We start from the raw sequence: 119,636 nt of genomic DNA on the forward strand, positions 1-119,636 counted from the left end.
AAATATAAATTCCCCGTAGGTATTAATATTTGTAATAACATGGGGTGGTTAATAGCTTGGATTTCCCATGTGGCACATCAGTTCACGACTGCTTGCACACGTTCTTAAAATGATAACCCAGCAAAACTATTAGAAAAATTTATGCTGCTCTTGGCAAAATCAGACAAATGAAACACTACATGGTACATGGTTTGAGTTGAAATGCAATGCAAAAGCTGAATGCATAAACAGTACTGATACGAGGTCAGTTTGTAAAACTAAATCTGCAGTTGTGAAAATGGGTAAATGATGCTTTCAGCTTTTTTATCACTGCTCACTTTGCAGCTGAACATTTCAGAAATTTCTCAGACAATTAAATAGTCAGTATGGTCTCTCCAGAACATTCAAGAGATGAATGATGCTCCTTTTTTTATGCATACTCTGTGACTTGGTTTTTGATTTGCACACACACACACACTGGCTATGACATGAGTGACCCCAGAGTGACCTCAATTTTGCAAATGGACATAGGTTAAAGGAGATTTACTAAAAAAGTTTGAAATCTTAAATCCACACAGACTCCACGCTGAATTGTCACGGTTATGGACATGTTATTTTAAGTGAGCAAACCTGATGAGTGGAGGGTCCAGAGATTTTTGAGATGAAATGCAAAGGGCAGTAGTGATTCAACACAATATATTTCACAAGGTGGCACTGAGAGTGGTTTGTAATGGATTTTGGACCCAGGTCCATAGCCAGAATGAAACCTGTATTTGGCTTTTTTTCACTGAGAAGGGCTTTGCCTGCTTCAGTTAGTAAAATCACAAACCAATAGGTTTGCAGATATATATTTGATCATTTCCAGACCCATTTTCAGTGACACATATTATACATTGTTTTTTTTTTTACTAAATGAGGATGGCATCTGTGACTTTTTTCATAAAAAAAACAAGCAGAAACCTACCACACAGGCAGGCCTGCCCACAGAAATGACATCAAAGTAAATGGGCCCTCTGCAAATCTGCTTTGCTCATGTCAACGCATGCTGTGCTCTCTCTCTATCTCCTACACAAACACACGGCCTGCCGCATGCGGTGCACTTTTGATGTTTTGACGTTGTGTACAACAACATTTTGTGTTATTTTAAGTAATGTTGAGTTTTTTGGTTCAAAATTAAATTTGGTTACATTTGGAATAAACATCATTAGTGCTGGACTGCATGGGCCCCCTAGCAGCTGGGCCCTAGAGTGCTTTCCCCTTTTACCCCCCTTCTGGGTGGCCCTGCACACAGGAAATACTGAGGACATACTGAGGCTGTAGCCTAAATTTCACAATAAAAGTTAATGTAGACATGACGGTAGCATGAAACAAACTGAGTACCTATAATTGACCCTTCGCTAAGCCATGCCCCAAATACACAGGTGGCCAATCACAGCGCTTCTTCCTGAGATCGCTTTTTCTAAAAACATTACCAGTAGTTCTCCAGGGAGTGCAGTAATAGACTGTGGCAGCGCCGTGATAAAAGTCCAACAGGTCCGACAGTTTGTTGGACTTAGCAGTAACAGTAACTAAGGCGGGCGTGGCTTAGCGAAGGGTCAGTTAGGTTCCTTAGGGTTTGTACTGTATAACCTCTGCACAGTTACACGTATCCTACTGGCCCACTGAGCCATTCATCTCTGTGGTCTCCTAGGGGACTCCAATGAGAACAAGCCGTTGGTGGGAGCAGAGGAGGAAGAGGTGGCCAAGATGGGCTGTCCCAGTCTGGGCGAACACACACAAGTAGAGGTGGTCATAGAAGAGTCCTACGAGTTCAAGGTAAGTGTGTGTTTGTTTGTGCACATGTTGGCTCCATTAACAGCAATGTGTGCATCATGTAAGTCTTTCATTTTGTATCAGCAGCTATAATTAGTACGATTTTAAATCTTGTTGAAAAAGCTTTTTTGGCAGCCATCATCAAGTCAGCTGCGTTAAGTATCCCCTAAAAAGTAAGCAGACTTAAAATGCTAATTCTATCTAAAGCAATTTAAAGTGAGTGTCAGCTGCCCTGGCCCTGAGGAGGAATGATTCATTTTGTTAGCATGTAATGGACTCTTTAATGAGATGCTTGTCATTTTGAAAGCAGACATGCAAAAGACAACGTAGGATTTATTCAAAGTGAGCTGTCATCTTGTTTCAGTACAAAACAGGCCCTGGCTTAGTCATTTAATAATGTTGTACATTAGAAATGCGTTTGATCAGTTTGTAATTCAGCCATGGGTCATCACAGTTGTTGTTATCTTGAAATTGCAACCAATCATACAGGGTATATTTGTTGCTGATTCCATTCGCTCATTTGTCCATTTGTCATTTTGTATGTGTGCGTGTGCATGTGCAGAGAGCAGTAAATGAGCTTATTTGGTGTTCTGACAAGGTTATCTATCTTTCTCACTCTTTAGTTTGCCTGTGCATGCAATGCTAGTTCTTCTCTTTACTGCTGTCCAATACTGAAATGGTGTAATGGTGTCAGGGTCCAGCATCTATTCTATAAATCTGTCATCCCTTAATTAACACCCCACACTGGAATTCATACATGGTTTCTCTTATTAGGAGTGCTAATATACAGTACTTCTTTTAATGTTGTCTTCAATTTATTCAATTGTAAATCATGCAGGAAACCCTGTCAGCCGAGTTATGAGAATGAGTGATGGTGCTCTATAGCTGCCGAGAGCTGTTTTGCATCAACATCTTCCTCGCTGATTTAAACAGAAGAATTCACCCAGTCTGCCTGCAGGTTTTTCCAAGATTTCACGGGGAGGGTCACAGCCGATTTCAGAGTATTGTATTAATTAGCACATCGTATGTCTTAGATTGTCAGTGTTATAAAATAACTGACTTTTGAAATGTATATTTGCAGTGTGGGAGCTAATTGAGAGGTTTAAAAAAAAAAAAAACATTTTCCCTTTCTGTGTGGCTGAGATTGAATTAGGAACTTGACAGTTGTGTCTTTCCTGTTCTGCCTGGTCTGTATGCACTTGCATGTTTGCTTTTGTGTGTGTGTGTGTGTGTGTGTGTGTGTGTGTGTGTGTGTGTGTACAGAGTACTGTAGATAAGTTGATCAAGAAGACAAACCTGGCCTTGGTGGTGGGAAGCAGCAGCTGGAGGGAGCAGTTTGTCAGTGCTGTTACCGTGAGCGCAGGTAACACAAACATATACAGACACACACACAGGACATAACAGATCATTTTGATTTATGAACAGAGGTTTTGGTTGACATCGTTCTTGACTTAATTTTGAAATGATGGATGATGAAAAAGTCTTGCGTCAGCGTTTTATTTGGAACCTTTCCATGCATTTATGTTTTTATCTATTCCTAGTCTAAGTTGTGCAGGTTTCATTGCCGTTACAGGGAACGGGAAAGTATGCTTTAGTCTTGGTTTAGAGAAACACACTTACTCGACATTTTGGGAAATGTGCTTATTAGCTTTCTTGCCGAGAGTTAAATAAAAAGATCCTCTCTCCACTCTCTTCTCTGTATGCTAAATGTGAAGCTACAGTCAGCCGCCATTTAGCGTAGCTTAGCATAATAACTGGTCGAAAGTTTTTTAAGATACTCCTACTAACATCTCTAAAGCTCACGAACATGTTGTAACATTGTTTAAACTATACTCAATAAAACGGAGTTCTCGCTGTACTATTTTCTGGTAAAAGGCGGAAAGAAATGGCTATAGCACATAACTAAAACCACCATTTGCTATTTGTATGTTTGTATGAACATGCTAATTAGTGAGCTTTAGATGTGTTCACAGGTAAAAGGTTTTTATTCTTAATGCTAAGCTAAGTTAATCACCACTTGGTTCAAGCTCTATAGTTAGTGGATAGCCATTAGCCATGTTGGAATCAAATGTGTTAATGTGTTTATAGTTGTTATCATAGAGGTAGGGGAGACGTGTTATTGTTCTAATATGGTGCACACTTTCAGACAGTCTCTCCTGAAAGGTATTCGTAGTGTTGCACCCAGCTGTAAACATGAAAAGTGTGTACTACTGTGTACAACCATTACAAATAGTGGTATTGTATTAGTGGAAATAAAAAGAGAAAAAATTAAACCCAGCATACTTTCACCAATCACGACGTGAAGTGGGTGTGAATTTTGGACTATTGGTTTAGGAAAGTTACAGAAATGGTTTGGTGTGGGGAGGGGGGTTTCCGAAGCTATTCGACCATCTGACGAGCTACTCTGAAGAAGTATTCTGGCAAATTAACTCTCAACAAGAAGGTGAATAAGCATTCTTTCCTCAAATTGTTAATGCATTAGGATGGATTCTCTGCCTCCTTCCTTTGACTTTGCCAGCATACAAACTGTATCCACTCATCTTTCTCTTTCTCCTTCTTTCAATTGTTTGTCTGCTCTTCTTCTCTTTCTGTCTCTTCCCTCAATGTCTGAATCACCCACTGCACCCAAAGGAGACGACGACGAGGAGGAGAGCGGCGAGGAGCGGCTGCCGTCCTGCTTCGACTACATCATGCACTTCCTCACCGTCTTCTGGAAGGTTCTGTTCGCTTTCGTCCCGCCCACAGAGTACTGGAATGGCTGGGCCTGCTTCATTGTCTCCATATCGCTTATCGGTGTCCTGACGGCAGTCACCGGCGATCTGGCGTCACACTTCGGCTGCACTATAGGACTGAAGGACTCGGTGACAGCTGTGGTGTTTGTGGCGCTGGGAACATCTGTGCCTGGTAAGCGGGAGTGGTTTTAGATGTGTGTAGAGTAACGGAGGCCAATCAGTTTACAATTGTGTCATGATACATACTTTCTCACTGATAATAATAATAATATTCAAGCATTCTTTTGCAACCAGAATAAAAGTCCCTCTCCCAAACAAATCCAGTACTAAACATGAAATGAAATGCATATTTTCCCAAATTTCAGCTATGACAAATAAACAAACACATAAAAGGACAAGGACTGATCCTCTCTCCTCTATCTGATTTCATTTGCTGCCGTCCTCAGTAAGCTGGCTGGAAATCAAAATTGAATTGTAAAATTCCGGCTCCATCACAGCCTTCAGCATCAGCTTGTCTCTTCAGGGCGCACGTTGTCCCAGGGCTTTAATTCAATTCCTTTCTTCATTCCTTCTCGTCAGCCTTTTTATTGTTGCCCCTCTGTATGATTTATATAGCTCCTTTGCTACTCTTCCAAGTGGGAACTTTGATGGCTTGCAGCGAGTTCTGTGGAAAGTCCTTCAGCAGCTATATCATGTTGGTTTGGAAGCTGTCATCATGTATTTGATATCCATTGTCAGTATGTGTTCCCTGTCACAAGACATGATGTTAATTTGTAGGCTTTTCTTGCCTTTTCTTTTTATGTTTACCTGTCCTGGATCTATTTCATTATCCTTTGTTTTATCTTTCTCACTCACGTTCACTGTTTTCTCTCCCTCATTTCTCTGTCTCTATCTGTTCCTCCCTCACACTCTCCTCACTTATCTGTTACGCTTGCTCTTGTGCCCCATTCCGGTCAATTTATTATCCTGACTTTGTGTTACCTCACGCCTCTCTCTCTCTCTCACTCGCTCCCCTTGTTGGATGTTGTGGTTTCACTACTGTATCATCCATCATTCTTGCCCTGTGTGTGCTGTGGTACCCAGGTGTGTGTGGGTGATTGTGGCAATGTGTTTGCTCTGCTGAGGTGATGCAAGTTTGCGTGCAGCAAGTCCCGCAGGTCATTTTAATTTCCACTGGGAGTGTGTGCTCCCTTGTGTCTGTGTATGATTGTGATACACTTTCCTTAACCTTAACCTTAACCTTCTCTCGTGATTCCCACCGTCTGACTTGCACCCTTCTCACTCCTCAAGATTTATAAAAGCATTTCTGCTTTATTACTTCGGAGACACACACGAGGATTACCCAGCCAATTTACACCAGATTTGTTGATTCAGGCAATTAGAGGGCAAATGCTGATCAGAGGCTTGGCTTGAACGCTGTGAACTACTAAATGTTTTTCACAGTTTAAGAGGTTTATGGAGCTTGTTTGTAACAATCTGTGCCATTTAAATAGTATCAGTTGTGCTTGATATACCCTGCAGAGATCACGGATTCTCATTGGTTTAAAGTCTTGACTTTGATTGGTATCATATTCAGGACAGGACAGGACAGGACATGACTGTTAAAGGGTCAGTCCCCTAGAAATTAAACGTTTTTTTTTTTGCAACCACAGCAACCAAGGTATATGAATTTTAAACAGCTTTCTGCTGAAGAAATAGTCCATGTGACAACTGTAGACTTTATATTCGGTGCATTATGCAAAGTAACACAGTTACTGTGTAGTAAGTACCGCTTTATTATACTTCATTATTAAGTCTGACTTTGTATTCATTTTAGGCAGGGTTTTTTTGGTAAGCGTTATGACATCCATCACGCCAAAGACACTTTCAGGCTACTGGAAGCTGTGGTAGCGGTTGCTAGCAGCAGCTAATGTTTTCTGTTATGTTTCTGGCTCTGACCATTGGAGGGCAGTAACACATTATTTACTTAAGGGATTACAACTACTAATCCCCGTAGCGCTCCTTTAATTTGACATAGCTAGTTTGCGGACATAAGCCATAGTTTCATCTGTTACCTGGTTGGTATTTGCTGAAAAAATCTGAGGTGTGTGCAGCTGTTCAGAGGTCTGGAATCAGGCTGCACTGTTTCTGAAAAGACAGATCTTGTTCTATAACATACACTTGCCTTTCTGTGAATTTTATTCAAGTCTTCTGCAGAAGGACTCACAGCATGTACACTCAAATGAGTGAGGAGAGCTGAGTGAGCCTGTTATTTATCCAGCTTCAGGGTCAATCATATCATCCCACAGAGACACATTGTCCCTGAAGTCTGGATAACACAGAGGACAGAGATATTTCAACTGTTACGTTTACACAGATTCAGTGCCACATCACACATGAGTCTCACTGAGTCCAGGATTACATATGTTTGGAGTTCCCATTACACAGGGTAATTCACCACTGGGGTGGGGGGGATTGACAAACTCGGTTAATGTACAGTATATGATGCAGTGGGTTTCTAAATTTGGGTATGAACCTCTTCTGTGTTGACCGTATTAGTTACTACAGTGTGTGTACATGTGTGGAGGCAATAATGTGCAGTTTCATGATTCAAACCCTCAATGTGCTTGTGTGTCAACACACGCAAAATTTTCATTTCTTTTTGTGTGGTTTGTTACCAACAGGATTACAATTCATCTCTCCCAAGAAAGTTTGAAGGATTTATTTCATGTTGGGATATGAATTTCAACTAATCTCGCTGACATTCAAATGAGAATTGAGGCTCATCTCACCAGCCCGTCTAAAAATAGAAATAAGCCGTTGCAGGCGTACAATATTTGGCAGCTGTTTCCCTGGCGTTCCCTGCCAGCCCAGTTGTACAGTCTCTGCGCTTTTCACCCAATTTCTCCTCAAATGTTGAGCGTCACTCACATACACATACAGCATTTTACAGCATTAATTACTGTTCTATCTTAGGTGCCAACCTGCATCGGTGGATTACAGAAAAAAAACATAAACCAAGGGAATGTAACTGAAAGTCTTAACTGTGGCTGTTGCGACTACGGGGCATGCAAACTTTGCACTGTCCACCTTTGATGTAGAGATTTGTGGAATGCAACTCGGGCAAAACATAGATATCATGGCAAGCAACCAAACTCCTTTTCAGATAAACTTAAATTTAACATAAATGCTCGTCAAAATGAAAGTGTCCTCATCCTTGGATTAGCTATTATTGCTAACTAAATAAGAATCTGTTAGATCGAGTAACCAGCTGGCCTGCTAGCTGTTTGGTTTGACAACTAGCAAACTACCTTTGCTAATATCAAACTTTAATAGGCCTAATTATCATTTTATTGTTTTTATGAGAAACATTCTGCTGCCCATGAAGTAGATTCCTATGCAGTTCACTACAACAGCTAATTCAGGGGGCTTATTTCTGTGGTTACTTTCAACTCAGAGCCAAACAATGATTCGTGTAAAATGTGAGTTTTGAAATCTCTGGCTCGCTCTGCTTGCCCCAAAATATGGTTATGCCAGAGTTGTGTTTTCCTGAATTTCTACAATGGAGGTGGTGAGTGCAAGTTTTGCATGAGCCGCCAGTCAGACCCAATGTGTGAATAAGACCCAGGTTGAAAAAATAGAATGTCTCTTTAAGGTGAGAAATGCAGAAGATAGAGCACCTGTGCAGTTTGTTGAATCAGGTTTTAGTACAACTTTATATGGACAAGCAGATTTTCTAACATTTAAACCTATGTTTGGTTGGCACCCCAATTTTTTTGTGATGCCTTTCACAGTTATGTTCCATCTCTTCAAAGTCTCTTCCCCTTGTTTGCTCTCCTTGCTGTTTTCTATCAATTATCAGTTCCTCCAGGATTTTGCGGGGTTTTTTTGTGATTGTTGTGGTCTAAAATGCCGGATTTTAAACCTGCATATTTAACCTGTGGCACAATGATTTTTCTCATCCGATGTCCTCAATGCGTTTCTGCCGTTCTCAGCGTAGGTTTTGCGGTTGCAAAGTGTTTGTCAATGGACGATTTCCTTGTCGACCTATGTATTGTTTATCCCTGCCTGTCTTTCTCTGTCTCTAAGAGTCATCCATTAATTCTGTGTAATAATGTGTAATTCTTTCCACAAATACTGACATCTTTTAGACAAACTGGCCTGTCGATGATGCCAAATACCTTGATTTTTCTACAACTCTGGTTTCATACTCTATGTTACCTTGAGATTGTTTCCTCTGTGGCTTGTGAGAAAGACATTTACAAAAGATTTCGATTTTCCATACTTTTTCATATTGTTGCTTTTCATTATTTGACCTCAGGTTGATGGTTTACTTTTCCTGCCTGGTCTTTATGTTTTCATATTTCCATTGCTGTCCTTGTTTGTGTGATTTAAAAATGCTAAAAGGGTTTTAAACATAAATCATTAACAAATAAGAGTCATTTAAGTGAGTCCCAGAACAAGAACAATTTAAAAATATGACAACGCTTTAAAATTACTGTAAAATTTATGTCTTTCTCATACAGACACATTCGCCAGCAAGGTCGCCGCCATCCAGGACCAGTACGCTGATGCCTCCATAGGGAACGTCACCGGCTCCAATGCTGTCAACGTCTTCCTTGGCATTGGCGTGGCTTGGACCATCGCTGCAGTCGTCTGGCGCTCCAAGGGCAAAGCGTTCAAGGTGGACCCAGGAAACCTGGCCTTCTCCGTCACCCTCTTCACCATCCTGGCCATGGTGTGTGTGATGACACTGCTGTACCGGCGGCGGGCAACGGTGGCTGGCGGAGAGCTGGGCGGGCCGCGGACTTGTAAGCTGCTAACGTCGCTGATGTTCATCTCGCTGTGGCTGCTTTACATCCTGCTGGCTTCACTGGAGGCCTACTGCCATTTACCAGCGTTTTAAATGGAGAGCAGAGGGGAGGGAGAGAGACCCACTGCCAATATGTAGAGAGAGAGAGAGAGAGAGAGAGAGAGAGGGACGGGACAAGGAGAATGGGCCGATTATGATACTTTTTATGGGCTGCAGATGATTAAATTACGTAAAAGTCCAAAACAGTTTTCAGTCTTTCAAACTGATTTTTTCCCCCTTTGTCCACAGTGTGTATTATTATGAAACACTAAAACTCTCCAATTATATCCAAACATTTTACTTTTAGCATTTGCACCTCTTTAAAGAAAGGAGACCCACCATTGATCCAATGCTGAAGAAACTTCTGGGATACATACAGCCTCTGAATTTATAATTAATGAACTTTAAGCAGTAATGAAAATTTGCAATGCAGGTTTTAAAGAGCTATTTTATGTAGTTGCCTCAATCATCCATCATCACCAGTGGACAACACTGTTTAATAGTTAATAAAAGGCTGATAATGTTCAAGTATACTGCCAAGGTAGAGGAGAAGAGCAGAAGTGAGAGCTGCCAATCAGCTGGGCTCAGAAGGTGAAACAAAAGGTGAAGAGGAAGGATAAGGGTGAATGATAGATGTGGAAAACAAAACTAGAGAAACGTCTATGAAGGGACCATTGAAAAGACAACACTGAATAAAGTAAAAGAAGTAGAGTAGATGGGGAAAAAATATTCGACAACTCCTCCTCACGCTCTCTCTCTCTCCCCCTCTATCTTTACTGTATCTCGTGGTCGCGGGAACGGTGGATCCTCCCATTATACCCACTGAACTCAATCTAATACTAACAGTGATTTATTACTTTAAACTCTTCTTCCCCCAACTGTACACAAACAAACATACACACACACACTTTGGGGCCCTCAGGTGAATCTGCAGTGGAGGACCACTCACTATCTTGCGGGCGAACAGGCAATACGAAAACAGAACAAGCTTCTTTTTTTTCTGTCGTGGTCTTTTTTCCTTCTCGTCTTGAATACACTGTGCGAAACAGTCCTTCCATGGTACAACACACACACACACACACACACACACACACAGATACTGTACCCTTCCTTTCCTACAAATACTCTGCAGACTGAACACACTCCTCTGTCCCTCTCTCTTGCCTTACACTTATCTCCCCTGTAGGAATTGTCTCAAAGTTGTGATAATGAAACGCTGTAGTCACCACCAACTACCCTTCTTTTTAAGTGAGCCAATGCCAAGTCTCTCTCCTTTTATGCCACTTAATAGCATCGTTTATCCCATGAAGGAAACGTACCCTGACCTTTTTTTTCTAAACTCTTCAATGGCGTCATGTGTTGATGTTGTTACCGTGCAATTGTAACAAAAAAATAGACATCAAAATATATTATGAAGAGATAGAGATAAAGAAAGTTAAAGCAGGTTGTTTGGAAGATGGGATGTTACATGGAAGATCAAGAAGTTGGATCAGCACCTGGAAGATATTTCAAAAGTGGGATGGAGACACAAAGGAAATGTTTGATAAGCAGAGGGAAGATTATAAATGTCTAGTGTCTGGAGAATCAGGCACAGAACAAGCAAGCAGTCCACCTAGTAAAACTTGTCTTTCTTGCAATGAAGAAGCATTGTGCACTACACATCGCGAGGTACATTGTTTACACTCTCAAGTTGCATTAAATGGCTGGGAAACAAACATGTGAACAAGCAGAGCCAGAGTCCAGCATGAAAGGATGTCACGCCAAGAGACATCAATGAACAAGACAAAGGTAGGACCAATCAAAAGGCTGGCTGTGACCTCGACAACAGCTAAGAAGATGATAGCAATGACAGTGTTGTTGACGACAAATCAAAACTATGACCATACCCAGTGTTTCTAATTGTACATGATAATATAAGAAACTTTTCTTGATGTGTGTGAGAAAACACTGATATTTAATGTATGTGAAGTCACCCTCTTTGTAAGGGAAACCCTGGTGGAGGAAAGGAAAGATCCATTCTTTTTCCCTCTGAAACGCAGTTCAAGGACACATTTTAAGCCGGTCCATCACATGGGGGGGGGGGCTACAAAATGGTGAATACAAAACCAGAGATGACTCACAGACAGAGAGAAGAAACAAATGCTCTGAGGGAAATGTACGGCAGCTCTGAAATATCACGTGTCTGTTCTGCAGCAGATGTAATGTTGGGAAATTTCTTTGTACACAAATCACAAGTCTCTGTTATCCAAAGATTTAATAGAAGAACAGTCGCAGATCACCATTCATTTTCAAGCCTTGCAGCCATTGTAGTCCCACAAGCTGCCGGGTCTAGTTAACAAGACTGGTAAAAATTTAATCACTACAGATAAATGTGCATAACCATTGGTATTATTTATGGGTATGAGCCTGTATCGAAAGCTGTGCTATTTACTTTGTTTTTGTGAAACGTTTGTTGATTTAGGCATGGTGTGTTTGAAAGTACGATATCGGAATAGCTTAAAATGCCACATATTCTATGAAATCAACCATTTTGTTGTTGTTTATCTGTATGAGAAAGTGTCAAATCCAGATTTATATTATGTCTGTGTTAATACCCCTGCCCTGCCCAGGGGCTGGACAGAAGGGATGGCATATGGCTTGTCAGTGCAAGTGATTGTTAAATGCAATCCGCTTGTTAACAACAGCATAGAAGGAAAACCTCTGCAACCATTTCCCCCTCAACTGCCCAAAATCCTGTTTGTAAGCTAAAAATCCTGAGAGGAAACAATAATTTGGCTTTTTGTCATACCCCTTGTTCACTAAGAGAAAAATGGGACTGAAAACAACAACTTACTTGCCCACCATCCGCCTTATTAAATACGGTCAAATTATCCGCTGCCTCCAGGCCAATGTAAATGCAGGCCACACACAGCCAGCTCAGTCATGCAGGCTGAACAGACACGAGCTTGTCCGAGGCAGCCTTTGCTAAGGTCAGTGCTTGTATAAATGGAAGATAAGTGGTGATTTGGAGCAGAGTGGCATTGATTTGCTTGGGTGAAAATGCCTGTATGTGTTCCCCCTTCCCTCAAATGTGACATTTTAAATGCCACACCAGTTCCCTGCACTTTCTGACAGTTGTAAAGGAAAAGAGAAGGTGAAATATTTCAAACTTTCATTGTAGAAAAGCAGTGAAAGCAGAGGTGAAAGCTTCTCTGATTCCTTAAACTCCTTTAGAGTTACTCTTATCAGCTGATTTCAGACAAGCTCAGCTGAGATTCATTGATAGAGTTTGGCCACCTACCATGATGCTCTTGCTCTATTTAAAAAGGGATATTTCTTGGCTGAAAATATTTAATTTTGCTGTCTAGAAATTAGACACAATGGCATGCCCAGAGCATGCCCAGCATGTTAGGTGCTTGCTGGGCTGTAGTCAAGATTTTAGAGGCACTAAGGTCATGAGTCCCTCCAAACGCAAGCCTCCTCCACAGAAAAGTTTGTCAAACCCCCAAAAGAAAGGTTTGGACACATAACTGAATAAATAGAGAAATGAGAAGAGACTCCACTTAGGCATAGCGGCTAATGCTAATATGCTAACAATACTATAATGCTAACATGCTGAGGTTTAGCAGGTAAAATATTTAGTACTATTTACACCTGAGGCTCACGAGAATGTCATTTGTTTTGAAGTCATTTTGTCATAAACCAAAGTACTGAACTCATTGAAATGTTTACCTGAAAGTGATTACAAGTCAGCATGAATGCCTGTACTAAATTTCAAGGCAGTTCATCCAATATTTGTCTAGACAGTTCACTCCAGATCAAAAATTTCAAACTCATGGCGGCACTAGATGGAAAAGATAGACGATCACCAAAGTCAAAAGGATTCATCCTCTTGGTAACGTGAATGTCTGTCCAATAGCTGTGGAGATACAGTATGTCTGTCTTGAAAGGGGTGGACCGAACAGCCAACATTGTCATCGTTAGAGCCACAACGCTAATATAGCTAAAAACACTGGAATCAGACCGCAGAGTACCCACCATGAATGCTTTTCTATTCTAGGTTGTGTATTAAAATCTCTAAAATTCCCTGAAAAAATACAAAGGATATGACCTCAGTGTCCTCGGTCGTAGCTAAAGCCCCGGATGCTCGTTGACATGGTGTTTTAATCTGTCTAATCATCCACCCAAAACTGTCTGACTTACCATCCAGATCATTTCATTGTCTCCATTTCCTTAGTCATTTCTGTAGTGCGCACTGTATCTTACAATGTAGGAGTGAACCCACCGTGACGGAGGTCATCAGCCAGTTGCCAGTTTGGACGTGACTGGCACGTCGGCATGGCTCCTGGCGACGCTGATGTCTGTTTCTCAATGACTTAAGCTTCTGTAACAGTTGCCAGTTTAAGAATGAGTGGGCAGGATAATAGTGCTGCTGACGCCACAGGAACACAAGAATACTGGTACCGATTTAGAAATGTAGGCTTTTTAAAGGTTGATAATCCTTGCTGGAGGATGGCTGAGAATGTGTGTGTGTGTGTGTGTGCTTTCTAAGTGAGTGAAAAAATGCAACCATATTTTTAGTCTCTTGCCTGTTGCTTAGCGACCATCTATCTGCAAGCTGTTGTCTTCTTGACTGTTGCTGATGTGTGTGAGACGTTGTGTTTGTGAGATTTGTGAGTGTGAGACGTGTGTGTGTGAGAGAGACGATGTGTGTATGAGATGTTATGTGTGTGTGTGACATTCTCTGATGTTTCTCACGTTGTCTGCTTGCCCTTCTTCTAGTGAATGTGATAATATAGTTTCTCATTCACAATTTTTTTTCTCTGCGAGTGGATTTTAACGCATTTTATTCAGATGGGTTTTTTTAAACAAATGTGTTTATTTTACATTATGTTCCTTGTGCCTCCTACTTGTTTGCATTGTGTGTAGATCTTTATGCCTTTGTGTGAGCATGTTTGTGCGTGTCGTCTGGTGTTGTAATCTCCTTATTAAGGGTTCGCCCTGTGTGTCCCCAGGCTGCAGCCCATACACTAGATTAATAAATTAGAATGACAATCTGACCCACAGAATCAATGTCTGGAAATTGGAATCCCTCCATATTGTTGATTGTACCTTGGACTCTCCCTCGCCAGGTGTGTGTGTGTTTGTACCTGTCAAATAAGATTAGATATATAATAGATCTGGCTGTCGATCAAGACGAGGAAATAGATGGTGGCACTTTGCCTGAAGAAGTGTGGTGCGTACAGTATGTGAGTAACAGTCATACTGTTTCTGACTTCACATCCACATCCTCTGATTGGCAGATGGCCAAGTGCGGACATAAGGTGTTTTATTTATACGCATGTGCTGGACATGCATTAACACAGAAGAGCAATATCAATCCCATACACACACACACATACTTGTTACAGTCTATTAATAAGATGTGTGACAAAAACTAGACAAATTTCCCAGTAATGTTACATTTTAACTTGGAAGAGTTGAAAATGACTACAGTGGTGGCCTGAGATGAAAACTGAAATTTATTTATTTCCTCCAATTACCTCTGTAAGGTACATGGTGGCTAGGTTTATTGGCTGTGCATATTTGTGTGTGTGTGTGTATACAAACATCTCTATCTGTATCTGAGTTTGAAATATAACGATTATTTCTTTGTTTGTAAGTATTTGTATTCCGGTAAAGCTGAAGGCTCAACCAAGCCCCTCAACGTACCTTAAACCTACCATACACCAAAACTTATTTTTAATTATTTGTGTTTTTCATGTTTAATTTTTTTCAGTTAACTGATTCATCTTTTAAAGACATCTTATCGGTGCCAGTATCTAGTCTCAGCTCTAGCAATTTAATTTAGTCAAATAATACCCTCTATGTTTTTAATTGCTGAATGTCACTCCCCTCAATTTGCTAAAAGCCCAAATTTCCAGAAAAAATGGACATGGCTTCCATGTCCTCATTGTTAGCTACAGCCTGATGACTCATCCCCACACAGTGATAAGGTATTCTTCAATGCTGTTGTATGCTTTGATAAATGTAAAGATGTAATGTAAAGGATTTGGTTTCTCAATACAAAAATAACACTGAAGAGGTTGGTAAAGAGCCAGTCTTTACATGAAACACGTGATTTGTACTGCGACACATTTCAGTTTTGTAAATCTAAAACGTGTGTGTGTGTGTGTGTGTGTGTGTGTGTGTGAGTTAATCAGCCACTATTTATTCATCAGTGTTTCTTTATTTTGTATCTTGTTTTCTCTCTCTCTCTACTGTTAGCCACTCTATTGCTGTCTACCTTATAAATATTTATATATTTTATCACTTTATACTCTTCATTTTATTAATTCATTTAATTAATGAGTTTAATTAATTCATTAATTCATTTTATTATCATGCAGCCCTATTTATGAGGTCACAAAGTGCTTTTGATATAAACATCTGGTATTTTGATTTTTCCATAAATTTTATTATTTTATTATTATATTATTGTACTTGCTACATTTGTTTCCATTGTTCCGTGTTGTTTCAGTGATTTGTTTCGTAAAAAAGAGCCTCATAAAAAAAGCAGAACAGCAAGTTAGTATAGTAACACATTACACTGAGTGTGCTCTTCTCCTTTTTATTGTGTGTGTGTGTGTGTGTGTGTGTGTGTGTGCGTGTGTGCGTGTGTGCGTGTGTGGATGTGTGTATTTCTTATTATCATTCCGTCCATGAGTGCGTCAATGCATGATTAAAATCATTCTGAATACAGTGTTGATGTTGGAAATGTCGTAGTAAAGAGTAAAGTATTTTTAAAAGCTGAAAATGACATGACATGAAAAACAATGTAGATGTTTACAAAGACCAAACTTTTCTTTTCTCTGTCTTTTTTTTCTTCTCAAAGATGAAATAAAACTTGACTGGCAAATGAAGCAATGCAGAAGAGTGTCTTTTCTACTGATGCTGAGAAAGTCTTAACTCAATTAAGGTTGAGGATATGTTTCAAAATTACAAAACTAATTTCACTAAATGCTTAGCAATTAGCAAATGGACCGCAGTATGTAATCATGTTTGGATTGAGTCAGCTGAGGAATTAGCCTCTGCCCTGCTTTACATTTGCATTTGCAAGCTAAAGTTAAAGTAACTCATCAACTACTTATTGCTAACTAACTGGTGACTGGAAAGACACGTCAGATATCTGTAACCTTAAAGGATAGGTTCACTTTTTCTCCCTTTTTCTTTTTTCTTTTTTACATTGCAACAGTTTGTGGTCGTTCTTAAATCACCTCCAATGTAACTGACAAATTCCACCGTCCTTGTTCTAAATGGCAAATTCACTGTATTTAGATAGCACTTCACACAAGGTGATGTCTGATATTCAGGAGCAATTTGGATGTCAGTATCATGCTCAACAACACTTCAACAAGTGGACAAGAAGCACCGTCTACAGCTGCTCCCTCATTATTTGCAAAAAAGGAAATGAGGCATTGATATGTTCAGCTGGAGCTAATAACAGGCCTCAGTAGCCTGAACTGGTCAGATCAATTTGGTGTTTCTTTTTAGCACAAAATTCCCTATTGGTGTTACCCTCCATCACAGCTCAGCAAGGAAACACTGTTAGGAGACATAAAAAAGGGAAGTTCACACTAAAACTAAAATAAATTTAGAACATACCCCCTTGATTTGTCTAACTCTGACAGCTGGAGCCTCATATAGTTTTAAGTATAACATTATTATATATAGTTTAATTTTAGGATGCATAGAACCTCTATATCTGAATACAAGACTAAGAGCCTACAGGCACGCCGATCCTTTGAGCTAAAAGCTTTGAGAGGGGGGGCCTTAAAGAGAGAGAAGTATCTAGCACTTGTTTCAGACAGAGGCTGAAATGAACACCAACATTAAGGGCCATTATAAGACAGAATTTATTTTTGTTTTTTAACTTTGAATCATGCAAAGCTGCCATACAGGAGTCACAGAACAACAATATACGATGAGCAGTATAATAGGTCTCCTTTAAGCAGGTTCACTGTGCAACTGATTTTTTTAGCTTCGTCCCTTAAAAGATATTTATCATATTATGTTGGCTTGTTATAAAAATTTACCACTTGACATAATAAAGAGGTCACACGGCACAATAAAGGACACCGTCAACACAGAGATGATCGCTTACTGTGTAATAACAAGCTTAATTTAATCTACTATAATTCTCTAAGTCATTTCCACTTCAAATACACAAAACAAATGCTCATATTTTCCTGTGTGTGCCTGTCACAGTCCAATAATTAGAAATTATCTGAAGAAATTATCAAATGAAATATCCTAGGAATAAGAAAATATTTGGCAAAACAGAACATTCTGATGCCTGCCTCTGTTAGATCTTTGTTGTCAGCATCGATCAAAAGTTGTGACACAAAGATGACACATGCATGATTAGAGGAGCCTGTCACGAACAGGACTGAATTCTACTTCGCTTTTCAATCTTAACATGGTGACGTTGCCAGTCGTGTGAACACTTGAATTAACAAGATAATGAGCAGAGACCAAAGAAAGTTTGGAAAACTACACAAAAAAACAGTTTTAAACAAAAGTTTACCCTAAATAGCACTTTTTATTCTCAGTATTATTCTTGGGCATGTTTCTGAGGGGAGTTTACTTGACAACAATAATAATTTGTTCTGATTTGTTCAGCATAGGCCTAATTCAATGTGTTCACAACTGTGCAAACATCAACTCCTGGACCAATTCATTCATTTTTGTTCCATTTGGTGCTGTTTGACCTGGAAATGACTTGACTCAATGTGTTTCAATATGAATACGTTTCATGCATAAAGGTCAGTTTACTTGTCAGGAGGAATACAACTCAGTCTGTGAGAAAAAGTTATATAACATATTCTCAAGGGAGCTTTCTAAAGTCAGACAACCCAACCCTGATGATGTCACAGTTATGTGATAGTGGGGATATCTTATAAACTGGTAACAAGGAGTTTGAAAGATGCAGGCATTTACCAGTTACCAAAATTATGCTTTTGGTTGCACTATGGGAAATGTAAGATCCAGTTTTTTTGGAGCTTGAAGTCAGGATATCATGGTCTCTGCTGCTTTGATCTCTGGATTCAAATTGCCAAATACCTGCAAAACTAATGTAATATCCATCTGAGTGCATTTAGCTTTGGGTTACTACATTTGTGTAGGTCTGTGCAAAAGAAAGTTTTTTTTTTCCTGTCAAGAAAAAGACAGTCATGTCATGCTTGTATTGATCCAGTGTGTGGCTCATAAATAACACTGCTGACATTAATCTCTACCCAATTTCCAGTTTCTTTAATGGGCATATTTAAATGGAGGCATTTACTGTAAATGACAATGTTCTGTGTAGTCTGTAATGCATCATTTATCTGTTGATTGAAAGAAAGAGGACACCCATGCAAAAGCTTTGTCCCATCATGCTGCTCCTGCTGGGGTCAGGCCTTTAATTAACATTGAAAATATTGATTTCCCAATCAAAATGAGAATGGCAATGAGAAGGCCCTTTGGTGTAACAAGTCACTGAAATGCACTATGGTAAGAGTGTATGTCCTCTTCCAAATATTCACCAAGGACCCGTTTCAGCTGAGGCTTGTTTGAACATCTGAATGGTCACACCAAGGGGATGTAACATGCTGTATCAACAGTGTTACGCTGGGACAAATTTCACGGCTGTCTAAACAGGGGATTAGTCAGATTTCCAAGCATTTTATATCTGGTGAAACAGCATGAAAAGGTCAATTCAGTATCCCAAAGGGCTTGAATCATTTGGGCCTGCTGAAATCGAGAAAACACTGAGGCTATTAAATAGCTTTGTGATTGCGGTGGGAAAGGGTCTGACCTGACCTGACCAATCAAAAGATCACTGGTTCTGTATTGTAGCTAATGTCAGTCTTTCAGGAAGATGTTACAGTAAACTGCGTTTAACTCTTGATTACAATCGCTCACAAAATGCAAATAGATCTCAAAGAGATATGTGAAAATCCTTTTTACTCTTGTAAAGCAATGTACCGATTGGCTGCTGTACATTCATACCGATTTCTCTTTTTCTTTAAAGCTGAACTAATCAATCTTCTCATATTAACAATGTGAAATGGGTCACTCATTGTGACTAACCTACAGAGAATAATCTCCCAACTCTGCAGTTCCCCTGAAAACTGACAACATGGCCTCACAGCTCTACAAGCATAATAAGTTCCTCGCCTCTATAAGCTCATTGCCGCAACTTTACTATTTTGGTTCCGTCTCACCACTGTCATCAACGTAGTTTCCAGCAGCAGGCAGCTGTTTTCCATAAAAAGCTGTAATAAACAAACTGGTTTGTATTCTTCCTGCATACAATGTTAGCTACTAGCTTAGAGGAACATTTAGCACCCAACAGCCAGATATTACCCTCAGGCATTGGAGAGTGGAGGGTGAATATTCTCAAGTCACCTAAAACACAAATTAAAGCTAATGTTGCTCCGTGTCAGCTAGATGTGTAAATAGGCAATAACATCAAGTCCAGATGTCTTCTTAAGAGATGTCTTCTGTGGAGATTCCTCCACAGAAGGCTGAAGTCTTTTCAAAACCTTTTTGAAATCAGAATGGAAATGACATGTATAAAAATGGACATAAAGCTGAATTTTAGTTTTCAAAGCAGTGCAATACTAATCTTGGATTATTTGCATTTTTGAATTAAGTAGATGCACATATACTAATCTGTGTCTGTTGTCATGCAGAGCTCCTATTGCAGAGTTATTTGGGACAGAAATAACACCAAAACATGTGGCTTAAATAAAATGTTATCATGTCACATTTAACATTAAACCTGCACACCATGTAAACCCCAAGGGATTGGCTTCTGTGAAGTGCTTGCTGGGTAGGACGAGGTCAGTCTGCAAACTCTCCTTGTTTGTGCGTTACTTATTAATTTTGTGAAACTGACTAAACGGCCTCACAGTTAATTATCTCAGTATTCACCTCTGTTTTCTTTTCTCTGTTATCTAACCTGGCAACATGACCAAGAACACCATCATATTTATAGCACTGGCCGGGGGGAGGGTGGTTGTTCGAGATTAGACACTCATGCAAACACACAAACAGACACACACACCTGGGACCTGACCAGCACAACTGCTGTGTGGGCCAATAAACAGCGCTACTGTGGTTGCCTCATGTGATCTAAGGCACTTTGGGAATAGCAGATAAGGGAGGGAGGGTGCGTTCTCTTGCTCTGTCCAGGTGTGTGTCTCTGTTCATTACATTCACTTTTTAAGACTGACCTAATTAAGGAAGAACAAACCCAAACTTTAACTTAGAAGTTTGAAGCAGTTGATGTTTTGCATATTTTCACTCATGCATTTTTGCCCTTTTCTCGTTCTTCTCTGTCAGTTTCTGAACAACGAAGTGGCAGCTGTTATTCCCACAGCAACCCCGCGGTAACCACGACGGCGAGACACGTCGCCATCCTCTGCTGGAGGAGAACGAGACAAAGAGACAAAGAGTAAACACAACAGTCCTGAGGGAGCGATGGAGGAGTGGAGGACGAACAACAAGAAGGAAGATGCAGACAGAGACAAAAAGAGACAGACAGGAAAAAAGATGGAGAGCTAGAAAGTGTGTGAGGAGGAAAGACAGGCAGAGAGAGGAGGAGGAGTATGAATGTGACCAGAATCTGAGACAAACAGACACAGGGAGAAAGCGATAAACTAATTGAGGCATGAGAGAGGAGCGATGGAGACACAGACTTATATCCTGGGGGATGAGGAAGAAGACAGGAAGTGACACGCTACATTGATTGTCTCCCCTCTCCTGGGTCCAAATGTTTGCCTCCACGCATAAACTGATTTTGACACAATTTAGCTGGTTAATTGGCTCTGCAGTTTTTACAAACAACTTCGTATTAGTATTCCCCGAACAAAATGTTGTTTCTCACCAACAGAGGAAAGCATCAAGTTCTGTTTCCATCGTTTACAGACATGAAATGAAACAGAGAGAGCAGCGTTACAATGTGTTTCATGGAATAGGAGGAGACAAGTATGGGATTTCAACAAAGTACTTTTACAATATATGAATTGTGTTTTCTCAGTATCATAAAACATATGCACTTCTGAAGCAAAAAAGATTTTTGTTGATGATAAATGAAGCTTGCTATAAATGTACTGTCTATGTCAGAGACTTCATTCAAAATTACAGCAAATAAAATAATTTAAAAGACAACATTTGAGATGCTGAAAGAAATTACATTTAGCTGACGCTTTTATCCAAAGGGACTTACACAATTGCTATACATGTCAGAGGTGGCACGCCTCTTTAGCAACGAGGTGTTAAGGGTCTTCCTCAGGGACACAATGGTGGATGGATCACAGTGGGGGATTGAACCCGGGTCTCTTACACAAAAGGCATAGTCTTATCCATTGCGCCACTGCCATAACAAATAAATAACATTTCAAAATCTCAAAAGCAGGTGTATGTATAATGTAGCTCAGACAGTTGATTAAAATCATGTACTACACCAACCTTGTAAGCTAACTAAGTTAAAGTTTGATCTTCTAGGGATAAATATAATAGAAATAAAGCAAAAGTCACCAGGAATTCATCTGAGAACAATATCAACTACAAAAAAACTTGTGTTTTGAGAATTTTAACACTTGGGGGCCCCAAAACAAGCTGTAAACACACATAATGTTTCCTTAAAAAGTTGTCACGGTGAATACGTTAAACTATTGCCTGTTTAAACATCCAGCACTTATGGAAGAACATTAGCGATTTGGAGTCGGGTTTCTAGCCACCTGGTGAATGGAAGGCCAATATTCAGTCTCTTTTAGCTCTGTTTTGGTCAAAACCAACTCCTGAGGGGAATATCTGGCTCTTATCTAGTCGCTGTTTCTGAGCGTTAAGTGGGGGTTTTTAGAGCCTGTTTGCTAAAAACTGCTGCTTGCTGTGGTTGAAGACAATGCTGATAAGAGCAGTGAGACTGAACCAATGAGCTGAAAGAGGCAAAAAAAAAAAGGGGGAACTGCAGGGGATAATTATGTGGTCACATTACATATAGTCATTTGATCCGTTATTAATGTAAAAAAAAGTGATTAGAGTCTCTTTTAAGGTCCAATAAAAATTGCTGTGTTTTTATGTTTCCAAATGAAATGGTCTGTTTTGATGGGGCTGGACTTAAAAATAGACATGACTGGTGCTGAGGCTCAGTCATTTCCTCAAAATTCTCAGTCATCAATAATGTTTCAAGGTCCCATATTATGCTCATTTTCAGGTACATACTTTTATTTTGGGCATCTACTAGAAAATGTTTATGTACAGTTCTCATACTGTCTGTTGCTGCAGCGCCTCTATTCAACCACTGTCTAAAAACTCTGTCAAGCCCGTCTCTTTAAGGCCCACCTCCCTAAAAGCTCACTTTGTACTGACAGGCCAACTTCTAGAAGTTTGGCAAGGGGCAATATGTAGCTGGCTCATTTAAAATGCACAGTTTCTGAATACAGCTGTGTGCATTGCTGTGTGGATTGAGCATTTTATTACTTTCACAGTATTTATACTGTAGAAAGGGTATAGAATTACAGGTGCATCTCAAAGAATTACCAAAAAAAAGAAATTCAAACTGGAGCGGCATGGTGGTGCAGTGGTTAGAGCTGTCGCCTCACAGCAAGACGGTCATGTTTTCGAACCTTGGTTGTTCCAGGTCTTTCTGTGTGGAGTTTGCATGTTCTCCCCGTGTCTGCGTGGGTTCTCTCCAGGTGCTCCGGCTTCCTCCCACCGTCTAAAGACACGCGGACTAGGTTGATTGGTGACCCTAAATTGTCCTTGGGTGCAAGTGTGACTGGTTGTTTGTCTGTGTGTGGCACTGCGATGGATTGGGTGTACCCCGCCTTTCGCCCGATGTCAGCTGGGATTGGTTCCAGCCCCCCATAGCCCTGTACACAGGATAAGCGGTTGACGATGGATCTAATCTTTTGAGCTGCACATGTAAGTCCAGGCATTCATCAAACTTTGCCATTGAGTTTAAAGCCAAATTAATTAAATTAATTAATTTAAGTGTAGGTGGGAACATTTGTTTGCGTTTGTGGCGAGATTTATTTGTGTTTTCAATTAGTTTCGGTGTCCCTCCTCCGATGAAGAGTAGCGCACTTGTACCCAAACGGGTTTTAGGTTAGAGATTAAGTTACTTCTAAAGAGGACGGAAGATTAAATGACACTTGCATGTGTGTTGACTCAGCAGAGATGATATTAAATGAGAAATGCTGATCTACAGGAGCAAACAAACTTGAAAGCAACACAGAATGCCTGAGAGCCTTACTGCACTATATTCTGTTACATTTTCAATTTTTACATACAGTTTTAACTGTCGCATGTTGCCTGAATTTTGTGTTTCCCTGTATATAAATAAACACATTTTTACCATAAATTGATGCAGAGGCAGAAATTGCTTAAACGCTCAAAATCTTCTGTGGGAGGACTCTCAGACCCCCACTTAACATGTGTCCCCACCAATGTTGAAATGAAACCTACAGCCTTGATTTATATAGCACTCAAAAAAATACATCGAAATCTCACTTTCTACAATATGGAGAGCTGACGTTGATGTTGTTGCAAAGTAACTTACTTTAAAAGTACTTTATATAAATATTTTTTATTCATTCAATATTTATTGCCCTCATTAAAAAATTAGGAAAAAGATAAAAAACTGAAAGAAACAGAGAGACAGGCACATGTCAGGAGGACTAATGTCTAGAGAGTGAAAGAGGATGTCCACTGCAGTTCAGAGAATTGTGAAAGGATAAAAAGAACCAACTATGTCAGCGAGGATAGAGCCAGAGGGAAAAGAGACAGACTGGAGTGAGAGGATGAGGGGGATAAAATGACAGAGAGAGGAAGGGATAGAAAAAACCCCCGATTTCAATCAAAGAGAGCAGGCAGAAGCGGCCGTGACAAAGAGAGAGGATAGACCAGACTTTTAGCAAACAAGAGGAAATGAGATTGACAGGGAGGAAGAGAAGGAAAAATGAAAGAGGGACTGTTGAATGAGCGGGAGAAGGTTGAGAGTTGTGGGATTAAAGTCTGCCTCGAGGAAGAGGAAGGAAAGTGTTTGGAGAAGAAGAAGAAGAATTTTGTTATATCTGCAAAAAAAAATGCAGGAAAAGGATGGAGACAAGCAGAAAAAGAAATAGAAGAAACAAAACAGTTAAATGTGGAGCGATGAAGATGACACAAGAGAGAGTAATGTCTTTGTGAAATAAAAAGGAGATGTGTTTAGAGCTCGCAGGCGGCACAACAATTTGTTTATGAGGTTGTGGCTGTTTTGAAAAGACGCAGGTGATATTCAGAATGCATAACTGAGTTTGGATAAAATGTGCATAATCTCCCAAACCAATTGCCTCCTCTGAGCATCTATTGTGTGTCGCTGATTACTGAGGATTTGCAGCAGGTAATCAGTGATGTTTGACGGATTATGTTCTCAAACTAACCTTTGTGACCCTGCCCAGCATGGGATGAGGGAGGGATCAGAGGAGGGAAAAGAGGAAGAAAAGCAGGAGAGGAAGAGGAGATGAGAGCGTGACGATAAAGCTGCCGTCTGGCCTATAAGCTGCCTGTTGGATACTACAGCAGCAGCAAATGGTGTCACTTCCTTTCTATGTGGAGTGAGGGTGGATGTTTACGCGAGGCATATTCACTGTCACGTCTCCAGCATGCGTCTAAGTAAGTCATTATCATCATCATATCAGTCACTGACACAAAGCAACCCAAGAGCTGAAGATCGACAGGGAGGAAACACACGCATATCAGTACAGTAGAAATATACAGAACGACACCTCAATGGTCCCCCCCGTCTAACGTGTGTGGGCTTCTTAATCAAGCTCCTTTAGGACAGGCTCTTGCTTTTGCCTGTTCTGATTATTGTCATTATATTGTTATTGACCCCGTGGGCAAACTGTTTTTTCTCTTGTCTGCAGAAAGGTCAAAGGTCAGGCTTAGTTGCAGAACAACACTAATGAAGCTTAGTGAAAGTTGTATCAGCGTCCAGTGAGTCAGGACTCCCGCTTCAGATGACATCCATCCAGATCTTCGGCCAGGCTGTTGTTCACTCTTTCACCACCACCCCTGTCTAGACGGGGGATATTCCCGTACAGCTAATAGCTTCAGTTTCAGTTTTATTTACATAGTGCCAATTCATAACAAAAGTCTTGCACTTTCCATTAGAGCAGGTCGAGACCGTAGGCTACTTAATATTGTTAATAGAGACCCAACAATTCCCACCATGAGCAAGGACTTGGGGACACAGGCAAGGACAAACTTCCTTTTTAGATGCAGAAACCTCGAGCAGAGCCAAGACTCAGGGTGGAACACCTGCAGAAAGTGATGAGAAGAGAGAGTAGAGGGATGAGAAATCACAAGGCTACGGGGAAGGACTTGACTACAACTGAAAATGATGACGTCATGATGGGGTCTAATCACCCAAGACCCCTCACATACTGTAGCCTACATGTTCAACACAACACTATCTAACACTAAATGCATTTATTAATAACCCTTGTTTTCCAATTTAACCAGAAGCAGGTAGATCGAGCAACTATACATTGTTGACGTATGAACATCCAGTATTGTTTGCGCATGGTATCCAGTATGCACAATGCGCCAATTTCTGATTTTTTATGTGCTAAGGAAAGTTTTAAGATTTTTCTCCCCCCAATTTAATGTAGTACCAGTTAATAATATAATTATATTTAATAATTATACAAATTATTTAAATAAACCTTGCCAGCAATAATACTGAACTGCTAATTTTCTTCAGTATTCGCTCCTGGGTATTTTGTAGTTTCCAGCAGCCACTAGCGGTGCAGTTCTAAGATTGCTACCAGGCGTGAGCTCATACAAACTTGAACTCATGAGCGAGCATAATCTGAAACACAACCACTTTCATACAGAAATCCTGCAATAAACGCAGGAACACCAGCATGCAGGCTGTGGCTTTTCACTCAGACATGTTCAGGCTCTGTTACTTCAACCTTCCCGTCTCAGAGGAAGATCAACACCGGCGCCGTACCTTTCATTCAGCACAGCGAGACACCGGCATATTGGCACAGTACTCCCAAAAAAAGGCAAAGTGAGAGCGGCTATAGACAGGTAGGGAGCCAGCTTCACACAACATGCTGGAAACTCAGGTAAACTCCCACTACAACGTTACAGTAATATTTTTATCAGCTTGATGTTGAACTAATCCATGCTTGTTACATGATAAAGTTACAGTGACTGCACTTAGCCAACATGCTACATTGTTAGCTCGGCTGCTGTTTTCAGTAACTGTCTTTACTATCTGTGTATCTGTCACCAGAGGCCCAGCAATTTTAGCACAGCTACATGTTTTGGATGATAATGAAACTGTTAGTGAGCTGGACTGAATATTAAAACGAGATTGTGTCACACTTTATAACAAACCGCAGTAAGTAAATTTACTGTAGTGTTAGTGGATGGCTCTTCCTCTGGGTTGTATATTATGTGGGTCATGTTAGTTACAGCAACTGAGAGGTGGAGAAGCTGTGTACCGGTAAAGGCAATAAATATAAATTGAACGTTATGAAGCAAACAGCAACAAATCGAGGCTAATGTAGCATTAGCTGGCTGCTCGTTGCTGCATTACAATAGGATAGTAAACAAATCGCTCCACATTTGCCTTTTACCGTTACATAATTTCTTGCAGGCTTTGACACTTTGACATAACAGTGGTACAGAGTAAAGTAACATGGGTCACATTAGTTGGTGAAGTAATGTGAAAGTGATATAACTTTGCACCAGACAACATTAGCAACTGCTCGCTGTTAGCCGACGAGCTAACGTGAATTTCTCTGTTTCTCCAGCTTTAAGCTAATGCTCACTTTGTTCTAACTCGACATCATCTGAACCTGTTTGGTCTAATGGGCTTCAGCACATAAACCTTTATTGTTGTTTTGTATCCTTACATGGAGTCTATGTTTTGCTGTGAGCCGGTTGTTTTATGGTGTTAGTGGACTGCATGTCGTTAGCTGCCGTTTTGTCGCTGTAGTAAGAGACAGCCTCGGGCGCGCGCAGGGCTGAATCCGACCCGGAGACCTCACATTAAAAGCAGAATAGTGGCTGATACAAGCAACGGACAAAACAGGAGTGTGCTTCATTTCTAAGTGAGTTTTGAGCCCACTGACAATAAGGCAATGACAATTTGATTTATTAAAGTCAAAAACTTACATATAGCCCCTTTAACAAAATTAATGTTAAATTAAAACAAACAGGACACGGACAATCGGGAAAGGTTTTTGCATTTCATTCTCTGGAGTAAAGCTATGGAACAGTCTCAATGAAGAACTAAAGCAATGTCCAAACATAAATCATTTTAAAATCAGGTATAAAGATATGGTTTTCACAGGTTACAGGGATGAAGGGGGTGAATAAACAACAAGTGTTTTCTGGGGCTAGTATTTATTTTTAGTTTCATTGTTATTATTTCATATTTTCTAAATTGCCTAAATTCATTATTTTCTTGTTCTTTTTCCTTTTTTAAATAATTGATGTAAATTTTGAATTGCTTTTAGGTATGACAAAGTTGATGTGTAAATATCTGGAACACGGGTAGATTATTTGTAAGCATTTGATTTGTGGACACAAGGTGGGATTAAATACGTTTTTTTTCCTTCTTCCCCACTCCTTTTCGAATATGTAAGGAAACTGACAAGAGCTTCAAAACATTTCTTTGGCGGTAACTATTATTAATTAATTTATTATTTTGTTATTTAATCATTTTGATTTGTTTACTTGATTGCATTTTCTTGTCAGATGTTTCCATTTACATATATTCGAAATAAACACTAAATAAATAAATAAATGTATATATTACAGTGGTTTTGCATATTAGCGTGCAGTTTAAGCTACGTAGACGCGGCTAGTTTCTAACTCAACACAAACAACCACATCCATAACAAAGAAACCAAAAGCACAGATGAAAATGTTGCACTGATCTTAGGTTTTGAGGATAAAAAGAGCAGAAAAGGCCGTTGTACGACTGTGCACAAACACTGTCTTCCACACACACACAAGCAGACAAGGTTCAGCTCTGCAACAGGAAGTTTTAAGTTTATTACTGAATGTTCAGTTATATACTTTATATTAATTATGAATAAACAATAAAATATTACATCTGGATCATTGTATAGTATTCCCTTTACATCCGACAATCATAAACTACACAGTGTCAACGAAATGCACTACATACATATATCTTGTCTAATGTGTATTGCATGCTTTCTGAAGTGTACAAACACGGCTGCTGCTTTTAATTACTTTAACTAGTTCAAAAGTAAAAGATGGTCTCATTATTGGGTGAAACTGAAGGGGAGGAAGTGGGACAGTGGAGTGGAGAGAGGAAGAAAAGAGACGGAGAGAAGACATGACAGCCAGAGGCCTCAGGGTGGGCCTGAGGGAGAATATTCACACCAAATGTCTAATAACAGTCAAGTCATGGGGCGAATGAGTGTGTATGTGATGCTGAAGTGAGCTTGGTGTCTAATGGTACGCTGCCGTGTTTGTGTAAGAGTATGATATTGTGCGTGTCTGTTTAAATGAGTGTTTTCAACATAAACAGGACAGAAATAACAGAGGTTAAAGCTCACGGCTGACAAGAAACAACCCCCAGGCTCCATTCTGGTGGGAAGGAAACTAGCTAACGGCGGTAGCATACTGACTTCTCTTCTCCCTCCTCTCTGTGTGCCAAAGCGGCACAGGCCAAATCTAAGCATGTACTGAAGAAAAGAGAACTAAGGTCTGCCTCCTCAGTGGCATGGCTTACAGTGTAAGTCAATAAAGACTGTGATGCAAGATGTGATAACCAAATGTCTTGCTTCGTAATTATGTTTTAAAAGGACTACAGTGGCTTCTTGGGAGTTTTACACTTTTGGCACAAAATATGACAAAAGTACTGACTCCAGGATTAGCACTGTGACTGGTAGATAGCACCATGTGTATGGTGCATATGCTAATGGTTTAGCATGTAGTATGTTAAGTAACACTATCACAGAGTCGCAAAGAAAAAAGTTAAACCTTACAGTAACACAAATTTAGCGTCTTTCTTTTCATCAACAGTAATAATATGTTTTTCCACTTGGGGGCACACAATATTTACTTATTACTTAAGACATTTTAAAGTTAATATGGCAAATGGGTTAGCGAACAAAACACAGGGCATCATACATCTGTAGGTTGTGTTTTTTTGCCACCTGACAAATGTTGGTCCAGTATTTTCCTAAACTCTCCTTCCAGCTCTGTTTCAGTTTCCAACTCTTGCTTTTTAGCTGCTAAAAAAATTCAGCAGATAATTGCTATCTTAGTCAAGACATGTAGCATACACTGACTTAATTAGAAGTTTTTCATTGAAAATGGCTGCGACTGGAAACAAACTTGAGACAGAACCAAAACTTGTGAAGGGCCATAAAACCTGAAAGACGCTGAACGCTCAGTAGTGCTGAGTCGTGTGATAAGTCTGTGGGTTTGAGTTTGATATCATCAGCTAGAAAATAAAACAACATAATTAACTGTGGCAGTAATTTGAGTAGTTTCAAATGATAGGTATCTTGCGTATTTCACCAATCAAACAAGTCATTATGTACAAATAGCGATCTAGTATAACAGCAGGTCATTAGGAGCCAACAGTTAACTGATCAATCTGGGGTCAAATATAAGGTAAAATCCCTAAAATGCCATGTGCTCCGTGAACGTGAACCCATTTTTCCCATATACCCAAAATGTGCTCAACGACTCTTTTGCCAACAGCCACTAAATCTCATAAAAATAAACTGCTTTTCACACAAAATGTAAAAATCACTGAACAGTGGTTGTATTGATGGTCATGTCACAGGATCAACACATTTTTACAAACAACAAAAACAAGAATGATAAAAGTGCTTTGATACATAACAAGAGTCTTTGAAAGGGGTTGTACTAAAATGGGATGTTTCACCTCAAACATAAAAACACGAAAACACCCCTGAGTACCTGGTAATGAAGTCCAAATCTTACTTTGAATACTTGCTCACTGGACTTGGAATGGCTTGGACTACCTTGACCCTAAAAGCTGACAGCCTGCGAGGAATGTATCGACTTTTTTGGGGGAAATAAACCTTTTAATTTGAGTTGACTGGTGGCAGTTTCACCTCTCACTGTCTCCACAGAATAAAGTAAATACTCACACTGTATACATTAGTGTCCAAGATGAGATAGCTGAGCAAAAACATTTACATACTGCACGCAGTGTGGCACACTGAGTACAGGACAACCAGAGGTGAACAGGCTGGCAATCCCTGACTGGTAAATGATCAGAGATGTTGATGTTGCTTGATGACCTTTAAGTTAAACCAAGCATTTCATAACTATTATCGGCTTAAAGTTGCTATCTTTAACTTGAAGACGCACATACTAATTTTGTAATGGGGGCTGGATATATGAAAAAACACTTTGCAAATTGTTAATTGAATGAATGTATACAGAAAGTTTCTTCCATCAATAAAAATGTAAATAACCCAGGTAAAATTCCATTTAAATAGACGATCGTTTACAAAGACTGTGTGTGAGGGGGAATAATCAGACAGACAGGCAGGCAGTGCTCATTGAAAGAGGGAGGTAAGAGAGGACCTCACCTAAAAACAATATTTTCTTGAAGAAAAGGGAAAAATTTATTTCACTCGTTTCTTCCCTAATCCTTCTCTCCTGGCCTCCATCCCTCTTCAGCACTTGTGGTCAGTAGTAAAATTCACATAAAACTAAACACATAGAATACATATACACAGAGTGCCATTATTTTACCCCTCAAAGTGGACAAGAACATTTTGTTGTTAAAAGAAAAAGTCTCCTGTAATGGATGAAAATATAGAGCGAGGAAGATTTTTACATAAAGTACCGTTTAGTTTGTGCACCACAACCACACATTCAGTATTTGGCTTGAATAGAGTATGAAACAAACTGAGGGCACATTCATCCTAAAATACAATGCACACACTGTTCCTATGTCCACTGACAATTCTGAAAACAAGTGAACTAAACTGCTGTTTTTCATAGCGACACATGATGGCCCCTAATGGCAATAAGAGGTAACTCTTTGAATTTTGAGGCTTCAGTGAATTAAAGTAGCAGAAAACTGACTTCTGCAGACCTATAGTAAATGTTTTTGACCAAGTGGTCACTTTCTGAGCTGTGACAGGGCTTCTTACCACGTATCTAACACTAATAATGATTTGTCAAATTGAGAAAATCCACAGTGTTTCAATTAGAAGGAAGTGAATTGCCCTAATGTGTTTGCCTAATTTGGTGATTTTAAATAAAAAATATGACTGCATTTTTTCATTAAAATGTTATAGTGCAGCTTTAAACCATCATCTGAAGACCTACAGTGGCATTGCTATTAAAGCATGCTGTATGTCATTATCCAGGCTGCAAAAGTGTCAAACTAACTGCACCAATGCAAATGGACACACACACCCACTGAGCAGACGCTTTCCATTTAGTAGGATGTATTATTCTCCCAAAAAGCAGATGTCTCCATCAAAAGATTAACTTCAGGACACACACACACACACGCGCGCGCAGAGCTTAGTAATCTGCGATATTTGTAAAATTATCATTGAGTGTGCACTTGTGCTCGGTTTTTCAAAAACGGGTAGATTGGATGGGAAGAGGATTTTAGAGACTTTATGCCCCTGAACCAATAAACTGTATGTGTGTGTGTTTGTGTATGCGTACCACTGTGTGTGGACAGAACGGTCATAGACGCTTCAGTATAAAATACATTGTCAAGCGTGTGTTAAACACGCACTCACAGACTGCCTGCTGACTCCCCCCATGTAACTGTGGCTTGATTTTGACTGGTGGTTAAAGGCGAGAGACTTTATCCTGACCAATGTCACAGCAAATCCTGCTGAGACAGGTATATGAGTGAGTGTGTGTTGGGGTACAGTACAACAGGATAATCCAGCTGGATGAATGGAAAGCTCAAACCACCAATTTACAATAAACAGTTAAGGCTGCAGCACCGTTTGCTGGTCAGCTACTGCCATTACACCTAAAACATTTAAACCTTTTCTCTGGTCTCTAAAAAATGGTCAAATGTATGCATGTTAGAAAGTTTTCCTGAACAAAGACATTCGTTTTTTAACCCTGCTCCTCTCTCGACACAGTTCAAAGCTTTAAAAAAGGTGTCACAAAAGAGGTTAAAGCTGTTATAAACAGAAACGTTTTCGCAAAAACAGTGTGAACATAAAGCTAACGGTGTTGTAAAAGCTTACTGACCAGACAACAAGGGAAATGATGCAAAGAAAAAGGTATGAAAGGAGATGACATTAAAAGCAAGACATACAGTCAAGTAAGTCAAATGTAAAAAATAAAAAGTTTGAGTATGATTCTTCCAATAATAGGTATGATGTGTCATCTGACAAAAACAGCAAAAATAAAAATAATATAGCTCTATAGACAAGGACAAAACAGTCTGTAATAAAAAAAAGACACAAAATTAGTTAATTAATATCATTACTATCCCACATTATAATCATTATAGACCCTAGTTGAAAGTATGTATTTTCCTTTTTTTACAAGTAATAATTTTAACTGAATGACATCTCCGCCTCTGACAGGACGGGAGTGGTGGACGAGGAAGTGGAATCAGCGAATGAGGCAATGCTATTGTCTTTGCTCCTGTTCCAGGTGCACCGATTGGGTGATGACGGGTGAGAGGGCGTGGAGCAGTTGGAGGGCGGGCCCGAGCCAGAGGGACTGCTGTTATTGGACAAGGGCGAGAACAGGGCGTCCTTTCCGAGACCTTTGTTCTGGAGCTCCAGCTGAAGGTGCTGGCAGATTTCCTCCGGCAGTCGCTGATACTCCCCCTCCAGTTCCCTCTCCAACTGAGACATGAGCTGGATAAGAAACACCAGGAAAATAATATATAAATAAGTATTAGTTCAAGTAATATAGTTTGAGATTTTGGGAGCTTTCTGGCCAAGTATTATATGAAAAGACTGATAACCACTCTCATGTCTGTGTGTATGTATGTAGCTATAATAAGGAGGTGATTAGCTTAGCTTAGCATAAAGACTGAAAGCAGGGGGCAACAGCTAGTAGTTATATTAGTTTTAAAAAGATACCTACAAACACCTCTGTAAAGCATGAAGTAACGTATTGTATCTTGTTAATTTAATTCATACACAAGCAGACATGTAAAAAAAACAATTAGTGGTTTTACGGGGAGTTCACTGCTATAACCAAATTTTTTGTTTCATCACCATGAGACATCGTCAGGCAACCAGTGGAGACACACCAAAAACCACAAATAATCATTTTTACATTTTTGTGCAGAAATTAAGCATACAAGATACGTGTTTGAGGTGTTGGTATGTGTATTTTTTACTGCTGGGCAACAGTTAAAATTTTTAATCGCATGATTTTCTTGCGATTAATCGCATTGTTACTTTGAATAATGAATTCTAAAGTAGTGTATTGTGCAATTTTAATTTAAATGTACTGCTATATACATAAAAGTGCAATAACAAATAAGGTGCTTTTTACCAGCAGTATTCCCTTTACACAGTAGCAATAAAATATAATCTCAACTTAAACATTAATGTAATCAAATCAAATATTAAACCAAAGCTATTTGCTACTGCCAGGGCAGTACCTTTTATCTAGCTTGTTAAAACAAGTTACCATCAGAGTCCAATTTTCTTGTTTTTTTGAACAGGTATCAGCATCAGGTATCTTTTATCAGTGAGCAGCAGAAACAGTCTGTTCAGAAGGGTTGGGACGATGTGCGTGTGTTCACTCGCACAGACTTCACTCGGTTAAAAACTTGAAATGACGTTACAAGTCGCGGTGGATATTTCACAAGCACAGACCAGGTAACGTTAAAGCAACATTGAACACAGGGTGCAGATGTTGGTTTCGGCTGTCAGGCTGAGTCATTAACAAGCAGGCGGCTCACCTGCTGCCGTGAAAACATCAAGACTTCACATTCTGGAGATTTTGTTTGGTTTTTTACTTATTTTGGAGCAACACTGAAGTTTTAAGACATACAAGAACACTTCTGCCCGATAAAAGCAGACAACAGTAACTACAGAAGAGGTGAAATTGAGAAGAAAAAAGTTTTTAGGCTGGCTGGAAATTGTTTAACAGGTTGTAAAGCCCATTTTAAGGCTTAGATTATTTTTAACATAAATAAGTACATTTTTGTTTAGCTGTAGCTAGGGCTAGCGCAGCTATCGCGCCAGCTAGCTTATCTTGATATGGCTCTGTTACTTCAGCTGTCTATTTAGTTGTTTCTTTGTGATAGAGTGCAGGGTACAGCTTTTGCAGGTTTGACTTGAGTTCAACAAAACTGCCTCTCCTCTTAAATTAGTTAAATGAAAGCACTTCAAAGTGTGTTGCTCACCTGAGGAAGTTCCTTGTCTATGTGTTGCAGCACCTCCTGATGCTTCAGCATCAGCTTTTCTTTTCTCCTGGTCTGAGCGTCCTCCAGCTGGAGTGCGAAGAAATAAGAATAAGATTTTGGAGAGAAGGAAGGAAGGAAGGAAAGGGATAATGGTAGGAGGATTTGAGTGGTATCAGGTGGGAAAAAGGAGGAATGCAGGGGCAGTAGGAATAGAAGATAATATGTGAGAGAGAGGGGTAAAGTTGATGACAGTGGTAGAAAAATGTACTATAAAGTAGGTAACGGGCCATTCTCAAGGACTGATAAGAGTGTGTGTGTGTGTGTGTGTGTGTGTGTGTGTGTGTGTGTGTGCGCGCGTGCGTGCGTGTGCGTGTGTGTGCGTGTGTGCGCGTGCGTGCGTGCGTGTGTGTGTGTGTGTGTGTGTGTGTGTTAGAGTGGGTACTTGCCCTGCGGATTAAAGTGACCGAATCTTGAATATGTTTCCTGTTGATCTCATTCAGTTCCCTACAGAGAGAGATGGAACGAGCGAGGAAAAGAGCAAAAAGTGTCAAAAAAAGGTCTGATTGCCCAATTAACATCTCTAATACCAGTTATAAATAACAGAGACAAGTTTAAAAAAGTTTACATTTCAGCCTTCTCTTTGTCACGGCTCTTGGCTTCGCTGATGCTGTTTTGTCGCTTCCTGTCCAGGATCTTCTGGAGCTCTTTCTTTTCCCTGCAGACACAATTACAGACAAAATTACATCCGAACAAAGACAAAAAGAGCTAGACGCTGGTGGTTAATCCAACACACGGGAATCAAACTCATATTGTGTATAACATGACAAAGCCACTTTAAAAATCAATATAACACAATGATGTTATGGAAAAAACTAAGACTTAATTATACAATAATAATAACTAAAAGCAGAGCGTTACTGTGGCAGTGACTTCTGGGTCTTGACCCAACATTATATTTTTTGTATTGAGCCGTGAAAGGTGAAAGAACAGCTGCACTTACTTCTCGCACATGTCCTTGAGTTTCTTCAGCTGAGCTGCTTGGCATTCCTGGGCCGTCTCCTTTAACTTCTGTAAGTTCTAAAAACACAGCACAACAGACGACGACCTGTCAGCGAATGACTATGCAGATGTACGGAAGTGCCACAGAGTTTCTTAAAGATCAGCTAATTATGAGCTCTGTGGACAAGTGTGTATATTTAAGAATTCACAGGAGTGGTACAGCGTTATTCCGCGCGTGCAACGTGTGATTACCTCTTGTAAGTGTGTTTTTTGCTTCTCTCTCTCCAGTAAATGAAGTTTCTGTCGGACCTCCAGGAGTTCTTTCATCTGCCATTCCCTCAGCTGGACCGTCTGCTGCTCAATCTCCTGATCCAATGCCGTCAGCTCACTCTGCACCGGCTCCTGGGACTCACTGAGAGTACACACACAAATACACATAAAAACATGCACCACGGAGGTCAGGTTTAATCAGCTTGAACCATAAGTGCAAGTTTACCATAAACTTTACTTTTACTCCCTTCACTGGCTGTTTTTTATTCTTCTTCTCAAGTCTTTCACACCTACCCCACTATCTATCTATCTTTATATAATCAATCTATCCATATTTTATTATATCTTGACCACCTCTGGTCCCCTCTGTCATTTACTGGTACTTTGAGATTTTCCCCACTATTCTCCCATTTTACACAACATAAATCCTTACTTTTTCTTGATGCTACGTTTGAGGTGTTTCTCCATCTGACTACGTCTCCTCTGGGTGTCAGATTGAATCCGGCTGGTCCGACTCTTCTGCTCCTTACTCAGATTCCACACCTACAAAACACACACACACACACACACACACACAAGCAGAAATCAATTTCTTTTGCAGCACACTGGCAAAATGATTTTTCAGCCTCTAGTGCCAATGTAGTGGACTTTTCATCATCCAGTTTCTATGTACAGCTGGAATAATGTATTCATAAGAATCGAAATATGAGTGGTTCCATTCTGTTAGGCATCTATCTTTGTGTGTACCTTCTTAAGGTGTTTCTTGCGCATCTCTTTGATTTCTTTTTTCTGTTTCTTTAGCAGCTTCACATAGCTCTTCTGCTGCTTCAACTCCTCTATAGACTGGGCCTGGATGTCTGACAGACAGATCGAGACATAGAATTATGGCCAATCACCATTGTAATTTAACATTATAAAGCTGACAGCTAGCCACTCCTGGCTTGTCCAACTTTAAAAAAATGAATACATATCCTATACACAGCTCAAAAATGATTTTCACTAGTTTCTGTGGGAAATGAATGACCTTACCTGTCAGAACAGTGGCTATGAGGTCTTCCTTCAGACTTTGTGCTACACACACAAACACATGCGCACACACACACAAAGAAATGCAGGAAGAGAAGCACACAGACAGTATGTGTGAAATGGATGATGGGAAAATGAACCAAGCACAACAGCAGAAAACTCAATGTAATGAACAGTATTCATGGCTTTAGTGTAAGTTTAACATACTGTACAAGTTAACCTTGTATTGAAAAGAACAATGGATGAAATTGGGTAAGCTCATAAAATTTCCCTTTTTTTAAAAAGTGACACTTTCATAAAGCTTTGAATCACGAAACGTGGGAGATAAATGATTTTCACAAGACGTTAAAAAATATTTTGTTTCACTTATTGAAATTTCCTGCAGACAAGTGAAAAGATCTTGTGAATAGATTACTATGGATATTTGTGCAGTGAAGACACATTCATGGACATATTACATTAGCTTACATTAGAATATAATACACCGCCTCATAGCAGGCTAATACAAAAATACTGTACATGGGAGGCAGGCAAGCTGATACAATGGAACAACAATACGGGTTACATTTGACAATTGGAATATACCTAGCATCTTATGCATCTTTGAAAGTGATGTCTAACTAATGTACGTTAAATTAGCATAACATCCATTCATGTAAAAAGTTAATTAATTTCGCGACAGTAATTTTTTTATTTTCTTATTTTCTGGCAGATTACTCATGGCTGTTTGTACCAGAGCTTATTACTGGGAAATGTTCAGAAAGTAGACTAAATGGTGCCTCTAGTGGCTTGAAAGCGTCTGATTATATATTCATTTAGGATTTCAAGTGCAGATAAATTTAATGGTGTGGGTATTTACACGTGTCACATGTAGACATTAAAACAACATTTGTGGCTGTGTATGTATTGTTTATGGCTGTCTCTACCAGGTGCAGGTAATTTGATGACTTCAGGCGCTTCATCCATTGAGCAGGGGGGGAGGGCATGGAAGGGGGAAGGGAGTCCCGGAACAACTTCACTCTCTTTGGTCTCTCCCTCTTTGGGCTGGTTGGGGACATGCTGGACAAAGCAAGAGAAAGATGAATTGGAAAGTTGATTGAGAGTTCACAATCTGTAAACTTTAGATTAGATTATCAGATGATCATTCTTAATGTTGTATTAATGTTCATATTAATGCTATGATATAGTCCATTGATATAGTCTTTTTTTTTTATATAATAATCTGATGTAGTCTGATGATTTGGCAACATTGTTCTTGAAACGTTCATGGAAATAAAGCCCTTTTAATTGAATTGTTCTGACTGCGCTGCAAAGTAACAAGATTTTTGTCTTTTTAGTTGGTTTTTATTACTAAACACACAGATGTGTCTTACCTCACTGTTGTCCTCTATGAGCACAGCCAACTGTGTCTCTCTCTTGTGCAACTGACTGATGTGCTTAATGGGGTTAGTCAGAGCCTCTGCATACTCTAAAAATACACACACACAGACACACAAAAACAAGATAAAGAGTGCCTTAATGACATGGATGTCCACAAGTTCATATATTCGGGACCAGCGCTGAAGTATTTTATAGTAAGTAACAAGACTACAAGCAAATCGTAAGTCGAGGTACTTCACTGACTTTAGTATCACTAAGTGAATCTGCAGTGTGGGACTCCTTCAGGTTTCTGCTGGCCATTACTGACATGGTTTTTGAACATTTCTCCTTTAGAGCCTGAGACCCAAGGCGATGAAAATCGTTCTGGAACTTACTGGGTTAAAATTAAATGATTTTGCTTTCAAGTCTCAAGTTGTCTTGCCATTTTGGGAAATATGTTTATTTGCTTTCATGATGAGAGTTAGATGAGAAGATTGATACCACTCATGTCTGTACGCTAAATATGAAATTGGCGCCAGCAACCAGTTAGCTTAGCATAGCATAAACAGTAGAAACCTGAATCGGAACCTGGCTCTGTCCAACAGTAACAAAATCCGCCAAGCAGCACCACCAACGCCAACTAACTAAATTGTTATGTCTCGCAACTCAATGTTTTTGCATTATGTACACATTAAAGAAAGTAGATACAACATTTAAATTTGTGAGCTTTAAAAATGCTGGTACACAGATTTTGTTGCCTTTGGACAGAGCGGTCTTTCTCTTAAGCTAAACCGACTTCTGACTGTAGACTTAATGGTGGTATCAATCTTCTCATCCAACTCTGGGCAAGAAAGGGGAAAAAGCCTATTTGACAAAATGTCAAACAATTCCTTTAAAATCCTATGTGAAGTGAATTAAAACTAGATAGCAAGCAAGCAAGCAGAGAAGTCAACATTGTTAGCTAAAAGTAATGTATACATTTTTTAAATAGTTAGCTAAAACTAATGGATAAACAATTAAAATAGGTAGCTAGTGGTATTTCCCAAATTACCTAACTACTATTACCTAACTTGATGATGTGGTGTTCTTACCCTGGTGTTCATTAGGGATGTAGTCCTGAGCTTCAGTGTAAACCAGCAGAGAGGGCAGGAGGAGGGGCTGGTTTAACTCATTCTTTAGGTTTATGTAGTGGTAGCCTAGAAAGGAAAAAGGGAAGAAAGAAAAATAAATGGCTAGTGTCCATTGGTGCTGGACAGTAGAAGATACAGCAGCATGTAAATGAATGATGTTTTCACTATATGCAGACAAACACTAAATAAGTGGAGGCCTTTGGTTAAATGTTTGACAGTACGAGAGTGCGTTTATGTGTGAGTACTGACCAGGTCTAATGGCCGACACAGGGAGGATCCGGTGTCCAATAAACTTGCCGTTCTCTTCAAACACCGCTATCCTCAGAGAGGCCAATGTAGGGAGGACCAACTGGAGTGAGGGGTGTTGATGTCAGAGAGCATGTAAGGGTTAACAAATGGCAGACACTAGATAGGTGAGAGTAAGACTGAATCCTGGTGCGTGTGCATGAGTTACCTTATTAAACACAAACATTTCATCATCCCACACGGGGTCCAGCGAGTTCCCATTAGATGTTTTGGTTCTATACTTCCTCTTTGTATCAGCAGGAAGTCCAAATATGTCCACTTCAACGTACACGCCCACCTTTTTGTCAGTCAGGAACTGGCCTGAGATCACCTGGTGGATGTTTAATCACTCATGTTTATCAAAACAACTTACAAAGAAATTGAATGTCCAAATAACAACATGTGTTGTCCTTACCCTAATTTTGACAGTATTGGCGACTATCCCATCCACTATGTTTTCTGTAAAAGGGTCAAAGTGTTTGTCCGTCCTTCTCATGAACTCAGGTTTCAGCAGGTAGCCGCAACTGCCGTTGTACTCAAACACACCCATGTTCAGCTGCATAGGGAGGTCTGGTAGAGAGGAATGGAGAGATGAAGATGGGAAGGGGGAAGGAGGGATGACAATGAGCAAGAAAACACAGAAAGGGAGGGATTTAGAGGGATGAAGACTGAGATGCTTTAACTTGACTTCCCTGTGTCCGGCTACAGAATGCAAATATTTTCATTTTTAAATACCTTATTTATGTTTCTTGGAGATAAATCAAATACTTAATTTAAATGCAATTGTGAAAACAATATTTTATAATTTTACATAGTATGTGATACTTTTAATATTTTAAATAAGCAGTTGAAAATATAGGCAACAGTAAAATGAGTGTTGTACAAGAATAATAATTACAAGTTCCAAAGATATCCATCTGGTAAATGTGCACAATTTATACTTCTTAAACCCTTTAATTGTTTATTTTAAAGTCACAGGAAAAAGTATGTGACCCCTTTGGAATTACCTGGATTTCTGCATAAATTGTGATCTGATTTTCATCCAACAACAGACAAACACAGTCTGCTTTAACTAATACCGCACAAACATTTATACGTTTCCATGTTTTTATTGAATACGCCTTGTAAACATTCACAGTAAACATTTGGATTTAATAACTGGTTGACCATCCTTTGGCAGCAATAACCTCAACCGTTTCCTGTAGTTGCTGATCAGACCTGAACAACGGTCAGGAGAAATTTTGGACCATTCCTCTTTACAAAACTGTTTAAGTTCAGCAATATCCTTTGGATGTCTGGTAAGAATCACTCTCTTGAGGTCATGCCACAGCATCTCAATCAGGTTGAGGTCAGGACTCAGAATGGGCCACTCCAGAAGGTGTATTTTCTTTCTAATTTTGTTGTTGATTTACTTCTGTGCTTTGGGTCCCATCTTCTGTTGAGCTTAAATTGGCGGACAAATGGCCTTAAATTCTTCTGCAAAATTAATAATAAGATAATAAGAATAGATAATAAACTTTGGAATAAATTTTTCCGTCGCTGATAGCAACCCTTCCAGGCCCTGAGGCAGCCCCGAACCATGATTCCCCCTCCACTATACTTCACAGTTAGGATGAGGTTTTGATGTTGGTGTGCTCTGCCATTTTTCCTCCACATATAGAGTTGTGTGTTCCTTCCAAACAACTCAACTTTCCACAAATGATTTTGCCACTAGTGCAGCTGGGTTTTTTTGGACAGCAGTGGCTTCCTCTGTGGTGTCCTCCCATGAACTCCATTCTTGTTTGGTGTTTTACGTATCGTAGAGTTGTCACCAGAGATGATAACATGTTCCAGAGATTTCTGTAAGTCTTCAGCTGACATCCTAGGTCTCTTCTTAACCTCATTGAGCATTCTATGTTTGTGCAGTCATCTTTGCAGGAAGGCCACTCCTAGGAAGAGCAGCACCAGTGGTGAACCTTCTCCATTTATAGACATTTGTCTTTCCATGGACTGATCAAGGGTTTTAGAGATACTTTCGTAACCCTTTCCAGATTCAATTCTTCTAGGCATGGTTAACTTCAAGCAATTATTCATGATAGCAAAATTAAAAGTGGTGTATGTTCTTTTTAATGGGGCAGGGCAGCTCTACCCAACACCTTCAATCTCATCTCATTGACTGGACTCCAGGCTGGCTGACTCCTGACTCCAATTAGCTTTTGGAGAAGTCATCAGCTGTGAATATTTACACGGTATGTTTAATAAAAACATATAAATGTTTGTGTGGTATTTGTTTAAGCAGACTCTGTCTATTGTTGTGACTTAGATGAAAATCAGATCACATTTTATGACCAATTTATGCAGAAGTCCAGAAAATCCCTAAGGGTTCACATACTTTTTCCTGTGACTCTAAGTGTAATAAAGTTTGTGTGGATACTTGTACTTGATATATCTTGCTTTCATGCCCAAGTGAGGCCATCTGTGGCTGTAATAACAGGACGTACCGAGGGTCTGGAAGTTTAGCGCCACCATCTGGCAGCCGACATTCCAGAAAAGGTGAGGCATGTAATTGGAGCTGTCCACCCTTGTTCCTTTAGGGTAGATTCGGCTCAGCTGATTCTTATTGTACCTTGGGGACTGCTGTTAAGAACCAAACACTGCATATGTGGAATATATTTGCACCAACTGCATTTGCTACGTCTTATAAATTACAACAGATAAAATGCAAACATAATTTATTATGTGTTTTAAGGTCAAAAGTCACAATGTAGGCAATGTTTCTTTTAAGGCTGTTCCTCAGGCACTACTTTCCATCCCCATGATGACACACAAAAAGGCATTTGAACACACTAAAGATTATGCACACACAAACGCAAAAACACTGTCTAAAAGAAGCTCAGGTTTTCAAGGGCTGATGGGCTCCCAAGGATACTCAACAAACTCGATGGGGGAGCTCTTCAGGGTGTCCATGCCTTTCGTTTCCACGAATGACGACATCTCAAAGAACTTCCTCCTCTCTGATGGGCAGACAGCGAGTGACATAAGAGAATAGTACAATAGACAAAATTGACATGGGTACAGGAATTTATTAAGATAATCTATGTGCTAAAGGTCTGTTTGACAAGACTGATCATTAACCACTAATGAGTCCACGCAGCTGGCCTCTCTCCCTAATGAGCTACATAGGAGAAGTGCTTAGAACTAACGGGGCTTGACCATCCCTCTCTCTCTCACACACACACACACACACACACACACACACACACACACACACACACACACACAGACTCTTTTACTTTCACTTAATATCTTTGCTGCCCAAGTCACAGCATCTTCCTATCTCTCTCTTTATCACACACACACTTACTGTTTGCCACCTCAAAACTCTTGAATTTGACAGGTTCGATGTAGTTAACGAGAGTCGACATCTCCTCTGTGGCGTTCACCTCACTGCTGGCTGTACCCTGAGGGAGGCAGATACCACTAATCCATCAATCAGCCCATCAGCCAGTCAGACACACCTGTTAGTTGCTGGTGGCTCTTACCTCATCAGAGTTCGGCTTTTTCAGCTCCGTCACCGGCTCGTCCTCTTCCTCTTCCTCACTCTCTCCTTCACCTCCTGGTAGGATGCAATAAAAACAAAATGTACACCACGCTGGCACCAGTTCTCATCATTCCTTCCATTCTTTTTCAACCCACCTAAGGACTTGCGAGGCTCCAAGTCTTTGACCATCCCCTCCGCCACCTTCTCCTCCCCGTTGGACAGGAGCTGACTTCCCTCACTTTCACCCAAAGGACTGTCTACACAGACGACACAAAATGATCAGCTTTAATTTAGTATCTTGAAATCTTATTGTTTTTGCACATGTATGTGTAGCAGGGCTCCTGATGTAGCTGCCATGTGCCATCTTGGCCCAAGACTATACAGATATGCATACCTCCAAACACTGGAAGCTGGTTTCATTTCATCATTACAACCAGACGAGATGAACATAGGCATGAAATCAGCTGCTATAGTGCTGTATAATACAAGCCAAACCTACAGATTCTCAGACCTGCATGCCACTGCAAGAGATGTAGTGTCTGCACTTACCGTTGTTGGGTGACGACTGCTCCCCCAGCTCTCTGCGTCGTATGCTGCCACCGCTGGAGGGTCGGTGGTGTTGGTGCTTCTTCTTGTTTTTAATCAGAATCTTCCCCAGCAGCTCCTGCGGTGAGGGCAGCGGCTGACCCGGCTCCAGCTAAAGCCACATGAAAGACACAATGGCGAGCTCAATAACCTTCTTTTTGAAAAAAGAACAGAATAAGGCAGCTATTATAATATAATAAGACTCACTGATAGATTAGCTGACATTTTAATATAAACCAGGGGGTGTGAATAGATAACCTTTGACAGGACAGGACTTTTTTTTTTCCCTTTTAAGAACTGGGTGTATACACTGGAAGAAACTGGTTGAAAACAAATGTTTATTAGTGGACTACTTTTAGGCCACAGTTGTGAATACAGAGAGGTTTATGAGGTCAAAAGCAGTGCATCCTGAGTTGTGTTTTGGTACAAAATGATCAAGATCATGAGCAGATGTGCATATTGAAGCTGTTTGATCAGACTTGATGGTTTACAAGCTGATTAACACTGTGACTGTAGAGTAAAAAGATATTACTGTGTTGTTAATTTGCCTAGAGGTACAGCAGTGAGACATCACTCATAATGCATTTATGTCAAACTAAATACTGGTCTTAAAATAGTATTATAAGTTTTAAAGGATATAGTATTTATATATTATATATATCTCGATCTATATATATATATATATATATATATATATATATATATATATATATATATATATATATATATATATATATATATATATATATATATATATATATATATATATATATATATATATATATATATATATATATATCTATCATATCTTTATTTTTAAAGTTATGTACATCAAATTGGTAAAATTCATGTCGGATCTTACCGGATATTTCTCCAGTGGATCAATGAGCAGGGCATCTCCAAAGATGGTCCTGCAGTACTCTGCCATTTTGGCCTGCTGCTTGGCCCTGACAGAGCAAGAGACACGTGTTAGTTTCTGGTTTACTTTAATCTGCCGCAATGGGACAGGACCCTAGACTTAAAACCCAACGTGCCTTCAACCATCAGTTTAGACATGTTTGAGCAAATATTTACAAATAACGTTGGCACCTGGTCTTGTTATAAAGACATCAGACTAAAGTGCAAACTGAAAAAAAGACTTGATCAATGAACCAAAATTCATGGAGCCTGAGAGTAGATGATGTGACTACACGTGCTGACAACCACACTCATACAGACCGTCATGACTTACGAATCTACGTGGTTTTCAAATGACAGGATGAGGGGGTATGGCGAGGCCTTGAAAGCACTCTCTGCTATCGCCTCGATCACCTCCTACAGTCAGGGAAAGAATGAGAATATTAAAAGAAGCTCCACTGAATTAAATCTGCAAGCACATGGTAAAATAAACATTAAACATATTTTGTAACTGCAGGAAGAGGCGAAATAGCGTCTCAGCTTGCCAGGGCTTTATAACATGTACGTAAAATTCAATAAACTATCAAGTAAACCTACAAAGTAGGCCTGTTAAACTTAATGCCTCCATAAAAATAAAAATAAAAATACAGTACTTTTCTGTGCAGATGTAAATGACTTTTATATAGTCTCAGTCATATATAGAGAGGAAAAACAGACATTTATGTGAGGACAAAACTCCAGTGAACATTTCATACCCTTGTAAAAATGTTGCACAGTAAATTATAAATGAGAGCAATAACTTACACAAACTCAACCTAACCAAGGTGTCATAATTAAAAGATAAAAGATAGAGATAAAACCTTAAAGGGAATAATCCTGGGTAATAGAATGCACAACAAAATAACAAAGTGAACACCAAAAAGCAGTGGCAGCCACCTTAAAGGGGATCTCAGTGGTCATAGTGAAGCCGTGGGTGATGTAAGGCTCCTCGTCTTGCGGCCGGCCCTTCCAGCAGTCCAGCTCTACACAGCGACAGCCAGTCAGCAGCACCTGCCTGTACATCTCCACTGACGACAGACCGGTCAGCTGACCCACTGCAGGCACACGAACAAAGGGGAGGGAAAGATGGTTTCGGGTCCAAAAGATTTACTATAATGCTAAATATTAAAAGGAAGCACTAAACCGGTACATTTTTCTTGTTTACCTGTGAGGTATGTGTTGTGTGAGGAGTTGATAAAGTAGTGAGACAGCGGTTGGTTCATATCGTCAATGATATCCAGCCTCTCTGGAGGTATGAGGCTGTTTTCCTCTCCTCCCAGATACCGACTGAAAGCCTGCAAACTGATCTGGTCTGCAGGAGGGAGAGGGAGAGGGAGAGGGAGAGGGAGAGGGAGAGGGAGAGAGAGAGAAGTTGACTGTGTTTATAGACTATAAAATAGTCAGACTTGTTTTGTTGTTTTGTCAGTTTAAATTGACCAGCATCTGTCAGCATCAGAACAATTGATCTGATTTAAAGGGCAAGGACTGGAAGATGCTATACTAAATTGACATCATCTGCTCTAACAGTAAACTGACTCAATAGGGCATAAGGCTCACGTTTAAGGACAGACATCAACAGGCTAGAGAGAGCTCTCAATGAGTGCTGAACACTGTGGGCTGGATAGTGGATCATCTTACAGGTTTTGGCTTAACAGTGTCCTAGCAGAGCCACTCATGGTAGCCAAGGCCCTGCTTTCATTCCCCAGTTTTGTACAGTTTATTCAAAGATTACCCCAGCAAAACATGGAGGACATTTTACCAAAGCTGTGAATGATTCCCACATTGTGAATGTTTTACACACTTGAAATGGATCGGAGGACAACCGTGCCGCACATTAAGTCGAGGATATCAATCATAACTATAATCTTGCAATTATCTGAGTACTGCTGCAGCTGATAAACTTTGCTTTGGGACAAAAAGACACTATCTACAATAAGATACAGCTGCACATACTCTGAACTCTTCAGCTCCCATCTTGAATCTTTTTTTGTGCGGTTATTTGATTTTGCAGCTTAAAAAAGTCAGTGTACCCTGGTCACTTCATTGGATGATCTTCGTGGGAACATATTAAAGGCAAAAGAACCAGAGCTGATTTATATCCGCTGGAATGGTTCACTGCATTATTTTGATCAAAAGAGCTCAAAAATGATTTTAAGCGGCTCTGCATATAAGCATCTAAATGCCTGAAATGTAAACAGGAACATAAAACTAACGGTAAGCAAATCACACTCAAAGTTACTAACCTCTCTCCAGTTGGCTGGTGTTGGTCTCATATTTCTCCATGATCTGTCGGACCTGCTCCCTTTTCAGCGGGGGGTAAAGCACCTCGTTCAGCCTGGAGTCTCGCTGCCTGCGGTTGATGAACTCCATCAACTGGTCCAAAGAGATGAATGGCTTCCTCTTGGAACCACTGGAGCAAAGAGAAAAGTGCACTGAAAACAGTGTGTGTATGAAAACTGAGGTACAGGTTGTGAGCTAGGAAGCGAGCGAGGTTGTTACTAGGAATCCTAAAAATATCACTAGATCATCATTGCGACAGGATTCAGGGTGGGGGAAGGAATTTAACATAATGGAAAAATAACTGCATATGTTTGTGAAAGTGTTATTTATGTGTCACATACCTTTCCTCAAAGATGCTTTGTATCTCAGGCCGCAGACAGAGGCTGTCAAGAAACTTTTGGAAGGCCTCCCACGTGAAATCATCTGGCTTGAGTCCCTCAGACTGAAACAGAATGGAGAAGATTGTGTAGAAGGAGGCCTGGTTGTTTCAGAGACACTTTGAAACAACCAGTCAGTGACAGTCTCTGCCTCCAGCTACAAGCTAAGACATACTTGTACTAAACTATTGAGTATTGTAAATTCTGTAGACTGAACATAAATATGCTTTCTAAAGCACCAAATTACATTCATGACACAGATACTCCTCAGTATTTTCCCTACTCCCATTTTCCGCACTGTGTGTTCTTCTATTTTACCTGCAGGAGGCACCAGAGCACAACAATACAAAGAGAAATGCTGACAGGACAGTTTGCACAATTTGGTTCTTATTCAAAAATAAACGTCTTGTGACTCCAGACTGATTTTTAGGAAAGATTGCACTGACTAAAAATAAACACACAAGAAATCTTGTTTTACCTACCACACACTGCCAACACAAGCAAACATTTTGGCAAAACAATACATAAAAAGCACATGACTGATATTTTCATCAGACTTTTTAAAGAATGAATGAAGCCATGATTTTTTTTGTATTTTAACAGCTGCTCTTACAAGGAAGTCACATTTACTAGGAAAAATCCTGTTACTCCAAACTTTTTAAGTAGAATATTTAATATTCCGGTGTGGGAGACTGAGTTGCAACTATTATCATGTATCAACCAATACAATAGAATCACATATCTTCAGTAGTGTGGTCAGGGATTGCTTTTGATGGTTACCCTGTTATTGAGGAGGCCACATTTCTCCAGAGCCATCTCCACCCTCTTTTTATCTGAAAACATCTTGAGAATACTGAAAGACAGAGAGATAACAGTCACTGTTCAAATCGTTATCATGACTGAGTCTAACCATTCACTGTTCAAAGTTTATTGTTCTCAAAATAAAAATGTAATCATGTTGAAAGTCATGAAGGATTTGATTTAGATGAGTAACAGTGCGGAGGAAAAAAGGGTCAAACATCAGCAGTGAGTGGAGATAAACTAGATATGAACTAATGCACAGACAAAATAGAAAGTGGAAGAGAGACACATAAGAGGAAAGGAAAGAAGAAGTGGAGGGCACTGTCGTCTAAAATTCTGTGTGGAGTTTAAAAAGTGGTTGATGTGTGCGTTTCTCACTTCTTTACAGGAATCTTCCCATCTTGATTAACCTGCAACTTTAACCTAGTGTACCTGAAACAGAGAGAGAGACTTTTCAAAATAAATATCTAAAATCTACAATTGTCAAGATAAGACACACACAACTTCTTACGCTTTGAGGAGGAAAGTGTTCCGCGATGCATTCTGGGAAAGTCTGTTTGTGGCCAAAGCGAACAGCTCATCCGTCCAAATCTGGAAAACACACACGCAGAAAAGAATGAGTTGATAAAACAGGGTTGTTTGACTGTTCGTCTGATGTTAAAACTAAGTGAAACAGCTTGTATATACAATACACACACACACACACACACACACACACACACACACACAGGAAATAATCCCTCTGTACAACTCCTAAACATGTCCATGCACATGCCGCTATGTTAACATCGTAAAGTGAGTAATCAGCATATGGCCTGAAGAAAGAAAGGGGGGATAAGGAGGAAGGAAGGCAGAAGAGATGAAAGGAAGGAAGGAAGAAATATTTCATGCAGGTATATGTAATGTGAGAAGATTATGGGGTCGTGGTGGTGGATGATTACCTTGGCTGCATCTTCATGCATAGCCTGGAAGTTGAGGAAGGAGATGTTGACGAGGTCATTGCCATAGACGATGGTTATTAGCTTCCCTTCAACGTGGTCAGCCTTACCAATGCCCAGCACGTCCCGCAGCTTCCCGTCCTGACATACACACACACACACACACACAATTTTATACTCATGTATTATTAAGGACGTTTCATTACATTGACAGTGAACTTGACACATGCAATATATTGACCCATTAACACTGGTTTGGCTTGCGCACACGAACTCTGCATCCTTCCCGCTCCTTGTCCATCTCTCTGTCTCCTGAGAACAGTAAATGTGATGCATGTGGTGTAGCACTCTGATCTAATTAACCAAACGACTCATTCCTCCTTTTTAGACCACTCTTTCTCTACCACCAACTCTCTCTAACACTCAGTGTCTCTCTATCAATTATGCATTCTCTCCATCACTCTGTCTCTATTGCGTCTCTCTTTCATTTCAACTAAATAAATTACCTTGGGGGACTGTTTATCAAGAAAGTACTGCCAAAGCAGTGCGCAAAATGTAAATTGACATTAAGCAGCAAGCGAGCATTTAAAGGATCAGTTCACCCAAAGTAGGGGAAAAAAATAAAAATAAAGAATAAATCAACAACAACCTGTCTTTTCCACATTTCTTAAGATAATCCACAGACCTCACTACTAACAGTTTTCTTTGGACCTACTTTCTACCAAAGAAATAGTTCTTGTAAAACTGTTGACAGTGTGTTCTGTGAATTTTCCAGAGCAACAGGAACACTGCTTCTGTATATAAATGCTGTTGAACATTTTAAACCTGTATTAACAGACTTTTTGTCCGACAAGCTGTAAATACAACATCAATATATTATCATCTTGGATGATATGGTGAATTAACAAACAGTTGTACACATCCAGCTGATACGGAGTAACATTAGCATTCATTTGGAGTCGTGTTTGTGTCCACCTGATGAATGTAAATCTAATATTCACTCTCCTTTTAGCTGTGGTCTAATCTCTATCAACTCCTGAGGGAAATATCTCACTCTTTAGCTGCTACAGGCTGCAATTTGTTCAACAGCTATTCACTAACGCTATCTGTCTGCTGTTTGGTGCTGGGAAGGTAGCGTGGGGTTATCCGAGCCTTCTAATGCTGACAACAGCTGCCTTGTGTGGCAGTAAACAACACTGATGAGAGTTGCAGGATATACAGTATCTCACAAAAGTGAGAACACCCTTCACATTTTTTTAAATATTTGATTATATCTTTTCATGTGACAACACTGAAGAAATGACTGATGTGAGCTGAGACCTTGTAACACCAACGAGTCACATGACACCGGGCAGGGAAAATGGCTAATTGGGCCCAATTTGGACATTTGCACTTAGGTGTGTACTCACTTTTGTTGCCAGCAGTTTAGACATTAATGGCTGTGTGATGTCTTATTCTGAGCTGTACACTCACTACTTTACATTGCTGCAAAGTGTCATTTCTTCAGTGTTGTCACATGAAAACATATAATAAAATATTTACAACAATGTGAGGGGTGTACTCACTTTTTAAAGATACTACATATCAAAAAACGAGGAGTTAAAGACACTAAAATGCTACGAGTGACCCTTTTTACGTTGCACATAGTCATTTGTGAATATAATAACGTAATCAAATTGTAACAGCTTTAAAATGGATTCCTTTGCCATAAAATATTGATTATAGCAGCTTGCGGTAATATGGTGTAAGCACCACAGACACAGTTGTATTAGGGGTGGAGGCAGAAATCTGAGAGAACCAAACCATTAGTGATAGGTGAGAAGATTTTTGGAGTGTGGGTGAACCGGCCCTTTAAGCATTTAAACTACACTGATGAATTATGATGAACACCACATTTTGACGTAACTCAGCAGTCTTAAAAGCACTTTTCCTTAGAACACAATCTGTCATAAAATTCACTTTTTACACAACACTTTCTAAATTAAATGTCACACGACTAGACAATATTCCTGGGCCCTGTTTCGGAGTGGGTTTGTGAAAATTCTGAGTTTGTTAAGACTGAGATGAGGGAAACACTGGGTTTTCTGTTCCAGGCTAAGAGGTAACTTAAACTCTCGTGAACCAGGTGTTCTTCAACACTGAGTTTCTGTCTGTCTCCTCCCCTCCTGCTGAGGCTGGAGCAGCTGTCTGACACACACACATTCATTTGCAGAAGTTTAAGTCTTTAGAAACATCAAAATCCTGGTTAGATATTAGTGTGGTACCCAAACATGATCAGATAAAGCAAGCCATCTCTGGACATCGTGGACTCACCCTCAGCTCAGAATAAAATCTGGGCTTATAGGCTACACTGTCCTTCTTTATAACACTGACTCTGTAGCCATTAAGGCAGCTGTCAGCTTTGTCAACAGTTCCCCAGCAATGAAACATTTAGCATAGGCTACATTGCTGCAGGAATCACTGTTTAAATGAACAAATCTGTAGGCATTAGACAAGACACTGATCAATGATCAATTATAGGTATTCCTATCATAGCAATCGTGTTTGAAATGAATTTTTCTGAGTGAGGATGATTTGTGGTGCAGCTGAAACGACTTTAAGATTCTAAAACTGGTTTAAAAATGAGTTTTTGAATATTAGCTACAGTTTTTCATTAAATGCCGTTGAGCAAGATTTTTAAATATAAAATGTGTGAACAGTCAGTTTAAACCTAGTAACATTTTCAGCTGCAGATCACAAAAATCTTTATTACTTTATAATCATAACTATGTCTATGAGGAAGCTATGTCGAATCCATATTTTCATCTTCAGTTGCTGCCAACAGTCCTGTCAGGTTACAGCTGAATCAACATATTTAAAAATCAAATGTTAAGATACAGTTTAGGATCCCAGCACTTTATCATACATAAAGGAAATTCAAGTCCACTAAATGATGAATGAGTGGACTAAGCTGAATAATTTGATCCACAAATCTGCAAGTCCGCACATCCATTATTTGAAGTGTTCACCACTAATACGTGGCTTTGCGTCTGCCAGACCTACGCCCTTACACAATGACTTCCTCGCCAACAGTCACAGGTTATATCACTTCCTGTCTGACAGTCCATCTGTGAGCAGGCTCATTAGGACTCTGACACTGTTACACCATCAGCTGAGAGAGGAAACACACACATACAGTGGACACACACACACACACACACACACACCTTTTGATGACAACCAAACTTGAGCATCACACGTCTAGTTAGATGACAAATTATCAACAGCAGGGTGTTACAGCTTCTTTCTCTTTCACTCTCTCTTTCTCACACACACACACACACACACACACACACGCACGCGCACGCACGCACGCACGCACACACAAATTACCAACCTTTGGTTGTTTGGCGTACTTTCCTGTTCTGGTGTCCCTGATGGTGCTCATGTCCAGAAGCTCCACCTCCTGAAAGACAGACAGATACCAGTCAATCACTTGATGGGCCAACAGTGGTTCATTTTCATTCATTTATTTATTTTTGCCATGTTAGTGTTGTTCTAGGTGTTGCAATGTTAAACGATCAAATGGTCAGTCCACCACTTTGATCCAGACTGAAATATGTCAATAACCCCTTGAGGACAAACTGTCGTCACTTTGGTGAACCTCTACTTTTCAATATTTCGTCATTATTAGTTGACAATTTGACCAAATAAATCCAAAACAATTGACATTACCATCTTTGTGTTTAGCAAATGTTAGAATGCTAACACACTAAGCAAGTATGTTAACGCCCCATGGTGGCATGGCACTCCAGATTTATACACATTGTCTGCTATTTGCAATTTATGTAAGAAACAGCAAGCAGATATGCTGATGGAAAAAAAGCGTTTTTGGATGGATGGGAGGAAGAAGAAAATCTTGAATAGAGGCCTGTGTAGAAATTAATTCCTCAGGCTAAAAGCGTACGCTCTGTCTAGGCTTTCTCCTCCTTCCATTAAATCCATTTTTATCTTTCTTTCATCAGACTCCATTGCTTCTCTAGACATAAAACACAACCACTGACATATGAACCCTGTGTGTTGGTGTGAGACAGTGGAAAACAGAGAGACTCCGCACAGACACACACACAAACTCAAGGATATCAAAGACTTATAGATTTGCATGGCTGATTCTGTGACACAAAAACACACATGTAAACATGCCCACACATGCAAAGAAGCAAAACATACACAGAAAGAGTTGTACTACATTACAGCAAGCGAGGATAGTGTGGTCTGTGGACGAAGCAAGAGATGAAAATGGGAGGGATGAACTAGAGGAGCAAAGTGTGGTCATAAACAGAGGAGGAGGCACTGTAAATATTTGTTTAGCCCTACGCTCATTCCCGATATTCTTTCTCCCCATCTCTGTGCGGTTTTGCCATGGCAAAGGATCTCATCCATCCTAAGATGTTTCGTTAATGAACTAAAAAAAACTCAAATATTTATGCCTCTCTTCCTATTAGTCTTTGTCTGAATCTGTGAAAGTTTGTCTCCTTGCCCTGGTTTTATTCATGATCTATCCAGATTTAATAACAACAAAAGACAAACTCATAAGTCACTATCCTTGGATTAAGTATTGAAATTCATATCCTCCCCATTCCTTCTTTCGCTACTTGACTGTATGTGTGATGTAATCGCCCTGCTGACTGTCAACTCTCCTGGGAATGGCCCCGTGCAATAAAAAGGTCAGAAGTATTGGACCAGTTGGATTAAACTCTGTCTCAAACTTTGTCCTCTGATCGGCTTGGGGAGAATAACTTACTTCCTGGGGGAATAAACCGCTTTTGGGTCTGCAGGACACGCATATAGACATATGCACACACACACACCTCTTCTCCCACAGGCCATGGTTTCATTTCGCCATTGCCATGGTAACTCCTCGGAGACCACAGTAATGAGACTACAACTTTGTCTGCCGCCTGTGTGTGTGTGTCCTTGACAGTTAACATTTTCTCACTGGCTAGTAATGTAAAACACACACAGTTGCAGCAATATGACCTGTTGAGCAAGACAGGGTGTAGGTGTGTGCATGTGTGTGTGTGGGAAAGGCTTGTAAGTCAGCGCACATTGGACGCATGTGACACAAAACGTGAGCAATTTTTCACCAGCAAATCTTCACTGCGGACGAGCACAAACACGTCAGCATGTGATCAGAAAAGCGTGTGAATGTGAAGCTAAACGTGTGTGTTTTTGTACATAGTTGTGTATCTGAGCGCACAACGTGGTGCCCGTGTACGTGTGAAGGTCGATCATCTCCGAGAGCGCATTCCTAACATATTCCGGCCTTCTGCTCAGTTAGCGAGTGTGTATATCTGTGTTTCAGTGTGTAATATTTAGCTAGTCATGGGAGCTGTAGTGCTCCATTCATCTCAGTGTTAAGCCCAAACATGGCTCACTCCATTTATCAGACTCAGCTGCACGCTCATTATTGTATCAAATGTGTCTGGGTGAGAGTTTTCCAGTAATCATGTTGTGATAAAGAGCTACCATTTACTTTAATTTACCGTTTCTGGTGGACTGAAGAACTTTCCCTCAGCCTGACTCATGTGCTTCTGCCTCAGTTAGATTGCCTACATACCCCAGAATACCTTACCGATTCTGGTGAATGCTGTGAACTTGTTGCACTCAGCTGTGGATTACATGTGCAGGTAGTTTCTAGTTGAGGAAACAAAGCATGTGCTACAGCAATGCAGTCTGGTCTGTTCAGTCTAGACAGAGCTCATCCTCCCCTTTTGGTTCCAAGGAAGCGATACCAACAACATTACTGTTGATGTTTTAGATTCAATTTGTTCCTGCTATCAAGCACAGAAGCACTGATCTGAGCTGTAACAAATAGTGAGGGACACAGACAGCCTTGTTCTCTCTAACGGTATCACAATCTGCCGACCGACACCTCTAGAGCTCACTAATTAACACAACTTGTTTGTTTAATCGGTACAAAAACCAAAGTGTAAAAATGACCTTCCTCCCTTCGTTGAAAGGAAGCTCCGTTATTATTGGAAATGCAATATTATAAATGCACTTGTGCCTTTCCATGTGGTGTAGGGCTGCAGCTAACAATGATTTTGGTACTCGGAGCTTGTACAGATTATTTCATCGATTCATCGTTTAAGAAGTACTTTTGCTTGGCGACAGCGGCGGCACCCCCCCTCCGGTAACGGGATCAGCTGTGTAAGTTAACTCATGACTGTGTTACAACACCAACCAGGCGGAGAACAACAAACGCGTGTGTATCGTTAAATGCTAAACTGGCTGTTACTGTTACCTTGTCCACTCCGTGGATGATAGACCGGGTGCTTTCTGATCAGGTGCCGTCGTGCTGTTGCGGTAGGCCACATAAGTTTCGTTTTACGGTGGACGGACTGTAACATTACAGAGTTGTTGTTTTCTTTGTTTGCTTTTTAGTTATCGGTTTAATCGATGAATCGTTTCAGCCCTAATGTGGTGCGCTGCACTTACTTCTGAGCAGGGGACAGATACATATTTGTTGCTCACCGAAAGCTGGAACAACAAACAAATGACTAGATGTGTAGTCCGCTAGACATTTTGAAACTCTGCCTATTTTGCTCTGAACCCAGCAGCCAGCGCAGCACACATTGCTATGTATCTGAAAGGGCCATTAGGATAGTCTTTTGTTCTGTGCTGTAGTTTCGTGCATGAGTGGTTTTGATGCAAGGCACTCAACACAAGTACAGTAAATGTTGCTTTGATTAGACCCTCACCCACTTATGACTTTCCTTCCTTCATTTCTTTGATTGGCCTTACACTTCCCCTCCTCCTCCCACCTGCCCTGCCACTCTCCTCCTTTCACTTTCTTAAGATTAGAAAATTATGAAAGGGCAACTAAACAATCAAGGGAGTTCCACTCCTTTCCTGGGACGCGCCCGAGTTTGTGTTTGAAAGATCACCACAGCTAAATGTGTCTCGAATGACCAATCACAGCTCCTATCAAATGGCACATGATGACGGCATGTAGGAAACCGATCCTCCTGAACACACACACACGCACTGCCAGGACGGCATACATCTCCACCCTCTACCACTTGGCTGCAACCCAACCGGCCAATCAGTTCAGAGGAGTGGAGAAGAAACCTTGGTAGAAGACTTTAAAGGACACAGAAACACTGGAGAAGTAGAACAAAGATCTTCAAAATGTTTTATGGTGACAATGGGAGAGTTGGCAAGGTATTTAGAGAAAGAAGGAGGGGAACTTAATACCCCTGTGAGGCATGGGATAGCTCTATAACTTCGTCTCTGTCACTTCATAATATTCCCTCTCAGTACATCAGTGAGATCTGCCTCTCCTTTATCTACGCCTTCTCCACCATGGCTCCCTCATTTAATAATAAGAAACTGTATTTGTATGGCATTTTTTTTTCATACAAGAAATGCAGCTCAAAAATGCTTTACAAAGCAAAGAAATGGCATGTTCCAAGTGCTTCATAAAAACAAGTTTAGCTAGTTAAAAGCCCAAGTGAAGATAAAAGATTTTAGTTTTCTTTTTAAATATTTAGCGATTGGCTTCCCTGATAGGCAGTCTGTTCCGTAGCTTTGGAGTGTAATTGACAAGGGCTGCATCCCTGATCTTCTTTCAGCTGTTTCTGGGAACCTCCAATAAACCAGTAGCAGTTAATTAACAAGGGAGTTAGCAATGTAGGTTGGCCCTAGCCCATTAAGGGCTTTGTACAGTATCTCACAAAAGTGAGTACAACCCCTCACATTTTTGTAAATATTTGATTATATCTTTTCATGTGACAACACTGAAGAAATTAAACTTTGCTACAATGTAAAGTAGTGAGTGTACAGCTTGTATAACAGTGTAAACTTGCTGTCTCCTCAAAATAACACATCACACAGCCATTAATGTCTAAACCGCTGGCAGCAAAAGTGAGGACACCCCTTCAAGACAATTGATTAAGATACACTATATTGCCAAAAGTTTGGGGTCACCTGCCTTTACATGCACATGAAGGTTAACATCCCATTCTAAATCCGTAGGGTTTAATATGGAGTTGGCCCACCCTTCGCAGCTATAACAACTTCAACTCTTCTGGGAAGGCTGTCCCCAAGGTTTAGGAGTGTGTTCATGGGGACTTTTGACCATTCTTCTAGAAGTGCATTTGTGAGGTCAGACATAGATGTTGGACGCAGTCACCACTAATTCATCCCAAAGGTGTTCCATCGGGTTGGGATCAGGACTCTGTGCAGGCCAGTTAAGTTCTCCACACCAACTTGCTCATCCATGTCTTTATGGACCTTGCTTTGTGCACTGGGGTGCAGTCATATTGGAACAGGAAGGGGTCATCCCCAAACTGTTTTGACAAAGTTGGAGCAGGATACTGTCCAAAATGTCTTGGTATGCTAAAGCATTAACAGTTCCTTTCACGGGAACTAAACGGCCAAGCCCAACCCCTGAAAAACAACCTCACGCCATAATCCCCCCTCCACCAAACTTTACACTTGGCACAATGCAGTCAGGCAAGTAACGTTCTCCTGGCAAACGCCAAACCAGACTCCGCCATCGGATTGCACTACAGAGAAGCGTGTTTCGTCACTCCAGAGAACACGTCTCCACTGCTCTAGTGTCCAGTGGCAGCGTGCTTTACACCACTGCATCCGACACTTGCATTGCACTTGGTGATGTAAGGCTTGGACGCAGCTGCTCGGCCATGGAAACCCATTCCATGAAGCTCTCTTCGCACTGTTCTTGAGCCAATCCGAAGGCCACACAACGTTTAGATGTCTGTAGCTATTGACTCTGCAGAAAGTTGGCAACTTCTGCGCACTGTGCGCCTCAGCATGCGCAGTTTCCATTTTATTATAATACCACTAACAGTTGACCCTGGAATATTTAGGAAAGAAGGAAATTTCACAAATGGACTTATTGCACAGGTGGCAACCTATCACGGTACCATGCTTGAATTCAATGAGCTCCTGAGAGTGAGCCATTCTTTCACAAACGTTTGTAGAAGCAGTCTGCATGCCTGGTGGTAGATAAGCAGCAGGCTTTTTAGTGAGATCGTTTTGTTCTGCCCTTGCCTTCCAGGTTAGGTTTCTTTAGTAAGCGTTTTACAACAGCTGTTCTGAATGCATCTGGGAAGATCCCAGTTTGAAGGGATGTATTTATCTGTTTCTCCCTCTCGCTCTTTGTCTTTCCTCCTCACTTAGTTGTTTCATATTTCTGTGGTCTGGAGAGAGCAAAAATGAAGAGAGTAAACATGTTCGCCACTTAGCTGACAGACTGGCTGGAGGGATTTGTAATCAGTGAAACATTAGAATCTACACAGAGAAGTGATGAAAGAGATAAAGAAACAATAAAAGATGAAAGTCAGTTGTCCATTTGTATGAGGAATGAAAACCATCATAATTCATGAGAGGAACATAAAAACAAATTGAATATCAATAAAATGGACACACAAACAACATAGTCATACCAAATGTCTCAAAGCGCAAATAAATACTGGCAGAACATGGCCAAACACACACACACACACACACACACACACACACACACGTAGTTGCAGTACTCATAACCTCTCACAAAACAAACACACATAGATTAGTCCAGCCCACTAACACACCCACACACAGATTACACACACACACATTATATATATACACACACACATACACGAACATAGAGATGGAAGTGTGTGTGGTTTAAGAAAATAGTTAAACACTTGAGGAAATATGCTTATTCACTTTCTTGATGAGAGTTAGATTAATCTTATATCTGTCCATTTAATGTGACGCTGGTAAGAAAGCAATTAGCTTAGCATAGAGACTATAAGTTGGAGAGAGACCAGAGGTGGCGGTGATGGCGCGTTCTGAGATCCATCAGCGGCCGCGCTGCCACATAAACACACAAAGACACAGAGCCAATCTGCGCGGATGTTATTAGTTAGCATCCAGCTAACGCCTGTACACAGTCTGTACAGTCTGTGTTTTACCTTAGGACAGAGCCATACTAGCTGTTTCCTGTCTTTAAACTAGGCTAATCTAATTTCCTGCTGGCTCCAGCTTCATATTTAGCACACGCACATGAGAGTGATATCGAGCTTGTCATCGAGCTTGTCATCCAACTCTCAAGAAGAAAGTGAATAAGGGTACTCTCAAAAAGTTTAATTAGTATTTTAAAGGATATTTTCAGTTTAGCCCAACTTCTGCCTTGTACTTTTAGACATTATTTTGGTTATAAATGATAACATTGTACTCACCAAAGTAATAGCAGCGATCTGGAAATGCTGACATGGCTACAACAAAGTCCAAGTCCAGACAGTTTATACATTTGCCTGTTTTCTCCTCCAAATAAGTATAACTAACCTGGGAGTTTATCCTGTATGAGTAACTGACTGCTTGTTTCTTGCCCCCTCTACCTTTTTATTTTGTGATGTGGCATCATTCCACATTCGCTATAAATTTGGTGAGAAGGTAAGTTATTAACGGTAGAAATGATGGCTAAAACTATGACCATAACATTGAAGTTGTAAAACACCAGAATGATCCTTTAAAGTTGAATTTCTAAGCCGCTCATAAAAACAAGGAGGCCCTTTCATTTGCCAAGCAGAGAGATTAGCAAGGCACTATAGTGTACAAACCTCATACAGAAACAAACATTTTGGAGGAAGCACCTGCTCAGACAATGGATTCGATTAGGGCAGTTTCTCACTTCTTCATACAAATAACCAAATGTCTTTATGTGTGTCTGTGTGTGTGTGTATGTGTGTGTGAAGACTGCTCTGCCATGTGCACTAACAGATAATGTCAACAGAAAATAAAACATGCGACCGAGCAAAGTAAAGAAACCGGAAGAGAGGAGAAAGAGGGAGGAAGCTGTCACATTATTGACTGACATACTCAACTTCCCCTGCCAACCACCCGTGTGAGTGTCTGTGCGAAATAATGACCTGTGCGTGTGTGGGTTATGTAAGCCCACTATTCCAAGTTAATTCCTTGTGGATGTTTGACTTGAGTTAGGGAGATAATCTCTATTAGATCTCTACTTATACCTGCCAACAGTCGTTCTACCAACAATTTAGCCGGCTCATTTATGTACACAAGGTTGAGAGTACCACAAGAAAAGTTTCAAGAGAGTTCTAGTGCATCAACGGATGGCAGCAAGAATGAAGCCATTCTTAAGGCAGTTATCAAGGAAAAATGTTAAACATTTGGTGGTTTTAGCTGTCAAAATCTGAAGATTTGCTGGTTTTCCCTGTTCAATGTCATCGAAAATTGGGTATGCTTGGGTTGGTTGGACAAACAATTTGAAGACGTCAGCTGACATATTATCCATTAAAAGGAATAGTTTGGCTTTTGGGAAATGTGCTTATTCACTTTTTTGAGTAGAGTTAGATGAGTTGATTAATTCACTTAGCATACATTTTAAAAACGGGGAGTCAGCTAGCTTGGCTCTGTCGAACAGTATCAAAATCAGCTTAGAAAGTCATCTTGCCATGAAATAGCCCAGCACATGTCACTTAAACACAACAGTTTAAGTGACATGTCATTTAGGATATTTTTTTAAAATTGGGACAGAGCAAGGCTAGATGTTTCCCCCTGCGTCTAGTCTTTATGCTAAGCTAAGCCAGCTGTCTCCCACCTGTAGATTTATATTCAGACAGACAAACATGAGAATGTTAAGTGAATAAGGGCATTTCCTAAAATGTCCTATTACTTTACACAAACAATCAGTTATTCAAAAAAAATAGACACACACATTAATTAATACTGAAATATAAATAACCCTTACAGAAGCCCTATCTAAACCCAAACCACTCACACTAATATGTGGTGATACTGGAGCAGCTCCCTCGGGTGTTCAGTCACATCACAGGTAAAACCTGTCACACTTGTTTGTTTGTAGTTTACTGTGTGTGTCCCGACCTTTAATCTGGTCATGGTATGTGAAATCAATTCCACCCCATTGCAGGCTAATTTAGAGTTCTGTGTCGACTAAATTACATCCCTGGGGGCAAATGTCTAAAACGCCAGGTGCTATTAACATGACCTGTATACCTTAAAGTAGGTGGGAGGGAAATTAAGGAGGAAGAGAGAGAGGAATACAGAGTCTAGGCGAAATGTGGAGGAGGAGTGGGTGGGCAGGGGGAAGAGGGGGCAACAAAATTCCCCAGAACCCCAATCTCCCTGTCTGAGTAACTTCCTGCCCATTTTCCCACGCCACTGAGAGCATGAGGGAGATTAGAAGTGTTGTTGCAAGAAATTAAGGAGCAATAACTCTGGTAGGAAGGGACAACGTGTGACAATGCATTGATGAGATGAAGAGGAGGAGGAAGAAGAAGAAGAAGGGGGCGGAGAAAGGGATGGTGAGAAAATGGACATAGTGAGGTAAGCAAGAAAAGATGGAGAGCAGAAAAGGAGGAAATGTCATCCTTCAGTTTATATTAGAGGAACAACTTTTGCCTCATCTCTGACGGCTACCAGCTGCCCGGAGACCAACAAACACGGGAAAGTAATGTTGGGGGTGGGGGGGGGGGGGGGGGGGGGGGGAGAAAGACAAATTGAAGATGGATTAGCACTGTAGAAACAGGACAAGATCCAATAGCAGGAAAGGATAGCCAAAGTAAAACAGAGCGACAGGGAGGATTAGCCATAGTGCCAGGTGCATCTCAACTCATCCCGCCGTAGCAGGTGAGCCTCCGCCAGGATCAGCTCGACGCCACTAACTCAAACTGGCCTGGCCTGTACGTTTATTGGAAACTACAATTTAGCTGACAAATCGTCTGCGCTGGCAACAGCCGTGTGAAATGTTCTTCAACAAAGAAGGTGCCATGAAAAATATCTGGCCTGGTTAGTCCTGATTTGCTTTGCTCAGTGTTGTTCTTTAAAACCACATGAATCTAGATATTTACTTTTCAATCCGTGGTAATTTGATTGACAAGAATAATGCATCCACCACGCCATCACATACTTTTTTAAATAAGTAGTTTAGACCCGCCCACTTCTACCATGTCGAAAATCTCATTTCAGAGAGCTGTATCAGTTCTTAATTATCAAATCCATTCGGCTTGCTTATTGACAGGATGTCAAAATCAATGAAATTCCATACCACGTTTTCACTGCCACCTACATTTGCACGTGCCACTAACATTAGCAAGTCTTTAATGCTAGGTGAGTTGGTGCGTCACACACTGTCACTACAAAATGTTCAGGAAATTGTTAACTTATAGAAAGCTCGGCATTGGGAATGGGAATTCAAGCTGACTGCATCTCAACCTCTTGAGAATTCTTTAAGCCCTCTCCCTTCATCTGTCTCAAACTGGCTTTTTACCTCCAACAATCTGTTCATCTGCCAAATACCTAAAACGCTGAATTTAGGTTGCAAATGTAAAGAGGAGGTGGAGGAGAGTTTGGCCAGAGGACAGATAAAGGACACACAGCAGGATTAGCAGGAGGGTGCAAGCATATGTTGTAACAGATGTGTGAGTTTGGGGTGTGCATGTTGATCTTGTGTAACCCTCAGCCACTGGCATTCACTTTGCATTTAGCTTTTAGTCTTTTGGTCAGACTCAACCCAGTAAGCAGCACTGATGATGTATTGGGGAATTGGTTTCCAAACTGGATACCGTGAGCCCTTAGAGGTCAATGTACGGAACTGAATTTAAAGAGGAACACAATAAGAGACTGAAGGCAATTAAAACCTGTTTATGCAGGGAATTCTGCTGCAACTCATTCATCAAATGGGTTTCTGTCACCTAAAGCACGTCTATTCCAAACTCCTGTTGCACATGAACCATTTCAAAGTTTGGAAACGGGTGAAATATGCACTGTTTGATTAAAATAACCATGTGGAAAAAACCTGCCTTTGGACTGTATAAATTAGCAGTGTAAGAGTACTTCTCTCCAAGGTGCTAAATCACAGTGTCAACAATATCGCACTAACATTTGGCGAGCCCCATATGTTATAATAACGAGTCCAGCTGTCATTACTTTTAAATATTTTTATAAAATTCAACTCCTGCGTACCGTGCTCGATTTATACCTGCAGTACATCCAAGAATAACAGCTGGGTAATAACATGGTAATAGTGGGGTAATAGTTTGAATTATTCAGTAATAACAATGGGTATATCTGGGTAATATTAGACCAAAACAAAGGGGATAATGAGGATACACACTACAGTAACCTTCTAACAATAAAATGGTTATATCAGTGCAATTTTTGTATTAAAAAAATGGTAATATAGTGACATGATGTGGTTTTGGTAGTTAAAACTGGTAATATACCCATTTTGATGCTAAAATCTTTATTTCAGATATTTACAGATATAAATTTGTAACTGCATGACTGTTTAAAACGGGTCAGATGCACTGTGTAATTAACCTACATTTTAATCGCCGTCTTCACAAATTGCATTCTTTCAAATCACAATTTCAATTTGAAAACGATTAATCGTTCAGCTCTAGCTTTAACCTAAAGCGCCACCGGGTTACTGATCATGTTAATAACAACTTTATCTGAAAGTGCAAAAAGATTTAAAAGGGATGTAAAGGGACGAGTGAGTGAAAGGGAAAGAAAAACAGTGCAGACTGGTGCACAGTGGGGTGTGTCACCCGTGTTTCACTGCCAAGCCACTGTGTGTGTGTGTGTGTGTGTGTGTGTGTGTGTGTGTGTGTGTGTGTGTGTGTGTGTGTGTGTGTCAGCGACAGTTGGTTGTTATCGCCACTGACTCAAGCATTATGGGAAATTACACACACACACACACACACACACACACACACACACGCGCGCGTCGGAATATTGCACAAAGATGGAGAGGGATAACAGAGAAAAGGGGAGGAAAGATGAAGGAAGGGAGGAGAGGAAGTGAAAGAGATGTCAAGAGATTGTTATAGAAGGATGGAGGACGTCAGGCACAGCCGACCGACAGAGACAGAAACAGATAAAACGTTGGATAAAGAAAGAAAGCTATAGTTATTTAAAAGGTAAAATGTTAAACAAAGTGAGGGCTAAGAAGACATGAAACAGATGGAGAAGAGTGAACAGAGAGAGAGAGGGGATGGAGGATGGAATGAGGAGGAATATCTGGAAAAACTTTGAAAAGGACACACATTCAGATGGATTTACAAAAGGAGGAAGAAAGGATTGAGATAAACCAGACTTAAAAAGGAAATACTGCGACAAGGTGAGAAGTAGTAGGCAGGTGATCCAAATAAAGTCAGAGAGGAAAAAAATGAGACTGATGATGGATGATGTATGGAGCTAAAGGTCAGAACATGCTTTTCTTCGGGCTGCATGTAGGGTAACATGCACAGGATTGGTTTCTTTTATACTGTACGGCTATCGTTTATTTCCCACTACGAACCCGCCTTAGCTTGCTTGGTGCACTGTTGAGATTTGGGAAGTGTGCAGGTCGGGTCCTCGAGACATTCACACGTATCTTCAGAGGACCATAATTCCAGCAAAAGGGAGAGGCAACATGACAGAGTACTTGTTTTTAAATCCCCCATCAAATCCCTGCTTAAATTTTTCTAGATTACTTACTGTGTGAAAAAGCAGAAATGAAGACAAAGTTTTCAAAATCACTAAATAAGTTGTAATCAATTCACACTAAATAAAGTTATGCAGCAGGAAATGCAGATCAATGCAGATCTTCCAGGACCGAATTTTATTTTGTATATCGTTGTTTTTTTCTGGAATTATTCTGAATTGCAATTGTTATTACTCTACATCACCTGATCAAAACAATGTGGTTTCCTCGATAACTGTAGTTAGATTCATATAATGGAAGTAGTAATGGCAGGCTCACAGGATCCAAGTTCTTTAGGTTACTGTAGGTTCATTTATTTGTAACTTTGATTAAGTTTGTGTATAGAATTTTTCTCCATATTAAAATATCATTTTGTTACATTAATGATTTTTGGATCGGAATGCCTTTTTGTTTTTCGAGCATAATCCCTGATCAGACAGGCCGCAGTTTTTGTAGTGAGAGGCGTCTTTTTCCAGATGTTTTTAAGCATTTTGATTGCTGCTCATGCGCCTTTGTCATTTAATGGTTGAATCTGGCAATATTACCTTTCTTATTGCTAAAAAATCCCATGAAAAGAAAGTTTAGTTTAGTTTTGATTTCCCTACCCTGTATGTCGCACTCAGCCCTGTCAGTTCCTTTGTGAGGATGTTGATCTTTAAAAACGGTCTCAAATATATGCTTTCATTTTCATACATTAAATTATATTACAAAGAAACAAATAATAACTGTAGTTAGATATCAGGCCTGAAAAGAGGGCATGTGTTTCAAAAGCCCTCCATACACTGAGTCCTGAAACTCAAATCCAGGGGGGTTGAGCCTTTATGCATGTGTGTGCCTATCCTAAATAAAATGCAATGTCAGTGCTTCAGTGGAGCGTCCTTCTCACCTTGACAAAGAAAGTGGTACTTTGTAACCCCTCATCTCAAGTTGAGCATTGTTAAAAAGGTTCTTGTGACATTTTTGGGTTGCAGACTTTCGGGCGTCCTTGCTACGATTCTAAAAATGACTTTAGTGAGCGCAATCCAGTTCTGCTCACTGACCATGGGCACCCTGAATTTCACAAAGCAGATACAATACATGTTGATCACCTCCAAAGGGAAAGAATCCTTAAACAAAAAAGCACATTCTGTACCGTTTGACATCTCAAGTAATAAAAGCAGAGCAGCAAAAATAAAAACTGCACTGGAGATCAAATATTTTGGGTACCTCTATTCAGAGAAATGGGTTCCATCCAGAATACCCTTGTCATCTGTGTAAAAGCGTATTAACTGAACTCATTAATTATAGCTGGATATCTGTGTTGCAGTGTCCTCTTTCTTTTCAGCTCTGGTTTGAGATCTCCTGGGGAGCGGCAACATTGAATTAAAGCTTCACTCTGGGATCACTCAGGTCACTACCTATTCTCTTTGAAATAGGACTTCTGTAAACAGTCCAGATTTAAACATTCAGGGGGGCTTATTTTCACCTTTGAATAGGTTTGTCGAGATCTTATGAGCCAGACTTAAACCTGTAATACGCTGAAAGGTTGAAGAAACAAAGGTCACAGCGATGGTCCCACAGTTTAACTGACCCATGACCTCCATGAAGTACTGTCCAAAAACACCACAGTGATGACTGAAAAAATCTATTTACAGAAAAAAAACATTTAAAAGTAGCAATATACAACTTTTTGGACATTTAAATAACAAAAATGAACCATCAATATTAGTCACTGCCAGTCTCTGACGCCATTTCTACATGTCTAAATACCAGGGCCAGCAGTGAGCTGCAATCCCGCTATTGAAGTAAGAATAGTGGCCACAACCCAGCTCAGTCACGCCAACAACAAAGATGAAACAGTAAGTCAGTAAGTAATGAAAGAAAAGCCAAAAACTGCAGCACATTAGGCAAATGAGGTGGCACTATAAGCCCTGCATTTCCATAGAGGCAGGGAGTTGCATTTACTTAGGAGTGATGTAGTTATATGATAATATCTGACATGGCAGTATGAAAATAAATAATTTGCATGGCTGGATCCAAGTAAGCAAACATATTACAAATAGAGATTAGAGATATTTCATGCTAGATATCTGTAGTCAAAGGGCTTTAGAAAGGGCTGATAAGCCTTCTAGTCTCTGCAGTTTCTGTCTCTCTTTCCATCTCTTTGAACAACCATGTTGTGTGTCGTTATGATACTAAAAAAGATCCATCATTACACCTACGGTATGTTTGTTAGGTCAAATTTGAAACAGGAAGTCTGCTGTGGTGGATGAAAAGTTTTATCTTTCACATTTGTTTCCTCCTCCAAAGAAGTTTGGCTAAAACTTCTCTCACCATTTGTGTTTCTGCAAAATACAGAAAACTAATAAGCCGTGCTGAGCGGATATTCGTGACAGGAGACTTTATGTGACAGTAGAAAAAGTGGATACAGTTACACTGTTTGCTGACTTTGCAGAATGCAGCTGCTTTACAGTTACGTTAGCTTGTCACTCAGTGAGCCAGTAGAGGTACCATGAATGAAACAGAACAACGTTAATTCTACAGTGGAGTTCAGGATACAGCTATATGGCTTGTGTTTGAGCTAAATCGAATCTAATTAGACTAGTGACACTGCCGATATAAAAACGACCAAAGCGACAAGGCAATCTTTAAAACAGGGGTGTGTCTGATAAAGTTACAACGGAACCAGGCAGGTTTGAATATCACCCTAAAGTACAGTATGAGTAATGAGTAATGACTTAAGTGACATCCAAACAACCCTTTGTTGTAAGTTGTGTGTCTTTATAAAACGGTTGTCATTGTATAGGGTGGCTTCATCGCTGCATTTGAAAAGATTTTAATGACTGACAATCTGAATCTTTGCTAAACAGTGTCACAGTTGCACCTCAGGCGACACATGGCCTATTATCCCTATACCGCATACATACGCGCATGTGCAGGTGCAAGCAAGTCATCGGGATAAAAATGAGTATTTAAAGCGTCTGTCTGTTATGAGTGCATGAACACATGCTGACACACATGCATACAGACAAGGTGACGTGTGCTATGGCCCAGATATGTACACATTCACTCAAACACACAAAATACGGGAGATAATTTAGGCTATCAACGGGTCATTCCATACATGCCTTTTGGATAAATAGAAAGAGGGGCGGTGTGAGTGAGTGAGAGAGAGAGAGAGAGAGAGAGAAAATTAGAGAATTAGATTGGGGGGGGGGGGGGGGGGGGTTAATTGAGCTGCTCCGAAATGTCATTTGATCCAAGCAGCATCACAAAATGTTCTGACCATGACACACACACACACACACAGTAGATGAATGGAAGAATAACAGCAAGATAACAGGGATAGATAAAAAGATAAAGAGGAGACAGAGACAGAAAGGTTGCTGCTGGAAATTTTTTATGAAAATACTTTATACATTTCTCAACATTTATATAATCATAATTTGATATTAAAATGAAAATTAAAACAATATCCCGTTAACACATCTGCACTACACAACCGCAATCAAAATCTCACAACCCTACATCCTGCTGACTCACTGCCTATTGCGTCTGTCTAATTACGTCAGCTAAATGCCTAAAATCCAATATTACTAAGCTAATGGCTTAAGCACAGCCACCAAAGATATGGAGAGGAGGACGGCTGTTGGGAAGCACAGATGGATGGAGTGAAAGAGATGGAGGACTAAAAGGACGGAGACCACAAAGACATCAGGGAACACGAGAAAGAGGATGCAAAACAAGACCGGGACAAATTGATGAGACCCATTTTGGTTAAACTAATGGACTGGAAAAAAAAACACAATAAGAGACAAAGAGAGAGGAGGGTGAAACAAATATTTAGAAAGATAGCTGGAAGAAGACAGAGAGTAGCTATGAAGTAGAGTTAAAGTAAAGGAATAACAACTATAATATCCATATTGGCACTCATGTCGGTGCATTAAAAAGCCATTGTGGTCTGCTTTAGAGTGGCCCATTTGTATTTGATCGTCTGCTTTTGTGAGATGAGCAACAATCCATTCGGCCTACTTTGAGGCCAACTACTGTGTGTGTGTGTGTGTGTGTCTCACCGGGTTGGACCCTCCAGTCCAGTAGAGATAGAATCCATCTGGGTCAACTTTCAGGGTTACCAGGGTGGGGGGCCCGCTGTTGGGCTCCTAGACAATAACAGAAATAGAGACATTAAAGGGATGAACACACAATAATAATAATAATAATAATAATAATATCATCCATCTCACAGACACACACATATCACAGTAAGTAGAGTGAAGGTGAGCTCAAATTTTAAAAACATTAGCCTGTGTACTTAAAGGATTATTCCTGGAAACTTTATAACTTTGGTCTTATTTTCATAGATTTGACAATAAATTCTATCTGATAACATTGTCCTATCCAAACTTACTGCTGATGTCCGGGAACACGGCAACACTGTTTGAATGACATTTTTTTGGTCAAAAAACGAGAGTTCAGTTTAGCCAGATTATTTAAACCACTTTATTTAGAGGTATAATTAAAACTGAGCACATCTGAAATGTCGCTATAATCCCTTTTTGCACGGGACCACCTGGGAAAACTACCTGCAAAGTAAGGTAGGTCAAAATCAAACTAGGAAGTCAATCTGTAAATTGTGAGGGATGTTTACAACAGAGAGTTTCGGTAAAAATCATTTGCCTTCATTTCCATCTGTACATCAAAATAAGTTTGGCCAAAACCTGTCTGATAAAGACTCCAGTCTGTCTACTTTTTAGCAATGCTGCTGTGTTCCTAGAGTTGCAAGAGTGCAATTCGATCTGTAGTGATCTGTTGGAATTCAAAATTCAGTGTTTTTACAGCAGGGGGAGTTCCTAAAAAGCACTGTCCATCTGACCCACTGCATGCCCTGTTGTATGGCCACTAAAGTAGGACATTGGTGTTCTCCCCGCTAAAGCTAAATGGAGAAAACTAGCAAGACTTGCTGCTGAATGGATAAGCAAGACACCGAACCACCTGTTTAGAAGTATTTTGTATTCAACAAAGAGAAATTGTGGATTAAGTAAGACTGTTTGCTGACTTTGTAAAAGGAGCTGCTTTACAGTCCCGTTAGTTTGTAACTCAGTGAGGCAGGTTAATTCTACACTACAGTCCAGGATAGGGCTACGTGGAGTTTGTTTGAACTGCATCAAAAGAATTATCTATTAGTTTGAGTTAAATTTTCTGAACTGGATTCCTAAATGAGTCGTGGGCTTATTTCTGCTTGGTCACCGTGACAGTTTACCATTACATTTAAAATGATATGTAGTCTTGTTGTTATGTGCAGGAGGTTCCTTGTGGGTCCCTAAAAGGCACGGCCCACTTCGTTCCCAAGCTGTATTTAAAACAAAACAACTTAACTTCTGCTGTAAAAGAGGGTATTGAAAAAGCTACTCTTTACATTTCTTTACAGAAGTCTCACAGCAATATAAAGACAGTGTGATGTGAAATAAGCTGGTTATGACAGCGGTGGCTATACCTGCTGTTTTATGGTGCCCTGCCATTATGGGATTGTACACAGACAGAAAGACAGACAGGGATATTGTGTGCACATGTGGTGCAACAGCTGTTTTGATGCTGGAAACCACACAGTTTGGCCAGCATGAAGATCTCATTCATGTGCAGCATAATGATGGCATGGGAGCCTGCATCAACATGTCATTAGGATCATCATTATGGGGTCATACGCACAATCCTATGACCACACACGCACACACAGCTACTGGCTGTGTAAGTACACTGGTAAGCGGCCATACTCTGCTCCGACAGACAAACATACTATCCAGACATCCTGGGAAACAACGATGATGATCCAGATCGTTTGTTTTTACAGTGGCAGATGACTCATGTACACATGTCAACATGAGCATCAGTATCAGCGTCATCATCACCATCAGATGGGAAAAGAGAGGGAAACTCACAGAAAACCTTCCCATTGCCATACTATCTGAGGAAATACAGTAAGTTTACAAAAGGGCAACACACAAATACCTAACCACTGACCACATACAAATGCTACTTTTTAAATGTGGGATGGAACAAATAAAATGACTACCATATGATTTTAACAAAGCTGTTATACAAGTGTTCATAGGTTCATGTTTAACACATAAATGTGCAAACACAGACAGTTGAATGTTTGAATAATTCAACTAATTAAAATTCTGCATAACAAACACGATCTAGCATAAAATAATTGATGCAAATCCATTTCTAAATGACCTCAATGAAATGGGAGACAAAGACAAAGCAAATTACATAATGTTACATTATTACTTTATAGGATACTTTATAGCTCACATTAAGCTAAACATGCTTCTCATCCATCTCTACACAAGAAAGCGAATGCAAACAAGTGCATTCCTCTAAACGTTGGAACTATTCCTTAAAGAGGTCTCCTTAGTTTTAACATTTGTACCGCTCCAAGGAAATGTACATTTTGAGTACATTTTACACTGAACATACCTTGAGTTTAGGCTCCAAGGTCGGCTAACGGAGAAGGAGTTAGCAGGAGAGGTAGATTGGGAGGAGCACAGAGGAAACAGAGAGAGGAAAAGAGAGAGGGTTTGAGAAAGAGACCAATGGGAGTAAGGTGGATAGGAGAGGGGTGAGAGGAAAAGCGTTACAGTTGAAAAAGAAACTAGAAACAAAAAAAATGTCCGGAGAGAGACCATAATAAGCAACAGTAAAATTAGTCTTTTTAAAGTGGGCATCCCTAACTTAGAGTTTGGTGGTTATGAGACTACTTTGATACAACAAGAAGCTTCACTCTGTGGCACCAACCAGCTGAGAAGTTACCGTAAATTGCTGCTTTGCTTCCATATAAATCCCAGATATAAATCACTGAACTTGTGACCTGTGCTTACTCACTGGAACAAGTGAAACAATTTCATGCTGCAACCATCTTAAGGCTGTGACCTGATGTCAGATGCTCTGTTCAGCTGTTCCACGCTGAAAAGCCTGAAGTGAAGCCTGAGCTTGAATACCTGCAGCTATAGTTTCTTTATCTTCGTCTCACTAGGTTTGATTTTCGGGGACAACAGAACTCGTGTACAACACAAACTACAAACAGTCAGTCTGCAAGGTCCAGATGTTCCCACAGCCAAAATGCTGCAAAGAAAACATGACCAACTTCCATCCTTATTAGCAGAGAGCTTGGGTGATAGAGGCAAATGAGGCTATTCTTAAAAATTCCAGATCCACATTATGCATAAATTTAAAGATTGTGATCACAGCTTGTAAGTGGAACAGTCCAACTAACCTCACATTAGATTTTTACAGCCGTTTCAAGCACCATCACCTTTGCTAGGTCATCATTATAAAATATAAAAAAGGGATCTTTATAATGTTGGATGAATATGTTATGGAGATCATAGCTATGTACAGTAAGTACAACAATAGCAACAGAGAGCAAGGAAGAGAAGAACATCCATCAAGGTCATGTCCAGTAGAAACAACCAGAGGAGACAAATATATCACTTTGATGCATAGACCCTGTGTTAACTGTGGGATGATAAATATGTCTTCGACCTCAGTTTGACCCATTCACACCACACATTTGATCATGGGTAAATTCCTGGCCACTGCTGAGAGCACCCAGCACTTTATGCACTATACAAAATATTCAGGACTCACTTCAACATACAACAATCATGTTCTAGTTCATTTGAGATTGATAAGAGACACATTTATAGTTAGGAGAGATAAAACTTATCACATATTGTTTTGTTAGTGTATTATTGTAATAGTTCAATAGCTGTGGTGATGCTTTACTCTTACTGAGCAGTGAACATTTCTGTGTCCATGCATGACAAGAATTCAACTCTTGTTTCTTATTCGGCAGTCCCCCCCCCCCCATTCTATATCAGACACAGGTTGTGTTTATGTACACTTTGCAGTGGATGGGAAACTGCACTGCGATCAGACACAAACACGCTTTTTTCCCCACCTATATTAATTCACGGGGGATTGAAGCTATGCTCTCTTTTTCAGGGATACCCTGATCACATTCACACCTGGAAGATGTCCAGTATAACCACATTTTAGTCTATTGGACACTGAGCAGCTCAAATGGAGCAGCTGTTGTTGTTGTTAAGGGCCTTGCTCAAGGGCACCTTAGTGGTGGTAATGAGGGAGGGACAAGGGCAGCTTTTCACTTTACCTACCCAGATTTATCCTGCCGGCACAGTGGATTGACAACCTTCCGGTCACAAGCTTGCTTCTCTAGCCTTTAGGCCACTGCTGCCCCATATATTTACACATTTACCCAGAGGAATGGGATCTAAAGGCTTGTGTGACGAGTAATAAAACATCATCTTCCATATAGGGTTCAAGCAGCACAGGCAGGAGGCTGAACACACACACACACACACACACACACACACCATTGCGGTCAGATATATTTGCATGTTATGCCTGCTGAGTTTTACATACCTGGCAGTTACTTTCTAGTGCTGCCTTTCACCATGACACACACATCTTTGTTACACTACCCTCTGTCTGTCTCTCTCTCCCAGTTCTTTCACAACCCATCTGCCCTTTCAATCTTTCCATATGTATTCTACAAATTTACTCACTTAACCCATTCATTCTGTTATTTTTTGATCACGGATTGTTTTTATTGATGGCTCATTCTTATTCTCTGCTTCCAGCTTCAAAAAATGTGAGGATTTGCTGCTTTTTCTTTTTTTTTTTAATCATAAACGGAATATCTTTAGAGACTAAAATAATTAATCAAAATAAAAACAGGTTAACGACAATAAAACAACAATTAATTCATTGTCTTTATCTACTTTTTCATCCTTGCAACTGCACTGTAAAAGTGTGTTTCATATAACAAAAGCTCACTTAAGTTGCCAGCTGAAATTAAGGGACAATGTTAGAAACCTAACCAGGAAATCATTAGATCCTGCCCTCCACACTCACACCCCTTGCTTACTATAAACATGCTCCCTATGGTGTGTTTTCTGCGTGACAGTGCTTGGTAGTTCTATAATTAGACCTCACCCCACTCCCTAATTAACCGGCAAATGTAGAAACCTTCAAAATCTCGCCTCGCTTCCATCCTTTCTTTTCATTCTTTCATGCCTGTCTTTCTCGCCATGTCAATAATCCCTTCAAATTCACTCTCTCTTCCTTTTTTCCTCCTAATTGATTGAAGGCCACAGCTCTTTCTCCAGACCCCCTCCAGATACCCTGGCCCTCTAACAAACACCTTCATTACTTGACTGTAATGTCAAACACTCACACACACACACACACACACACACAGTACGTGGACCACCCTCTGAGGTCCATGCACTGTGAGGTCTTACATGGATAGACATCAGCTAATGAGCCCCTCTTGACAAATCACAATCTATAAGGGCATACGCATGTAAAAAACCAAACATACAGCTATTCTGCCTCTCCACCCACATACTGTCCTCACCACAAATGAGTGTATGTGTGTGCGCGTGTGTGTGTGGTACAATGCAAGTTAAGAGAAAGCCATTAGTGAGAAACTGATATAAGTGGCTGCTCCAAATGCACCTTTGGTCGGTCATAATGTGTGTGTGGTGTGTTTTCAGCGACAGATTACAGGAATGGTGTGAGAAAGAGGGTCGGTGTGCACTTCGTCCGAGTGTGTTTGAGCTGCTGCTTTGGCAACATGGTGAAAGTTGATGACAGTAGGTAACCTTTGGACTCAAGAGAGAGGAGAGGACTGAGGGAGGAGTGGGGCCTGAAAGGGAACCTTAGCTATAGTGCAGGTCAGTGAAGTTAATATTTAGTATAGTGGTAGATGTATTTACAAAACAGCATTGCATGCTGTGAGTGTAAACATATTCAGTATTTGAGGGCACTCTGCACCAGTGTTTTCTGTTTTAGTGTCAGTACTTTGTATGTGCCTTAACTTTTCCTGTTCTTCGGTGCTGCTCCACCTAATTTTTCCACAGTGGTCATTTAACGTTCATCTGATCCAACATCTTCTAAGGAAATGAACCGCTAAGCTCCGCCAGTGGTAGCGCCATGTTCCACCTACCGAACAACACCCCAGTGTATACAGGTTGTATTACAGTGGCAAAATCCTGTTCAGTTTAGGAGCACCAAATTCCTCGTCACAGCCACTGTTGGTGTGGGACAGCTGCTACTGCAACAACAAGGATGTAATGGGTTTACTTAGGGCCATCAGAACTAGTTTCAACGGGAACACTCAAAGAGTGAAAAGCCGGTTGTCATAGATAGGGAGATGCGATATCGCTTAAAAATGTAGATAAGGGTGCACATTTTCAGACAGTCGTTCCTCCAGAACATCTAGGCATACGTCTTCCAGGAACAAAGTTGTGTAAAGAACGAAAAAAAGAGAGCTTGCGAGAGAAATTCAGTGGCCGTGAATGTTGGATTGTGGATTTTGGAATTTTACAGAGATTGTCTGACATGGCTGACCCAATTGTAGAAGGTGTGTGACACAAAATCCTCCAATTTATACACACACTACCTTGGAGGCGTTATGAATGTCCATGTAACAACTACACTAGACCAGGATACCTTGTTGTCAAACTGAGCAATACTACTATATACTATCCCACACGGCCTTGCTGATGAATCTCACACTAATTAGCTGTTGCCTCTATAAAGGACATTTTCAATATACATAGGCAGAGTAATAGAACTGACTGTTCAGGAACAATGAAATACATGTTCTCTATTAAAGAAGAGAAGAGAGTATCCGCACGTTGCTGCTCAGAGATAACCACGTATATGCCAATTTGTTGATTTTGGTTGATACACAAGACCGGGCAGAGATCAAAACGGAAGACGGAAGAAAGAAATGGACAGAGAGGAAAAAAAAAAATAAGACAGTAAGCAGACAGCTATTAATAGAAGGAGGAGGGGAAATTGATAGAAAGATGACAAAGGAATGAATGGGGAAGAGATCAGAAATAAGATACAGTGACGTGTGTGTTTAGTGAACCTAAGTAAAGACTATGAAGTGAGGTGAAAGAGTCCAGATGTCCTTCCTACACTTCACATGTGGCTGTGGTTGACCTTCCACCTCTCTCTCTCCCTCCCTATATCCATCCATCCAGCCCTTGTTTCTCACCACTCTGCCTGGATGTCAGCAGTGTTTCTCGGCACGGCTTCAGACCTTCACACAAGCCTGTGTTTCCTCCTCCTGAACATTTCCCCCCCTTCACTGTCTGATAACGACAATTTGTGGCTTGTTGCTTCCGTACATCCATCTAATGCTAAACCCCGAGGCATCCACTTTCTGAATATGCCGGCAAAAGGGAACAAGTGAAGGCTTTAAGGTGGAGTCCATGGTGTTTTCCCATAAAGGTCACAATGACAAAAGATCTCCTTCCACTGGCACAACTCAGGTGTAAAATTCTTTCAAAGCAGTTGTGCAGCCATCTTGCCTTGTGTTAGGACTTGACAACGCACGATACATCCAATGTAGTGTGTGCTGACACATGAACAACGCAGAGTCAGTTAGGATATTTAAGTGGACCGAGGTTCACTCAAGGCTGCAACTGTATTTCGCTACAGCCAAGAATGAAAAAAAAGAAGACAACGATACAAGGAGCTGCTCGACAAGTCCCAACATGCTGGGGAGGGGGGTGGGGGGGTGATGGGAAGAATGATGTGTGTTTTACTCAGTCCTATAACAGTAACGGCACATGGCGGAGAAACAATTCCCATATCAGATAAATTACACTATAAAAAACATGACTTCCGTCATTTCAGTAAATACTCTCATTCACTTTCTTACAGAGGGTTAGATTGTTACCACATTGTCAACTTAATAGCATGAAGGCCGGAAACATGGAGAAGCAGCAAGCCGTTTGTAGTTTAGTAGTTGTAATTTTTACACTTTTTGATCAGACTGAACAAAGAAGACACAACGGAATAGTTAGTGAGCTTTTGTGATCAAATTTCCACATGTATGGTCTGTAGGGACAAAATAATCCCAGACAAACTGCAGGAAATTACCTTGAAATGCAACATTTTATGGTCCATCATGTTTTGCTCAAGTTACAGGGATCTGAACTGGGGCCAAAACCTCTAATCTTAAAAGGATGTCATGTCCAATTAAAATGTCCAATTAACGAGCAACCAGTGTTTCCCTGTGACTTTGTTTACCAGCCCTGGTTTGCTTGTAATTGTGCAACATGAACATAAACAAATCAACCCCCCCACACACACACACACACACACACACACACACACACACACATGCACTTCTCCTCATTTGATTCTGACTGAAGAAAACATGAGTGTTTGTACGCTGAGATAAAATCCATTTACATGCATATTCAGTGCCTGTTTTGAAAAAATAAGCATGCAAAGGCACATATTGTCCATGGAAGAGGCCCATTGGAAGTGTCTTTTTGAATACCGGGTGCAAATATAATCCATCTGAAAGAAAGGTGGAAACACTCTGCGAAGGAGGCACATGTTAAGATGATTGTGTATTTGACTTTCGCGTACTTTTAAGATTAATATCAAAGCACTCGGCGGTGCACTGACGGCCAGCTGCTCTGTAGACAAGCTGTCTGTCTCTGTTTGTTTAATTGGTTGTTTAGGAGGAATTTTAACTGAATTCCAGTTGGAATTCTTCTAAATTGAATTGCGGCCGGGGCTGCAGAAGGCAGCGCAGCAGCAGACGGAGGGAGGGAGGGATAAAGGAGGAAAATGGTTTGGCTCTGGAGCCTTACAACAAGCTTGAACAGGAAGTCATTCGAAGTGAAACACACACCCAGAACAAAAACAGCCACACACATAAGCACACGTGTGTACACAGGCCGAAACGCAGAAGAAAGACACTCAATCTGGAATGCATTCCTCCACCTCCTCCCCCTGCATGAGTCAGTGTGTGTGTGTGTGTGTGTGTGTGTGTGTGTGTGTGTGTGTGTGTGTGTGTGTGTGTGCGCCTACAGTAGAGTAATTGTAGGTTTAATCCAGATTATTTCAAATTAAAAAGTAGACGACAGCAGCAGCTCAGTAACAGATGAGTGTAGTGACTGAAAAGTAAAGAAAGAAAAAAGGACAGTCTACAGGATGAAGGGCTGTGAGGAAAAGAGAGAGAACAGAAGATGAAGGAATCAGCCATGAAGAGGGAGGACATAGAGGGCAAGACGGTGAAAAGAGAGGGATGGGGTCAAATGTTTCATGTAAACAAAGTGCACTGCCCTCAGGCACTTTCTGTGTGTGTGTGTGTGTGTGTGTGTGTGTGTGTGTGTGTGTGTGTGTGTGTGTGTGTGTGTGTGTCCCAATCCTTTTTACACTTTGCTAAGTCCTTAAAGGAATACACCACGTTTCTGGGACAGTGGCCCATTGGTCATCCTCCCTGTTAGAACACAGACAGACACTAAAATAAACCATGTGTCCCTAGTGGACCATTACTTCTGAGCTCCATGTGAAAACCTTGGAAACACTGCTTTGAGATGAGCACAACCTATTTATCGTACATCCAGGTAATCAATCCATCTTACATATTCACCTTAATAAATTTTAAGCAACTCACTGCTAGAAACAAAACTAATTGCTACTAGTAGTAAATTTATTTCTGTACAACAGAGCCAGATTGAGTCATGCTTTAGTTGAAATGCACGACCTTCAGTTTCCCCAGAGTTGGTTCTGAACTTGTAAAAAACATTGGAAACACTGCCTTCATACCAGACATTCAAATTCCATATTAAGAAAAGGTTTCATGAATAATTTTACTGTGTTAATGCTCTATACCTCTAAGGTTGTATGCTGTTATGCTATAGGTATGTGAGAAAGTTGAATTTTTACAATTTTAATCTGCGTTAACCATCCTCCACTTTGGGCAAGTTTCTTTTGTAAAAGAAAGTGTTTTTCTGGTTAAATAAGGGCTAAAGTGCAATGTAAATTATGCACCTACTATACAAGTCATTAATGATTTAATTTTGAGATACAATTATGACAAAACTGAGCAAATAAAGTGATCATCCAGAAGACTGACGGTCTTCCCTTGTAGACAGCCTCACCTTTAAACTCAGTTTATATTATGAATCTGGCAAGAAATTAGCTGGATTGCATTATGGAACAAAACAGCAAAATGCATGGTTTCTGACAAGTACAGGTCAAATAAAGGCACCTAGAAACAGGAGTATTAGAGGATGTGAAGTCTGTCTCACTAGACAGGATTACTACTGCATGTTGCTAGGATAACTGCACTGTGGGACTGCCACTTGATTGATTCATCAATCAATAGTTTAGTTCATATAACTTGCAAAAGAAAATTGCAAAGCAAACAGTCTCCCGGCACAGCTCAAGCCGCCATCTTCAAGTCACTCGTTTTGTGTCTGACTCATAGTCCAACACTCAAAACATATTGTATTGATAGAGAACAGAATAGAGAACAGAGAAAAGCATCACATCCTCACATTTGTGAAGCTGGAACCAGAGAACGTTTAGCATTTTACCTTGATAAATAACTTAATATTACATAAGTTTTCTGTGGGTCGACAATCCAAAAACTGACTTATAGAAGATGCCGGAGTCCCGATGACAACAAATTACTAACTGAAGTAGTGCTTTGGCATTTATTTAGTCACAAATTAGAGGACTGCCAACTGAACACCACATTCACAATATGGATTTGCCAGAAAATGCAATGTGGCCTTATGGGACAAAACAGAAGAATAAAGAGTCAGTGGGCTTTTCGTAAATTCAGGCCAGGCAGATGTTTTTGCAACAAATACAATCAAAATATATGGGAGATTTCATGAACCAGGATTAGAAAATATGATGAATAACTGCACTGAGTATAGATGCTGGAACAGCTCTTTTTATACAAGTAAACAAATCATTTCAAAAGGTGTTCTGGGTTTTGCTCAGCTTTACGCTTCCCACTCTTTTTAATCCTGAATCGGAGACAGTGCCTATAGATTTAATTTGAGGAATAGAAACGCCAAGTGATTGGAGATCAAATTTGTACCATCTCAGTCATGGCCTCATTTTATGATACTGGTGACAGAGCATCTTTGACATGTAGTCCCCAAATACTCTCATTTTTCTTGTTTCTCATCTCCCCCCACATCACTCCTCTCTGAGAAGTATGTCTCCCTCTCTTTCTCTCTCTCCATTCATTCTGCATATTTCATTTGTTGATTTTAGTGGGAAACAGCAAATAGAGCAGACGAAAGATAGACAAGGAGAAGGCATGCACATGTTGTTGTGTGTTCACACACTTAATCACCAGCATAACCATTTCCTGGGAATTCCCTTTGAGAGACAGAGAGAGTTTGTGTGTGTGTGTGAGAGGGAGCAAAAGAAAGGAAATCAAGAGGACATGGGAGTCACTGTTTGCGTGACAAGACCCTTATTCGTTCAGAGGCCAGACACACACGCGCACACACACGCATCATGTCATCATTACAATGTGTGTGGAGCTCTGTTGCTAATAAATTGTTTTACTTTCTTACTTTACAATTGTTGCACTTGTGTTATCCATTTTTCTATGAATGTGTGTCAACACCTGACATCATATCCAATAACCGCCTTATTGGAACTATGGACTTGCAATGACCCACACACACATAGACATTTGCATAAAACTGTATTGCAAATACAAGGCAGAGCTTTCCAATGAAAGATACAGGCCTGCAGTTAAGAGCCACATCATTCAGCAGCTCAGTTAATCATTGCTGGCTGTTCAGACACATGGACACACACACTGCTCCTTTCTTTATGTAGAAGATTGCAGAATGGCCCTACACTCTGTCTCAGAAAGCCCAACACACATACACACCCACCTACACACACACACACACACACACACACACACACACACAGGCTAGATAACACATAGCCTTAATCTTATGGTCTATGACACGGGCAGGCGCATGTCAGGATTGCCAAACGCTGCTACACAAATATGCGGAAGGAAAAATAGGGCAGGAATTCAAACCTTTGTGTTGACGCGCTTTAAAGCGCCATAGAAACAAAATGTACAATACACTTGTTAATTAAGTTTCAACAAAATCATTAACATTTCAAGACATTTCAGAGTATGATTTGCTGCTGCACTCAATACTCCCACTCCCCTCAAAGAGACGCACCTTCTATATAGCCCGCGGACTGTCACTCAGACAGGTGTTTTCTCCCCTAACCCGCTGCGGGGGAGGGGGGTGTCTAAACAAGAGAAAGAGAAAGAAATAGCAGTAGAAAAGAGGGCGTCTGTGAACTGAACCCGAGCCCGAGGAAAACCGGCTTGACAAGAATTCAACACAACACAGATTCAAGCCCTGCTCACCGATGGAAAATGTTCTGAAGTAGCCAATCTGATCAACACACACTCTGGCATACAGTGGACTTCTGTGATCCACAGGCGTGCACACACCTGCACCCCTACCTACACACACACTACCTTGTCAGTATCTTTCACACATGAGTCTCGTGTGCCACTTCATTGTCCTGTCCAGTCTCTTGTCTTTCAGTCAAAGTTGATCGCATCAGAAGCACTTCAGTCTGTTTCATTTCACGTTAGGACTTTAACAGCGACACATGTCTGAAGTGCTGTCAGCACATTTCACACACGTCATTCTCACCTCGTCCCATTTGATGAATTTGCCCCCCTTCTTCAACGCTTCGTGGACGGACACGGGTTTGAGCTGCAGCGCGTGGACTCCCGGCTTGGCCCCGGCCATGGCGAGGGACTCCCTGCCCGGGTGCCAACGCCTAAACCCCGGCTACGGCGAGCTGGACTCCTCGGAAGGAACAAAAAAAACGCTCTTCCTTCCTCCACTTCCACCCCGGAGCTTCTTTTTTCTTTTCCGGAGAGAAAGTTAATTGAACGGAGGAGAGGAGGTGAAGCTTTTCTGAGACTGATCTTAAAAGTTAGTGAGCACCGAGAGTTTGAAGAACATGAGGAGTAAAAGCCCGAGAAAGACAAGAACTTGGCTGTTACAGCGCTTTCCGCCGCTGTCTTGTCCGTGACCACGCAACGCGGTGGCGCGCCTCAGATCTGCTTTTTTATTATAGGCTTTGATGCATATACTTGTTTATTTATGCAGAATCCTTTAATCGCGCACTTGAGCCCGCGGAGAGATCCTTTACTTCCTTCCTCCCATCTGGCCGACCCTTCTCCTCTCCTCTCGCTCCTCTACCAACTTTCTCTGCTTCCTCTCTCTTGTCGCCTCCAACGCGTTTCTTCTTTTCTCCTCCTCTCCTCCCTGCATGTTTTCGGGGGTGGGGGGGGGGGGCGATTCCGAGAGGAGAGAACGAGTGAGGGAGAAAGACAGCGTCAGATAGCGCTTAGGGAATGACAAATGAGAGAGGAGGGGGGCAGTCGGCGTTTGTGTAAAAGGGGTGTGCTTTAATTCAGTTCCTCTGCCTGCCAGCTGCATGTCTACTAAAAGTGACTCTATGCACACATTCATGGGAACATGATAGTGTATTTGCGTTCATTTTCTGAAATAATAGAGATTTTTGTGGTGATCATTGCCAAAAGTTTACACACTTGTTATGTTTACTTCATCTCTACTTTCAAATGTCTCCCAGAATGCAGTCAGATTGTCAGCTGGAACTTAAAGGTGTACTCCAGTGATTTAATATTGCACTTGCATAAAGTAGCATTTGGGCTTGGCACATTTTTAAAAGAATCGCCTAAATCAAAGCAGCCTTGACTGAGAAATCCTGACTGTTGCTCCCTAAAATGAAGTCACACTTCAAAAATGCTGGTTCCTACACTTCCCACAATTCAACTCAAACGTGTCTTTGGTGAAATGAAACACTTTGTTGTACCACATTCTGATAAAAATGTGTACTCTCCCAGCCCAAGCATAGATAACACTGGTGACATTAGTTTTTGTTTTCAGCTGTGGAAAGCTTCACTGGAGCCACAGAGAACATTATACAACTGTTTCCACAGACAATGTGTTGCTTCCCGTGATGATATCTTGTCCTTGATGTGAAAAATCACTCTTCTCAAAGCTATTGTCAGGGAGGATAAGGGGCCACAAGAAGATGCTTCTTTGTTTTAAAGGAGTAGTTTGACATTTTGGCCAACACGCAATATTCATTTTCTTGGCAAGAAATAGGTAAGATAAATACCACTCTCATGTCTGTATACATATAATATATGTATATATATAACAGCCAGCAGCTCGTTATCTTAGCTTATAGCATAAAACCTGGACGCAGGAGGAGACAGCTTGCCTGGATTATACTTAGTTTAAAAGGAAAGCGCTGAATCAGCTCCTGAAAAGCAATTTAAGATGTGACATGTAGTGGAGTAAAAAGCACAGCATTTCTCTCTGTAATGTAGTGTAGCAGCAGAATGAAGGAGCATAAAATGAAACTACTCAAGTAAAATACAAAACACCTCAAAAGTGCACTGAAGTACAGTACTTAGCTTCATTCCGCCACTGCTTATTCACTTTCTTGCTGAGGCTCAGATGAGAAAATCAACACCACTCTCAGATAGTTCACTCTCCTACTGTAAATATGAAGCTACAGCCAGCAGCCGGTTAGCTTAGCTTAGCACAAGGTAACAAAATCCAGTTTTTGCACTAAGCTAAACTGTTTTCTCGCTGTAGCTTCACGTTTAGTGTATAAACATTGGACCGGTATTGATCTTGTGATCTGTATCTTGGCAAGAAAGCAAATAAGTGTATTTCTCAACATATAAAACTGCTCTTTTGAGGGGCCACAAGTCAAACATGTGGGCATAAATAATGTAATCCATCTCAGTTTAATATCATACATGCCTGTAGAAATACTAGAGTAAATTTCCTGTTTGCTGTACTTCACTGCAGGGAGCAAATGAGGGCTTTTTTTAAATTCTTCAAATTACCTGTGACTTTAATTGCTTTAAATTATTTTCCTTGGTGTGTTGACAGTGACAGATCACTTGTGCAGCCAGTAAAATAATTAAAAACATGGTAGCGGTTATCTCATTCATTGGAAATACACAGTAATTAACTTGTAGCAACAGGGGAGAAGGGGATGATGTATCTCAGGGAGTAAGATTGTGAGATTAAGGATATATTTTATAAATGATGATATTATCTCTGCATTATGTAAACAGGAAATCATTTGGAGGTAAGGAAATTTAAGCCACTGAAAGTCATCAGGTAACTTTCCCCTGCCTCCTCTGGATCAGTGGCAGCATATCATGTTTTTAGGACTGTGAGAGCAAGGGAGGCTGCACAGCTACAGTCCTATCTCATCCAAATCCCGCAGCCAAGCAACATTACAACTTGGACTCCTCATTAAATAAAGCTACGGAGCAACAGATTTTTTGGCAATCGCTGCCATTCTCCAACTCCCTAACTACACCCGGCAGGAATGTCTGCTATGCTGCAGCCTGCTGACTTAGTGACTGACTGGTGGGGTTTTTTTCCTTAACCAAAACCATAGCAAGGAAGAGGAAATCCAAAGAAAATGCACAAGAATCAATCAGATCTATCATAAACACACAATTCCATATTTGTGTGGAGAAACTGCTGGTGTGTTACCTGACCCTGAGGAGGTACACAAACCAGAGGGAGATACATTGTTTAACAATTCAACAGCTAGACAGATTGGCATTGTGTGTGTGTGTGTGTGCGTGTGTGCATGTGTATGTGTGTGTGTGTGCAAACACAAGATGGACACATGCATATGCATTGTTTCAGCAGCCCAGCACACATGCATAAGCAGGGATATTTTGTTTCTCTGGTACATAATAAAATGCACACACTCTCTCGTGTGCATAAACGCAAATTAACTTCTTTTTAGCCCAACAATGTTGTATTAAACGCTGTTTTTGAAGTGCAGGCACCTGCTGTGTCAATAGACCGCCTCCTTGCTCCAGTCACCTCTCTCTCTCTCTCTTTCTTCTTGCTCTCTCGCTATGTTTTTACAAATACATTCTCTCTTTAGGCCTCTCTGTTACAGTTAAAAACACTTCCTCTCACCTCCGCTGCTTTTGCCCTGTCTCCTGCTCTCTCCTTCCAACAGGTGTTCTTCTCCCAATTGGTCAGTGGAGATTGTATGCATGGTCAACTTCATATGTCAACATAATGGTTTGGCTTTGTAGTATATTTCTGACGACAGTCCAATTAGGTTACTCATGTTTACATAAGGTGATTTTCTAAGGTTGCTTTGGTCCTGCTGTCTGGAACAAAGTGTCGTATGACCTGAGATCTATCATGTACATACCAGCGTTTTAGCTGCGTTTTGGAGTTGATCTCCGTCTACATTAAAACGATTGAAAATGCACATCTATTCGCCGTTCAGGTACACTGGGCATGCGCATGCCAGTGTAAACATGAAGCAGGTAGTCTCTTCCTGGTTACAGAAGATTTGACGAAAGAAAAAATAAATACAGACGAAGAAGGTTTTTGCATGCACCAATAAGGAGCTGGGACTGTTACTGAATGTAACACAGGACTGTGGCTTCAGAAAACAGACAGTACAAGTGTAGGCAGATAAGTGTTATTTGCACGGTACATAATATTTTAATAAAAATACCCGGTCAGTAGCATCATGTTTCTGCTTTGCGTGACTTCTAAGACCCAATCAGAGAGCTGAGCGTGAGCGGCTGCGTCATTGTTTCTAAAGTCCTCCGTTTTGGCCTGTCTTCACTAAAACGGCCTCCTGAGTTTTGAAACGCAAAATGGGGTCGGCAGCGTTTCCAAACTTCTCCGTTTTAAGCCTTCGTTTTCGCCTTTGTAGTCTGGTCGGGAGGTGCAAACGTAGCAAAAGGTCTCCGTTTTAATTCAAAAACGCAGTAGTGTGAATGGGGCCTCAGTGGCATGTCTTCACAACTGTGGATACACATACATAAACACATTCATGATCCCCTGTAGATGAACCCTAAATACTTTTCAAAAAATTTTCCTCAGCAGCAGGTCAGAGTTTTCCCTTAATCTGGGAAAAACCTCAACATCCACTTGATGGATCTGTAAACATTTTTATAATGAAATCCACAGATGAAGTTTCATCTAATCAAATTTTAAATTTGTCCAATACTTTGGTTATTAATGACTACCTGCAAAATGAATGCCATTCCCAACAGCATCAGATGTACAGTACTTTAGAGAGTATAATGTTTACCATCTTAGTTTAGCATGTTACCATGCTAACATTTGCTAATTAGCACTAAACACAGACATCAGCATGTTAGCATTGTCATCAGGAGCATGTTAGCATGCTGACATTAGCATGTAGCTTAAAGCACCGCTGTGCCTCACATTCTCACAGAGGCGCTTGCATTGCATTACACATGTTACTATTGATAGCATTTCAATGTGAAGCACCTTTAATGAAATGTGTAAATATAAATATGTCATATAATTATATTTCTCACACAACTGTGGACTCCTTATGAGCCCCCTCCGTAGGACCACCAGGTGTATAAAGTGTATCATTTCATAAAAGAGACACAGGGGAAAGTAATAGATTTAAAGGGAGAGTAAGTGATTCTGCAGGATTGTTGACATTTGAATCCCAATGCCAAACAAATACACCCCTCCCTTCAGTGCTCCCTCAGAAGCTCCGCCCCCCGTATTTCAACTATGAGGTTTCTCCAGCGTTGAAACGCCTTCAACCTTGCCTGATCATATAACTTTCTTCTCTGTTTATACTCGTCAGACATTTTCCTCTTTCGCAGTATCTCAGCCATCTCTCCTTCTTCATAATGCCTAAAGTCTAGGACATTCAAATGTGCCAGTATAATTTACTCATCACTCCTGTGCACAAGCACTAACGCCACTTGTTGCTGATTGGCTGGAACAATGTTGTGGGCAAGGTCCACACAGCTTTCTTTGTTTTCCATTTACAGAGCCTGGGATGTGTAGGAAAATAAGATTTTTTTTCAAAGCATACACAAAACAGAGAGCAGTGAAGGAAATGTTCGCTGAATTTCACAAAAAAAGTGTTTTGGATTACAATCACTTACTATCCCTTTAAGGGTAAATAAGGGTGAACGAAAGGGTTAAAGATACTTTACTTTCATGGGAAATATAACTGACACGAGTTGGGGATCTAATCATGTTCAGGCATTTACTTTTTGTGTTTCAAAAGGAAGCCAATATATTTAGTCTTTAGTATTCTCAATTTCACCTACAGTGAAATTCAAGTGTTGGAGAGAAGGAAAGCAGGTATGAAAGAATAAAAGAGTGAAAGAAGAGGTAATTGGAAAAAGGAAGGGGGCGATTTTGGAATGAGTGCAGGCTGTCAGAAAAAGGAGGAGAGCTCATAACGGACCGTTAATAAAGAGGGTTATGAAAAGAGACAAAAGGGGGACAACAGAGAGTAAAAATGGAACAAAGTGAGGGACAGAGACACATGGAAAAGATGTTATGGAGAAATATGGACTACCTCTCTCTCTCTCTCTCTCTCTCTCTCTCTCTCTCTAGTAACAGTCAGATCTTTCTCTCCAATGCAAAGCCAAAGACTCACAAAGACACATTGTCCAAAGACACACAGGCATGTTCAGTGTCTCTCTACACACTGCCCACTCTCCACACACACACAAACACAAACACACACAGGCATGTACCGTACACACACTAGCTTTAATAAGAAAAGCCTGACTTAGTCAACAGTAGCAATAAAAAACTTGATTAGATTACTTTCTACAGAGTTCTGGCCTGAAGTAGCTGACAGTTCACTGGAGACTGGACCCATCTGTCTCCATAACCATACAGGGTTATTGTAGTTGTGTTTTGGAGAAAAGCTAGCATGTGGGCGTGTGACTGAGCAAAGTGCTGATTACAGTTTTCCCCAGAAGAGGCATTGTGCCGGTGCAGATGGATACTACCAAGAACTTTCATGATAGTACCCTTCATTACAGGTCAAATTAGTTTAGCTCCAGCTGTTAATCTCTCCCCCTGAGGCCTCAAACTACTCCACATGGGGGGAATGAACCCAAAGTTTTTACTCTTTCACATTTTCCCTGTGGCCATAGGGTTGCAATTATAAATCTATACTGCCATCTAGTGGCTGCATGGAAACGCCGCCCACTTCCCCTCCCTCTGTGCAGCGCTGCCTGGATTGTGCAACAGTAAGGAATGTGGATGCACCAGTTTAGGCCATGCTTGTATATATATGTCCTGTGCTGTGACAATACAGACTGTAGCCTACCACCTGTGTATGTGTATGTGCACACCTCTCAGTCACAGCAATCTGTGTTAAGTGTGAGTATATTTGCACATGTGAACCAGTAAATGTTTCTGTGTGCACTACATACAGTTTATGTAACATAGGCTAAAGCAAGAGTCTGGCACACCACTGAGAGACACTGATCTGGATTCCATTCATCAGAATAATTGTGATAAATTTGAAACCTCAGAATATAATACAAAGTTGACTTCAAAGGATTTTACAATACCTTTCAATGGTTACTTTGTGTGTTTATTTGTTTCATCCATTATGTTATTTGTCAATGAAAATAAATCCACTGGTGTAGCTCTAGGAGTGTTTGTCTGACTTAGTTAGTAGGTCTCCAGTTGTTTCGGTTAGGGTTTGGAAAGGGAGAGAGAAAAAAGAATGTATCTATAAAGATAAAGTGTGACTATGACTACTGTGAAAATGGTAAGAAACAGAGGACTGAGGACTCAGTGGAAACAGCTCAACAGTTCCCGCCTGTGGGCAGTTCTCCAAAAGTACCTCTGACAGTCCATGCAATAATAGGTGAAGGCCACGCTTGACATGTCATGAATGTCATGCTTGACATTGTCAACCAGCTGCATGTGAGCTGCATGTGGTGAAAATACTGTACGCTCACAATGAAGAGGAAGAAGTCAGGGCTGGGAGTAGACCACCGAAAACATGTCTTCCTCTAATGTCCTTACTGTACACGTCTTTGCAGAGCTCAGCTTGCCTGGCAGTGGTTAAAAGCAAGTATGTAAATTTACTCTAGTACTGTAGGCTACTTAAACACTTGAGTACTTTTCTTGTTTCTATTTCATGCCACTTTATACTTTTACTCCACTACTTTTAGAGGAAAATATTGTACTTTTTACTCCTCTACATTTATTTGACAACTTTAGAGACCAGTTACTCTGCAGATTAAAATGGTGCATGAGTGCCACCTTGACCAACTACAACAGTAAAATGCTGCTTACACATAAATGCATCAGTAATGACAATTCAATACTCACAGAAGGTAAATGAGTACTTTTACATGAGTGGTGGAATGTAACAAGTATATTTACTTGAGTCCTGCACTTAAGTACAGATTTGAGCTACCTGTACTTTACTTGAGTATTTTCATTTCATGCTACTTTATACTTTGTACTTCTACTCCATTACAATTATGATGGAAATGTTGTACTTTTTACAGCAATATATTTATTGGACAACTATAGAGTTACCTTTTAGAATTAAGATTTTAAATTAAAAAAACATTTGCTAAGCTTAGATAATACTAAGCACGGTTAAAGATTAGGCCAGTGGGTCCCCAACCCTTTTGGCCTGTGAACCCTTACAGAAAAAACAGTGTCTAGTTGGAGCCAATTGTCTTGTTTCAAGTGACTATTATTCTTTTAAATCCAATTCAAGTGTCTTTATTTGATGTCTATTGTTTCTTTTAAATCATGTCTTAAGGCCATTTAAGTCTTTTGTAAAGCACTTTGAATTGCCTTGTTGTCAAAAGGTGCTATACAAATAAAGTTGCCTTGCCTTACCTATAGTTGTTGGCAGTTCCACCAAGGAGAGATTAGCCCTTCAGATGATCCATTAAATGGCCGACCCTTAGCTTGTGTAACACTGGACTAAACTACCTAACTGAATATAAAAAATAGTGGCAACTGGCTCCACCTTGATCAGCTACAGCAGTAAAATGCAGCTTAAACATTGATGTATTCGTATTAATAACCTACTAATGCCACACGTAATAATATATAATTTACAGTCACAGGGGCCATGTTACTGCAGAACATTTACTGGTGATACTTTGAGTACACTGTGCAGGAAATAATTCTGTAATTTTGGTTGAGTAGGATTTTGAACACAGGACATTTTCTTGTAATGGAGTATTTTTACATTGTTGAACTGGCACTTTTACTTAAGTAAAGTATCTGAATACTCCATCCATCACTTCATACTATATAAACTGGCCATGTACATGTTCACTCTCCTCACAGGCCACCACACTTTCAACATTGCATGCTAACATCTTACTGACAGCCCTCTCCGGGGGTCTGTGTCTGTCTGGCACCAAGCCCAAAGTCCCAAATATCCCTGACAGGTGAATATAAGTCCACTTAGCTGGTGCATTGGTGTATATGCACACTAGTTTGCATATGTACTGTATTATTTCACCTGGTGACACACTTAGTTTGTGCACAATAGTGCTTTTGTGTGACAGTGACTGCATGGCTGCTGTATGTGTGTTGTGTATTTTATTATGCAAGCACATGTGTATGTTTATGTTACTGTGTGTGTTGGTGTTTCTGTGCTTACTCGACTGTAAGTTTCAGACATGCTCACTGAATAATTCAGGTTTTTATGTCTTGTTGCCATGGCTGTCTGCAAAGTTGCTGCTTGGGCCGGTACGACACACACACACACACACACTGATATGAGCATGTTGACAGATGTGAACACCCCCATGCACGCTCCAAAGGAGGCAGACATTATGAATTCGCTCTGCCTCTCTTTACCTCCCCCTTCACTTCACACTCCTATTATTATTAAAACTCTTGTTATTAACCAGCCTAGCCAGGGTGTGGGGTTCCCTGCTGTTTTAACACAATGGGCAGACTGTGAAAAAATTTGACTGGTTTCCTGTTAATGGAACACCTCCAGTGTTCTTATCAATTCACTGAAATTCAGTGGGGCTTTATTGGCATGGGAAACAGACGTTTACATTGCCAGAGCATGTGTGAAATAAAAACGTACATAGATAGAAGTCTCTTTTCTCTGGTGTAGCCTCGAGATGAAACTTAAAATTCCAAAACCAAATCCAAACTACTGTATGAAATCCAGCTGCTTTCCACCAATGGTAGGCATACAATGTGTAATCTTAGAAGAGGTGGAAAAAATCACAAACATGGAATAAAAAAAAACCTTTTTCTGTAGGCCTTTATTGTGAAATACTGACACATCCTTTCACAAGTGTGAAATGTAGGTGTGAAATTTGGCCCGCATGCATTTAACACTTTCCAGAGAAGACATTTTAACTGTTGTGAAATAGTTACATGAGCATTCAAATTCCAACTTTTTGAAGCAGTTAGGCCCCTGGGTAAACTGGCAATTTTTGTAAATACTGTGCATGGGCAAAGTGCTGCAAACCTAGTAGGTCTTTAGAATAGCTATAATGGGTTGCCTCGAGCAGGCAAATGGTGAACACAATAACGAATAATAGGCTATTTAAAAAGTCAAAAAGTTAGTAGTCAAAGGTTGGGCTATTGAATAGGTGCCTATTCAATGACAGTATTTTAAAGTGGGGTGAGAACACACAGACAAAATGCCTTTATTTCAGGTTCATGTTTGATGATGCTAGCAGAAGAGCTTTTCCTCCTGCCAAGAGGGTTGTGTTAAAATGAGAAGAACAGTGGGTTCCAGGGGGGTCACATGTGAACGTTACAGGAAATGGGGGGTGGGGAGGTGTAGGAGAAGAAGCAGATAAAACAAGGGGGACTGAACTGGTCATCAAAGTTGGAAAAAAAACCATTTGATCTTCTTTCTTTTTTTTCCCCCAGTCGCGCTACGTCGGATGCGCTCGGGTCCAGCCTGAGAGCGCGCACGCACCTCTCGTGGGGACTGAGGGAAAGAGAGAGAGAGACGTGTGATTTCTCTTTGTAGTGAATGAAGAGTTGAGGCCGGCTCCGTTACTGCTGCCGTCTCTTTTTATATAAGCAGAGTTTGCATGCTGTAAATAGCAAATTAAGCCGGTTTACACTTTACGTTTCACCATACCCGTCGGCACCTTTTGTTTTGTGGAAGCGACCGGCCACTGCCAATGTCCCTTTGAGCGATTTTGGACAACAAAAGCATCAGGTCCAGCGTTGTTTTTTCTTCGGGGGATTTCAAGTCACACGTTTATCAGTCGGGGTTTCTCAGTGCGGAAAAGCGAACAGCCGCACGTCCACATACCGCTTCACCTCCTCTCCGTCGCCCCTTTCACACTTCCACACCTCCGGGGGCGATTTTTATTTCTTCTTCTGCTCCCCAACTCGAGCGACCATGGCTGCTGTAACAAGCCCGGAGACGAGCCCTCAACCCCGGGTATATTTCCAGACGCCGGCCGGCACCACGGAGGAACCGGAGACACCCGTTCGGAAGCAGGGACGCGTGACCGTCAAATACGACCGTAAGGAGCTGAGGAAGAGACTGAACCTGGAGGAGTGGATTATCGACCAGCTAACGGACCTCTACGACTGTGAGGTAAAGACCCTAACAATAACCGGCCTCGAAACCGATCGAACTTATCGATCAGGCGGCTCTGCTAAGTAATAGGGCTCTACGGTAGGCTACAGCCCCGTAAGGCAGTTTGTCAGCTCTCGTGCTTGTCTGTCTGTCAAGCCCTAAAAAAAACTGTTGATAAAGAAACGTTAAGAGGCCCTTTGTCGCTGCTTTTGGCCTAGCCTCGCTTGTTCTACAGCACATATGTATCCGGGCCATATGCAAGTAGATGAGGTAATGAAAACGGGGAATTGAAGTGTGAACACAACAAGAAACAAAGAAATCATGTCCGGCATTTAAACCAGATAGACGCCTCGTGGTTAAACTTCAGATCCCACCCCACCCACTGGTAGGCTAAATGTAGCTGATGCACCTTTATGGCCTTGAAATAAGCAGCCTCCGCTCTGTGTTCTGATTGGCTGAAGCTGTTTTAAAGCACACCTGTGAATTACTTTACTATAATGGCTGACTGGAAATTACTACATTTGTCATATTTTTGTCATGCATTGTTTAGTTTCAGTTTGAGAGCTGATTTTGAGTGGAAAAATAAGTTTGGAGCATCAGTTTTAAATAGTAACAATTCAACATAGAAGTCAAGAGGAAAGACAGGGATGGGGCGTGTGGTTGGGACTCTTGGGACCCTTGTTGCAAGCCCACTCCGTCATTTCTTGTCTCTTTTTAAGTAAAGTTAAAGTAGGTTGTGGTGAGGGAGAAGTTTTCATCAAGACAAATGAGGTGATACTGACGGGTCTGTGTGGGGGGTCCAGTAATGCATTTTGTCAGGGTTGCCTTTAAAATGAACCCCCCTGGCTGTAATAATGACTGCGCATAAGCATTAGTGAAAGCTAACTTTAGATTCCTTCTGCACGATCACACATCAAACCCTTGGTCATGACACATGGAGAGCCATGCAGTTATAATGTAACCTGTGGCGGCAGCTGTGGTGTAGCTGCTGGCGTCAGTAGTTGGTAAGCTCATGTCAGCGCTACTGAGCTGGCATTGACCCACATTCTATTCCTAGCGTGAGGAGTACAACGACTTAACAGGTTTGGAGAATTCCTAGTAGGCTAAAAGAGGGAAAAGGCAGGTTGCTGGAAGCAAAATCACACACATTTACACCAGGTTAGGTTGGTCTGTAAAAGATAAACAGTTAGATTGTTTTGTTGTTAGAGAGTAAAACAAAAAAGCATGGGTTTTCACTCCTTGCGCTGACTTCCCGAGCACTTTCCTGCAACTTCCCATTCCTTTTCTCACAGCTTTCTACTTATTTTAAGCCTCTGCTGGCGCGCGCAGACTCACAAAGGGATGGGCTCAGTGTTGTAATAATGATGGAGTAGTTGTCTTATTACAACAACAGAGACTCTTTAGGAGGTCTGGCTGTCTCCAGATTTACACCTGGGAGTCCTAAATCCAGTCTACCAGTGACCAACTGTAACTAATTGTAATCAGATATTATCTCAAGCCACAGTTAAACAAGAGTTTAAATGCGCTCAAGGAAGGTTGAAATTGCATACTTCTCTTATCATCTGGTGTGAAAACCAGATTGCTCTCTATTTAGCATTTGTGTTTGTATCCTCCTTTCCCTGAGATTTTAATAGCACTTACAGGGATATCCCGCGAGATGAGGATAATAATAAAGTAGCAGGGATACTACAGAGACACATGCCAGCAGAGCTGATTAAATGGCCTGGAGAGGATTTTAAAATCAATGCGCTTTAATTGTCTGCCAATGATGGATTAATATGCCATGCATTAAAAATCTTGCAGAGCAACAGAAGTATGAGTAAAACAGTTCAGGAGAAAATCTAGCACGACTTTTCACCAGATGACAATCAAAGTGTTTTTGAAAATACAAATCTTTTCAGAATCTGTTTGGGATAAGAAGGATCTTATATTTAATTCATTTTGTGCCCCAGGACCCCAGTGATTGAAGGCAGACAGCGTACACTTTCAAGGATAAATATTCCTCTTTCTCAGTTTAGATTGATTTGTTCATTGAGTAATCACTTCAGTCTTCCAGTCATGAAGGCTTTAATACACTGCGACTGTTAGTCTGCTTTTCAACTGAGCAAACAGGGTCACCAAGAGTCCAAAAAGCCTCACAAAGAGGTGTGGCAATGACACTGAGGCTTGGATCGTCGTGATTTATTATTGCCATGTCACAGGTATATCAAATTATACTCATGTAAATGGGATATAATTGATTAATTTCACATTTTTGGACACCCTTTTCTCATGCATCGCTAGCAGAGATGCCCAGTTATTTTATCTTTCATCCAGAGAGGTTTCCCCCCTTTACGTTGTCCTGATCCGGTCTCTGCCTAGACTGTTAGACAACAAAGAGATTCATTTACAGCCGGTTCACTGATGGAGACACATTGGGCTCATTTAGACTGAGAAATGTGGAGCACGTGCTGCTGAACAGTGAAACTGGAGAGGCAGCTTGAGCCGGTCAGGGAGCAGAGAGGGTATTGGGAGAACCCTGTTCACTGACAAAACGATATGGAGCACGTGGTCTGGGATTTCACTTGTTTTTTGGTTTTTTTCCCCCTTTCACCTTGGTAAATCCTTCACGTTTCCCTTCCTTTCTTGTTGTCTGTCTTTTTGTTCTGACTCATGTCATAATCCATATCTAAATTTTCCACTCTTCATTATCTCCTGTTATTTCTCTCCTTTCTTGGATGCATATTTCTACTATTAATAAAACCGCATGGAGTTTGTTCAAGAGGGAATTCATAATGAGCTTTTTCCCCCCATTCATATAATCCCTTTAAACATGCTACAAGCAGTCAACTAGTCATTTCTGGCAGCTAGCTTGTCAGATTTTCATCCAGCCACTTAGTCAGCCCATCAGTCAGAGATGCCGTGGGTTATAGCGAGGAGCCGAGCCTTAGTAATATTCCATGGCAACAGAGCTTGTTAAATGTTTATGTTGGTTAACCGTGCATTGGGGAAATAAAACGTTGCGTCCATTTAGCAAAAGATGGACACAATCAATTCTTTTACTTTGCTATTTCTTAAAGACATATATACACACAAACAAGATATACGCAGTGCAATACGACTGGATAAAAAGTATTGGATAAAAGGTTGAAATATCTAGCTTCTGCAACTTGAAGTACGAATACAAGCTTAACCAAAGTAACCTAAACACTGATAGTGTAATTATAGTGTCATGTGAAGGGGTTACTTGAGTTCATGTGAGAGGGCTGTGGGGGTACATCTGAAAATAAAACAGTTGGGCTTGCATTGCAATAAGCCTCTAAATCCCACAATTCCCGCCATTTCACAGTTTATATCCTAAACCCAACTGTAAACTGTTTTAGTTTAAAAAAGAAACATAAACACTAAACTGGTAGGAAATGTTCGGATTTAAAGGGGTTATTGGGCACAAAACAAAATCAGGGAGTGTTCCTCCGAGGATAAATTGTGTACACTTTCTCTGTAGTTATTAAGCTTCCTCTCTATTGCTGGCTTTGTATATAAGGTGCTTAGTGAGTTTGAACTGACTTGTGGGGAAAAGGAAAGTGGGGGTTACAATCATCGAGTCCACATCTCCACTGATCAAATTTCCATCCAGCCATGGTATCATTTCCATGGCAACTGTGCTGTTAAATGTTTATTCGTCGGTAGAGACTTATTTTCTCTCCATTTGCTGTTTTCTGCTCACCAAAGCTGACCAGTAGCTACACAGTTAACAGTGGAGCAAGTGGGCGGACCGATCCCCAAACTCCAGGGTCCTACGTGGCCACACACACACACACACACAGATACACATACACACATAAACACACACACGCATAAACACAGATGGGGATACGAGTGAGAACAGAGGCAGGATTCGTGAGCAGGAATGCAATAAACGGGGGAAGAGAAGGGAAACAAACTAGAGGGGATGGCATGAGGAAAAAGTAGTAGGAGTAGGCAGGGATGTCAGAGAAGGAGAAAGTGTGTTTGTAACATGTGTCCGCTGCTATTACTCGCTATACGTGTGTATAGCAAATCATATAAGGGCAGTGACTAAAGTTCCCTTGTTTATCTGCTGTATCAGTTGATCAGGCACTGAAAACAGTCCAGTGACTTTTGAATAAATGAACAAAAATACTTTTTTCTCATACAAATGCATATTAATGAACAGGAGGAGGAGGTTAGTAAATGGATTATTCCTTAGCTTTGTTGCCTCAATTTCACCCCGAGTCTGTTTTGGTTTGCTGTGGTCTCAAGCAACAGACAAATAAAGAAGTGATGGTTACAGCCAGGTCAGTTAAAGCACAACATGCGTCCTGGTGTTGTATGTCTGTGCAAATAAGTGTGTGTAAGGGGAAGCCTAACTGTTGGAACAGCTGTAATTCATAGCTACCAGTCATGGATTAAGCCTCCTTTAATGGCTTCACACTGTAAAGCAACACATGCACAAAAGGAGGAGGCAATATTTGCTTAAACCTTAAACTTCAAGGTCTGAATACCAATCAGTATTACCCTGTTTCACTCAGTGAGTGTAAGAGGGTGACTACAAAGAGTGGTTGTTACACTGCGGGAGTGAAAGACTCCAGTGTGTCTTTGTAAACACCCCCCCCCACACACACACACACACACACATCAGCACACACAGAGACACATTCGCACACGTACATGGACACACACACAGGGTGATAATAGGTCACATGTGGTTCCACATGTTTAACACACAGTTCTTTTTCTTGTTTGATTGGCGGTGAGTCAGTATGTACCGTAGCCTGACCCACTGACTGACTATGTGAGCTTTTTTAAGAGACTCAGTGAGTAAAATCAACCAAGTTAAGCTAAGTGTGTGTTTTGGTCAGTGTGCGAGTAAGATCGGAAGGAAGTAAAAGATGCCAAGCAAGAGATGAAGAAAGAGAGGGATGTAGAGAGAGTGAGAGAGAGAAAGAGAGAGAGAGGGAGAATGAGGGATGTGAGTCAGTCAGGGGAATGTTAATGTATGTTGTTACAGGAAGTGTGTGAGGCGGAAAAAAGGAGAGATAAACACATTCGGTACAAAGAAAAAATGGACACTATTAACATACCACTTTCCCCCAAAAGCACAACGTACAATAAATGCACACGCCTGTTGATTCACACAAACACACACTCACATGTCTGTCTTGGTTTTACCAATTTTGGCTTGCATAACTAAACTTGCGACTGTCTTTGTGTAATATACAGTATAGGGTTTCTTTATTATGAAGGGACACCATTTTGGCTGTCAGTTACTTGTAAAAGGGACTGTGTGTGTTAAAAGTGGGATTCAGGTTTGAGGATATGGATAAGAGATAAAAGAATGTACTACACCACGTTTGCGGGGGGACAGGTCTGTTGGTAATTTTATCCTTTCAGCTGAAGAAAGCCAGGATATCAGAATCTACCCTTGTGGGTCATTTGTTTCAGTGTTTTATTGATCCTTTTAGTTTGCTTACATTTTAAGAATGTATCAGATCATGTTATTAATCTATTTCTAATAATGTATTCTAATATGTAAGCATGCATGACTTGGAAGCCAGGTATGCATTGTGAATATCTGTAGGTATATGACTTAAAGGTACCCTGTGGAGTTTTTGACCACTAGCGGCGCTATGGAGCAATGTTTTTTAAGTGCGGGTCCCTGTTTTGGTCGCACATGCATGATTTGATTTGATTTTTGAGCAATGCTTGCTTCAAATGTATGTGCAGGCTACGCTGGCTGACAAATGACAGCATACCCTGTACATACTGTACTTATTACTCACTGTCTGACACCTTTCCACCATGTTAAACCCTGTGTGTTATGTTGCAGTGCTAGCTAAGCCTGATGGCCTTTCCGTTGCATCACCCCGTCACACAGGTTAGGCTGCCTGCCAAGTGTAAATGATTAAAAAGTCATTGGACCTTTTTAATGATCACAAGTCAAGTGGAGCACATTGGGAGTTTGATTACAAAACTTGTTTAATGTCTGTAAAGTTGATAGCCTGTTATCCAGCCTTTCTTCCTGCTGAATAGTTGTGTATATTGTGTGCGCACATTTAATTGGCATCCAGTAAATACTCAAGCTGTTAATATCTTCCGTTCCCATAAACATGATGACTGTGATGCGTTAAAATACCCCTTTACCTCCTTGCTAATTATTTTGAATGCTCTACAATGCATCATACAGTTTGTTTCAGACAAGCACTTGCGCTCACCATAGTGCTATTTGCTGCCCTTTTATTTTTTTTTAAATGACTGCATTTTAAGCCCGTACATATGCTTTTGATAGCTGTTTTGTGAGAGCTCTAGCACACTTGAGACTTTAAAATGTGGATATAATAGTGATGTAGTTTGGTACACAGGCCAGTGTTGTTATATTTGACTCCAGGGTGTTGTTGCGGTGCTTTAAAATGAGAAATGAAGTGAGGTTTTGGTGATTTTGTGTTTATCGCTCTCCATGTTGAATCCATATTAAAACAATGAAACGGACAAAGCCATTCTCCCAATATTTAACTGTGGCGACTAAGACTGTTCAGAGCTGTGGCGCCGTGTTAGCATTGACAGTGACTTCCTGACCTGTTGTCATTCTCAAGCCACTGATAGAGAGTTTGCCAGGTGAGAGCACCGGTGCCATGTTGGCTTGATGAATCCTCCATGATGTCATCACTGTGTGAAACCTAATTTAAACTTTCATGGTATTACAACAGTCAGCTGTGGTCAAAATGGCTTTGGGAATAAACGGATGGATGAAAGCTGGCAGGCAGATGGACAAATAGGCGAGGATACACAAACTATTGTAATTATGTAGTTTGATATTCATGTTGTTCATCTACTTCAGTAGTGAATCATAAATAGACACATAACTGTTTCCTTCTTCCTTTTATATGTTAATCTCTACTTTGAGACCCAAGTTTGAGCAGGAAGGAACAACTGACCATATTTGGGCAAAGACTCTTAGTGACAGAAATGATTACAAATTACTGATTCATCAGGAACGGAGTCCGTCTCTCCCTCATTCTTTCTCTCTCTCATAGTGTTGGGATTAAGGATATTGAATGAACAAATTAACACAAATGTTCTAGTATAATAATATAATGTTATATTATAAAATCTGATGCTACCAAAAATTAAGAGAAAAATAAGGGTAAGCAGTGGTCATCTTGAGTTCACAGCTGTTAGAATGGATTCCAGCGGATGACAAGTATTACAGGCAGAGAAAAGTTACCCAGATGTACATTGAAGCACCCTTTCCCGCCACTGTTCAGGCCTACAGTGCATGTGTGTTTTCTGTTCAGAAAGATTTTGGGTGGATTATCACTTTAATCTGCTTACAGTTTCTGTAAAGGCCATCAAAACTTGGTGATCCTGGACAAACCTCAGAGGAGAGGAAATAAGCTGTGAGGCAGCTAAAAGAAACAGTTAGTGAAACATATACACGAATGATCCTAATGGGACAGACAGAACCACTGTGTGCAACCTCTGTTATACATCTTGAACAGAAATTTAACTTTCCGCGGCTTTTTAATGTCACACATTAACGCTGACAAGCAGATTGTCATCATCATCTGAGCTCAATAAAGATTCAAGTCAAGAAAAACAAGTAAAATAGCTCACATGCTTTCATTTTTCAATTTTACTCTTTTCATATTTCATTTTTAACATGTTTTAAAGGTCAGATAATGCTCTTGCTCAGCCAGGACAAAAGTAATACATGTAGTTACCAACACAAAGCCTATAGAATTGTTTCTAATAACAAATTAAGCAAATTGAAAGAATATAAATGGATGAATGAACAGAAGGAAAAATGAGGGCGACAATTAGAAAAAGTTGACCTTCTTGTTAGGTTTACTGTTTTGGACCAAGTCTGTCTGTTTTGTTTCTGTGTGATGGTCTGCTGGAATCTCCCACACTGTGTGTTTTGGGTTTTATCCTGTAAGTGATTTGACTGAAAATGTAGTTGAACCAAAGCATTAACTCATTAGATTACCCAATGTGTTGCCAGCGTTCAAGAAGTCAGAGGTTGTGTTGATGATTGATCTGCATTAAAGATTTATAATGTTCTCTAATCCCTTTTAAAATCCAAAACGGATTACATCTAAATATGGCGGAATAAATTAAAAGGTTCCATAAATAAACCTGGACGCTGCTGTGGCAAAGTGGGTGAAAATTATGATGAAAATGTAAAAATATTTCTAAATGAAACCTGAATGACCTTGAAGGATTGCCAAACTACACTTCTGCCTAAAATCGGCAGAATAAAAGGTCCAAGTCATTAAATGAATGGCCTGGCAAAGGATCAAATGAATGTGGGGTCCTTTGGTTGTGTTAGTAGTACTCGCCAAGAGTGACATAATGATAATCTGCTATAATCCTTGTTTGTATGCATTCTTATTTTAATCTGCACGTAATCTCTTCTTTCAGTACAATTGTAGTGGGAATGACTCTTATGGCTTGTAGTGGAGATGTGTGTGTGTGGTGCCTTTTTCTGTATGTATTCATTCCTGAGTTTTGTTTTTAATGTTTGCTTTTTCCTCTCATGGTAATTAGCAATTGATGGAAGAAAAAGAAGAAATCAATTTGTTAGAACACTTCAGGCTACTTTTTCCAATGATCCCAAGGAGCGTGCGCACATGCACACACGTCGATATCAGTCTGCGTGTGATTTCCCCTCCTCCTCAGATCTGTCCTCTGTTCTCTGCTGCAGAAATGACAGACTCGAGAGGAGATGGAGAGTGGAGGTGGAGGGCAAAAGTGGGCACTTGAGATGCTGTGTGGTTCACATATTTCAGATGGATGCATTGGAGGCATTTTGTAATTAGAGTGGGCTGAAGAGATAGATGGTGTTTGTGTGTGTGTATTTTTATGCAAATTTAAAAGCAAATGTTAAACGTTAACAGCCAAAGGTTGTTTGCACACCTCTGTTGCTCCCCAACTACTAGTTTTGGTTGTCTGACATACTCAGTATGTTATGTTTTCTGTATTTGCCTAGCTGGCTAAAACATATTGAGTTTGGTTTAATTTAATTATAACATTACAAGACTTGCTGAAATGGTCCTAGGTATTTCTCCAGTTTTGATCCATCTTTGGTGCTAACCACTGTGCTGTTTCTGCACTGCACTAATTTAGAAGGTTCAATGGAGGGGAAAAAAGCCTCCTTACTTCTGTTATTCTGTATTAAACAGCAGCACATAGACAATGATTAGCTTTAAATTTTACTTTACAGTTGGGTGAAAACACTAAATGTAACTGGGCATCAGCAGTAACAAACTGCAGCCCTCGTGTAATAGAAAGTGTGATACAGCAGCAGAGCTCCAGCCCTGGCAGCACCACGCGGTTACCAGTACAAGTCTTCCCCACTACTGGTTGTGACCCCGAGGGACCAGCCGAGTGTTTTCCCCCCCGAAAGAGGGGCAGCAGCACGGACGTGTCCAGTCAACACACAGAAACCACAGAACCGTTCAGTCAGGCCAAACAAGCTGATGTGTGAATCATTCAACCGTACCGCAGGCAGCTATGACTATGGGCAGCTTTTTTTCTAGGGGGAGGGGAGGGGGGGGACGTTCCAACTCTCTAAATAGACTTTTAGCAATGTGTGTGTTTGTGTGCTCTGAGTGCAACTGGGCCAATCCATGTCTACTGGTAGCTTTAGGTTTATATATATATATATATATATATATATATATTTCTATTGTCACTAAATGACTGTGTAAGAACTGCCAAAACTACAGTGGTTGCATCCTAATTATAGTGATGAACGTTTCCTGGCAGCATGTGAAGATACGTTGTGTGTGCCTGGAGCCTGTTTGGTTTGGCTTTCTCCTGCATTAAGTCTGAAGCAACCCACACAGCTCTTGGACACAATAGCATGCCCACATCTCTACCACCAGACTCCAGAGGCTCTGGTTCCTTTCACTTGACGTGACAGAGCCATTTGTATTTTATATGTAGTGAGATAGCAGAAAGGCTGACAGGACTGTGGTCTCTGGTAGCATGAGCTAAAAGTGTTGTTTCAAGAGGGGGTTTTTAATAGAAGAAACACATTTAGGAGCTACGTGTGTCTGTACAGCCTGTAGAGATGCAATAACAAGTTGATTACTGTTTGTAACATTTTCCTTCATCAGGGGGAATCCAGATAATCTTAGACCTGACTGCAAACTCCTTTGCAAGGTGTGAGGGGCTAAAGAAAATATGGCTGATAAACAGAACAATTATATTTTCCATTCTCTGTCCGGGATGCCTCAGAACTGTTTTTTGCCTGTGGCTCTTTCTGTTTTTCATATGATTCAAAACAGGACATCACATTGTTCCTGGGAGGAAGTACATCCAACTGATTATACGTGCAATAGAGATGAATATCAACCACACACATACACACAAACAAAAGGTGCACAATAAAACACACACAAGATGTTACATACGCACTCCAGACTGGAATAAGTACATTGCATTGTATTGATTATGGCTTGTTGTGGTTTATGGTTGTGTGTGTGTGTGTGTGGGGGGGGGGGCAACAGCAGCCAATCACCACTTAGATTAATTGCAGACACACACACTAGTATCGCCAATGTCACTCTATCAACTCTGTGTGAGTGTGTCTAACAAAACACACATTCTCTCAAACATACACTCAGCCAGCCGCTTCCCACAGATATCGTCCGAGCTCCCCTCCCCCGCTATCTCCCGGGGTCACGTGCCTAGACAGGAAGTAGCTGGGTGCTCTGGTGTTTTAACTCCTTCACCTCATAAGAAAAGAACAGAGTAGAGACCTTAGAAAAAAAGCCTTCGTTTCTGAGCTGGTTATGTGTGGAAGAAAATGAGGTGTCTGAGGGGGAAGCTGACAATGTCTGTTACTGAAGCTGCAGATTCCTGATAAGCGATCATGTGAGACAGACGGAGGCAGAAAGAAGATGGAAAAAAAGCAGCAGGCGATGACTGACACAGTGCATCCCTAATCCCTATGCCCTTGTTGACCCCTCTGTAACTCCCCCTCTCTTACATTCTCTCTCTCGTTCTCTCGTAAGTGGTATCATGCCCTCAGCATTACAGACCCATCAAGGATGATTTATATGAGAGCAGCGCAGAGTGGTAATGCCAACCAGAGAGGAAGGACATCAAAGGAGACATAAAGATGAAGAGACAGGGTGGAGAGCATGACAGGAAGCAGGTTCAAGCCCAGTATTTTTCCACTAGAGTGTGTGTGTGTGTGTGTGTGTGTGTGTGTGTGTGTGTTTTAATCAGCTGACAGTAGACCAAATTACCAGATCAGTCACAAGGGTGTTATAAATTACAACCTCGAAGGTGGCTTGCAAGCAGCTTTTCAGCTTTAAAGATAAAATATTTTTTGTTGTTTTGACAAAAGGGTTCTGGTAACTTTTGTGGTGTACTCGGTCATCTTATGAAGTAAAGTGTTTCAATGCTGGCGTGTCCATGAGCATTAACATTAACACAAGCATTACCCGCCAGCATAGCCTCCATAATGCAGGAATTCACAGATTCATAGTTCTCCAGGAAACAAATTATGAGGGAAGGAACAATTACAAGTGAATCACAAAATGCCTTTGAGTTGTTGTTAGTCCCATGTTTGGTGTTGGCCCAACTCCAGTATTATTGCAAATCCTTTCTGGCTCAACCAATCAGGGTTTATTTAATGAACAGGCCTGCACATGCACACGACTTGTGACTTTGGAAGGTGTGCTTATCGGCTCATCTGTGTGAGCTGTAGTTACCTTTTTAAAACCCATTCTCTGCCTCCTTTAGTCAAATATAATTATGTGAATCTTTGCAGAAGCATGTTTCATCCTTACGCCAGTTTTCTGAACTTGAGCAATGCAGGAATATATGATTTTGAAACAAGACCATACTTACCACATTAGAGTGCGATTGCTTTGGAAAGCATTACCAGAGTAATTGTCAGCTGTTGTGCTAATCCCTTTTCTCATTTGTCCATCTCCTTTTTTTTTACCTTGATGTTGTCAGACCTGGTCAACATCCAAGTGTTTCATCACAATGTTCTGTTCTTTCAACTGAGTTTTTTCATTGGCCTTTAGCCACTTTAGCTTCTGTTTTGCCCTCTTCTCTTGCGTGCCTCACCCTGTCCTGCAGCACACCTCAGTGGGTGGTTTGATGCTCTCTCTGCCTGGGATGCACCAATAATCCCCTTTCACAATATGAATACTGAAGCTGACCATTTAAGATGTTCAACATCCTTTTTGAGTGCAAATTGACAGAAAATCCAACCAGGTGCTTTGTTTCCAGACTTTGTTCTCTTAGCTCTCAACCAACTAATTGAAACTAATTGTCACAACAGCACCTTTCTGCTGCTGTTAGTGATGTGGGACTGTTGACAATAGTTGTGTGGACACTATGTTCTCAGAGCTGGGAGAACAGAAACACAGGTCAAACAGTGCTCACATTCATGGGTGTACACACAGGATTATCACTGTAGTAAGAGATGCACAGATTACAGTTTTCCTGGCTGATTCCAGTTACTGATTTTTTAAAAGGTCTGACCTGCCAATTCTAATTTTGGCCGATTCCGATTTTATTTATTTCTAAGATCTATAACTGACAGCATCCACAAACATTTTTGTAACTATTTATTGGAAAAATCTATTTTTATTAGGATCCCCATCAGCACCAGTATAAATGTTAGCTATTCTCACTGGTGTCCATTCAATTGTATGGTCATAATGAAACACTGATTATAAAATAACACACATTTTCACTGGAAGGAGCTGAAAATAAATTGCACACCATTTTAATTCTACCTAATTCTCCAATTTATTTTTATGTTTAATCACAAACTACGGTAATCTGCTCACCTTGTTTTTCCCCTCAGAGACACAAGCACACACCTACACCAGTCTGTCTCTCTCGGTCTGCTCTGACTTTATTTGTCAGCAGTTTTATTTAAAAGAACTCACGTTTGGTTTTTCACAGCAGCAGATGATCCGCGTGTGGAGGAGGCTTGTTGTTAATTAACGATAGAGACCACCGTGGTCTGAGTGACATCGTCACCAACAGCTGTGTTCACTGTTGCTTTACCTGGTCCCTGCTTTACAATATCCACCGCGTCTCTTTCTGTGTGTTTCTCTGCAGATGTAGTGAACGTTGTGTTGTCTTCACTTTCGTGAATAACTTCCACACACCTAGGACGTGTTTTAGCCTGTGTGTGTGGCTGTGACATGAGGTTACTGTCTGTGCAGACACGAAACACGGCGCAGCGCAGCCTGTTTGTAACGTTCAATGTGACTGGCAGAAAATTGGATATTTGACACTACTTGGCCCCGGTCACTAGTCGGAGCCGAGTAAGCGAAAATAAACAGCCTATTTCAGTCCCCAGCTGATCAATCAGCTCATAAGATGTTAAACAAGCTACCAAATTAGCTAGGTAATGTTATAATAACAGAGTGGGCTCATGGAAAAATAATTGGTTAGCCTACCTATCATAACTTTTTGTCATGATTAATTTATTAATGACTCACCATCATCTGTATTAAAGACAAAAGAATCAGTTTATCCAATGTTTAAAGTGCATAAAAGAGCCCTGCCAGCCTGCTTAACATTACTGGAGCTCCTCAACTACTGATGGATTTGAACTGGTTTTCTGCCACCGGACTCCTGTAAGCGGGTAAGCAGGCAATGGACCAAACCACTGAGGCAAGAAAAGGGGGGACTCAAAATGTTTCTAAAGTTAAAAAGCACTTTAATTGTCCTGTTTGCATTTGTATTGTTTTACTATTTACACAATAGTTTTAAGTATATATCATTATATTATTTGGTGGTTTTTAAGGGGGGGACATGTCCCCCTTGTCCCCCCCGTGATTTCCGCCTATGCTCACAATTGCCTGCAGAGTTGCTGAGCATGTGTGTGTCTGTAACTTGTCTTTGTCACATATTAGGTACCTGTGTCTCTGTGCCAAGTCAACCAGCCTAGGGTAATAGTTTCAATGGAGCATAAACACACACTCACTTACCCACTCTATAATACACATACAAACACTTTATTGCTCGGACTGACCTCAACACAGGGAGTCCTTGTGTAGATAGTTGGCGTAAACATGTCAAAGTTTTCATGTAACACGTAGATCACAACCTCCCCTCTAAGTTTGCGTAACAGAGAGCAGAACAGAGCGAGTAAATGATGTATAAAGTAGCCCGGGTTATTCAATCAAAAGAAGCACACACATACGGAAACTGGAGTGAATGGCGACAGTGCTTAGTGCCACGCGGCCTACTTTTCCTACTACTTCTTCTTCCTCCTTCCTGCTTGCTCCAACCATCACTTCCCTCTGTCCCCCCCTCCTCTTTCCCCCTGCACAGTACCCAGCCAAAACATTGTTTTTGTCTTTGCAGCAAACGGGCAAGCGGCCATCCTGAAGTCTGACTATTTTTATCCTAGTCTGTTATTGAGGCCCTAGGAAAGCAAAAGTGGCCATTTATTACCCATCATCCAGCTTTTTAGTGAACCCCTGTATATCTGTATAATTTTTTATTTACATTTGAATGACTTTCGCCCGTGTGGTCTCTCTCTCTGTCTGTATAGCTACCACACATATTCACACAAACAGTTTACATAGTCCCTCTCACAGGAATCAGCTATGTAGTGGACAACATGCTGTGTAATCCTTGTAGGTGGCCTCTGTGGCCTACTTACACATCAAGCTTCCCTCGCTGATAAGGAGTTTGCTTATATCCACCTTATTACACTCAACGTGTTGTCATTTCCATTAGCCATATGTCTTTATGCGGTGATACTTACATCCTATCAGCATCTGTCTGATAGGATTTTACGCTCACATCCCGTTTTTTTACTTTTTATATCTGCGTAGTTCATCTTTCAGTGTGTGTGTAGCCTGTAACTGCTTTGTGTGTGTCTCAGCTGTTAATAGCCACAGTTAATCACAGTTGTAAGTTTTAATCAGGTTTGAGGTAAGTTAGAGTGCTGTGAAGTGTAGTCAGTGTAAAATAAAGACACATGATGAGTCTAGTCTCTGACCAAGCCTCCCTGGAGGAACCCTGATTTTTTTGTTTCATTGCTCTCTCTCATCACTTCCCTTTTTTTTTTTTTTGAGATATTCAGGCAATATAGGCGATAGGCGTGTTGCGATACGGAAGCACTGACCTACTTGTGCAGCTTGTATTTTTCTGGTGAGGGAGCTGTATCTGGCATTTGATCTGTCCAAGCCGCTACACAGCCCTACTGTGAGAGGAATAGTACTTTGTCCCACACACACACACACACACACACACACACACACACACACTCTCATACTGTCACATCTCATTCTGCAGGCAGCCTCCAGACAGACAGCGTGTCTCGTCTGTTGCTCTCTCCCTGTCACAGCCTCATTGTGTTGGTGTGTGAATCATATTTGCAAGCGTGTCAGAAATAGTATAATTAAATGTAAAGACTACATTAAAATAGGTCTTTGTGCCAGTTTACAGTATCGGCTGCTGATGCTGGTGGTTCAGACTGAGTACATTTTAAGATGTGTAATTAAAATGTTTGCACTGTAACCTACAGGTGACAAAATAGCAGCTTTCTTATTTGAGGTGAAACATTGATGTCTGCAGGGAAAACTCTATCACTGTTAATAGCAGGGTGACATATACACAACATTAAATGAGTGTATTTTAATTAATTGGATTAACTTTTTGCATCTTTTCTGTCACAAAATGTTGCATTTGTAATTGATTGAGCTCATTAACCGCCTTTATTGGATTACTGGATTTAGTTTTTCAAGTAAAAGGTGACAAGGTGTGTATATTTTTATGTGCAGTTATTATCTCATTGAGTCATTAAAGGTTTAATACTCAAATAGTCAAATATTATTCTGAGCTGCGTGAATAGAGTAAAAGCATCTGCACTGTCACAAAGCCTGTTGGCAATCAAAGAGACTTAGCATAATTAATAAACCTAGTGTGGACACGCGATCTGAAACTTCATCATTATCAGGTAAAGTAAGTCCACTGGTGTATCTATTGTAACCACAGTCACCACTACTTTTGTCCAAGCTGACATTCGATAGGAACAATGACTGAGTATTTCCAGGGAGGTGACTGGTCAGCAATCATGAGCAGGTTAGTCACGCAGCGTAGGTTACGATGGTGGTCGGCCTCAGTTAAAGAAGGCGAGCCAGCTTTGTGATACTAGAAAACCAGAGTTAAGCTCAAAGACAGCTGGCTAACCCACTAATCTCACTTCATGATACAGGCCCCAAATCTCCCCTCTAGCTAAACATCTCTGCAACCAAAGTGAAGATCAGCCATCAAAACAACAACAGCAGCGAATATCTTTTGACATAGTGGTGTTTTATTCAACCAGTACAGTTTCAGATATATATGGCATGGAGCATTGAGTGTGTTCTGGAGGCTAACGTTGGAGCAACACTTTCCACTTCATGTTGGGTTTCCCTCCCCAGCTGTATCTATTACTTACACATGTATCACTGTAAATTGCACACTGGGTTCTTTAATGTGTCAAATACCCAAACTGCAGATGTTGTTTTTGGATGTGCTGAATAGATTCCTGGTTCAGGATGAATCCAATTCGCCTTTCTTTACACTTTGCACTGCGCTGCTTCGTTTACAATCCTGAAGTATGTGCCAATATCTTGTAGCCACCTTTCAGTCCAGACCACATCTGCAGCCAACAGTAAAAACCCCTCCAGACTAGTTCAGTTAGTCAGTCTGGAGGATTGTTTTGGAAATCCTCCCTCGTGATTCCCTGCTTTCTTTGTGTCTCCTCTCTGAAGCCTGTCTTCCGGCCTTTTTCAACATCCCTCCCTCCTCTCTCCCTCCCTCCCTCCCCTCTCGGTCTGCTCGACTCAGCTGCTCCCTCTTCTCAACATGCTCCTTAACCTCTTACCTTCCTTTCTCAGGGCGTTCTCTTCAGCCCCCCCCTCGCAGATTTAACAATTTGTCTCTTAAATCATTATCAAGTAAGCTGTATGAAACGGAAGCCAGTGTGTGTCGCTTACACTTTTCAGGTAGAATTAACAATGCAGTGCAATTAACGCATTGCAGTTACCCCAGAGATGAAAAGCAGAATTAAAATGCTATGCAATGTAAAAAAAAAAAAAGAAAAATGAATAGGTACAAAGTAGATTGTGGAAATCTTTTATCTTAAGATTTCTCTTCAGAATTGGGATTTGGAAGTTCAAGAAAACCCTTTCTTAATTTACCCACACGACTGAGCAGAGATAAAGAACTGAGTTTCAGTATTTGTTTTCTTTGTCTTCTCGTCTTCCTCACATTTTCTTTCTTAGCTTCCTTTAATGCATGTAGTTGCTAATGGAGCCCACATGTTGTGTAGATCAGTCTTTGTGTCAGGCTTCACAGTGCGTGTGTGAATAACCGTTGCGGCAAATGTCCTCAGTGTACGCATGTGTGCGTATACCTGTCTTTCAGAGCTTTAATTTTGAAATTCTGTAAGTATTCAAGCTTATTTGTGTGCGTCTGTGTCAGTATTTTGCGCTTTTTTGTCTGCTTTTCTGCTGTGTGTGTGTGTATGTGTGTGTGTGCTTTTGCTGACAGTAAGTCTGTTTGTCACTTCCAGTCTCTATCTCACACACACAGGCTGTCCTGCTCAAAATTAAATCCTTATACCCCACCCTCTACACACACACACGTCATCCAGCTCAGACTTATTAATGCCCATTTTATAATTCTTTAATCCATGTGTGTAACAGAAAGGATGTGTTTGATGTTGAGGACTTCACTTGAAAATAAAATCTACCGTTCAGTAAACGTGACACATAAATGTGCACACACAGCATGCTGTGCCTGTCTGTCAGTGCATTTGTGTGTGTGTGTGTGTGTGTGTGTGAGATGGGGTAGGGGGCAGTTGGGCAGGTGCAGAGACAGCTGGTGTGGGCAACTCTAACCGAGGGGGAGGACGAGAGTGAGACAGAGATTCCTAGAGAATGACATGAATATAGGGTAGCAATTGAGCTGCAAAAGAGAGGGAAATGAGTGTTTTTACGCAAGTGTCTGTGTTGTTGCCAGTGGTGAACTGCTTTGGTGGCACACACTGAGCTTGTGTGTTTGAGTGAGACAGACGGAGAAACTGAGAAAGAGTGGGAGGCTATTAAACCGCATTTTATAGATCAAAAAAAAGGGAAATAAAGAATTGATTGGCTCACGGGGGAAGGAAAAAGGAAAGAGACAAAAACGAACTTACAACGAACTCAGTTTTCACTTTTATTTATTTGATAAGCCCAGCTAGAGGCAAGTGTGCTCTTAGGTCAGCTTATCAGTAGCAGACAATAATTGCTTTACTGAAATTAAAAGTGCATAAGTGTGCATTTTTCATTTATTGCAGCCATTTCTGTTTAAATATGAATTACAAGCTAATTTTGAGTGGGTAAACTTATTATCTGTCTGTCTGTGCAGTCAGATGAGAAGATCAGCACCACTCATACGTGTATGCTGAATATGAAGCCTCATCCAACAGCACGATAGCTTAGCTTAGCATAAAGACAGGGAAAGCGGGGAAACAGCTAGCCTGGCTCTGTTCGAAGATAACAAAATCCCCCTCCCAGCACTTCTAAAGCTCAGTAACACGGTGTATCCCGTTTGTTTAATAAGCACAAAAACCAAAGTGTAAAAATAACACGTTGTAACCGCAACAGTAGTGTTTTCAATTAGTCGATCGACAGAACAACTATTTTGATTATCGATTGAACATAAAAAGTAAAAAGCAATAGTAAAAAAGTTCAACAGTCGATCTTTTAAATGTGAGTATTTTCTGTTTTCTTTCTTTGTCTTTTATGATAGTAAACTGAATATCTTTTGGGTTTTTTGGACATTTGGTCTGAAAACAAATTTGAAGCTATCACCTCAGACTCCTGGAGCGTCACGGTGTGATTCTAAACTTACCTCAAAAATTTTTAAACCAAATCATTCATCTATTAATCGAGAATCAGCAGATTAATCAGTAATGACCATAATTGTTACTTGCTGCCCTGATGTGCTTGATTGCAGTGTTGAAACACTGTCATCCCACCACTACTTTTGTTCCAGTATGTTCTTCAGAATCTTAAACTCTCAACCAAAGCAGCGTTTCGTTTTGTGAATACAGGTGGGTTTTGAAAAGTGAAGAGCTGAAGGGGACTTTATATAGAACAAGCATTTTCACAATCCTTTTGCATAATGGGCAAATAAAGTTTGAATTTAAAAAGGCAATTTGTTTTTCTGTTTTCCATCCTTGGAAAATATGATTTGAAAATATCCACCTACTGTTCTGTTCCTTTGTCTCTCCTCTCTTTTCTCTGCACATGTGGGGTAATGGGCGGGCACCGCCCTCTAGCGTTCAGACATGGACATTCATCAGTCACTGTACCACGTCATGCAGAGAGAATGCCTGTGCTGGTCTATTTGCAGACAACCACCTAACATTAACGCGTGGACTAAGAATAGAAAGGACAATTAGGATTTCTGTCCATGTGTCCATGAAGAGAGATTTACTAATGTGTGTGTGACAGTGAGCTGTCACCTTCAGACTCTCATTAACAGTGTTTGCTAACCAACATTTTTACTTTTTTTGTGTAATTGTGTCTCTTAATATCCTCCCTTCTTCTCTTGTTACATGTCTTCTAGGAGGAGGCCATCCCAGAGCTGGAGATAGATGTGGATGAGCTGCTGGATATGCCCAGTGACGTTGAGCGGGCAGCCAGGGTCAAGGTAGGATCCTAATATACACTTGTGTCGAAGCATGTAAGGACGCACAGATGCAGGAGACACAGTATATATTCAGACTGTCTGTTATTGCTTTACAGGACTTGCTGGTTGACTGTTATAAACCTACTGAGGTAAGTCTTTTCCTTCTTTCCTCCATTCCTTTCTCCCATCTTTCTACGCCCTGACACGTTAAGGTTTTCTGTAAGGTTTTCTTTGTTTCTGAATCCTGTGTTTTGTCCCTCCTGTTTCCCCGTAGGACTTTGTCTCAGAGCTGCTTGACAAGATCCGAGGGATGCAGAAGCTCTCCACGCCTCAGAAGAAATGATGGCGTCCCTCGTCCTCCCTTACATCCCCCCCTCCACCTCAGCCCTCACTTCTCGTCTTCCTACCACACTTTCTATCCTTTTATTTTGATGTCTGTTTTCTTCCATTGAGGATCTTCATGAAAAACTGAACCTTGTTTCCACTCATCGTTAGGCCCTCTGTCCTAAACTCCTTTCTTTTTATCTCTTTCTCTTCTCTTTTCTCGTTGCCTGGATCCAGTCCCATAAGTCACTTTTTATTTTTCATTTTGTTTGCCCTTCCCTTGTTTAGTTTTTTTTTAAAACTTCCTTCTTAAAAACTATCAGCAAAGAAGCAAAAGGAAAGGAAAGAACGCATAATAACCAGATTCATCACTCTCAATCCAGGCACTCTCCTTCCTTTTCATTTTCACCCCTGCTTCTCCTTCACCCTTTGTTTGGCTTTACTCCTCTACCTCACCCACCTCTTCTTGCTCCCACTTTCCCTCATACCACCCTCCATCTGTCCGAGGAGAAGAGGAGCTGAGATGAGTTGAGCCCCGTAATTAAAGAGATCGGAGCGGCCGAGAGTGGGAAGAGGACCAAGAGAAAGCGTCTGCAACAGCCAAGGAGAGAGTGGAAGGGTGAACGATGAAGGAGGAAGAAGCAGCCAATCAGCTTGAAGCAGGGCCTAATCAGTGCTTTTGTCTCTACCAATGAGATTCCTTGTTTTGTTTAAACTTGATCCAGCTACCAACCATGATTCTTTTGATATTTTCTAGTTTGTTTCTCAGTTTGAGGGCATGGAGATATTCACTTGACTTTAGTTTTTTTTTAATTTAAAACTTATTTGGGGGTCCGTACAATCTTTTCAGATGCATCCCCACCCCCCTTAATCAGAGGCATTTGCTACAGTGGTGCATTTAAAGACTGACTTTTTTTGTGCGTGTGTATCTGTTGAAAAATCTGCGCTATGTCATTTTGGGAAGAAAATCTGAACCTCTGACCACAAAGAATACATATGGTCTATCTTTAGTACGACAAAGAGGAAAATTTCATCCCTGGAAATAGTGGTTGAAGCTTAAAAAAGTCACTGGTTGGTTGGGGTGGTCAAACGGTCCAACTAATTTTAGAATAAAATTCCTCCCCTGAGGCCAGAGTAGACGGATGCTCTCCTACGTCGGGTGTGCTTGAATAGAATTCAAATTCATGAAAAAAAAGAGAGATGTTTTTCTATCTTTAAATGCGTGGTGCAGTCATAAAAGAGGCTCTTTAGAAGCCACTGCTGTCCAGCCTGCACATACTTATGTACGTCTGTGTGTTGCTAAATGCTACGTGTGTATGTTGCTACATAATGTACAGCAACTTTCATAATAGGAGTGTTTTTCTGGCCTGTATATTCTGCTGTTCTGTACGACAAATTAGATTTTTAGTATAGGACTGGTTCCTGTTTTGGGGTTTTAGAGTTAAATTTTTTTTTCTGGATGCATTTTGTCCCACACACACTGACAGTCCGACTGGGGGGACCCAGAACAAAGCTGCCTTGTTTTTTTTATCATCCCCCCTCTCTCTCTGTCTGTTTCTCACAGTCTCTTCCTTTTATCTTAGGAATGATTTAGTCCACCACATTGTTTGTGTTTGGCAGCCATCAGTTCGGAGCTGTCACATGTACATGGAAACTCTGAAAATGTCCTTGCTCCACATTGGTGTAGAAACTTTGTACTGTCCTCTGCCTGTCAGTAGACCCACCAATGGGATGTCTGAATGGGAGGGATGGAGGGAGGGAGGCCACTATTTTAAACTGACGCTGTCTAAATGCATTCACTCTCCTTTTTTTTTTTCTATCCTTTCTCTCATACACACACAGGCCACCCTTGGGGCGGAGGGAACGGAAACACAGCTGCCTCTCACACAGATGTGCACACACATACACACACACATACACACCAAGCACTGGGAGAGAAAGGGAGAGAGAAAGGCCGGTCTGTAGCTGTCACAAGATCTGCGTGTTTCCCCCACTGCAGCTGCCAATCACCTCCAAGAATAAGCCATCTGTTTCTAAACCTGAGCCAATCAGATGAAAGACCTAAGCCCATCGGCCAATTGGAGACACAGTAACGTTTGCCGTGATGGCCAATTGTGAACACCTGCGGTGACAGCAGACCTCCACTGTCTGTTGCTTTCTCTCTCAACACACACACACACACACACACACACACACACACCGGCCCATTTTCATTTTGCTGCTCTGTCATTTCTCCCTGGCATCCCCTCTCTCCCCCTCCTCCCACCCACTTTCATCCTTCTGTCCACCATCCATCTATCCTTTCTTGAGTTTCCTTTCCTTTTTTAAAGAAAACAGATGTTGCCTTAGGTATTATTTATGTTACACAAACCAAATAAACGGGAGACATTCATTTTTAAAAAGGTAACGCAAACTGCTAAAAAGGTGTGTTACTGAGCAGAACTGCGGCACAGGAGAATCTCTGCTCTTCAGTCGCTCCTTTTCTTCTTTTATTTTTGAAAAACAAAATGAGATTCTGTTGTTTTTTTAGAAGTGAGTGTTTAATACTTAGGCCTTGATACAGTGATTTTGTTTAGATAAAACAATGTTCTTTACATTTACCATTTGAATACTGGTCTGTTTTTATTGTGATCATGACACTTCTTGATGCCGGGCCTTGGATTAACATGTAGTTGAACATAAGTCCATTCAGATACATTTTGGTGCGATTGCTTTTGCCTTCCTGGTGAGGTTTCCAAATCAAGCTCGGTCTGCATTTTTGCGAGACATGAATGGTGGGATTGTACCAGGCAAGCTCAATCAGTAGCTGAATTTGAGTGGATTTTCATTTCTAAATCCAGGTTTGGATTATACCTTCTTAGACTGTTATTGAGAAGTCTTTTTTTATTGTTGGGGAAAAATTGCAAAAAAATATATATATAGTGATTATTATCATTGAGGCTAAATACAAGCGCTAAAACATGCGGACTACAGGACTGGAGGTGTTTTTAGGACAATTATTAGATCAAACAAACAAACAAATGTAGCAATATCAACAACAGGTCTTGTTTTTGCCCAATTTTGTTACACTTTTATGCAACTTTAATAAAAACATGTAAAATGGACATCTTGTTTGTCTTATTATTGGGTGTGTCAGTTCTTTGCTTCAGAATACCTAGAGAGATTTATACATGATTATACAACGCTTGTGTTTAGTTCAACAAAGCACCCCTTTTAAAATTTGATATTTTGCAGTTTATTCACTTTTAACATTTTCTTTATAGACTATTTTTCATGGAAGACATTTAAACTTGTTTTAGCAGGTAAAGCACAGGTGTATTTAATAATAGGCTCTGTTCCAGTAAGTGTGTGTGTAAGCCATGAGAGGAAATGATATGCTGACATAATAAATGTTATTAGTTCTTCCTGTGGTTTTCCTGCAATGACATTACAAAATGTCTGCCACGAAAAAAGGCCTATTGTCCAAATTATATGAATTCCACCATTATCATTTGCATGGCTGCCTAGACATGTAACATTACTTTAGTGCCATCTTGTGGTTAATTGCAGTATAACGGCTTAATTTTTACCCTACTGTAAAGGAAGGGTGGCTCAGTCATATTCTGTTCTAATCGCAGGGTGATTAATGTAAACCCAGTCAGACTTTTGGTTAATAATGTATCTATCACAACACAGAGGCCTAGACCCAAAGTGTCTGAAATTAGAATTCAAGATTGCTTTATTGGCATGCTTGTAATTAAGTTCAATACTGCCAAAGGGTTGTATAAGGTTCACAATTTAAAAATAATTAAAAATGTAAGAAAGAAAAATACAACAAATGCTTTTCATATTGCCACACCACACTGTACTACTTTATACAACTGCAGTACTATCCTACATATTATCACAGAGGCCTTGAATCAAAGTAGTATACATTACAAGGTAAGATGAGCCATTATATAGAATAGAAATAGATAAACGAAAATATTTTTTTAACTCGTTTGCATTAAAGGTATATTGCTTTCTCACTTTTGTATTTCTTTTTCTTATAGCCTGTATTCGTTGTAGTTATTCTTGTGTGTGTAATCTCACCTGAGTTGTCTAGCCCACCATCATTGCATTGTGTTATATTATATTTTATATTAAATAAAATAGTGTGAATGCCGAATGCTGAAGGCATTCACACTATTATAATATTCAACTATTTTTGTAACTTTTATACTTTTTAAGCTATTAAGCTTTTTAAGCAATTTTTTTATAATGTGAGTCAATGGAGAATCGTGTTTCAGCTGCTTCAGCTTTCAAAGCCTACTACTTCTGCATACTTTCAGCTATTTTTGTCATTTCAACTTTAAAATGTTGAGAAATCTTTAAGCTATTAAACTTGTATTCAACTTTTTGATATCTTTTATACTTTTTACACTATCGCGATTTTAGTCTGGTAAAGAATTCAGGCTTTTTCTGAGTTTATAATGGAGGCGGATGAGACGGAATGTTCAGAGCTAGAGCACGTGATGTCATCGCTTGAGGGCAGCCAGCTGGAGAACTCATCATAAAAAATCATTTTTAAATCGCTGGTCTGACCACAATTTTAACTCTTCAGGCATGAAATTATACTAGAAATGTAGGTATTTTTGTTGTGGTTCCTCACATGTGTTTAGTAAATCCCTCGGACTTATAGATATGGATTTCCTCCATAGGCTTCAATAGTAAATTCTCCTCAACATTTCTTGACCAGAGTGGAATGTACCAGTTTTTCAACTCGCCAAAGTTTTTCAACTCCCTTTTTTCAAATTTATCCACACAAAAAATAGATCACATCGTTCGCAAATGCCTTCTGCCGCTGACGGTCAGGTCATTTCGCCGATACGACCTATAGTTTTGTCTCTAGGCGGGTTTGTTTGAGGCAAAGTCTGAGAGAGATTTTGCCATCTGTCTATATATATATATATATAGCTGGTTGCCCAGGTGATGTTAATAAGCAGAGAGAGATCAAAGGGAGACACACACGCACACACATTCTCTCTCTCTCACGCACACACATTCTCTCTCTCTCACACACAAACACACACATACTTGGTCCTGTGTTCTGATTGGTGGACAGACGTTTAGCTATTTCTTCAATGAAGTTGAATCTGAATCCAGAGTACTGCATCTGCTACTACAACCACTACTACTAGACTAATTACTACTACCTGGTACTACAACTAACACACACAGAGGGACACAAACAGACACACACTATTCTCTTCATTGGAAACAGTTGGGTCTCTGTGACTCACGGTGTCTCTTATAGTCCACCTCTCTCTCTGTCTCACAGTCCGTCTCACAGTCTTATAGTCCACCTCTCTCTCTGTCTCACAGTCCGTCTCACAGTCTTTTAGTCCACCTGTTTCTCTGTCTCACAGTCTTTTAGTCCACCTTTCTCTCTGTCTCACAGTCCGTCTCACAGTCTTATAGTCCACCTTTCTCTCTGTCTCACAGTCTCACAGTCTTATAGTCCACCTTTCACTCTGTCTCACAGTCCGTCTCACAGTCTTATAGTCCACCTCTCTCTCTGTCTCACAGTCAGTCTCACAGTCTTTTAGTCCACCTGTTTCTCTGTCTCACAGTCTTTTAGTCCACCTGTTTCTCTGTCTCACAGTCTTTTAGTCCACCTTTCTCTCTGTCTCACAGTCCGTCTCACAGTCTTATAGTCCACCTTTCTCTCTGTCTCACAGTCTCACAGTCTTTTAGTCCACCTTTCACTCTGTCTCACAGTCCGTCTCACAGTCTTATAGTCCACCTTTCTCTCTGTCTCACAGTCAGACTCACAGTCCACCTTTGTCTCTGTCTCACAGTCTGTCTCTCAGTCTTATAGTCCACCTCTCTCTCTGTCTCACAGTCCGTCTCACAGTCTTATAGTCCACCTTTCTCTCTGTCTCACAGTCAGACTCACAGTCCACCTTTGTCTCTGTCTCACAGTCTGTCTCTCAGTCTTATAGTCCACCTCTCTCTCTGTCTCACAGTCCGTCTCACAGTCTTATAGTCCACCTCTCTCTCTGTCTCACAGTCCGTCTCACAGTCTTATAGTCCACCTGTTTCTCTGTCTCACAGTCTTATATTCCACCTCTCTCTCTGTCTCACAGTCCGTCTCACAGTCTTTTAGTCCACCTGTTTCTCTGTCTCACAGTCTTTTAGTCCACCTTTCTCTCTGTCTCACAGTCCGTCTCACAGTCTTATAGTCCACCTTTCTCTCTGTCTCACAGTCTCACAGTCTTATAGTCCACCTTTCACTCTGTCTCACAGTCCGTCTCACAGTCTTATAGTCCACCTCTCTCTCTGTCTCACAGTCAGTCTCACAGTCTTTTAGTCCACCTGTTTCTCTGTCTCACAGTCTTTTAGTCCACCTGTTTCTCTGTCTCACAGTCTTTTAGTCCACCTTTCTCTCTGTCTCACAGTCCGTCTCACAGTCTTATAGTCCACCTTTCTCTCTGTCTCACAGTCCGTCTCACAGTCTTTTAGTCCACCTTTCTCTCTGTCTCACAGTCCGTCTCACAGTCTTATAGTCCACCTCTCTCTCTGTCTCACAGTCAGTCTCACAGTCTTTTAGTCCACCTTTCTCTCTATCTCACAGTATGTCTCACAGTCTTTTAGTCCACCTTTCTCTCTATCTCACAGTCCGTCTCACAGTCTTTTAGTCCACCTTTCTCTCTGTCTCACAGTCTTATAGTCCACCTTTCTCTCTGTCTCACAGTCAGTCTCACAGTCTTTTAGTCCACCTTTCTCTCTGTCTCACAGTCTTATAGTCCACCTTTCTCTCTGTCTCACAGTCTTTTAGTCGACCTGTTTCTCTATCTCACAGTCCATCTCACAGTCTTTTAGTCCACCTTTCTCTCTGTCTCACAGTCTTATAGTCCACCTTTCTCTCTGTCTCACAGTCAGTCTCACAGTCTTTTAGTCCACCTTTCTCTCTGTCTCACAGTCTGTCTCTCAGTCTTATAGTCCACCTTTCTCTCTGTCTCACAGTCCGTCTCACAGTCTTTTAGTCCACCTTTCTCTCTGTCTTACAGTCCGTCTCACAGTCTCAGTCATATAGTCCACCTTTCTCTCTATCTCACAGTCAGTCTCAGTCTTTTAGTCCACCTGTTTCTCTGTCTCACAGTCCGTCTCACAGTCTTATAGTCCACCTGTGTCTTTGTCTCACAGTCAGTCTCACAGTCTTCATCTATACTACCAATACTACTACTACTACCACTACTACTATTAGTACTATTAATAGTGCAGTAGTTACTACCACAGCTGCTAATACTCCTACCATTATTAATATTTATTGTACTACTACTACCACCACTACTGCACTAACTACTACTACTACTACTACTACCACCTGGTACTACTACTATCATTACTACTATTATTACTGTTAGTAATGCAGTAGTTACTACAACTGCTAATACTCCTACGACTAATAATACTTCTTGTACTACTAGCACCACTACAACTGCACTCACTACTACTACTACTTCTACCACTACTACTACTACTAGTACAACTACTACTACAACAACTTGGTACTACTATTACTACTACTACTACTACTTCTTTAGAATGTAGGCACTCAG

The 119,636-nt window shown here is 40.7% G+C and overlaps 3 protein-coding genes across 4 annotated transcripts in view; 2 read left to right on the top strand and 1 right to left on the bottom strand.

Moving 5' to 3' along the window:
- LOC119911903 (sodium/calcium exchanger 1-like) overlaps positions 1 to 16,235 on the top strand; it is a 20,429-nt gene extending 4,194 nt beyond the window's left edge. Inside the window, exons 3-7 of the mRNA XM_038730884.1 lie at positions 1,670 to 1,794; positions 2,354 to 2,389; positions 3,055 to 3,154; positions 4,423 to 4,695; positions 9,029 to 16,235. Of these exons, the coding sequence (XP_038586812.1) occupies positions 1,670 to 1,794; positions 2,354 to 2,389; positions 3,055 to 3,154; positions 4,423 to 4,695; positions 9,029 to 9,408 (914 nt within the window). The 3' untranslated portion in view covers positions 9,409 to 16,235. The remainder of the gene's footprint in view (positions 1 to 1,669; positions 1,795 to 2,353; positions 2,390 to 3,054; positions 3,155 to 4,422; positions 4,696 to 9,028) is intronic.
- Positions 16,236 to 28,395: 12,160 nt separating this feature from the next.
- Positions 28,396 to 81,920, bottom strand: plcb3 (phospholipase C, beta 3 (phosphatidylinositol-specific)). Of its 2 annotated transcripts, none has more exons than XM_038730764.1 (34): positions 81,315 to 81,920; positions 68,814 to 68,900; positions 52,630 to 52,698; positions 49,257 to 49,394; positions 48,827 to 48,906; positions 48,694 to 48,747; positions 48,295 to 48,367; positions 47,479 to 47,579; positions 47,101 to 47,267; positions 46,023 to 46,169; positions 45,755 to 45,912; positions 45,153 to 45,235; positions 44,784 to 44,868; positions 43,886 to 44,033; positions 43,492 to 43,593; positions 43,338 to 43,411; positions 43,160 to 43,256; positions 42,725 to 42,809; positions 42,297 to 42,421; positions 40,232 to 40,386; positions 39,986 to 40,147; positions 39,781 to 39,880; positions 39,493 to 39,597; positions 38,416 to 38,510; positions 37,969 to 38,101; positions 37,046 to 37,087; positions 36,764 to 36,873; positions 36,450 to 36,559; positions 35,999 to 36,158; positions 35,748 to 35,824; positions 35,373 to 35,462; positions 35,194 to 35,251; positions 34,748 to 34,834; positions 28,396 to 33,239 (listed from the first exon to the last, which is right to left on the bottom strand). In XM_038730764.1, the coding sequence occupies exons 1-34, from the start codon at positions 81,411 to 81,413 to the stop codon at positions 32,931 to 32,933; spliced, it is 3,765 nt and encodes a 1,254-aa protein (XP_038586692.1). In that variant the 5' UTR covers positions 81,414 to 81,920; the 3' UTR covers positions 28,396 to 32,930. The 2 variants fall into 2 exon arrangements, with proteins under 2 accessions (XP_038586692.1, XP_038586693.1); XM_038730765.1 differs by lacking the exon at positions 81,315 to 81,920 and adding an exon at positions 81,134 to 81,280.
- A 9,444-nt stretch (positions 81,921 to 91,364) lies between these two features.
- ppp1r14bb (protein phosphatase 1, regulatory (inhibitor) subunit 14Bb) lies at positions 91,365 to 115,157 on the top strand. The gene is made up of 4 exons (XM_038730854.1): positions 91,365 to 92,085; positions 111,667 to 111,750; positions 111,846 to 111,878; positions 112,004 to 115,157. The coding sequence occupies exons 1-4, from the start codon at positions 91,885 to 91,887 to the stop codon at positions 112,070 to 112,072; spliced, it is 387 nt and encodes a 128-aa protein (XP_038586782.1). The 5' UTR covers positions 91,365 to 91,884; the 3' UTR covers positions 112,073 to 115,157.
- The last annotated feature ends 4,479 nt before the right edge of the window (positions 115,158 to 119,636 follow it).

The sequence above is a fragment of the Micropterus salmoides genome, unplaced genomic scaffold, assembly GCF_014851395.1.
Source record: "Micropterus salmoides isolate LMB-PRFRI ecotype aquatic unplaced genomic scaffold, ASM1485139v1 Ms_hic_scaffold_2, whole genome shotgun sequence".
NCBI classification, from domain to species: Eukaryota; Metazoa; Chordata; class Actinopteri; order Centrarchiformes; family Centrarchidae; genus Micropterus; species Micropterus salmoides.

Coding starts and splice junctions, on each gene's coding strand:
- ppp1r14bb (XM_038730854.1), top strand. CDS start 91,885: ATGGCTGCTGTAACAAGCCCGGAGACGAGCCCTCAACCCCGGGTATAT. Junction 111,751..111,845: donor AGCGGGCAGCCAGGGTCAAG/GTAGGATCCTAA, acceptor ATTGCTTTACAG/GACTTGCTGGTTGACTGTTA. Junction 111,879..112,003: donor ACTGTTATAAACCTACTGAG/GTAAGTCTTTTC, acceptor GTTTCCCCGTAG/GACTTTGTCTCAGAGCTGCT.
- plcb3 (XM_038730764.1), bottom strand. CDS start 81,413: ATGGCCGGGGCCAAGCCGGGAGTCCACGCGCTGCAGCTCAAACCCGTG. Junction 52,699..68,813: donor GGACTGGAGGGTCCAACCCG/GTGAGACACACA, acceptor TCTGTCTTTCAG/GAGGTGGAGCTTCTGGACAT. Junction 42,810..43,159: donor GAGTTTTGAGGTGGCAAACA/GTAAGTGTGTGT, acceptor TCTGCCCATCAG/AGAGGAGGAAGTTCTTTGAG.